Source organism: Phyllopteryx taeniolatus, chromosome 13 (assembly GCF_024500385.1).
Source record: "Phyllopteryx taeniolatus isolate TA_2022b chromosome 13, UOR_Ptae_1.2, whole genome shotgun sequence".
In the NCBI taxonomy this organism is placed as follows: Eukaryota; Metazoa; Chordata; class Actinopteri; order Syngnathiformes; family Syngnathidae; genus Phyllopteryx; species Phyllopteryx taeniolatus.
In genome coordinates, this window is record NC_084514.1 from 22,668,661 (window position 1) to 22,788,151 (window position 119,491).

At 44.1% G+C, this 119,491-nt stretch overlaps 2 protein-coding genes across 18 annotated transcripts; one reads left to right on the forward strand and one right to left on the reverse strand.

The window, feature by feature from the left end:
* Positions 1–13,979: 13,979 nt before the first annotated feature.
* On the reverse strand, positions 13,980–40,048 carry dglucy (D-glutamate cyclase). Of its 11 annotated transcripts, none has more exons than XM_061794162.1 (17): positions 39,872–40,048; positions 39,547–39,617; positions 34,675–34,770; positions 30,100–30,253; positions 29,524–29,610; positions 29,007–29,160; positions 26,274–26,424; positions 26,058–26,180; positions 23,291–23,524; positions 22,778–22,895; positions 22,462–22,604; positions 19,324–19,423; positions 15,745–15,893; positions 15,183–15,302; positions 14,783–14,940; positions 14,565–14,715; positions 13,980–14,414 (listed from the first exon to the last, which is right to left on the reverse strand). In XM_061794162.1, coding segments are annotated over exons 2-17 (2,004 nt in total). In that variant the 5' UTR covers positions 39,611–39,617; positions 39,872–40,048; the 3' UTR covers positions 13,980–14,412. The 11 variants fall into 11 exon arrangements, with proteins under 11 accessions (XP_061650146.1, XP_061650145.1, XP_061650152.1 ...); XM_061794161.1 differs by having other exon boundaries at positions 39,868–40,048; XM_061794168.1 differs by lacking the exons at positions 39,547–39,617; positions 39,872–40,048 and adding exons at positions 32,649–32,812; positions 32,937–33,055 and having other exon boundaries at positions 34,675–34,696.
* Positions 40,049–41,778: 1,730 nt separating this feature from the next.
* Positions 41,779–112,615, forward strand: apoba (apolipoprotein Ba). 7 transcript variants are annotated; one of them, XM_061794152.1, is made up of 25 exons: positions 41,779–41,916; positions 42,236–42,277; positions 50,720–50,832; positions 53,479–53,624; positions 53,823–53,970; positions 54,068–54,220; positions 55,951–56,075; positions 56,151–56,227; positions 56,360–56,816; positions 58,088–58,232; positions 58,330–58,476; positions 58,639–58,850; positions 72,486–72,693; positions 72,778–72,948; positions 73,049–73,249; positions 75,204–75,371; positions 77,092–77,297; positions 77,431–77,613; positions 84,531–84,661; positions 84,780–84,990; positions 85,920–86,092; positions 86,177–86,352; positions 97,071–97,189; positions 97,289–97,662; positions 100,387–112,615. In XM_061794152.1, the coding sequence occupies exons 1-25, from the start codon at positions 41,862–41,864 to the stop codon at positions 105,681–105,683; spliced, it is 9,438 nt and encodes a 3,145-aa protein (XP_061650136.1). In that variant the 5' UTR covers positions 41,779–41,861; the 3' UTR covers positions 105,684–112,615. The 7 variants fall into 7 exon arrangements, 6 of the variants coding, with proteins under 6 accessions (XP_061650136.1, XP_061650139.1, XP_061650140.1 ...); XR_009791355.1 differs by lacking the exons at positions 97,071–97,189; positions 97,289–97,662 and having other exon boundaries at positions 111,540–111,678; positions 112,456–112,615; XM_061794155.1 differs by lacking the exons at positions 97,071–97,189; positions 97,289–97,662 and having other exon boundaries at positions 111,540–112,615.
* The last annotated feature ends 6,876 nt before the right edge of the window (positions 112,616–119,491 follow it).

A 119,491-nucleotide genomic window follows, 5' to 3' on the forward strand; every position in this document is an offset into this window, starting at 1 on the left:
ACAAAACACATGTAGACTGGTTGGGCAAACTCCCATGCACCCTCGAGGACCCTGCCGAGGGTGTAGAGCTGGTCCACTGTTCCAAGGCCAGGATGAAAACCACACTGCTCCTCCTGAATCTGAGATTCGACTTCCTGACGGACCCTCCTCTCCAGCACCCCTGAATAGACCTTACCAGGGAGGCTGAGGAGTGTGATCCCCCTGTAGTTGGAACACACCCTCCGGTCCCCCTTCTTAAAAAGGGGGACCACCAACCCAGTATGCCAATCCAGAGGCACTGCTCCCGATGTCCACGCAATGTTGCAGAGGCGTGACAACCAGGACAGCCCCACAACATCCAGATCCTTTAGGAACTCCGGGCGAATTTCATCCACCCCAGGGGCCTTGCCACCGAGGAGCTTTTTAACCACCTCGGTGACCTCCAACCCAGAGATAGGAGAGCCCGCCTCAGAGAACCCAGACTCTGCTTCCTCATGGGAAGGCGTGTCGGTGGAATTGAGGAGGTATTCGAAGTATTGTCCCCACCGACTCACAACGTCCCGAGTCGAGGTCAGCAGCGCTCCATCCCCACTATACAGAGTGTTGATGGTGCACTGCTTCCCCCTCCTAAGACGCCGGATGGTGGACCAGAATTTCCTCAAAGCTGTCCGGAAGTCTTTCTCCATGGCCTCACCAAACTCCTCCCATATCCGAGTATTTGATTCAGCGACCACCAAAGCTGCATTCTGCTTAGCCAGCCGGTACCCATCAGCTGCCTCAGGAGTCCCACCGGCCAAAAATGCCTGATAGGACTCCTTCTTCAGCTTGAAGGCATCCCTCACCGTTGGTGTCCACCAACGGGTTCGGGGATTTCCGCCACGATAGGCACAGACCACCTTACGGCCACAGCTCTGGTCGGCCGCCTCAGCAATGGAGGCGCAGAACATGGTCCACTCGGACTCGATGTCCCCCGCCTCCCCCGGAACATGAGCAAAGTTCTGTCGGAGGTGGGAGTTGAAACTACTTCTGACAGGGGATTCTGCCAGACGTTCCCAGCAGACCCTCACAATACGTTTGGGCCTGCCACGTCAGACCGGCATCTTCCCCCACCATCGGAGCCAACTCACCACCAGGTGGTGATCAGTTGACAGCTCCGCCCCTCTCTTCACCCGAGTGTCCAAGACATGCGGCCGCAAGTCCGATGACACAACCACAAAGTCAATCATCGAACTGAAACCTAAGGTGTCCTGGTGCCAAGTGCACGTGTGGACACCCTCATGCTTGAACATGGTGTTGGTTATGGACAATCCGTGATGAGCACAAAAGTCCAATAACAGAACACCGCTCGGGTTCTGATCGGGGAGGGGCCATTCCTCCCAATCACGCGCTTCCAGGTCTAACTGTCATTGCCCACGTGAGCATTGAAGTCCCCCAGCAGAGCGATGGAGTCCCCAGCGGGAGCGCTCTGCAGCACCCCCTCCAAGGACTCCAGAAAGGGTGGGTACTCTGAACTGCTGTTTGGTGCATAGGCACAAATAACAGTCAGGACCCGTCACCCGACCCGAAGGCGAAGGGAGGCTACTCTCTCGTCCACTGGGGTGAACCCCAACGTACAGGCGCCGAGCCAGGGGGCAATAAGTATACCCACACCTGCTTGGCGCCTCTCACCGTGGGCAACTCCAGAGTGGAAGAGAGTCCAACCCCTCTCGAGAGGACTGGTACCAGAGCCCAATCTGTGTGTGGAGGCGAGTCCCACTATATCTAGTCGGAACTTCTCGACCTCACACACCAGCTCGGGCTCCTTCCCTGCCAGAGAGGTGACATTCTACGTCCCTAGAGCCAGCTTCTATAGCCAGGGATCGGATCGCGAAGGTCCCCGCCTTTGGCCACCGCCCAGCTCACACTGCACCCGACCCCAATGGCCCCTCCCACAGGTGGTGAGCCCATGGGAAGGGGGACCCACGTTACCCTTTCGGGCTGTGCCCGGCCGGGCCCCATGGGTGCAGGGGCCACCAGGCGCTCGCCTTCGAGCCCCACCACCAGGCCTGGCTCCAGAGGGGGGCCCCGGTGACCCGCGTCCGGGCAAGGGAAAACCAAGTCCATCGTTTGTCTTCATCATAAGGGGTCTTTGAGCCTTCTTTGAACTCCTCGAAGTACTCTTTCCAGCCAACATATTTCCATCTCTATCCTTCATCACCCTAACCTGCTGCACATCATTCCTATCTCTATCCCTCTGTCTGGCCAACCTCTAGAGATCATTTTCTCCTTCTTTAGTGTCCAACCTGGCATACATGTCATCATATGCCTCTTGTTTGGCCTTTGCCACCTCTACCTTTGCCCTATGTCACATCTCAATGTATTTCTTTTCGCCTCTCCTCGGTCCTCTCTTAGCTAACCTTTTTCCTTGTATGATTTCCTGTACTGCAAGGTTCCACCACCAAATCTCCTTCTCTCCTTTCCTGCCAGAAGATACACCAAGTACTCTCCTGCCTGCCTCTCTGATCACCTTGGCTGTAGTGGTCCAGTCTTCTGGAAGCTCCTCCTGTCCACCGAGAGCCTGTCTCACCTCTTCCTGAAAAGCTGCACAACACTCATCCTGTCTCAGCTTCCACCACATGGTTCTCTGCGCTGCCTTTGTCATCCTAATCTTCCTCTCCACCACCAGAGTCATTTTACACACCACCATCCTATGCTGTCTAGCCACACTCTCCCCTACCACTACCTTACAGTCGGTAACCTCCTTCAGATTATATCGTCTGCACAAAATGTAATCCACCTGCGTACCAACATCTGTCCCTCCAAGTTCCTTTCCTGGATGCTGTACTTACCCATCACTTCTTCATCACCCCTATTTCCTTCACCAACATGTCCATCACAATCTGCCCCAATCACGACTCTCTCTCTCTCTCTCTGTCTAGGATGCTCAGAACTACTTCGTTCAGCTCCTTCCAGAATTTCTCTTTCACCTCTATGTCACATCCTACCTGTGGGGCATAGCCACTAATCACATTATACATAACACCCTAAATTTCAAGTTTCAGCCTCATCACTCGATCTGATACTCTTTTCACCTCCAATACATTCTTAGCCAACTCTCTTTTAAAATAACCCTGACTCCATTTCTCTTCCCATCTACACCATGGTAAAATAATTTAATCCCTGCCCCTAAACTTCTAGCCTTACTGCCTTTCCACCTGGTCTCCTGGACACACAATATATCAACCTTTCTCCTAATCATCATGTCAACCAACTTCTGAGATTTTCCTGTCATAGTCCCAACATTCAAAGTCCCCACATTCAGTTCTAGGCTCTGTGCTTTCCTCTTCTCTTTTTGCCGAAGAACCCGCTTTCCACCTCTTCTTCAACTTAGTACACAGTAGCTGAATTTCTTCCGGCGCCCTGCAGGTTGACGGCGCCGGTGGCGGACGTTGTTAACCCGGTCCACGAACGATCCTGTATGGAATTCTTTGGATGAACGCTCATATTTGTTTGGCAAAGTTTTAAGTTTCTGACGCAACCCTCTGCTTTTTAAATTAAGCCAGCTGCCCCTAATTTTGTTCATACTCAGCATTACGGTAATAATAATGCAAGGGCAGCCATTAAAATAAAAGCCTACAAATAATACAGGAATATCAATGCATACTGATCTTCAAAAAATGATTAAAGATAATCATTGAGGTATCGCAAGACCTGTCCACTTCTAGGGGACATAAGAACAACCAAGGGCTCCACCATACGAGGTCCCGACCAAATCTGGTGTTGTATTTCCGAATAAAACACAACCTCAAATCCGCATATTTCACTGTCATTACACCTGATTTAAAAAAAATATTGAAAATAATCATTTCAGTATGACAAGAACAGTCCAGTTCTGGAGGACACTAGACCATCTAAGGTCTCCACCAAAAGAGGTCCCATCCAAATCTGGCGTTGCATTTCAAAATAAAATTTCCCCTGAAATGTGCATATTTCACTGTCTTTACCCCTGATTTAAAAAAAAATATTAAAAATAATACTTTTGATTTCACAACACCAGTCCATTCCTGGAGGACACCAGACCACCCCAGATCTCCACCAAAAGAGGTCCCAACCAAACTTGGTGTTGCATTTCAAAATAAAAGTCCCCTAAAATCGGCATATTTCAATGTCGTTACCGCTGATTTAAAAAAAATATTTAAAAAAATCCTTTCGGTATCGCAACACCAACCCAGTCCTGGAGGACACTTGACCACACGAGGTCTCCACCAAAAGAGGTCCCATCTAAATCTGGTGTTGCATTTCAAAATATAAGTCCTCATTACCACTTCTTTTAAGAAATGATGAGAAATAATCCCATTGGTATCGCAAAACCTTTTCACTTGATACACATAGGAGACAATCCCAGGATGCCACTACATTACTGCCATCGCCATCTAATGTGTAGCTGAAATCTTTAAAAACTTCAGATTGTTCGATCACTAAATCTGGTCTTATTGATATCAAAATTAAAACTTTAACCACCCGTACTTTTCTGTTCTTATATATAATTCAATAATTCACAAAAACAGTCAACTATAAAATTGTTTTCTGTTTCGGCAACACAAAAAGAAGATTGGGCTGAACATTTATTGGAGCTGAGAGTCTGTGGGTTTCCATGACAACAGAAGACTGTACTCTCTGTATGATTTGACTGTTTAATGTTTATGTATTTATATACAACCCCAATTCCAATGAAGTTGGGATGTTGTGTTAAACATAAATAAAAACAGAATACAATGATTTGCAAATCATGTTCAACCTATATTTAAGTGAATACACTACAAAGACAAGATATTTAATGTTCAAACTGATAAACTTCATTGTTTTTAGCAAATAATCATTAACTTAGAATTTTATGGCTGCAACACGTTCCAAAAAAGCTGGCACCAGTGTTATATCACCTTTTCTTTTAACAACATTCAATAAACGTTTGGGAACTGAGTTTTGTTGAAGCTTTGGAGGTAGAATTCTTTCCCATTCTTGCTTGATGTACAGCTTCAGCTGTTCAACAGTCCAGGGTCTCTGTTGTCGTATTTTACGCTTTATAATGCGCCACACATTTTCAATTGGACACAGGTCTGGACTGCAGGCTGGCTAGTCTAGTACCCGCACTCTTTTACTACGAAGCCACGCTGTTGTAACACGTGCAGAATGTGGTTTGGCATTGTCTTGCTGAAATAGTTGGCATGTTCTCCCCGCAGGCACGGGGAGAACATGCAAACTCCACAAAGCCGGCACCGGGATTTGAACCCAAGTCCCCAGAACTGTGACACAGATGTGCTAACCAGTCGTGCACCGTGCCGGCCACTTTCAACATTTTTTTTTTAAATTTACAATATTCATTGTGGAGGCACGGTGGACGACTGGTTAGAGCGTCAGCCTCACAGTTCTGAGGACCGGGGTTCAATCCCCAGCCCCGCCTGTGTGGAGTTTGCAGGTTCTCCCCGTGCCTGCGTGGGTTTTCTCCAGGCACTCCGGTTTCCTCCCACATCCCAAAAACATGCATGTTAATTGAAAACTCTAAATTGCCCGTAGGTGTGAATGTGAGTGCGAATGGTTGTTTGTTTGTATGTGCCCTGCGATTGGCTGGCAACCAGTTAAGGGTGCACCCCGCCTCCTGCCCGATGACAGCTGGGATAGGCTCCAGCACGCCCGCGACCCTAGTGAGGAGAAGCGGCTCAGAAAATGGATGGATGGATGGAATATTCATTGTTACATTGTTACAAGTCACAGCTCATGGTACCACCTTTCACAGTCGTCACACTGGATCTATTCAAAGTAAACATTCAAACACAAAACAATGTAAAGCAATATTTTACATGTGGCAACTTTTAACAAGGATAACTGATTATTGTCATTAAAATTCCATTATTTAGAATTAGTTTTTTTTTCAAAATCTAACCAATTTAGTTTCTTTGGCGTTAACAAACCATAATACCATTCATATGCCGATAAAAAACACATCAGGTGGTCTCGCAAAGAAAAACACACCCATTTTGTCATGGGAGGACATGTTCCTGGTGGTTTCACCAATGAGCACATTCCACAGTGCATGGAGAACTCAAATACTATAAAATAAAGGAATGTAACTTACTGTACCTCTACTTAATTTTTGTTTAAAAATCACAGTCTTGCAACCCTCCTCTTTAAAATGTAGATTTTTTTTCAATAATTACATCTGCTGTAAAAATTAATACAGAATTTGTCCTGTTCAAGCCACACATTGAGGGACAGTATATGAATAAGTACAGTATACAGTATGTGTAATCTTATCCATAAAGATTCCCTGGTGGTGAACATTTCTATGTTATGTTATAGGGGACTTTTATTTTGAAATGCAACATCAGATTTGGATGGGACCCCTTTTGGTGGAGACCTGGGGTGGTGTGGTGTCCCCCAGAACTGGACTGGTGTTGTCACACCTAATAGATTTTTTAAATAATGTTTTTTTTTAAATCAGTGGTAATGACAGTGAAATATGCAGAATTCAGGGGACTTTTGTTTTGAAATTCAACATCAGATTTGGATGGAACCTCTTTTAGTGGACCTGGGGTGGTGTAGTGTCCCCCAGAACTCGCCTAGTGCTGTGATACCTAATATATATATATATTTATTTATCTTCTTCTTCTTTTCCTTTCGGCTTGTCCCGTTAGGGGTCGCCACAGCGCGTCATCCTTTTCCATGAGAGCCTATCTCCTGCATCCTCCTCTCGAACACCAACTGCCATCATGTCTTCCCTCACGACATCCATCAACCTTCTCTTTGGTCTTCCTCTAGCTCTCTTGCCTGGCAGCTCCATTCTCATCATCCTTCTACCAATATACTCACTCTCTCTCCTCTGGACGTGTCCAAACCATTGAAGTCTGCTCTCTCTAACTTTGTCTCCAAAACATCGAACCTTGGCTGTCCCTCTGATGAGCTCATTTCTAATTTTATCCAACCTGGTCACTCCGAGAGCGAACCTCAACATCTTCATTTCCGCCACCTCCAGCTCTGCTTCCTGTTTTCTCTTCAGTGCCACTGTCTCTAATCCATACATCATGGCTGGCCTCACCACTGTTTTATAAACTTTGCCCTTCATCCTATAGAGACTCTTCTGTCACATAACACACCTGACACCTTCCTCCACCCGTTCCAACCTGCTTGGACCCGTTTCTTCACTTCCTGACCACACTCACCATTGCTCTGGACGGTTGACCCCAAGTATTTAAAGTCCTCTACCCTTGCCATCTCTTCTCCCTGTAGCCTCATTCTTCCCCCACCACCCCTCTCATTCATGCACATATATTCTGTTTTACTTCGGCTAATCTTCATTCCTCTTCTTTCCAGTGCATGCCTCCATCTTTCTAACTGTTCCTCCAGCTGCTCCCTGCTTTCACTGCAGATCACAATGTCATCTGCAAACATCATGGTCCACGGGGATTCCAGTCTAACCTCATCTGTCAGCCTATCCATCACCACTGCAAAAAGGAAGGGGCTCAGGGCTGATCCCTGATGCAGTCCACGTCCACCTTAAATTCTTCTGTCACACCGACAGCACACCTCACCGCTGTTCTGCTGCCCTCGTACATGTCCTGTATTATTCTAACATACTTCTCTGCCACTCCAGACTTCCGCATGCAGTACCACAGTTCCTCTCTGGGTACTCTGTCATAGGCTTTCTCTAGATCTACAAAGACACAATGTAGCTCCTTCTGACCTTCTCTGTACTTTTCCATCAACATCCTCAAGGCAAATAATGCATCTGTGGTACTCTTTCTAGGCATGAAACCATACTGTTGCTCGCAAATACTCACTTCTGTCCTGAGTCTAGCCTCCACTACTCTTTCCCATAACTTCATTGTGTGGCTCATCAACTTTATTCCTCTATAGTTGCCACAGCTCTGCACATCACCTTTGTTCTTAAAAATGGGCACCAGTACACTTTTCCTCCATTCCTCAGGCATCTTCTCACGCACTAGAATTCTATTGAACAAGCTGGTCAAAAACTGATTTATTGAAATCATTGGTAGTGACAGCAAAATATGCAGGAGACTTTTATTTTGAAATGTAACATCAGATTTAGATGGGACCTCTTTTGGTGGAGACCTGGGGTGAATTAGTGTCCCCCATAACTGGACAAGTGTTGCAATATTGAAAGGATTTTTTTAAACTGATTTTTTTTTTTAAATCAGTGGTAATGACTGTGGATAATGCAGATTTCAGGGGACTTTTATTTTGAAATCGGATTTGGATGGGAGCTGTTTTGGTGGAGACCTTGGGTGGTGTCACCCAGTACTGGACTGGTTTTTCGATACCCAATAGATTTTTTGTTTAAAGAATGTATTTTTAAATCATGGGTAATGACAGTGAAATATGCATATTTCAGGGGACCTTTATTTTGAAATACAATATAAGATCTTGATCAAACCTCTTTAAGTGGAATCATTGGTTGGTCTAATGTCCCACAGATCTGGACTGGTCTTGCAATACTTATGGGATTATTTTTTTAAAAATATTTTTGGGAAAAAAGATACTTGCAGTCATGTATGCTGATTTCAAACTATTTCTATAATGCATCTCAAGATTCAAATTAACCTTGGTGGTTGCAATACTGGCATAGTTTACGTTCTCTCAGAAGTGGACTGGTTGTGTTATATAAGAGAGTTTATTTCATATAATTATTTTAAATCCTAAGAATTTTATTTTGAAGGTGGCTTTCAGTTGCTTGTTGGCGGCTTATTACCATAATGCCGAGTATGAACAAAATTAGGGGCGACTGGCTTGACTTCTTTACGAGTAGAGGCTGGCTTGACCGCAGTTCGCAAGCAGGCAACATAACATTATGTAGCCACCAAGTGCTAGGACTAATGTTTGCACGTAAACATGCCAGCGTTCTGTGGAATCATGCGCTAAAGCATGGGTGTCAAACAAATTTTTTTGTCTCGGGCCGTATTGTAGTTATGATTTGAGTGAAATGTTGACTCACCAAATCATATTATTACCACTACACAACAAATTGAGGGATAACTAGTTTTGAAATCAGAAGACAACGATAGTGGTTTGTTTAAATTACTGTAGAAGAAGGGTTTGGCAACAGAAAAATGCAATATCTCAACATTATTGTTTATTATTATGACAATTTGGAATTCGGGTACAATTTTAGCAAAAATCACAGAAGTTGCTTTCACGGGCCACATAAAATTATGTGACGGGCCGCATCTGGCCCGCGGGCCTTGAGTTTGACAAGTATGCTCTAACGGTTCGGTAAACATTGGTTTGTGTGCATGAATAAATGTTGATAATGGCGACCAGGTATGTTGACAACGGCAAGCACGAGAGGCAATGCACCTGTCACAATACAACATCCTATTGGTCAACGTCAAGGTGCGCTGTCGAAGAGTTGTCGTCAGAAGATGTCCCAAAAATAAAAAAATGCTGGACTTTTAATTTTGGCGTGTAGGGTTACCATAGGAACAAATCGATTCATGGATTATTCATGGTCATGGAATAGTTTTGTCGTTCCTGACAAAATATGTCGGCCCTATCTGGGAAATTGCCCACGATAGCTAATCGGGCCTAAAATCCTGTAGTCTGATCGAGGCATAAATGCTCTCAAAATCCCGCCTCTCTGGAACTTTCAGCTGCCAATCCAAGTCTTCTTTTGTTTCTCCTAAGGGAAGAGGAGAATTTCAAGTGACTTACATTGCACTGGCAATCACGGGCCGCAGAGAAGCAGCCTCTGACCCAGCATAATAACCATAAACCGCGCCGCCAGGACAATTTTCCCTCCTCTGAAATTCAGCGGGAAAACACACATCTGTGGCTGCCAAACGGTGCACCCACAGCCGCGTGACACACATCAAATCCCCGGGATGAGTTTTTTCCCCCCTCCTTGTCCTCGCTCCGCGATGTGCGGCCGGCAATCATGAGGCTAACAGCCCTAACGCTGTTGTGCTGGATCTCCGGCGCCTTCTCTAACCACTGGCAAAATGGGCCGTGGGGCGGTGGAAGCCATCCGGTTCGCCGGTGCCTCGCAACGCGTGTCGTGCCAGACAGCAAGACAATATAGCCCAAATAACACAAAACACATTTCACTTCAGAAAATATGTATGTTTCTGAGTCATGGGCAAAGACAGCCAACAAAAGTGACCGTGACTTGGCATACATGCTCAACTTGTGCGGCGAGTGAGAACATTTCTACGCATTTATTAGTCAATGAGGCCCAATGAGTACTAAAGAAACAACAGCAATAATGGCACTTTAACTGTTGAAAAACATCTTTCCGATAAAATTAGGAGCAACAGGCTAAAATTATAAATCAATACAGTATTACAGTATATGAAATGTACAGAATGAAGTCTTAAAGTGGTAACAGAACATTACTCCAAGAAATGGTCATTTCCAGCTTCCGTGGATCAATGGTTGCGAGTTGTCCCCCTCCCGGGTGGTGGTTGGCTCCCTTGGCGGGTGGGGGCCCCTTGCTCTCCTGAGCTGGTGTTGGGGTTTTGGTGGTGGTGTGTGCTGGGTGGCGTTGGTCCCAGTGTCCCTCGCTTGCGGGCTTGGGTGGTGTCCTCTCAGCTGGCTCCCCACGAGATTGGCGCCCTGGCCCTTCCTTTCCCTTTTGGATGGGTGAGACGGAGTCCGCCCGTCCAAATTGTGCTGGCACAGACACTCTGGACACCAGATGACTGACAACCATGTGTGAGGGTAAGATTTCCAAAGACACGAATATAGGATTTAGTTTCTTGATGTGGGCTGCTCACAATGAAACGGCCTGTACAATCCCATGAAAAAGTATTGGCACCCTTCTCAACTTCTTATATTATTGCATAGTTTCCCCGCAATGTTTAAGATCATCAAACAAATGTAAATAGACAATTATAACCCAAGTGAACTTTAAATGCTGGTTTTAAATGGTCATATATTAAGGGGAAAAAAATATTCACTTACCTGGCCCCGAGTGAAAAAGTAATTACTAGTTAAATCATTCATTAATTGTGGCTAATCACAATTTTTTGGTCATTTTCACTGATCACACCCAAGCCTGACTACCTCCAGAACTGTTAAATCAAGGAACCACTTAAACAGAATCCATCCCGACAAAAGATCTAAAAAAGCTGCAACAAAATGACACGATCCAAAGAAATTCCAGAACAGTCGAGAAATGACATCTATCAGTCTAAAGCTTTGGGATTCCAGCAAACCATAGAGAGCGCCATTATCCTCACATGGAGAAAATATGGAACAGTGGTGAATTATCCCTGGAGTGGCTGGCTTGCAAAGATTACCCCAAGAGAACAGCAATGACTCACCCCGGAGGCCACAAATGAACTCAGGACAACTTCTAAGGAACTGCAGGACTCCCTTGCCTCAGTTAACGTCAGTGTTCATGACACAACAATAAAGAAGAGACTGGGCAAAAATGGCATCCATGCCAGGGTTCCAAGATGAAAACCATTGCTGACCAAAAGAACATAAAGGCTCGTCTTACTTTTGCACAAAAACATCTGAATGATTCCCGAGACTTTTGGGAGAACATTACACCTATCCAAAACACACCAGCAAGTCAACTTCTGAATGGCTTAATAAAACAAAATTAAGGTTTTGGAGAGGCCTAGTCAAAGGCCAGACTTGAATCCAATTGACATGCAGTGGCATGACCTTAAAAAGGCCGATCATGTTCAAAACCCCAACAATTTTGCTGAATTAAAACAATTCTGCAAGGAAGAGTCGGCCAAAATATCTCCACAGAGAAGTGGAAGACTTATTCCCAGTTGTAGAAAACGCTTGATTTCAGTTGTTGCTGCTGAGGATTGCACATGTGCCTGACAGTTCTGAGGACACGGATTAAAATCTGGCCTCCCTCTGTAGTTTGCATGTTCTCCCCCTGCCTGTGTGGGTTTTCTCCGGGTACTTCGGTTTCCTCCCACAGTCCCAAAACATGCATGGTAGGTTAATTGAAGACTCTAAATTGTCCATTGGTGTGAGCATGAGTGCGAATGATCATTTGTTTATATGTGCCCTCCCCGGCTGGCGACCAGTTCAAGGTGTACACTGCGTCTCGCCCGAAGTCAGCTGTGACAGGCGCCAGCACACCCGTGACCCTGACCTGGAAAATGGATGGCTAACACAAATGTTACTAGCTAAGCTGCTCTTCTATAATACTGTAACAAATAATAATACGGCCAAATGTTTTAAAAGAAGACGTGAAACCGGATGTCAAATTTATCATGTTTCAACATGATAACTAGTCATGTTAAAACTGAACTTTATTTTTCTGGTGAGGCAGGAATCCGCTTCCGCAGTTTCAGGAGTTGCCCTTGTTTGTGTTTTGTACCTCAATGATTTTCAGTGTACCAACTGAAACGTGTTAATTTTTCAGTCTTTTAAACTAACAACAAGGTTTTGGAAACCTCACGGAAAACTACTCCTAAGGAAGTGTAGGCCTATGAACGCTTTCCTTCTCAGATAAGAACACAACTCATGTGCCAAGTTATTCTGTTGTTTTGTAGTTTTTTTTTCCTGTTCTGTTCTCTTTTCTCTGTCGATCACCTCATAAACCTTGCTCTGTCTGGCTGCATTACCACTAAATATCAGAATGCAAACAACCGCAGAGAGAGTATTTCAAACTCCCATGTTGCACAGAAAAACTCTTCCAGCGTTAAAAAGGCATACAGATCCATTATTGTGCGTGATCAGACGTCAACAAGACAGGTGAAAATTAATTTTTAAAAAGTAAAAGAAATAAGAAACTACGACAATGTGTTGGAATGTGTGGGTCACCCATTGTTGTTATCATTTTGTTACGCATAGCTCTGTCAGAATGATGAATACACCATGTTAATGAAAACAGTAAATGCATAATTTACAGTTAGGCAGTCTGAGGAATTTGGCGACTGGTTTAATTATCTCATCCCAAAAAATCTCAGCCTTTTTATAGCATTGTGTTGATATTGTTTGCCATTAGAGAACTGCAAGAGGTTCTTTTTTTTCCTAAATGGTAAAATGGTAAATGGACTGCACTTACAGAGCGCTTTATCTACACCATCACAGTGTCCAAAGCGCTTTACAAAGCTTCACATTCACAAACTCACACATTCATACACCAATGGGCGACTGCTGCCATGCAAGGCGCTGCCAGGCCCACTTGTGTCTTGGCCAAGGACACTTTGACATGCGGACAGTCGTAGCCAGGATACGAACCAGTGATCCTTCAGTCACTGTACGAGCTGCTCTACCTACTGAGCCACAACCACCCAAGCATAATAAGGAAGACACTTACTGGGTGGACTGGTGATGCAAAATGCTGATCCTCTGCTGATTAATTAGTAAACTGCTAGACTTGCACTGGCTTTGTCTGTGTGTCAGAAAAGGTTCCGGGTATGGTGTCACAAAGGATAGATTACAAATCAAAACTACAACTTTTCCCCTTCAAAGTAAACTCCCTGGAGTCTTAACACTTTCCAAGCCTAGTCTGCCTTGGCTTCATGCATTCCTGGAAGGATTCTTCCAGGATCCGGGATATCGTCATGGCCATCTTAATATTGTCCAAATATGTCTTCAAAACAGGTCCACTTGATGACCCCTTTGAGCTTGAGAAAGACAGAACAAACATCACACAGGACAGTAGGTTAAGTAGGGAAGTTGCTCCAGGACGGCGATGTTCTTCTCGGCCAGGACCTGTCAGATGCTCAGGGCATTGTAACCATGCGCGTTGGCATGGCAAAGCAATCACGATTTCTCCTGCCACAGCTCTTTTCGAGCATGAAACGAAACAAGGATGTCTTTGTAGATGTGCTGGTTGCTCTTCTGGTCCACAGTCAAGGTCGAAACTCGTAGTTTGGGTTTGAAGTCTTCTGTGACACAATGACCCCAGTCCCGAATCTTTTCTGACACAACTGGCATACATTCAGACGAAAACATGAGGTACAAATGCACATTTTAATGGTTCCCTAAAAAGATAATAATGTTCTGTTTTGATTGACGCGACCATATGGGTATTCATTTAACATGATTTATTGTGGTTGAATAAATTACAGCTAGCAGTCGTACATTGGTGTCTATGGAGGGATAAAACATCAGAGAATATATTCCTACTGTTATCCAGTGTACAACAAGAGATTCAATTATTTAATTTGTCATATACCCAAACTAAAATGTATGTTAATCCTTTCATGAATCAGATTATGCATTAAACAGAATCGCATCATACACAAACATTTTAGTACATTTCCAGTCGTCCTAACTTACTGATTACAATTTGATCCAAGAAAATAAAGGGCTATGAGTTAGGCTAAATATTTTCTTAAATTTCTCAGTGAACAAAGCATGATTCTTAAAGATAAAATAGATATATGTAGGAGACGGACTCTTCAGATTTTAGGAGGTCTTCACTCTGTTGAACGTCACCATTCTACTGTTGGCATGAGTTGTCTCTACGTGGCGAGATAGTCAACAAATGACATTGATACAATTATATAACCATGTTTACAATAAAAATACATTATAAAACAAGCATTTGTTTTAGCCAAAAGCAACATGCAATGAACGGCAAAAAGAAAGTTGCATGTGCAATGAAGTCTTACATTTGGCTGAACCAAGAGTGACCTCTAGTAGTCTGGTGATGATGTCAGAATGTGTAGGATGAAAGGTCAAGCCATCCACCTCCATGGCCAGATGCGCAGTTTTCCCACTTCGAATGCCAAAACGCACGAGAGTTGACAAGATTGACTCCTCCTAGAGATCAATATTCAAAAAGATATTCAGTTAGATAGATTCTAATTGATGCAAACGCGCATATAACCTTGTCCACAGATGGCAGATTAGCAGTCCAGTCTTGTAGCTCTGTGGGGGTTTGGTGATCAACCCCCAGGCCTTTCTTTCGGTATCGCTGGTGGGCGGGGCAGGTGTTGAGCAGGTAGAGGCCACAGGCTACAGCGTACCCTCCCCAGTTAGAAACCCCTGCAAGTGGTAAAGAGAGTGAAAACAGAAATGATCCATCACAATACTTTTGTATTAGTGTGTCCACTCAACGCCTTATTCATAAATCGGCCTATGATGATCGTGGAGGGTGTAGTTGGCCTTACGGAGAGCTCTGTCTATTTTTTGGCCGCTCTCGCATATATCAATAGTGGCTTTTCCACCAACCAGCCCAGGAACTTTGAGTTCCTGTTAGCAGAAGAAGATGGTCTGTTAATCCAAACCTGCAGTGATGGCGTAGTCAGCAGGCACGTCACATGCTATCAGATCCCCCTTTGGCATCAATTTCTTGACTTTCTCCTTCACTTTACCCATCCCCAACTCATTTCCACCATCACCAATGCCTGCAGGGGATAAGATGTGCTGAGCAAACAGGATGACATTGGTAGGATAGTGTGTATTTGAGTGTAATAGCACGGCCCTACATAAGTTTGCTTGATTGTTAAAAGGGAGACAATTTATTGATGCAAGTGCACCACTGACATATCTCTCTAGTCTGCTATTTGCAATTGTATTTAATACAGACAACTTAATGTCACTGTCTGCATCATTATTTATGCAATCATTTTCTATTTTCTCCTATGTCCACCATATATTTGAAACGACCCTAACCTGTAAACTGAACAGAAACTGCATTGATTGTCATGTTTTTCATGCTAAATAAAGTGGGAAAATTAAGTATAATTTAGCTCGTAATCAAACATTAGCAATTTGTGTCCTGGCAAAAATGAATGTTTTATCAGCTGCTCAATTTTTTTCTTACTGTCACGCAAATGTGTTCACTACCTGTAGTGGTAATTCCTGGAATGTTCTTTGCAGCAAGAAATAGGTCGTCAATTGGATCTACCAGATGTTTGATGTTTACTCCCCTCATGTTGTAGTAGTTTCCATCCTCAGCTCGTCCACTACGCTCTATTGCCACTAAGTGGTCATACCTGGTAACACATATTATAACAATCATGGTTCTTTGATACATTGTAAAAAATTATTTTGGAGAGTGGTAAATTTAATCCATGAAAATAAACTAAAATTTACATTATTTTTTTTAGATCGGTAAAGTAAAATTTTGGGTAAATATTACCCACACTACCTATTTGACAAGAGTAAAAAGTGTAACCAAGAAAAACTGAATAAAATCCAGCTAAAAGCCATTGGTACTACAATATGCATCACGTGACGCGTGCATGCCGCACTAATTGGCTGACGTGTCATCAGGTCATCTGCAGCAAAATGGCACCGCCCATTGATGATAATTGATCACTCTGATTGGTTGTTAGCTAGTGAATCAGCACAAAAGGAAACAAATGAGAAAGTTGTTAGCTAGCGAAACAGCACAAAAGCAAACAAACGACAAAGAAACTTACATTTGTTCCTGCTTGTATTATGAGTGTGTCAGGTAAGGTTAGCAGACCAGATGTGGATTTAATTTCATAAAACCATGTGGATTTTATGGAAAACAATGATTGAAGTCATTTGGCATTGCACTTTCTTTGAAAGACTTGATACTGCCAAAGTAGGCAGACCTGCATCAATGAAATAAATATACTAATAGAGAACATCAATATTGGGGAACACAAATTATACTAGCCCTCTCTAAACTCAGCCCCTGTGGTTGAAATGTAATCACAAATGGTTGGTAAACTTTATCCAAGTTTTGTAAGTATCTTATAGCTGTTTAATTAAGGTATTATTCACCCAAAATATGTGGTTTTATTTTATCCAATTCCTCTCCTTGAGGTGTCACCTTATCGTGGTGGAGGGGTTTGTGTGTCCCAATGATCCTAGGAGCTAAGTTGTCTGGGACTTCACACCCTTGGTAGGGTCACCCATGGCAAACAGGTCCGAGGTGAGGGACCAGACAAAGCACAGCTCCAAAAATCTCTATGAAGAAAAAAATCTATTGGATCTAAGTTTCCCTTGCCCGGACGCGGGTCACGGAGCCAGGCCTGGAGGTGGGGCTCGAAGGCGAGCGCCTGGTGGCCGGGCCTGCACTCACCTGATTGGAGTTCTGTTATTGGACAATCAGGTGAAGAGAGGGGCCGCGCTGTCAACTGATCACCAGGCCCAAACGTATTATGAGGGTCTGCTGGGAATGTCTGGCAGAATCCCCTGTCAGAAGGAGTTTCAACTCCCACCTCCGGCAGAACTTCAACCACGTCTCGGGGGAGGCGGGGGACATTGAGTCCGAGTGGACCATGTTCCGCGCCTCTATTTCAGAGGCGGCCGACCGCAGCTGTGGCCGTCAGATAGTCGGTGCCTGCCGTGGCGGCAATCCCCGAACCAGTTGGTGGACACCAGCGGTGAAGGATGCCGTCAAGCTGAAGGAGTCTTATCGGCCCTTTTTGGCCTGTGGGACTCCTGAGGCAGCTGATGAGTACCGGCTGGCCAAGCGGAATGCAGCTTTGGTGGTCGCTGAGGCAAAAACTCTGGCATGGGAAGAGTTCGGGTGAGACCATGGAGAACGACTTCCGGACGGCTTTGAGGAAATTCTGGTCCACCATCCGGCGTCTCAGGAGGGGGAAGCAGTGCACCATCAACACTGTGTACAGTGGGGATGGGGCTCTGCTGAACTCGACTCGGGATGTTGTGAGTTGGTGGGGAGAATACTTCGAAGACCTCCTCAATTCGACCGTCACGCCTTCCCATGAGGAAGCAGAGTCTGGGGTCCCTGAGGCGGGCTCTCCAATCTCTGGGGTTTAGGTCAAAGAGGTAGTTAAAAAGTTCCTCTGTGGCAAGGCCCCGGGGGTGGATGAGATTCGCCCAGAGTTCCTAAAGGCTCTCGATGTTGTAGGGCTGTCCTGGTTGACACACCTCTGCAACATCGCATGGACATCGGGGATAGTGCTTCTGGATTGGCAGACTTTTCTTAAAGACGGGGACCGGAGGGTGTGTTCCAACTATAGGGGGATCACACACCTCAGCCTCCCTGGTAACGTCTATTTAGGGGTGCTGGAGAGGAGGGTCTGTCGTGAAGTCGAATCTCAGATTCAGGAGGAGCAGTGTGGTTTTCATCCTGGCCGTGGAACAGTGGACCAGCTCCTCACCCTCGGCAGGGTCCTCAAAGGTGCATGGGAGTTTGCCCAACCAGTCCACATGTGTTTTGTGGACTTGGAGAAGGCGTTCGACTGTGTCCCTCGTGGAGTCCTGTGGGGGGTGCTTCGGGAGCCCGAGTACGGGCTGTTCGGTCCCTGTACGACTGGTGTCAGAGTTTGGTCTGCATTGCCGGCAGTAAGTCAGACTCGTTTCTGGTGAGGGTTGGAATCCGTCAAGACTGCCCTTTGTCACCGATTCTATTCCTAACTTTTATGGACAGAATTTCTAGGCGCAGCCAAGGCGTAGAGGGGGTCCAGTTTGGTATTGCATCTCTGCTTTTTGCAGATGTGTTTCTGTTGGCTTCATCAGGCTGTGATCATCGCCAACTCTCACTGAAGCGGTTCGCAGCAGAGTGTGACGCGGCTGTGATGAAAATCAGCACCTCCAAATCTGAGACCATGGTCTTTAGTCGGAAAAGGGTGGCGTGCCCTCTCCTGGTCGGAGATGAGATGCTGCCCCAAGCGGAGGAGTTCAAATATCTTGGGGTCTTGTTCACGAGTGAGGGAAGAATAGAACGGGAGATCGACAGGCGGATCGGTGCAGCATCTGCAGTGATGCGGACTTTGCATCGGTCCGTTGTGGTGAAGAAGGAGCTAAACCGAAAGGCGACGCTCTCTATTTACCGGTCAATCTACGTTCCTACCCTCACCTATGGTCACGAGCTGTGGGTCGAAAGAACAAGATCTCGGATACAAGCGGCCTAAATGAGTTTCCTCCACAGGGTGTCCGGGCTCTCCCTGAGAGATAGGGTGAGAAGCTCGGTCATCCGGGAGGAGCTCAGAGTAGAGCCACTGCTTTTCACAATCGAAATACAACCCGGCAAAGTGGCTAGTGGGAGTGGTCCTGCTACCTGCCACTGCTGAAATTCACCTGCATTTGGCAGGTGTTAAACCATGGTGACTGCACTCTTGAGCTGTGTCTGGGGGTGTTCCACCCAAAGGCACTTCAACAGTAGCCAGGAAGCATACTTGTATCCCTCCAACAAATAGCAATTTATTTTTGTCCGCAACAGGCCTTGAACGTGACCCTATGATTTCAAAGCCTAAGTCCTTACAGGTGAGCAACTGTCGCCTCAAAGGCAATTCAAAGCAAGAAACTGGAGGTAGTCTGTCATTCTAACATCTCCTCAGAGTGGTCATAAGAGTTTACCCTTATGAGACTTTTTTGTCACATTTATCCACTCAGCCATTAATCATTCACATCGGAAGAGGACAAATGCCTGACTACTTGCGATTTAGTTTACATGCTTTGGTGCACATGGCAGTTACTGACCTTGGCTTAGTCGGGTCTCCATGGTGACACAAAAAGTGAAGTGCAGAGTTTGGAACACTTTCTTCGAAGATGACCAGTGGAATTGTTGATTTCAGGACACCTGAGGATGGAATTACAAAATCATTAATGTTGTTTGAATGCATGCATTGAAACTAAAGTTATTGTGTCAAAAAATATTTTTTCCTGTTACTGTATTTTAAAAGTCATCACATCTATACTATTCTGCATAAAAAAATGCTACGAAATGTTAACAATACACGTTTTCTGAAGGAGATGAACACAGCTCAACATCTGATACACTATATACCAGTACTCTCTTGTGGCCTTACAAGACACCACAATGAACGCCTTCACACGTGGCCTGTATATATACAGTAGCGGACAAAAAAAACAAACGAAAAAAAAACCTTGACAGCTGAGAATGAGAAGTCTTTCCCAAGTGCCTTGTGATGGAAGTTCTTCAACAGAACATTATTACCATAAATTCAACCTCTTAAAAGGTTGGCATGGAATTGCCACAATTCCGGCTGGGGATGAGACACCTCCTACCTGCATAGGAGGGCAAACCCCTTGTAGACTGACAATTTCGGCAAACCACGACTTTGCTGGCCACCTTCAAGGAAAGATCCTGCGGATGCACTGCCTCAAGAACAGATCCACCTCCAATATCTGCTCTACAACCCATCACATACAGTTTCAAGCCCCCCCAATCTGGAATGAAGTTCCACCCACAGATTTAAGCAGTGCCTCTCAGAGACAAGGACGTGAAGACAGCACCACAGGGACAGAGACTGGAGCAGCAAGAGAAGTGAGCGTGTCTCCCCATATTTCCAGCCCAAGAAAGTCACATTGCTGACTCTGCATTAACAATCCCTTTTCAAGGTTCACTGAGAAGCCCAGGGCTTGCTGCTTGGAGTCCAGTATTAGTGCCCAATTGTCCAGGGTAACATGCACTTATCTCCCTCCCTGAGATAAGTCAACAGCACCTCTACAAATTTTAGTAAATGTGCATTGGGGGAGCAATAGCCCAAAGGCCAGCGCGAAATATTTCCAACATCTGCCTTTGGCTGTATTGCAAATTTAAAATAAAATAAAAAAAATAAAAATAAAATCAACAACCCTATTGTCGCTGTCGGGCGAAAACCAACAATGGTCGAATTCAGATTTTTTCACAAATTGATCCTATTGGTCTGTCACCACTTTTTCTGTTATTTTTCCGCAATATTAACCCATTCAAAGTGGTGAAAATAGCTTGAGAACAAATCTATTGACACTCGAATGCTCAACATCTCTGAGAAGTGTTGTAAAACTGCCTATTTCCTCATTCTGCTGAAGCCATGCAGCATAATTGTTGCCATTATTGAAAGTCTGGATGTTTTTTAGACAATAAATGAGCGAAAATAGTGAGGTTTGTTTTGTTAAAATCGATTGCTGTAATGCTTCTTTGCAGAAGGAAGCTGCATGAGCCACAAAGGTAAGTGCATGCAGATTCATTTATGCCTAATACATGGGTTTAGTCAGTGCATTGTTGTATTTATTGCATCGCTCATGGCACTAAGAACTTTGTAAAAGAGTTTGGGAAGATGGCGTACTGTTACAAAGGCGTTTGCTTTTATGAAATTAAAGGCTTTTTGTATGGCCTTTGATGTCGTGTGACCACAACTTTTGATGTGTATGGCTGGTGCTGGCGCCGTGTTCATACCATTTTAATCAATGACAACGAAATAAATTAGCGATTTTCCATCCATGCATCCATTTTCTGAGCCGCTTAGCCTCACTAGGGTCGCGGGCGTGCTGGAGCCTATCCCAGCTGCACAGCCACACAACTGCATCTCTGGAGAGACCTGCAAATGGCTCTCCACCAACGTTTACCATCCTACCTGACAGAACTGGAGAGGATCCTGTAGATCCTGAGAGGATCCACTGTGAGCTGTAAGGTCTTATGTAGACAGGTGTGTGGCTTTCAAGTCCAATCAGTATAATCAAACACAGCTGGACTCCAATGAAAGTGTAGAACCATCTCAAGGATGATCAGAAGAAATGGACAGCACCCGAGTTAAATATGAGTGTCACAGCAAAGGGTCTGAATACTTATGGCTGTGTGATATTTCAGTTTTTTAATTAATCTGCAAAAATTTCCACAATTCCGCTTTTATCTGTCAATATGGGGTGCCCACTATATATATATATATATATATATATATATATATATATATATATATATATATATATATATATATATATTTATATTTATATATATTTATATATATATATATATATACATATATATTTATATATATATATATATATATATATATATATATATACACACACACACACACACACACAGGTAAAAAGTCTCATTGCCAAGGTGTGAGTCAAGACACATCTCATGATGGGTAAGAGCAGAGAGATGTCTCAAGACCATTGCAAACTATCCATCGATCCATCCATCCATTTTCTGAGCCGCTTCTCCTCACTAGGGTCACGGGCGTGCTGGAGCCCATCCCAGCGATCATCGGGCAGGAGGCGGGGTACACCCTGAACTGGTTGCCAGCCAATCGCAGGGCACATATAAACAAACAACCATTCGCACTTACATTCTCACCTACGGGCAATTTAGAGTCGTCAATTAACCTGCCATGCAAGTTTTTGGGATGTGAGAGGAACCCGGAGTGCCCGGAGAAAACCCACGCAGGCACGGGGAGAACATGCAAACTCCACACAGGCGGCGCCGGGGATTGAACCCCGGTCCTCAGAACTGTGAGGCAGACGCTCTAACCAGTCGATCACCGTGCCGCCAATTAGCGATTTTGTTAAATTAGCGTTGGAACATCATTTAGGGGTGATGTGTTGATGTAAGCGTGCAACGGTATATGATAGCAATATATGGTATCATACCAACTTGAATGAAGCGGTGTTTGGGAACTCACTTAAGATGGTGTTTTTTTTGTTTTCTGAAAAGTGGTCATTTTGGAGGTGTGAGGATTCCGTCTGACAGCAATGGCACATTTAGACACAAACTTGTCAATTTTGGCAAAATGAAAACAACATGGTCTGAATTCATGTTATTGCTGAGGGTAGTACAACTGCCTTTAAAAAACAACAAAAACTCAAGCTTCAGCACAAAAGTCTTACCTGTCCTCACAGCTTCATCAATGATGGCCTGGTTCATTAACAAGGCTCTCCTGTCTGTTATCATTGTAACTTGCTTGCCAAGGGCAAGCATCATGGTTGCCATGGCAATAGCTCCGGGTGGGCCATCAGTCTCATCAGGAGGGCTGAAGGTGAAACAAGTCAAATGTATGTTTAGGTGTGACAGAGCCTCGTGCTGTGATGATGAGGCTCAACCTTAAATTATGCAGCTCAGAAAATACACTACCATTATCTTGTTTCCTAAAATTATGACAATCTAATCTCCATCAGATATTTTTGAAAGGTGTATGTACTGTACCTGTGCATGTAGTGTGTGGGGAAACCTGTCGTTATGGCAACAGATGACGAGTGAGAGAGTGCGAGGCACGAGCGTAGAAGTTCATCTTGAATAAACAATGCTTTGATCCCCCGTAGACCTGTTTGACAGGTTAAAAAAGTGAGAATCAATTTCCTGCCCATGAGGAGGACCACTCAGACATTACACAAACATCAACAAAATAACTTCCAGCAATTTCTAGGCTGAGACAAATGATTTCAATCGTTCACATATTTAACATCAGATTTTTTCAGCTGAGACCAAGAACTTTTACAACTTGCTGTAATGTATTTGCCATTTAAGTCAATCTTCTATTCAGCATGACATTATCTCGGCAAGAGATGTTTTAATGCATTTTTGTATATTTGAATTTAATATATAACTGATACTATAAGGCTATTTGATGTTTGAAAAATAAAACCTCAAGACATGATGTAAGAGATGTGCAAGTAGGTACATCCGTGATATGCTGTAGTAAGTAATCATCTACAGTACCTGGATCTTCTCCTATGATTGCATCCAGCTGCCTGATCTTTGCAACAGCCCTCTGTGATGCCAGACTGTATAACAACGGATTTTGGGATATCTGGAAGCAGAGGGGGGTCAGCTCCGGAGTGACGCTTGTGGCTTGAGATTTCTTGCTGTCAGGGGTATGAAAGACGAGGGAGGAGTCTTGCACATCAGTCAAGAACATGCAGCCTGGTGAGTGACTGAATGCCAAAGATGGCTCTGGAAATCAAGCAACATGAGTCCTTTTTTACCACTGTTTCCATTAGGTGATCATCAACTGTACAAAAAATATTTTTTTACAAAAAAATCAGGGGGAAAAAAAAAAAAATAAAATGTTGAAGGTGGTGAAATATATTTTTACAGCCGGTTCCAAAGGCCTGGGGCCTTGTGGGCTAATGAAGTACTCAAGTTGCATTAATAAGGAGGATAAATCATGTTGCAAATTCTCTCATACCAGATTGAACCTGAACAAATAGATTGAATTAAATCTCTACCTATTATTTATTATTTTATATATAAATTTATAAATTTCATATGTGCAATTCAATGGTGATATGTAATACACACATACATACATGCACAAGCCTATTAAAGGTGGGTTTGCTCTGCTTGACTGATGTGAACAATAGCCCATGCAGACATTTTATGAAGAGGTGATTTCCTGCCTTAAGTAAAGGAACCGTTACCCACACTGACGGTCCTGGCAATGTATTCAGCAAAAAGCATTATGGGAACCCGAAGTTCATTCCGGCGATATTTTTAACTACAGTACTGTAGTTGTATATATATCTATATATAGCTATATATAGCTATATATATCCTTATCCTCACTAGGGTCGCGGGCATGCTGGAGCCTATTGCAGCTATCTTCGGGCGAGAGGCAGGGTACACCCTGAACTGGTCACCAGCCAATCGCAGGGCACATATAAACCAACAACCATTCGCACTTACAGTCTAACATACGGGCAATTTAGAGTCTTCAATCTACAACCCCAATTCCAATGAAGTTGGGACATTGTTGTTAAACAAATAAAAACAGAATACAATGATTTGCAAACCATGTTCGACCTACATTTAATTGAATACACTACAAAGACAAGATATTTAATGTTAAAACTGATAAACTTTATTGTTTTTAGCAAATAATCATTTGGCTACAACACATTCCAAAAAAGCTGGGACAGGGTCATGTTTACCACTGTGTTACAACTCCTTTTCTTTTAACAACATTCAATAAACGGTTGGGAACTGAGGACACTAATTGTTGAAGCTTTGTAGGTGGAATTCTTTCCCATTCTTCCTTGATGTACAGCTTCAGCTGTTCAACAGTCCGGGGGTCTCCCTTGTCGGATTTTACACTTCATAATGCGCCACACATTTTCAATAGGAGACAGGTCTGTACTGCAGGCAGGCCAGTCTACTACCTGCACTCTTTTACTACGAAGTTTGGCATTGTCTTGCTGAAATAAGCAGGTGCGTCCATGAAAAAGACGTTGCTTGGATGGCAGGATATGTTTCTCCAAAACCTGTATGTACCTTTCAGCATTAATGGTGCCGTTACAGATGTGTAAGTTACCCATGCCATTGGCACTAACACAGCCCCATACCATCACAGATGCTGGCTTTTGAACTTTGCCTCCATAACAGCCTCTTTGGCCCAGAGGACACAACGTCCACAATTTCCAAAAACAATTTGAAATGTGGACTCGTCGGACCACAGAACACTGTTCCACTTTGCATCAGTCCATCTTAGATGAGCTCGGGCCCAGAGAAGCTGGCGGCATTTCTGGGTGTTGTTGATAAATGGCTTTTGCTTTGCATAGTAGTAAGTAGTAAGTTGCACTTACGGGTGTGGCGCCGAATTGTATTTACTGACATTGGCTTTCTGAAGTGTTCCTGAGCCCATGTGGTGATATCCTTTACACACTGATGTCAGTTTTCGATACAGTGCCGCCTGAGGGATCGAAGGTCAAGGGCATACAATGTTGGTTTTCGGCCAGGCCGCTAACATGCAGTGATTTCTCTAGATTCTCTGAACCTTTTGATGATATTATGGACCGTAGATGATGAAATCCCTAAATTCCTTGCAATTGATCATTGAGTGACATTGTCCTTAAACTGTTCGACTATTTTCTCACGCACTTGTTCACAAAGAGGTGAACCGCGCCCCATCTTTGCTCAGCAATACAGGGACGCTTCTTTTATACCCTATCATGGCACGAACCTGTTCCAAATTAGCCTGTTCACTTGTGGGATGATCCAAACAGGTGTTGATGAGAGTTCCTCAACTTTAGCAGTCTTTTTTGCCACCTGTCACAGCTTTTTAGGAACGTGTTGCAGCCATAAAATTCTAAGTTAATGGTTATTTGCTAAAAACAATAAAGTTTATCAGTTTGAATATTAAATTTCTTGTCTTTGTAGTGTATTCAATTAAATATAAATCATTGTATTCTGTTTTTATTTATGTTTAACACAACGTCCCAACTTCATTGGAATTGGGGTTGTACCTATCATGCATGTTTTTGGGATGTGGGAGGAAACCGGAGTACCCGGAGAAAAGTCACGCAGGCACGGGGAGAACATGCAAACTCCACACAGGCGGGGCCGGAATTTGAACCCGATCCTCAGAACTGTGAGGCATATGTGCTAAACAGTTGATCACCATGCCGCCAAAATAACAACATTACAATACTAACTATGCCGCCGAAATAACAACATTACTGCTAAATATTTTCAAACAGATGAGACTGACTGCTGCTGACGATTGCCTCTATGGCAGTTACTCCACAGGCCCAAAAGACTGGAACATCCCCAGACTGCAGCTCAACTTGATCCCCATAGTCTGGTCTGGACAGGTCCTGTATGCCAAGGAAAGCTAAACATGCAAAGCCAAAGTTCACATTTACTTAAAAGAAAAAGTCAATTTCCTCTAAAATAGTGTTTCAGAGGAAACAACGTGATTTTGTACCTGCATCCCCTATGTGCACTGGGGCTCCATGTGCTTGTGGGTTAAGGTGAGTGACCTGGACTGCTGCATCCAGCATGGTAGATGGAACCGGACGCATCGACACCACAAGAGGGCAACTGAAAACACCAGCTCGAATACAGGGAACAGCAGTCTATAAACAAGTAATCACTTGATAAAGGCAATGGCCATTGACTAAGCACACACCAAGACCATTTTAGCATTCCAACTCAGTTACGAGGGGCTGTCAGAAAGTAATGAGCCCAATTTAATTCAACCATTGATCATTTTAGACTTGAAACTATGGGTGCATCTCAAGTCCCTTCCCTACAACGTTGCTAGCTCCTTGTTCCTCAAAACATTGAACGCGGCCCGGAAGTTGTCGTCACACCACCATATTAATGAGTGTCTCAAATGTCTTAAACGCCCATCGAGGAGCGAGGAGCTAGAATCGAGGAGCCTCCAGGAGCTAGCTTAAATCGAGGGACGTCTGATCTATCCTCCGCGGAAGTTCGTTACCTCCTCGATAGTGACGTTTGAATAAGGGCATGCACCAGCTGGATCGTGAACGGAGCAGAACTTCAAATGAAATAGCTAATTTTCTGTTTTCGCTATTCAATAATAATTATTATCATTATTTTAGTTTAATTATATATATTTTTCTGTCTGTTGTATTTGTGGCAGTATTTAATAACATAATTAAATTGGCTCATGAAAAGGACACTTCCACACCCCACACCCACCCAGCCACACCACCGACCACAATCACACCTCTGACTTCTGCGTTGACCATCCACGAACAGGATGTGAGACGCATCTTCAAACAATAAAAGATTAACAATGCGGCAGGCCTAGACCATGTGTCCCCATCCTGCCTCAAAGTCTGAGCGGACCAGCTCGCTCCAGTCTTCACACAGATCTTCAATAGATCTCTGGAACTGTGCGAAGTACCATCCTGTTTCAAACGCTCCACTATCATTCCAGTCCCCAAAAAAACTACAATCTTGGGTCTAAATGACTACAGGCCTGTCGCCTTGACATCTGTGGTCATTAAGTCCTTTGAACGCCTCGTGCTGGACCATCTCAAGAGCGTCACAGGTCCCCTGCTGGACCCCTGCAGTTTGCCTACCGAGCGTACAGGTCTGCGGATGATGCAGTCAACATGGGACTGCACTTCATCCTTGAACACCTCGACAGTGCAGCGACCTACGCGAGGATCCTGTTCGTGGACTTCAGTTCAGCGTTCAACACCATCATCCCTGAACTCCTTTCCTCCAAGCTTCTCCAACTCAGCATCTCACCTGCTATCTGCCAGTGGATTTACAGCTTTCTGACGGGCAGGACACAGCAGGTGAGGCTGGCTGTGTTCTTCCATCACAGTCTGGTTTGGTGCTGCTGCAAAAAAGGACAAACTCCAACTGCCACGGACAATCAAAACTGCTGAAAAGATTGTCGGTACCCCCCAACCCACCCTTGAGGACTTGCATGCTGCCAGAACTAAGACAAACTAAGTATGCAAAATCCTCTCTGACCCTCTACATCCCGGTCATCAGCTCTTCCAGCTCCTTCCCTCAGGTAGGCGCTACCGATCAATGCAAACTAGAACTAGCAGACATTCCAACAGCTTCTTTTCTCTTGCAATCAACTTCTTAAACACCTAACCTAAAATTCCATTGCAACATGCTGGCAATTTTTTGACTTGAGTTTGTTGTCACATTTCTGTCGGGCCAATTATACATACTCGTGCACTCACTGCAGTAGTCTCGCCACGCTGCACTCTCTGCATATCTGTTGTTGACCAATACTGGCCACTCACGCCAGAGTAGCATCTGCCCCACTTGCACACTGACTGAGGAGTATCTGCAACACTTGCACAATCAACGTTGTCCCAGATTATCACGCTACTAGTCACTTTAAACTGCATACAGTCCTTGAATTCTCGGCGACCTTTGTACAATGGTTATTGCACCGGACTATTGCTATATTAGTCATTTGAAGTGCTAGAGGACTCTGCATCTTTTTGCACAATTCTAAAAAAAAAAAAATAAATAAAATAAAAAAATTGTACCGGCATTACCAGATAACAAGCAACCCTTTATTGCTCAGTGGCTGTTTTTCTCAATGTCTTTATGTCTCAAAAGTGTTCTCTGTCAGTTGACTGTCTGTTGTCGAACTAGAGCGGCTCCAACTACCGGAGACAAATTCCTTGTGTGTTTTTTGGACATACTTCGCAAATAAAGATGATTCTGATTCTGATTAAGTAGGTCTTCTACACGGGTGCAACCAATCAGAGGAAAGTGGGCGGTCTTAGCCAAATATGGACAAAGCGGATACAAAACTGGCTCAAATAGAGAAGTAGCTGCCTATGGGCAATTTAGAGTCTTCAATCAACCGAGCACACATACTTTTGGGATGTGGGAGGCAACCGGAGTGCCCGGAGAAAACCCACCCAGGCACGGGGAGAACAGGCTAACTCCACGCAGGCGGGACTGGGATTTGAACCCCGGTCCCCAGAACTGTGAGGCAGATGCGCTAACCCGTCGCCCACCGTGCAGCATATTGAAACGTATAAATAAATAAATAATAAATCCCCAGTTTTTGGGCTTTATTTCTATGTCTAGTGCCTTTCTATTGCAATAAATAAGGCTTGAGGAAAATTGGGCTCATTACATTTTGACTGCCCCTCATACAATTAATTTAATGTACAGACAGGACCTTGACACATTTGTTTCACACCTTGTACATGCTGACATTTCTGCCTTGCTCCACATTCCTGACAACAACTCCAGCTTTCTTCAGGCTGCCCTCAAAACCAAAGCTGCAGCCCAGATAGAAACAAACCATGTCTGACCACTCGTCAGAAGGCACAGACTGCTTCTGCGATATAGTCCTAAAAACAGAAAACATGTCAAGTCTGAATTCTAATAAATAAGAATTTCATCTATTTAACAGATTAAGGATTATATAGCCACATTTACACGCTATTAAATATTGCTTTAAATGTAGAGGAAACAAAAAAAGTATTCGTGTCTGTAAATCTGTAACAAATTAAAGACACAAATCCACAGATGTTCTACTTTTACTTTACAAACCAGAGTTTTAAAGATGGCTCCATACTCTGGGCTTCATTGATGTAATTATTCATTTAGTAAATGAATCATCTTAATTATCTTGAAAAAGCTCTAAACATCAACGTGTAACTGTGTTTAATTAATCAAAATGCATTTGTTGTGTTTGTTCTTTGCAAGGACACCTGAGTGAATCACTGTAGTTCTGCAGGCTGGAGACACTTTTTACGAGAACACCATCCTGATACACTCGGTACTGTGAGATGTCTGTTCTGATGAAACAGAAAAAAGCAAGCAAAATCACATACTATACACAACTATCATTATATACCACAGTCAACAGGTCTCAGAGAAAGAGAGAGACTCCAACTTCAACTGTTCAGTTATTCTTCTTGAAGTGGAAAAAAACAATTGAATGTTGTTACTGTGTTATTGTCTGTACTGTCTCTCCCAGAGGAGACAACACACTTCCAGACAGTTCATTCCTGGGCTGCGAAGGACAAAGTTCATGACTCTCAACCGGCAATGAATGCAGCAGAAAAATAATGTGTGTACTCTTTATAATGGACTGAAGTGCTTAGTGCTCAGCATTCCAAATGCTGTCTTTATGAATTTTACTGGATATTCAATAAATTCAACTTTATATGAAAAAGAATATCTCACTTTGGATATTGAAAATCAAAGCATTAAAGGCTGAGCTCAACATAAATAATTACGTACTTACACTTACCAAAAAGACAGAATCCATAATTATGTGATACCTGATGTCAGCATCTTTTGCCAGAAGTGGGCATGAGGTCTCTCCCGGTTGGCTGCAGTAGAGGAGTGGCAAAGGTGCAGGATTGCTGCGACAAAACACTTCAAAATCATTGGCCAGATGTTTGGGCAAGATGACAACATTTGCCTGCTGGTATCCTAACACACAAAAACAATGGATACACAACATATCAACCAAGACACATTCAAAGGCTATTTACTGTATGTTTTATATTATATTGATATATACAACCCCGTTGTGTTAAACATAAATAAAAACAGAATACAATGATTTGCAAATCATGTTCAAACTCTGTTTAATTGAATACACTACAAAGACAAGATATTTAATGTTCAAACTGATTAACTTGATTGTTTTTAGCAAATAATCATTAACTTAGAATTTTATGGCTGCAATACGTTCCAAAAAGCTGGGACAGGGTCATGTTTACCACTGTGTTACATCACCTTTTCTTTTAACAATATTCAATTAACGTTTGGGAACTGAGGACACTAATTGTTGAAGCTTTGTAGGTGGAATTCTGTCCCATTCTTGCTTGATGCCATAAAATTCTAAGTTAATGATTACTTGCTAAAAACAATCAAGTTAATCAGTTTGAACATTAAATATCTTGTCTTTGTAGTGTATTCAATTAAATATAGGTTGAACATGATTTGCAAATCATTGTATTCCCTTTTTTATTTGTTTAACACAACCTCCCAACTTCATTGGAATTGGGGTTGTACATGTATACCCCCCCACACAAACACAGTACATATTGCATTGAAAGCCTTTCTGACACACCTTATGTACACAAACAAACACACACACAGTGTTGTCTGAAAATTCAAATCACCACAATAAGAGAACAAAAACAAGAATTTTGTGCTAGTGTAGTTTGCTTGGAAGATTTAAACTATAAACTCTTCGCTCATATCCATTGTTTAGTTTTGCAGCCCGTTTTCCACTTGCTGCCAACAGCGTACCCAATCTGTTAGAGTGAGTGAAAATAGAATTTAGATCCCCTTGTCATAGTCTGAACAAAGGACGGGACCCAAAACGCACAACTCCAATTCAATGGACAGTTTCAAAAATAGCAGTTTAATAAACGCGCAGGGGTCGGTACACAGACAGAATGCCCTGAACTGTTCGCCAGCCAATCGCAGGGCACATATAAACAAAACAACCATTTGCACTCACATTCACACCTACGGACAATTTAGAATCTCCAATTAACGTCGCATGCGTGTTTTTGGGATGTGGGAGGAAACCGAAGTACCAGGAGAAACCCCACGCAGGCACAGGGAGAACATGCAAAACTACACACAGGCAAGGCTGCATTTGAACCCAGGTCCTAAGAACTGGGAGGCAGATGTTCTAACCAGTCGTCAGGGCTTTCTGGTATGAGTAAGCCCTCTATAAGAACCAAGCACCTTCATTCGATCAGTGGCTATCCAGTGAAACTGTGAGTTAATGTGCGAGGCAAAAGTATGTGAACTATTTGGAATTTCTTAAATTTCTGCATCAATTCATCATCAACTGTAGTCTGATCTTCACCAACTATAAATCTTGAGAACAAACAAACAGTCTGCTTAAACTAATACCACACAAACAATTTTGAGTTTTAACATTTTTATTGAAAATAAAAAGTAAACACGGCACGGTGGTCGACTGGTTGGAGTGTCTGCCTCACAGTTCTGAGGACCGGGGTTCAATCCCCGGCCCCGCCTGTGTGGAGTTTGCATGTTCCCCCCGTGCCTGCGTGGGTTTTCTCCGGGCACTCCGGTTTCCTCCCACATCCCAAAAACATGCATGAATTGGATAGTCTAAATTGCCTGTAAGTGTGAATGTGAGTACGAATGGTTGTTTGTTTGTATGTGCCCTGCAATTGGCTGGCAACCAGTTCAGGGTGTACCCCGCCTCCTGCCCGATGATAGCTGGGATAGGCTCCAGCATGCCCGTGACCCTAGTGAGGAGAAGTGGCTCAGAAAATGGATGGATGGATAAAAAGTAAACATTCACAGGACAAGGAGTCAAAACTAAGTGAACCCTTTGATTTAATAAATGGTTGATCCTTTTTTGGCAGCCATAACCTCAACTTAACCTTTCCTGAAGTTGCAGATCAGATGTGGACAATAATTAGGATTAATTTTGGACCATTCCTCTTAAAATTTATTTTAATTGTTGCAATTCAGCAAGATTCCTGGGATATTCTGGTGTGAATTGCTCTCTTGAGCTCAAGCCACAGCATCTCAGTGACGAATTAAGACGACCCAGCTGCCGGTCCTGCCTAGTACTCGAGTTGGATTCATAATGACGCTAGCAACACTATCGAAAGCCACCACTATTGAGTCTTTGTTTTTCCAAAACAAGATCTCTTGTACATAAAACAGAGAACTTGGAATGATCACTCGCTGGAAATGGCTATGTATGTCATTGAGGTTTTTTGAAACTTGACTTAATCGGACGATACGTGATGCTAGCATGCAGCTAGCCAGTCCCGTTAAAAAGTGGGGGTTACATACATGAACTTAAAATTTCCACATCATTTACCTGATTTGGATGTATATCCCATCAAATTAAAGCTGAAAGTCTGCAATTAAAGCACATCTTGTTCGTTTCATTTCAAATCCATTGTGGTGGTGTTTAGAGCCAAAAAGATGAGAATTGTGTCCATGTCCCATGAATGAAGAGTTGAACAAGTTTAGGCTCTGGAGCTTGTGAAGAAAAAAATAACCATGGAGTGAGATATGGAAAACATTTTTCTGCCCCTGACATTTAGGGGAAGCCGAAGATACTATGACAAAGCCTGTCTACAAAGCTTGACAAAGCTGAACAGACCAGAGAGGTGACCTGTTTGCAACACCAATTTTCCGTTGCTGGACCTTGGATGGCGCCCGCTTGGGAATGTCTTTGGATAAGACAAACAATGGCTTGCTGCTTTTATCAGGGCTAGATATCTGAGAAAAGTTACACCAGAGATATGGAACAATAAAATAATGCATTAAACTTTTAGTTTAATTTATTTTAATGTAGTTTGTCATTTTTTATTTATAAGCACAACCTGCACTTTGTTGGATAACATACAAAAACACTAATTGACATTGAGAAAAACTGCCTGCACACAGTCAGACACAGCTCCAAATGGCCAAGGAAGATATTATGGGAAACAAACAACACTAAGAACTTAGGAGCTGAGAGGAAAATGAGATGGGATCATGAACGGGCTCAGGAGTAGACTCATTGTGTACAGCACTGCTTTGCATCCTTCAAGCTCGATGACCTCAGGTCCAGGATCAGAGCTGAACAACCAAAAGATTGACACTCAAAGTGGGTTTCTCCTGGAATCAGCAGAGGAGCTTTCGACCACTCAGCATAAATCGGATCCTGGTGGGGAAGGTGGAAACATTGAGGTACCTCTACATCAATATCTCCCAGGACCGGGCATGGTCACACCACCTCAGTACTCTGGTAAACAAGGCCAACCCACATCTTTACCATCTCAGGCGGCTGAGCTCCCCTGGCACAGTGCTCAGTAACTTCTATATTCATACTGTGGATAGCATCCTAAGTGGAAGCATTCTCCTCTGGATGGGGAACACCAACAAGCGTGAACAACTGGACAACTGGATCTGAGGAGGGTGGTCCAACCACCCTTCCCAAACTGTGAGACATCTACACCAAGTGCAGCAGATCAAGAGTCAGGAGACTCTACCCCAAAGATTAACTCTTTGCCCTCCTGCCATCAGGGAAACGATACAGGTTTCTCAGGGCTAACTCAGGAAGACTGAGGAGGAGTTTCTCTCCCCAGGCCATGAGGCTGTTGAACAAGGACTACTCCTTATACTTGTATAATTACAGCGGCTGAAATAAGTATTAACACGTAGATTTTAGGTCTTGTCTTGGTTTTCCATGCCTTTTTCCCCTTCATGTGTTCAATACTTTTTCACTGTGTCATTTCATATTATTACACATAACTTAATTTCTGATCTTATTTGTTCCACTTTGTTTGCATTTATAGATTACTTCCGTTGTTCCCCACATCTAGTAAAGTTTGCATGTCTAGAGAACATTTGGAAATATATTTAGTGAGAAAAATGGTGACCTGTTAAATACTTATTTCAGCCGCTGTGACAAGTAAACTTGAAATTGTACTATATCACCAACACCTCGCTGAACGGAGAGCGACAGGTTAGGAAATGTAACACATATACAAGACCTAACTTCAAATAGAAGTCTAACGAATGTGAATTCTTTTTTGACAAAAAGAAAAAAGCAAACTAGTTCCCCACGGGGTGAGCCAAGTCTAGCTCGCAGACACCAACTACGCAGCTGCACTGTCTCATGATCCATTTAATTAAGACAAATACTCAGAAATAAGTACATCTAATGGTAATTATGGAAGAAATCAAATGTACGATATTTTTTCACACACACAATAACAATTCCACTTGATAGTTTCTATTCTTTTAAACACTTTGAAAATACTGTTTTTTTTCAATGTTCCAAAGACAATGAAGATAAATCTTTCCCAGAGCCAACCAGAATACACATAGGACTGTAATGCACACATTCTTACCATTGGCTAATCCAGATGTGGTGGTTATTCTGGAATCCTCATTTCTAATGAGCAACCTTAATTCCGCAGGACCCAACAAATGTAAATGATCCGACACTGCCATCACAGAGAAAATACATTCAGTCACATGCAATGGAGAAAATAATCAACAATCCAAGCCATAAAAAAGGTGGAGGTAGTAGTTCATCCAAGCGCCATCTGCTGCCTACTTCTTGCTATCACAGATTTAGCCAGTCACAAAGTCTGTTCCTTTGCTATGTCATGTAAGCGTGCGGATGAATTGCCAGGATTCAATTTAAATGGTTGCATTTTTCATATGAAAAAGTGAAAAAAATAAAGCTTTGTTTGCAAAAGTGAACATGAAACAAGAAACGCATGGTCGCGGACAACCAAAACGTATGCAAACAGCCAGATTCCAACTGTTTGCCATACAAAATTATTTGCTTTGCTGGTATATCTACACTGTACACTGACGGGCCACGTGTATGACCCCCTGCACAATCTCATCACAGGCATCAAAATGCTGTATCCAAATTCTGCCTTTACGGAAGTAATAATTTTTAAATTTGGTTTATTATGTCAATCAAAACTGAGCATTATTCTCTTTTTACTGGTAGAATGTTTCTTACAGCTCAACTAAAAGTCATACAACACTATTGTTTGCAAAAAGGAAAGCTACAACATAACATCACTAGTTCTGTGTGCCGTACAATAGCTGCAATTCTCCAAAACCAAAAGTTTTTTTAACCGTCCTGTTCAGGGGCGGTACCGTGGACAACTGGTTGGCACATACGCCTCACAGTACTGAGGACCCGGGTTAAAATCCGGCCTTGCCTGTGTGGAGTTTGCATGTTCACCACGTGCCTGTGTAGGTTTTCTCCAGGTAGTTCGGTTTCCTCCCACATCGCAAAAACAAGCACGCGACGTTGACTGGAGACTCTAAATTGTCCATAGGTGTGAATGTGAGTGCGAATGGTTGTTTGTTTATATGTGACCTGCGATTGGCTTGCAACCAGTTTAGGGTGTACCCCGCCTCCTGCCAGCAGTTAGCTGGGATAAGCTCCAGCATACCCACGACCCTAGTGAGGATAAGCGGTGTAGAAAATGGATGGATGTCCCGTTCAGCTGCGTGGCCTTGCAGAATGGGGGCTCTGTATGCCTTTTGTGCTGGAACAGTTTTGCTGTGTAACATGGGAGTTTGAAATAGTCTCTCTGCTTATTTAAAAGAAATTTTATTTATTCTGCTGTTTTCCGGACAGAAAAGGGTTTTCGGGGACAGGCAGAGGGACAGAGTGGACAAGGGGAATAGGGGTGCGAACCACAGCAGAACAATAATCTAGATATTTGAGCACAAATAACGTTACAATTGTCAAATCATCTTCTTATTTGTGGGTGAGTCCGAGTGGACCATGTTCCGTGCCTCTATTGTTGAGGCGGCTGACTGGAGCTGTGGCCGTAAGGTTATCGGTGCCTGTCGTGGCGGCAATCCCCAAACCTTTGGTGGACACCAGCGGTCAGGGATGTTGTCAAGCTGAAGAAGGAGTCCTATCAGGCCTTTATGGCCTATGACCTTTGGTCTCGAACTGTGGTTCGTGACCGAAAGAACAAGATCCCGGAAGAGCTGGATTAAGTGGCTGGGGAGAGGGAAGTCTGTGCTTCCTTGCTAAGGCTACTGTCCCCGCTGTTAACCCAGTCACCCAGTCAATTGCCATAAAAAGTTGGAAACACAAACAGTAAATCTATATGAGGTTAGTATTAATCTGCACAATTAACAAGCCATCTGCAAATATGAGCATGCTTGATGCATTAGCTTGTAGCCTACATCTCTTAGCGAGGAGGAAGTCCTTTTACCGAGTTTGCCGAATGCGGAAGTAGGTTGTGCATATACCGGATTTCTGTTTTGAGTATAGGTTGGTTTGCTTATTTGAGAAGTCTTTTTTCATTATTGTGTGAAGATTAGGTTTATTTTAAAGTACCATTTATTTCAATAAAACCAATAATAAAAGAAAATTATCTCGCGCAAAGCTATATTCGGACATGCAAACACCAAAGGCATGAAAAAGTGACCAAAAAAAACAAAAAACAAAGGGGGGTTCTGGGGGGATTCGCCGAGAACCCGCATTTTTATTTTTATTTTTTCAATTTTAACATTGAGCAATCTGGAAGACTCTGAAGACTACAATCTTCTTCTTCTCCTTCCGGCTTGTCCCGTTAGGGGTCGCCACAGCGTGTCATCCTTTTCCACGTAAGCCTATCTCCTGAATCCTCCTCTCTTACACCAACTGCCCTCATGTCTTCCCTGACTACATCCCTCAACCTTCTCTTTGGTCTTCCTCTCACTCTCTTCCCCGGCAGCTCCATCACATCCTACCTGTGCCGCTAATCACATTATATAAAACACCCTCGATTTCAAGTTGCAGCCTCATCAGTCGATCTGATACTCTTTTCACATCCACATTCTTAGCCAACTCTTCCTTTAAAATAACCCCTACTCCATTTCTCTTCCCATCTACACCATGGTAAAATAATTTAAACCCTGCCCCTAAACTTCTAGCCTTACTGCCTTTCCACCTGGTCTCCTGGACACACAATATATCAACCTTTCTACTAATCATCATGTCAACCAACTCCCAAGATTTTCCTGTCATAGTCCCAACATTCAAAGTGCCCACATTCAATTCTAAGCTCTGTGTTTTCCTCTTCTCTTTTGACCTAAGAACCCGCTTTCCACCTCTCCTTCGTCTTCGACCCACAGTAGCTGAATTTCCACCGGCGCACTGCAGGTTAACGGTGCCGGGGGCGGACGTTGTTAACCCGGGCCATGACCGATCTGGTATGAAATTCTTTAGATGAACGCTCATATTTGTTTAGCAAAGGTTTAAGCCGAATGCCCTCCCTGACGCAACCCTCTGCATTTATCCGGGCTTGGCACCGGCCTACAGTTTGCACTGGCATGTGCCCCCCATAGGGCTGCATTCTACTGCAGCACTTTGAAGAGTACAATAATAGGCAAAATAAAAAAAATGTCTTCATGCATCCTCATGCATGCAAATGCATCCTCCAGGAAAATATTTAGTACAACCTTTTTGTGTTTTTATTGGCCATTTCTGAATTTGAAGTTAGTTTATTATCCCTAACATCGCTCCGTCGCTTAATACATTTAACATTAACATCTGTACCTAATTAGATAATTGTTGGTGATTTCCTAATTAATACACGATGTAATAGTGGAGCAGCTCTTGTCGCCGATGTTACGTGTGCTTCACCGTTCCACTGGGACAACAACCAGGGCCACGACCCACAGCACCTCAACGTGAAAATACAAAAGACCAGTGCAACAAATACGACACTGGCTGATCTGATGAGCAAAAATGTAAACAGAAAAAATAAACAGAAGAGTAGCAATAGAGGACACTCCAGACGTGGGTAGAGTAGCGAAACATTGTACTCAAGTAAGAGTACTGTTATTTGATAATAATGTGGCTCAAGTAAAAAGTAGTCCTCCCAAAAAGTACTTGAGTAAAAAGTACACAGTGACATAATTTCTCAAGTACTGAGTAAATAGCACAGACAATAAAAAATAAAACAACAAAAACATCTGCAATTCACTGCACGGTGTTTTCTCACGTTATAAGTCAGTTGAAATATCCACGTTTGGGCAGACAGTCCAAGAAAAAAAACTACAATACAGAAAAGCTGTTGTTTTTGTTCGTGTACACGTCAACACGAGTAGCGTGCCGTTGTCTTCATGGTAACGACGACCTTCCAAAAATGGCCGCCACGTCGGCACGGCGATCAGCCGGGCTGGCTTATCTAGTGTTAATACCTATGCCCGCGAAGCCCAGTAGATGACGTTATGTGAGGTCATGTGACTTTGTTGTGTCGTTTGATTGGTGAACTAGACTTAAACGTCACTAGCGGTTCAATTTGCTTGGCCCAATGCAGAAGTAAAAGTCGTCGTCTCGCGCACGAAATAGTTGATCAATCAGCAATAATTGATCAATAAAAGTAGCAAGCGACATGTAGATAGTTGTAATGTAGTAAAAGTACCGTTACTTCTTAGCAGCAGAACCGTCGTAAGTGTTTTTTCTGGTCTCGTCAAGTTCTGTGACTCATCCAAAGCAGGTCCCGAGCGCACAGGCGGAACCGCAGGCCAATGCGCTCGCATATTAGTCCGCCGCGGAGTAATATTCAGAAATTACATCAGTGTGTGGATGGTGGATGTGTGGAATGGATCTAGCTTGCTAGCATTCAAGGAGTACGAAACTTTCTGTGACGACAGCGACGGCGACTCCCCGCCCTTCAGTTATTCTAAATATTTACTACAGACTAGTAGCATACAAACTACAGATGGTGTCACATCTTATTTTGTTGTTGTCTACTCTTGTGAGAAACCCAGTGAATACTTTAGAAAAAAAACATCTGTCTGTCCAAAATATTTTGGAGAAATCTGCGGAGTATTCAACAATTATGTGCGTGTAAGGGTACTGAAATAAATGGGTAAGTCAAAGATGTCCCATTATTAATTCATGTATAAATTACAAGAAGTGCCCTTTTTCTCATTTGAGCCCATGCCCCCACCAAAATGTCCATGCACGTCCCTGACAACGCCATGTCTGTTAGCGGGCAATGGCTAGCTCTCTAGCTCTAGATTATGTCTTAACCTCCACTGAACCCCTGTGACTGACCCACCGAGCCCCTGGGGTTTGATCAGACACAGGCCATATGGCTGTCCTCTTAACAGTAACATGCCCACAGTTATGTAGCATTAAGGTGTTGGTCATATTGGAATTCAGGCTAAATTTGTGTTGGGGGGGCAGTGAAGTCAGTTACAGATGCACTTTTTCTTTTGGGTTAGGGTTTAGGCTTTACCTCTGTCACAGATACTTCTGAAGAGTCTTAAGGAAAGCCTTGTGCCTTTGGCAGCAGTCAGCATGGTTTACCTAACATTGGAACAGACAGATTTTTTTTGTTCATTTTTTTATCCAGAAGTTGCCCCCATTTTCAGGACTGTACACTTACTGCTCACTACACTTGCACTATTAGAGGAATCCATGACTATAGTTGTATCAAAAATAACGCTCTCAGAAGGTCACCGAGTTTACATGCATTATAAGACAGAGCAAAACTTTTAAGACAGAAATTTTATTGGATGTGTGGCAAAATATGACGCATGTCATATAGTGAACATACTTGCCCTGATAGTTTCCCTTTCAGAAGAGTACAATGATTCCCCTCGTCCCGACTACTCATTTGCGTTACAAATTCAATTCGCTACGTTTCTTCGTACCTCTGGCAAGCTTTATATATGGGACATATTTAAAATCGAACAGAGGAGCGAGGGTAAGACAAGTCATAGACATGTATAGAAAACACGGATCCTGTGTCCGCCCCCTCCTTCGACGAGTATATAACACTATTTACGCCCAGACCTAGAGCGAATTGGAGCGACGTGCAGAGTGGCCGCCATCTTGAAGTGGGTGTCCCGCGATAGTCCCGCCCCTTCACTCCATTCATTTCTATTGAGACTTTGAGCAGAAACACACACAAACAAACAAAATCATAACTTGTAAGTGATTTTCATGGAGTTTGTTCTGTTAGAAACGTTAGACAACAATACAAAAATCAGTGTGTGTTGATTTTTTTTTTTGTACTTTTGAGGAGATAGTAGGTTGATGCATGAGACCCTCATCACACACAAAGACATACATACATATACAGTGCCGTGAACAAGTATTGTTCTCAAATTCTTATATTTTTGCATAGTTTCCTCCTTTTAATGCTTAAGATCATCAAACAAATGTAAATATCAGACAAATATATATATATATATATATATATATATATGTCATGCGCTGTGATCCATATATATATATATATATATATATATATATATATATATATATATATATATATATATATATATATATATATATATATATATATATATGGCGGCACGGTGGCCGACTGGTTAGAGCGTCAGCCTCACAGTTCTGAGGTGCGGGGTTCAATCCCCATCCCCGCCTGTGTGGAGTTTTCATGTTCTCCCCGTGCCTGCGTGGGTTTTCTCCGGGCACTCCGGTTTCCTCCCACATCCCAAAAACATGCATTAATTTGAGACTCTAAATTGCCCGTAGGCATGACTGTGAGTGCGAATGGTTGTTTGTTTCTATGTGCCCTGCGATTGGCTGGCAACCAGTTCAGGGTGTACCCCGCCTCCTGCCCGATGACAGCTGGGATAGGCTACAGCACGCCCGCGACCCTAGTGAGGAGAAGCGGTTCAGAAAATGGATGGATGGATATATATATATATATATATATATATATATATATATAGGCGGCACGGTGGCCGACTGGTTAGAGCGTTAGCCTCACAGTTCTCACATAACCTCACTTGTCACGGACTTTAGTCTGTTCTCATTCCTGTCATACAATTGCTGTAAATATGACTTATACAGCAATAGGTTATTGGTTGGATAATGCGTTCATTGATTTATCTGAGTTGGTAGATCCAATGTATTTTCAGTTTGAATGGTCAAATGTACCCCTCATTTAGCCGTCACCTTATCATGGTGGACGGCTTTGTATGTCCCAATGATCCTAGGAGGTAAGTTGTCTGGGGCTTTATGCCCCTGGCAGGGTCACCCATGGCAAACAGGTCCTAGGTGAGGGACCAGACAAAGCACAGCGAAAATGAATTCTTATGATGATTAAAATAAATGGACATCAGTTTCCCTTGATCAAGCTGATGAGATCCTCTGTTTCAGAGCTATACATGTACTGGTAATGTTTGTCCTTACAATATTTTCTCCACTTTTGTCCAGAAAGTGTGTCCTGTTTTGAACATTACAATGTGACGGAAATGCCCATTTCCCAATTAAAAGTCTGGACTGTGTTATTTTGTTATTATAAATTATAACACACCAATAATCATGCTTATTTAAAATATTTAAATACATTAGAATTAACCAAAATTATTGTCACATTAACACACCAGTATGGCACCAAGAAAAACTAATTTATACTAGCAGTCAGAGTCTGAACTTTGCACTCCCCTCCCAAACTTTGTTTCTGTATTGATTGTACAGAGGGACTGAACTTTGTAAAAGCTCCACACAGAAAAGTGGGTTTAAAAATCAAGACTGAGGCAACTGGAAGCACAGAAAAAGAGATTATTTAACCCCACGATGGGATACAACAAGCTATATCTGCTCATGCTACTGAGCAGTTGCACACTGGCTCGTAAGTAATACGATTTTAATTAGCAAGGGCATAATTGTGCGGGTCTACACTGGTTATGGCAATTGGACAGCGTTTGCCTAAAGACATTTGTCACAGGACTATTCAATGTAAACATTAAGGAATCAATGTCATAATGATGCACATTAATAGCGGACCAAAGTAACTAGCAACTACAGTACACGTTATCACCTCACCTGTGCTTTAAAATATACTTTGGTTACTTGTAAAATAGTTTTGTATTTCTAGTACCTTTTCAATCTGGATTACGTTAAATATAACATAACGTATGTATAGTATGTAAAATTATTTTCCTCCCCAGAGCAAGACAATGGCAGTAATGAGAACCCATCAACATGTTTATGTAAGTTGATCTTAACACGTGTTTCATACAATAATGTCATTTCCTATTTTTTAAACTATGTAATAGAGTATTACATTATTTTAATTGTGGTAGTCTATGCATTTACAGGTAGATGTGAATGTGCACGCATAGCGGTCAGGTGTGGTAAACATCCCAAAAAAAGTATGCAGTCAAGTGGAGTGAAGAATGCACAGATACAGTAAATTGAGGAAACCAAGCAATCACTGAGCAGATGCATGACACAACACAGATGGGCAACCTCCTCAGGTCAAGACTCAGCTGTCTACCTGCACCTTCAAGAGAAACGGCACTCTTTTAATGACAAAAATGTGTATATTCTGGACAGGGAAGACAGAAAGAGGGGTGAGAGAGGGCACATACACAAAGGTGGAAAAAACCATTGCTTAACAGAGGAGGGGGCTTACGACATAACTTGTCTCCCACTTACAACGCCGTTCTTTCATCCATTCCAAAGAAACTCAATAATTCTGCCTCCAGCAACCAGTACGCCCTCCTTGACCATTAGGTAACTCCACAACCACTTTACCACTGAATGGAATATCAATGAGGGAGTTTCCACCCAACGACTCTGGTGGACTGACAATGACCTCTCGGCCAGGTGGCTGAATGCCTCTCTCACCTTTTTGCATTCCAAAAGAATGATTCCATTCGTGGTGTGGAGCATGCCTCTCATTTGCAGCTTAAATAGTTGAGTCTTCCACACAAAAACTGGCCAGTGCATCCTAACTTAGCCTTGTTGCATGAACAGATGACGCCTGCTCGGATGAGAGGCAAAACATCTTCTAAGACAAACAGAACAGTCCAGTTTCGATTAATTCAATGCCCAGAGAATGAAATGACCTGGATGAAAGAAAATATTCACAGGCACATCCCAAATAATCTACCCGATTAATGATGGTTCTACTAAACTCATACAGTAAGCATCTGACGTATTTCCAAAGGTACCAGCAGCAGCAGATGAACTTTCTGCTGGTTACAATTAATTGGACAATGGAGATATTCTAATAAGCTTAGTAATAGTGATGCACCAATATGAAAATTCTTGACCGAAACCGAAAACCAACACCATATATTGCATTTATGGCTATGACTGCAGAGCTGCCAACCTATAGAAATTCACTTTCAGAACAAAAATCTTAAATTCCATATTTTTTAAATTTATGTCAAGAACATTACCATGGGACAGTTATTGCTGTATGTTATGCAGTAAGATAAAAATAATACTGCATACTATTCAGTTTCACAACATAATCATTACTCTCTAGTTGTAATCGTCAAAAAATTATGGCTTCAATATTTATCATTTTACTGTATTTATTGCATCAGCCTTATATTGGTGGACGTATTTGCAGCCAAATGACTCTTGCATGCTCTTTTTGTCTTTCCTGTATCTACGATTGCTGCTGAAATGATGCAAATTCCCCATTGTAGGACTAATAAAGGTTATCTTATATTCCAAATATTTATTAATGTACTTTTAAATTTAGGGGCCCATTTTCTCAAGTGACGTAGCAGTGATGTATTAATTCATTTCCGGTCCCAGTGTTTATGTAGCTCTCTAGCGTTATCATATATTCCATTGTTTTCCTCGATGAACACGTACTAATTTGCCTGATGTTTTGCTCTTCAAAGTTGGCTAATATCTGCTTTAATGCGGTTCCAGCCAGACCTATGTGACAAGGGTACTGTACCACCCTATCACTTATTTTGGTGTTTTGAGACTTCATGTTACGATAGCTTAGCAACTGGGTTCCCCGCCGTCTGTCTCCCAGCTTAACCTCCCTCCATAAGAAGGATAATTCTCAAAATGTAGTTTATTCTCTGTCATGGAGGCGATGATTAGTCACTTATGCTGCGTTGCAATGTACGTGATGCGCACGTTTGCCTCCGCAGCTTAGCATCATATTTAGCCACATTCGTCTTTACGGCTTGGTGTCATATTTAGCTATGTTATCTGTAGCTTATTGGTTAGCTGGGGCAGTGCAAATACATACCATGGAATAAGCATTCCGACTTAGTAGCCGAACAGCGGAAAGCAGCAAGGTTGGGCAACAATATGGACACTACAGTTTGGACTAGCTGCTAGCATAATGACCATAAAGCCACACGGTTCCCACAATTCATTGCGACATTGCAAATACGAATTATAAAGACGTTAATTTTTGTTGTTAATGTGTGTTCATGTTACCAGTAGTTGAATGTGTGCCTTATTCAACTGTCACATTTATGGTGCAGGACTATGTCATTATCAAACCGTGACTGTAGGCTGTGTGCAAAATACCGACGTTCCAGTCAATTCAACCACATAGTCAGCAAAGCCCAACGGGTCTTGCTTGTTAAGGGCAAATACCTCTTACCTATGTAGTGTGCAACCTCGCGCACTGGCTGCGGCAAAGCTATGAGTTAGAAACAATAAACAACATGTTAATTCAACCATTTTATTTCTGTGACAAAAGTCTTTCGGCCACTGAAACTTTAGTGTATCACTACTTAGTAATGGCATGGACAAGTGAATATACTGTAGCTTCACTGGCCACTAAGCTTGGTACACCTGCACTATCCAATTAGATTTAATACAAAAGGATACAGGCGGCACAGTATAGGACTGGTTAGAGCGTCTGCCTCACAGTTCTGAGGACCTGGGTTCAATTCCCGGCCCCGCCTGTGTGGAGTTTGCATTTTCTCCCCGTGCCTGCGTGGGTTTTCTCCGGGCACTCCGGTTTCCTCCCACATCCCAAAAACATGGATGGTAGGTTAATTGAAGACTCTAAATTGCCCGTAAGTGTGAATGTGAGTGCGGATGGTTGTTTGTTTGTATGGCCTTGCGATTGGCTGGCAACCAATTCAGGGTGTACTCCGCCTCCTGCCCGAAGATAGCTGGGATAGGCTCCAAAATTCCCGCAACCCTTGTGAGGATAAGGATCAGAAAATGGATGGATGGATGGATGGACAAAAGGAAACAAATAAAAATAATACATACAACTGCCAACTTTACTGAACAATTACAGTATGCAGTAGGTATATACTGTATATCTGATTAAAAATTATGAGTGACACTGTTCTACATTAGGTAGGTTGCAGTAACGTAATCACGAAATGGGTGCTACTTACAGTATAATCTGCTTTTCCGTCCACTTGATCTGGTGGGTCACTACTAATTTTAGCATCAATAAAAGATTCATTCATTCATTCATCTTCCGTTCCGCTTATCCACACTAGGGTCACGGGCGTGCTGGAGCCCATCCCAGCTATCTTCGGGCGGGAGGCGGAGTACACCCTGAATTGGTCGTCAGCCAATCGCAGGGCACACAGAAACAAACAACCATTCACACTCACACCCACACACACGGGCAGTCTAGAGTCTTAAATTAATGCATGTTTTTGGGATGTGGGAGGAAACCAGAGTGCCCAGAGAAAACCCACGCAGGCACGGGAAGAACATGCAAACTCCACACAGGCAAGGCCGGGATTAGAACCCCTGTCCAGAGAACTGTGAGGCACATGTGCTAACCAGTCGCCAACCATGCCGCCTCAATAAAAAATCAATTTGCAAAAATAAAAATTACTTATTTGAGCTTTAACTTTATCCAGAGCCTCGCCAATATGCCACAGTTTCTTCCTTTGTGCAAGTTTCATTGAAATCCATCCATCCATTTGCTGTACTGCTTATCCTAGGCAGGGTCATGGGAATCTACCTATCACAGCTGGCTTCAGCAAAGTGCAGATGACACCCTGATCTAGTTGCCAGTCTCACACTCACTTTCACACCGTCACTGAGTGGGAACTTAACTCACGCTGCTTGGACAAAACTCAGGAGAGTGAACCCAAAAAATGATCAGTGACAGTGACTAACAAATAATCACGAAGTAGTAATCAATACATAACCACTTGCATAGTTCCATCCATCCATCCATTTTCTACTGCTTATCCGAGGTCGGGTTGCGGAGGCAGTAGCTTTAGCAGGGACGCCCAGCCTTCCCTCTCCCCAGCCACTTCATCCAGCTCTTCCGGGGGGATCCCGAGGCGTTCCCAGGCCAGCCGAGAGACGTAGTCTATCCAGCGTGTCCTGGGTTGTCCCCGGTGTCTCCTCCCGCTGGGACGTGCCCGGAAAGTCACCAGGGAGGCGTCCGGAAGGCATCCGAATCAGATGCCCCAGCCACCTCATCTGGCTCCTCTCAATGTGGAGGAGCAGCAGCTGTACTCTGAGATCCTCCCGGAGGACCGAGCTTCTCACCCTATCTCTAAGGGAGAGCCCGGACACACTGCGGAGGAAACTTATTTCGGCCGCTTGTCTCCGGGATCTTGTTCTTTCGATCACGACCAACAGCTCGTGACCATAGGTGAGGGTAGGAATGTAGATCGACCAGTAAATTGAGAGCTTCGCCTTTCGACTTAGCTCCTTCTGTACCACAACGGACGCTGCACCGATCCGCCTGTCGATCTCCCGTTCCATTCTTCCCTCACTCGTGAACAAGACCCCAAGATACTTGAACTCCTCCACTTGGGGCAGGATCTTATCCCCGAACTGAAGAGGGCACGCCACCCTTTTCCGACTTGATGAAGCCAACTACTACTACTACTTATCTCCTAAGCCAATTTATCTCCTAAGATCATTGAGACACACAAACCCCTCCTCCACGATAAGGTGACGGCTTCCAGGAAGGGACTAGCGTGGTAAGTTTGGATAAAATTTCAAACTTTTCAAACTTTTTTTTTTACAGTAACTGTAGTTTTCTGGGTGTTCTAGGTCACAAAAAAAAGGAGAAAACAATTTTGTACTGTACAGGATTATGGGTGCATATCCCCCCCCCTCCAAAAAAAAGTGGCTCAATATAACGGACAATTGGCTATAACGGATGACCCCCCCACCCTATTAGTCCTGTACTATTGACGTTCCACTGTACCAGTCTCTTGTAAAGAACCATTGGTTGATGTGTACCATTACTCCCTCAAAAGAGCTCTCAGAAGATTTAAGATTAAGATCTATTGACTTGTATGAAGCTGGAAAAGGTTACAAAAGTATCTTTAAAAGTGTTGATGTCAATCAGTCCGTCGTTAGACAAATTATCTATAAATGGAGAAAGTTCAGCACTGTTGCTTCTCTTCCAAGCTTCTCTTCTAAGAGTGGCCGTCCTGTAAAGATCACTTTAAGAGCAAATCACAGAATGCTCAATGAGGTAAAAAAAAACCTGAGAGTCTCAGCTGAAGACTTGCAGTAATCACTCACACATGCCAGCATCTCTGTTGACAAATCTACCATATGTAAAACATTAAACCAGATTGGGGTTCATGTCACAACACCAAGTAGGAAGCCGTTGCTGTCTCAAAAAAACATCAGAATCAGAATCGAAGTATGTCCAAAAAACACACAAGGAATTTGTCTCCGGTAGTTGGAGCCGCTCTAATACAAAAACAGTCAATTAACAGTCAATTGACAGAATACTTTTGAGACATAAAGACATTGCAAAAAACAAGTCACTGAGCAATAAAAGGTTGCTAGTAATGTTTGAAGTTTGCTAAAGAGCACTTGGTTGTTCACAGCACTACTGGCAAAATATTCTGTGGACAGATGGAACCAAAGTTTAACTGTTTGGGAGGAACAAACAGCATACCAACATCAGAAACCTATCCCAACTGTGAAGCATGGTGGAGGGCGCAACATGGTATGGGCGTGCTTCCAACTACAGGACATGGACAGCTTGCTATCATCAACGAAAAAATTAATTAACAAATATTTAAAGATATTTTGCAGAATAACTTCAGGCTTTCTGTCCAACATCCATCCATCCATCCATTTTCTGAGCCGCTTCTCCTCACTAGGGTCGCGGGCGTGCTGGAGCCTATCCCAGCTGTCATCGGGCAGGAGGCGGGGTACACCCTGAACTGGTTGCCAGCCAATCGCAGGGCACATAGAAACTAACAACCATTCGCACACACAGTCATGCCTACGGGCAATTTAGAGTCTCCAATGAATGCATGTTTTTGGGATGTGGGAGGAAACCGGAGTGCCCGGAGAAAACCCACGCAGGCACGGGGAGAACATGCAAACTCCACACAGGCGGGGACGGGGATTGAACCCCGCACCTCAGAACTGTGAGGCTAACGCTCTAACCAGTCGGCCACCGTGCCGCCTTCTGTCCAACAGTTTAAGGTCAAAAGAGAATGGGCTTTGATTCAAAATACACGGGCAAACAGAATGTCTTGAGAAGAAGAAAATACAAGTTCCCAGTCAAATTCCTGACCTAAATCCAATTGAGATGGTGTGGCATGACCTCAAAAGAGCTATTCACAGCAGACATCTCAGAAATCTTGCTGAACTGCAACAGTTTTGTAAAGAGGAATGGTCCAAATTCATCCTGATTGTTGTGCATGTCTGATTTACAACTACAGGAAACGTTTGAGGTCAGTACTCCCAAATAAGGGTAAACCAGTTCTTAAATCCAAGGTTTCACTTTTTCCTCTCTGTCGTGTGAATGTTTACAGTTATTTTCAATATCCATCCATCCATTTTCTGAGCCGCTTCTCCTCACTAGGGTCGCGGCCGTGCTGGAGCCTATCCCAGCTGTCATCGGGCAGGAGGCGGGGTACACCCTGAACTGGTTGCCAGCCAATCGCAGGGCACATAGGAACAAACAACCATTCGCACTCATGCCTACGGGCAATTTAGAGTCTCCAATTAATGCATGTTTTTGGGATGTGGGAGGAAACCGGAGTGCCCGGAGAAAACCCACGCAGGCACGGGGAGAACAGGCAAACTCCACACAGGCGGGGCTGGGGATTGAACCCGGGTCCTCAGAACTGTGAGGCTGACGCTTTAACCAGTCGGCCACCGTGCCGCCTTATTTTCAATAAAAATATGAAAAAGTTGTTTGTGTGGTATTCGTGTATAAGCAGACTGTTTATTCTTTTAATTTAGATGAAGAGCAGATTACATTTTATGACCAATTTATGTAGCAAGAAATTCCAAGGGCTTCACATACTTTTTCCTGCCACTGTACATACATTTTACAAAATCTGTAGGGTTTGACACCAATGTAAAATCCATTAAACTTGGCCAGTCTTTTAGATGAGCATACCTACTGGACTTGCATGGAACAGTATGGCCCAAAGGAGTGAGACAGCCATGTCATGGATTGTTCGGCATCAGTAAAGGTCTAAATTCCAGTGAGGGCAATTCTAGTTATTATAGTTGCAGTTGTTACTAATTTAAAATTGCACTGTATCAAAATGCTAGGTGTTTCTAATCGTTTGGACACCATATTTAGGTGCATGAGGGGAGCAAAATTACGGCACAACAGTGGTTTTCAACTGTTGTTTCCCTTGGACCCACATTTTTACATTTTTGCCAAGTTGCGACCCACTATTATAGAAGTTAGGAACAATAAAGAACAAGTATTGTTCAAAAATAACCTTTGAAAACTGTAGGAGCAGTAATGTGGTATTTGTGTGTATATGTCATGTGGTGTTTGGTTGCATAGTAATGCACGGGAGCTTGGGTCATATGACATACATAGGTGGTGAATACCAGTTACTTTAAATAGGCATGCTTAACAGTAGTCAGGTGGAGAGCGCGGAGCTGGGTAGCTGTATTTTTTGCAGACCGCTATGATACATTATGCTTAGGCTTTACTGCGATCAATACAGTGTACACGATTCTATCCAGTGTGTGTGTAATCATGAAACCACTGTAATATTAATTCACAAGGCGGCAGACCAAAGCAACTGTAACAGTTACAATAATCTGAATGATGCTATTTTTTTTAACTACCTGTCTGTGACCCACCCAAAATGGGCCGCAACCCACTTTTGGGTCCCGACCCACTACTTGAGAATAAATGAATTACGATATTAAACATCCATTCATCTTCTATGCCGCTTAATATGTTCAGGAGTACGGTGAATGCGGGAGCTTAGCCTACCTGACTGTGAGCAAAAAGCAGTCTACAACTTGGATTGTTTACCAGCCATTCAAAGGGTAGATATAAACACCCATTCCCACTTACATGTACTGTACACTTCAGTGGGCAAAATTCCATCCCTTGCTAGCTGCATGACAGTCTGCCGTGGGAGCCACATTAGAAAGTACTTCTATGAAAGTATCAATTAACATCATCTTAAGTCTACAAGTACAGTAGGTCATTATTTTTATTGTCAGGAGTTTGTCCGTTTGTTCCAGGTTTAGGAATATAGAAATAAAGAAAGGGCAACCTTTGCACTATTAATACAGTGATCTAATTCCATCTGACAAATGTGGAAACCTCCAAATGCCTTTGTTATTTGCATATTGGGTCTCTGGTTGTGAATGTGTACCTTCATGACATTCATGTTTCAGCAATGTTAACATTATTTTTTTGATAAACATGAAATAATTGGAAAGATACTACAGAATTGATATAACCATGTAATCACATTTTACTGCAGCTACATCCAGATTTAAGGTCAATAAGAAATACATCTACCAGTACATCACAGAGAGCAGCAATGGTGTGGTTGGCACTGCCAACCTGAAGAATGGCCCTAAAGTTACTTGTCAGGTACAACTTTATATTATGTGCCTCTTGTTTGGGAAACTGTTATGATCTTACCTTTGTCTGTGTTCGTTCTACTGACTCATTCTCCATCCATCCATCCATTTTCTTTTGTTCGTCCTGGGTTGGGATAGGGCGGCCGCAGCCTAAGCAGGGAAGCCCAGACTTCCCTCCCCCCAGTCACTTCATTCAGCTCTTCCAAGGGGGATCTCAAGGCATTTTAACCACCTCAACAACCTCAACCAGAAATAGAACAACCCACCTCAGATTCCCACGTGTACAACCTTATAGAAAGTCGGGTGGGTGGAATTGAGGTCTTCAAGGTCTTCTCCCCACTGACGCATAATTATGGCTGTAACAATACATCAAGATCACGAGTTGATACATATCACGATTTCTGACCCACGGCTCGATGCAAGATTCTTTAGGGTGGGGGGACGTTGTGGGGGTGGGGGGGGGGGGGAGTAAGAGATCATGATAGCAAAACAGGACAACATACTTAGGACACTAAATTACACATGATTGTAAAAAAAAAATGAAATGATAATAGTCTCTGAGATAACAGACTGTCAATCTGTGCTGTGAACCACAAATTAAATAAAATATGTAAAAACTAGGGAAGATCTCTGCCTTCCCTTTCCCCTCCCGAGACAGCGTGATGTCACAAGTGGGACTTCGACATGGAGGCAACCAATCAGAGGAAAGGGGTCTTATCCAATTATGGACAAAGCGGATGCAAAACTGGGTCAGACAGAAGTAGCTGTCAGAGGGCGCTTTTCTGGATACGCGTATGACAAGAGCAAGGTGTTTTTATTAATGAAATTGACACTTTTATAAGACGTCCATGTTAGAGATTCACTCTATGGAGGTCAAAATAGCCAAAATAGGGGACCTTTAAGTTTGGTCGCACTGTGAGCTCGTGGCTGTAAGTAGAATGGAGAGACAGTTGAAATGGGGTGTCGCAGTTGTGCCATTTCAAAGACGACACAGGCTTGTGCATTTGAAGACCGTGATTTTTGGTTTCGAGACAGGATTGTTTCAGCCTTACTCATAATGTCCTGAGTCGAGGTCAGCAGCGCCTCATCCCCACTATACAAAGTGTTGATGTTGCACTGCTTCCCCCTCCTGAGATGCAGAATGTTGGACCAGAAATTCCTCAAAGCCATCCGGAAGTTGTTTTCCATGGTCTCACAAACCCCTCCCCAAGTTTCGGCCTCAGCGACCACCAAAGCTGCATTCTGCTTGGCCTCCCGGAATTCATAAGCTCTCCTCCAGAGTCTCACTGGCCCAATAGTACTCCTTCTTCAGCTTGATGGCATCTCTCACCACTTGTGTCCACTCACTCGTTTGGGAACTGCTGCCATGACAGGCACTGACCACCTTATGGCCATCGCTCTAGTCGGCTGCCTTAACAATGGAGGCACGGAACATGGCTCACTTGGACTCAATGTCCTCCGCCTCCCCCGGGACGTAGTCAAAATTCTGCCGGAGGTGGGAGTTGATGCTCCTTCTGACAGGGGACTCCACCAGTTGTTCCCAGCAGACCCTCTCAATATGTTTGGCTCTGCCAGTTCAGACCAACATCTTCCTCCACCATCAGAGGCAACACATCACCAAGTGGTGAATGGTTGACAGCTCCACCCCTCTCTTTATCCAAGTGTCCAAGACATATCACAAGTTGATCATCAAACTGCCGCCTGGGGTATCCTGGTACCAAGTCCACATATGGACTTATGTTTGAATATGTTGTTATTTATGAACAATCCATGAAGAGCACAGAAGTCAAATAACAAAGCACCACTTGGATTCAGATTAGGGGACATTCTTACCCAATCACTTCACAGACTCATTGTCATTGCTCACGTGAGCATTTATGTCCCCCAGCAAAACAAGGGCGTCCTCAGGCTGAATGCTCACGCACCCCCTCCCAAGACTCCAAAAATAGGTGGATACTCTGAGCTGCTGTTTAATGCGTAAACACAAATAACAGTCAGGACCTGTCCCCCCCCCACCCAAAGAAGGAGGGAGGCTACCCTCATGTCTTTTGGGGTGAACCCAACATACAGGCACCAAACTGTGGGGCAAAAAGTATCCCTACACTGGCCTCTCATCAGGAGCAACTCCAGAGTGGAGGAGAGGAGAATCCAGCCCTCTTCAAGAAGAGTGGTACCAGGGCCAATGCTGTGTGTTAAGGCGAGCCCAACTATATTTAGTCAGAACCTCTTGACCTTGCACACTAGTTCAAGTACTTTCCCTACCAGGAGGGTGACGTTCTACGTCCCTAGAGCTAGCTTGTGTTGCTGGGGATCATGATGAGCCCATGGGAAGTGCGGCTCTTGTTGTTTCTTAGGGTCGTGCCTCACCTGGCCTGCTGGGTGGAGGCCCGGCCACCAGACGCTTCCCTTCGAGCTCGACCTCCAGGCCTGGCTCCAGAGGGGGGACTTGGTGACCCGCATCTGGGCGAGGGAAATCGAGTTCCAAATTTTTTACCCTTTAAAGAGGGTTCAGAGCTGTGCTTGGTCTGGTTCCTCATCTAGGATCTATTTTCCCTAGTTAACACTACCAGGGGCAAAAGGTCCCTGACAACTTAGTCCAGCATGGTAAATTGAGGGCTCAGGGTGGAGTGACTCATTCTCTGCTCTGTATATTTAGGTAGAGATTGAAGTCCCTCAGACTTGTGGATTCATCATGCGCACTATGGAATGCACTCTCAGTGAGGTGGTGGCCATGGATCATCAGGGTCAGCCAGTGTACAAACAGTCAAATGGCTCATGGGCCTTCCAGGCTGCCATGGCAAGGTGAGTAAAAAGGATGTTCCATTTGATGAGCTGCACAAGTTTTCAATAACAATTTTTCCTCCAAGCTGAGAATAACTTGGATACCGATACATTCCCTTCGTAAAAGGGGTCGAGGAAATGTCAGTCGTTTAATAGTCTAAATAACCTGACAAAATATGCCACAATATACATTATATGGTCCGACTGTTGCCACACCAGAAACCCTCTCAAGTTCTCAGTGCAGCAGACCACCAGTGTTCAGCTGTATCCAGAGTCAACTGAGCCTGTAAACATCCTCAATGTAAAGAGAGGAATCATCTCTGCTCTAATAGTTCCAGCCATGGATGAAGAGGAGGCCAGCCTCCTGGTTCGTATGCTGTCACGAAATGTCCCATGCATTTAATGCAAAAAAAAAAAAAAAAAAAGGTTATCCAAAGGTTATCTCTTTATCTTTCTTCTTTCAGAGCACATTGCATGGCCAGTGTTTAACTGAAATCTTGGTCAACAAAAAGAAGGATATTGCAGTAGATGTGACCCTATCAAGAGATCTGTCACAGTGCGACCAGTTCTACAGCCGGAAACTAGCAAACAGCCCTCTTGCGTTGGTGCAAAACCTGGTGAGACATCAATAGCTGTCCATTAAAACTATACCTATATCACTGTATGATTAGTAATTAGTACACAAGACCACCCTCAACCCACTGCCTCCCCAAAAGAAAGAAACAAACAAAAAATACAAACCTTTATATTATTCAAAATGTAGCCCTCTGCAATTTGAGCAAATGCCAGTATCCGTATCAAAACCTTTTCTTTAATATGCTGGAGGTCATGATCAAGATGTACAATGTATGACATGGGCATGTGTGCAGTACACCGGACTACAGGAATAGTTGGATTTCACTTTTAATAGCAACTGTGACAAGTCCAGCAACAAACAAGTGAGTAGCAAACCAGTTAACTTCAAGGTCCAGATAAAGAGCAGTTAATGTTGAAGCCTTTATAAACAATCTTTAACGATTGGGAAGATGTTTGTGATCTGGCCGTGTAATTCTCTGCAATCCACATACAGTAAAGCAGGCCAGGGAAATTCACACTTCGTTGTCGTTTTAGCAAATCACCAAACAGCCAAGGGGACAGGCTCGTGGTCGGGGGCAGAAGATTGAAAGGATTCCTCGGAGAACGACTAGGCAGACAGGGTCGGCAATGGAGTCTTGCATGTGCGCGTAGCGAACAATCTGGCAATGAGTCAGTGATAAGGAAAGCCCTATACTGTATACTGTCGCTAGGCGTGGCTGACTGGGTAAGTGGAAAAACACTGGGAGAGGACACCAGTGATTAATGGCACAGAACTGTGACAATGAGACTGTAATTGAGATATAAACAAGGTTGAAGATTATCCATCCATCATCCATCCATCCTCTGAAGAAGAAGAATCACCTTTATTGTCATGAACATACATGAATGCACACAAAATGTGTTTATTGCATTTTACCCATCGCAGTGAACACACACATAGTGGAACACACGCATAGTGGAACACACTGGAGCAGGGGGCAGCTGAAGTGCCCAGAGAGCAATTCGGGGTATCAGTGTCTTGCTCAAGGACAGCACCGCTGTAAGTCCTGGGGATGTTGGCAGATGGGCTAGTTGGGGTCTTGAACATGGGTCCCCCACAGTAGCAGGCGATGATCTTAACCATTGGGTCACGGCTGCCTGTTTAACCGCTTATTTTCACTAGGGTCGTGGGCATGCTGGCCCCCTAGCTCAGCTGACGGCGAGAGGTGGGGTACACCCTGAACTGTTCGCCAGCCAATCACTTATAAAGGGCACATACTGTATATTCATACCTACGGACAATTTAGTGTCTTCAATTAACCTATCGTGCATGTTTTAGAATGTGGCAAGAAACCAGAGTAACCAGAGAAAACCCATGCAGGCATTTGGAGAATATGCAAATGCCACAGAGGAAGGCTGGATTTGAACCTGAGACCTTAGAACTATGAGGCGGATATGGTGACCGTGCCACGCGCTAGCCGTGGATTAGCATTTAAATATTTTTTCTCAATTAGTTTTTTTTCTTTACATGCTTTGACAACATTTTTAAAAAGTATATGAAACGATACATTTTTCCAGTTTTTAGTATGCAATGACAAAATTGTCCAAGTTTTCAACCCAGTTGAAATATTACAATTCTCCAAGTTATTAATATCTAGTGACTTTCATTTACATTAATTTTCTCCTCAGAGCCACACAGGTACATTGCTGTAAAGTTGTAGGTCTGAAAAGTTAGCACATGGCTTTAATAATCAACAATTTTAAAAATGCATTTGTGAATTGTGATTTCCAGCACAGACCCTTGACCAAGCTGATTACAAGCAAGCAAGAGTGCAACTACCATTTTGATAACAAAGGCAAGCACATCATAACTGCCATGTGCAAAGAAAAACACATCTACCTCCCCTTCTCCAATAGGTAAGCCATCCTTTGAATATATGGTGTTTTACTTTACTTTTGTATATTTTGTTTACACATTAATTTGTCTTCCAGGGACGATGGAATATTGTCCGTGGTAACTCAGGAGCTCCGCTTTCAAAGTTGCAAAAGGATGAACAAAAGAGTATTTGGTAAATTTCAATGTCAAGTACCTTCTTACTCTGAGCCTCATCATCATGACTTTGATTATGTATATTATTATTATTTTATTTTAAAGGAAAATGTAAAAATTGTAAAATAATATTAAACTTCTGTTGGTGCAGATGTTGACCCCAGCCACAAAAAGCCACTTTACTTCGAAGAGCCAGAAGACAAATCCCCATTCCAGACAAAGGATGCTGCTCTCAGCACCCTGAGTGATCTCCAGTCTTTGACAGGATCTGACCATGGTCAAAAGAGGACTAGCCTATTCCATAAACTGGTGTCTACCCTACGTAACCTGAGGAATGAGACTCTGAGCCAGACAGTCTCTGAGATGTTGCGTTTATCAACATGGTTTACCTGGCAGGCCTTGCTTCAGTGTGGAACCCCAGAGTGCACCAGCGCTATCCTTCAGGCCATCAGAACGCTTGATGGCTTGGCACTCGAGGTTGACGCCCTGGTCTATGTACTGAGTCTCCAAGCAAACCCTGATGCGGCACGAGTCGGAGATATGCTCAGTATGACTCAATATAAACAGAGCAAAATCATCATGTATGCTCTTGGCAACACAGTAAAGAAGTAAGAACAACAATCATCCATCCATCCATTCATCCATCCATCCATCCATCCATCCATGATCTTCCGCTTATCAGGTATCGGGTCGCGGGGGCAGCAGTTTAAGCAGGGAAGGCCAAACTTCCTTCTCCCCAGCCACTTCATCCAACTCTTCCGGGTAAATCCTGAGGCGTTCCCAGGATAACTGGGAGAAATAGTCTCTCCAGTGTGTCCTACGTCATCCCTGGGGACTCCACCTGGTGGGATGTACCCTGCACATTCTTCCCGATCACGTCCTTCCAGGTCTCACTGTCATTGCCCGCATGAGCACTGAAGTCCCCCAGCAGAACGTCTCCAGCGGGGATAAAAAAAAAGGTGGGTACTCTGAACTGCTGTTTGGTGCAGAGGCACAAACAACAGTCAGAAGCTGTCCCCTCACCCGAAGGTGGAGGGAGGCTACCCTCTTGTCCACTGGGGTGAACCCAATTTACAGGCACAGAGCCAGGGGGCAATAGGCATGCCCACACCTGCTCGGTGCCTATCACCGTGGGCAACATAAGAGTGGAAGAAAGTCCAACCCCATTAAGAGGACTGGTACCAGAGCACAAGCTATGTGTGGAGTTGAGCCCAACTTCATCTCGTCAGAACTTCTCAACCTCGCACACAAGCTCAGGCTCCTTCCCCGCCAGAGAGGTGACATTCCACATCCCTAGAGCCAGCTTCTGTTGCCGGGTATTGGACCGTCAAGGTCCCCCACCTTCAGCTGCGACTCAGCTCATTTTTCACCTGGCCCCCTTGGCCCCTCCCACAGGTGGTGACTCCATGGGAAGGGGGGCGCATGTTGGCTTTTTTGGGCAGTGCCCGGCCGGGCCTCGTGGATAGGCCTGGCCACCAGGTGCTAGTCATCGAGCCCCACCTCCTGACCTGGCTCCAGAGGCGGGCCCCAGTGAGTGGGAAACTTAGGTCTATGTATATTCATCACCATAAGGGGTCATTTGAGCCATGTTTTGTCCATTTTGTATTCCCTGTTCAGAGTAATGTCAATGGGTGGGGCCTATCCCAGGGCAAATGGTAGATTACACCGTGTACTGGCCACCTGTAAACTGCAATATGATTGTGAACGGGACATAAATTGGGAATTGATCCTACGTCAACTGTATAAAAGTAAACAATAGTACATGAGTCAAAACAATACCAATAATCTTACTACTGCCTTGCTGATTGTACTACCACAAAGTGATGGTTTTAATGACAGATGATTTATATCTCAAAGAACATATCTATATTGGCTACAGGTTCCATCAAGGGAAGAAAACCCCTGAGGTCACGGCTGTCTCAGAGTTCATGCGGACACTATTAAATGACTGCTCAGGAGAAATGAATGATGATTTCAACAACCTTCCTCCTGACCCTGAGGCGATGTCCTTCCTTGTATTGAGGGTATGGATGGTCAAGCCCTGTCCTATGCAGCTTATGGGTTTAGATTCTGTATGGATAAACAAGCATTTGTTGATGTTTGATACATTTTGATCACCAGGTTGTTGGCGTCATGGGTCAAGCTATGCAGACTGTCAGTCCTGACCTAATTTCTTCCATTATGAAGTGTGTCAAAAGAAGTGACATTTCATTATCCAACAAAAAAGCAGCTATTCAGGCTTTTAGGCAAATGGACATTAATGATGAGGTATAGTGATTTCATGTGGTATAAGAAGGCAGTCATGCAAAATATTTCCCTGACTTTATGTAGGTTACATATAACCGATTGAAAAGTTCATAAATACTTGTTTGTTTCTATTCACTGACATAATAATAGAAAATTATTCATTTATCATTTGTTTACGGACAGATAAAACACTTCCTCAAGGAGGTATATCAGGATCCTCTGGGTGATGTTGAGATACGTATTGCAGCCTACCTGATCCTGATGAAGAACCCAGACCAAGCTATTGTGACAGACATAGTGAACAATATAGAGGCCATGAAGGATGATCAACTCAAGAACTTTGTGTTTTCCCACCTAAAAAATATCCAAAAGTCTAATGAGCCACAAATGCATTGGTGAGTATTTACAAGAAATCCATTCGTCTAATTTCACAGACCGGAGTTTGGTTCGCATTTCTAAGTCAGATTTGTTTCTAATGAGTGTTGGACCCTGCCAAGGCTGGCCTTTGTCACTGATTCTGTTCATAACCTTTACGGACAGAATTTTTAGATTCAGCTGGGGCGTTGGATTGTGGTGGGGTTGGGGGAGGGGGTTGATCCTGTTGTGTGACCTCAGTATGGCATCTCTGCTATTTCTAGATGATGTGGTTTTGTTTGATTCATCAAACCACAATCTTAAGGCCTCTTTATATACCTGTGCTCGCGCAGCCGACAGCCGTGTGGGGCGCTGGGTGGGTTCGGGATGTTGGCTGGGGGGGTGGCATGTGGTCCCTGCGGCCACCATCAGGTGGCCAGTTGTCGGGGTGCACCGCCCTGGTTTCCTCGGTGTGGGACGTATCCCGTCCACCGGGCTGCTCTCGGGTGGAACCCTGGGCCCTATCCCGCCCCTTGATTGATTGGGTGGGGTCCTCAGGCTGCGCGGTGCGGGCACAGCAATTACAGGACTCTTCTGTCAGTCTTTGTGCATGTAAAATGGTGTCAATTCACTTGCATGTGTCCGCAGGCACACACCCCTGGGACTCTTTCACTGGGTGTGGGGCCACTCACTTAATGCGACAAATAACTCATGAATATGCGAATTGCTTGTGTATCCCCTCACCTATACTCTCGTCCTGTAGACTTTTATATCCTGTTCTATCTTGTCCTGTCCTTCCCTCACACGGTGTCGCACTACAGCCCCATGCAACACTCATATTTAATGTTTTATTGTTGTAGATAATGTAATGATTTACCTCTCTTATCCTGTTTACAATTAGTGCTTTGTCTTTTTTCTTTGTTTCGCTCTCCCCTCTAGAAACTTTGTTCTGTTCGACTGATCAACTCTGATTCTCAACTTCAATTATAATAGTAAGAAACCACAGCGGAAGCTTAAAAACTCCACTGTGACACAGTAAAACTGTTCCGGCATAAAAGGGATACATATATTCCATTCTGCTTAACCTAACAGTCGAACAGGACCAAAAAAAAAAAGATTTTGCAATATAATTAAACGTATCATATGGTCATCTAGGTCCACTTGTTCTAGCAGACACTGTTCCACGGTCGCCATTGTTGTTGCTTTGTTCCTTGTTCCGGAAAGGAAAGGAAAAATGGCTACTGGAAATGGCCATAAAATGCAGAGGAAACTCCACCCTGTGCTGTCCTAGCCAATACCAGCTGTAGCGACATCCCCGAGAAGAAGAGAACTGCAGCAGATTTTCAAAACAGCATGCATAGGTTGCGCTCGAGTATGAAGGCAAACTGGGTGCGGGATAGCTGCAGTGACGTCACCGCGCTCGCCGAGTATAAAGAAGCCTTTAAACTGTCGCTGGGGCGGAATGCAGCTGAGTGTGAAGTGGCTAGCATGAGTTTCACCATTTCCAAGTGTGAGTTCCTGGTCCTCAGTCAGAAAAGGGGAGAGTGCCCTCTCTGGATCATGAGTGATGTCCTGCCCCAGGAGGAGGAGTTTGGGTACCTTGGGTCTTGTTCACAAGTGAGGGAAGAATGGCGCGGGAGATTGACAGGAGGATCGGTGCAGCGTCTGCAGTGATGTGGACTGTGCATCGGTCTGTCATGATTGGAGGAGTTGAGCCAAAAGGCAAAGTTCTCGACCTATGCTCCCACCCTCATATATAGCCTTAAGCTGTGGGTAGTGACCGAAAGAATAAGGTCATGAATATAAGCGGTCGAAGTGAGTCCTCTGCAGGATGTCCATGCCCTCCCGCCGTGTGAGAATCCAGGACACGCTGGAAGGACTATGTTTCCCAGCTGTCCTTAGAATGCCTCAAGGAAATCTGGGCTTCTATGCTTAGGCTACTATCCCTGCAACCCAACCTCACACACAGTAGATCATCCATTTTTGTATACTCCTTGTCCTCATTAGGGTTGCAGATTAGCCTGGGCCTGTCCAAGCCATTCACAACCATTCACACTTCACACCTAAGTGCAATTTAGGGTCATCATATAACCCACAAACATGTCTTGGGGTTTTGGGTGGAAGCCCGAGTACTCAGAGAAGCCCAAAGCAAGCACAGAATGAACATGGAAATCCACACAGGAATGTCTGAGCTGATATTTGGACTCAGAATCTCTTTCCAGTCAGTGCCAACCACTCCTTACATTGTACTGCTTTATGATTATAGTATAATTAATATACAAACCCCAATTCCAATGAAGTTGGGATTTTGGGTAAAACAAATACAAACAGAATACAATAATTTGCAAATCCTTTTCAACCTATATTCAATTGAATACACTACAAAGACAACATATTTAATGTTCAAACATAAACTTTTTTTTTGGGCAAATATTCACTCATTTTAAATTTGACCCTGTAACATCTCAAAAAAGATGGGACAGAGCCATTTTTACTACTGTGCTAAATCACCTTTCCTTTTTTCAACACCCAATAAGCGTTTGGGAATTGAGGACACTACGTGTTAAAGCCTCTTAGGTGGAATTCTTTCCCATTCTTACTTGATGTACACTTCAGTTGCTCAACAGCACAGGGTGTCGGTTGTCGTATTTTGGGCTTCATAATGCGCCACAGGTTTCAATGGGAGACAGGTCCAGATGCTGGACTCACACTCTTTTACTACAAAGCCACACTGTGGTAACACGTGCAGAATCTGGCTTGGCATTGTCTTGCTGAAATAAGCAAGGACCTTCCTCAACTCAACTCAACTTTATTTATAGAGCACTTTAAAACAACCATAGGTGCACACAAAGTGCTATACATTATATAAACATAGAAAAACTGTACAAAAGTCACTGATGGTGTAGTGGTACACTCGCCTGACTTTGGTGCAGGCAGCGTGGGTTCAGTTCCCACTCAGTGACGGTGTGAATGTGAGTGCGAATGGTTGTCCGTGTCTATATGTGCCCTGCGACTGACTGGCGACCAGTTCAGGGTGTAGTCCGCCTTTCGCCCGAAGTCAACTGGGATAGGCTCCAGCGTCCCGCGACCCTAACCATTATAAGCAGTGTGGATGGATGAAAACTGTAAAAACATTAAAAAATATGGCAGATTAAAACAATAGATTGATAGCAATGTTAAAACCTATAAAAACAATAAAACACTAAAACAGTGGTGTCGCTCTCAACTCTTTCTGAGTTGAAAACCAAAGAATAAAAATGGATTTTTAGGCACGTTTTAAAAATGGACAGTGAGGGGACTTGCCTAATGTTTAGGGTGAGGTTATTACAAAGACACGAACTGGCAAGAGAAAAAGTTCCTCTGAGCCTCCGTTTAGTCCTCAGTACCTCCATGAGTGTCTGGTCAGCTGACCTGAAGCGGCGGGCAGGTGTTCATGGTGGAGCAGCTCAGAGAGGTAAGGTGGGATGAGACCATTTAAAGATTTAAAAACAACTAAAATAATCTTAAATTGGACCCTAAAATGTACAGGAAGCCAGTAAAGGGAGGCCAGAATTGGAGTTATGTGCTCCCCTCTATAGTATGTGATCCAGTAAATCCCTGAAAAAGTTTGTTGCTCCAAATCCTGGATGTACAATTCAGTGTTAATGGTGCCTTCACAGATGTACAAGTTAGTCATGCCAAGGCCATTAAAAAATCTATTTGACCGGCGGAGATGTCTCCAACACTGCCAAGACTTATCAGTCGTGGCGACTCCAGGACACGATGTCCATGATTTCCAAAAACAATTAGAAATGTGGACTTGTCAAATCAGAGGACACTTTTCCACTTTGTTTCAGTCCATCTCAGATAAGCTTGGGCCCAGAGAAGCCGGCGACGTTTCTGGGTGTTGCTGATATATTGTTTTCACTTTGCATGGTAGTTTTAACTTACATTTGTGGATGTAGCGACAAAGGTTTTCTTAAGAGTTCCTGAGCCCTCATGGCTTTTTAATGCAGTGACGCATCAGTAATCTAAGGTCAAGGGCATTCAATGTTGTTTTTCGTCCTTGTCACTTATCACTTATGTAAGACTTATGTGAGACTTTTGATGCTTGTGAACAATGGATCCTTTCGGGGATGCTCCTTTAAGACCAAATCATGACACTCACTTTCAAATTAACCTGTTCACCTATGGAATGTTCCAAACAGGTGTTTTTTTTTTTTTTTTTAAGCATTCCTCAACTTTCCCAGTCTTTTGTTGCCACTGTCCCAGCTTTTTGGGAACATGCTGCAGGCATCAAATTCAAAATGAGAAAATATTTGAAAAAACACCAGTTGTAAAATGCTGAAAGGTACATACAGGTTTTGGAGAAACATATGCTGCCATCCAGGCAATATCTTTTTCACGGATGCCCCTGTGTATTTCAGCAAGACAATGCCAAACCACATTCTGCACGTGTTACAACAGCGTGGCTTCATACTAAAAGAGTGCTAGTACGAGACTGGCCTGCCTGCAGTCCAGACCTGCCTCCCATGGAAAATGTGTGGGGCATTATGAAGCGTAAAATACGACAACGGAGACCCCGGACTGTTGAACAGTTGAAGCTGTACATCAAGCAAGAATGGGAAAGAATTCCACCTACAAAGCTTCAAAAATTAGTGTCCTCAGTTCCCAAATGTTTATTGAATGTTGTTAAAAGAAAAGGTGATGTAACACAGTGGTAAACATGACCCTGTTCCAGCTTTTTTGAAATGTGTTGCAGCCATAAAATTCTTAGTTAATGATTATTTGCTAAAAACAATAAAGTTCATGGCGGCACGGTGGACAACTGGCTAGAGCGTCTGCCTCACAGTTCTGAGGTCCGGGGTTCAATCCCCGGCCCCGCCTTTGTGGAGTTTGCATGTTCTCCCCGTGCCTGCGTGGGTTTTCTCCGGGCACTCCGGTTTCCTCCCACATCCCAAACACATGCGTGGTAGGTTAATTGACAACTCTAAATTGCCCGTAGGTGTGCCTCCTGCCCGATGATAGCTGGGACAGGCTCCAGCACGCCCGCGACCCTAGTGAGGAGAAGCAGCTCAGAAAATGGATGGATGGATCAATAAAGTTGATGAGTATTAACATTAAATATCTTGTTTTTGTAGTGTATTCAATTGACGACAGGTTGAAAAGAATTTGCAAATCATTGTATTCTGGTTTTACGTTTTACACATCGTCTCAACTGCACTGGAATTAGGGTTTGTATTATATCATGACAGCACATTGATTGAGTGGTAAGCATGTCTGCCTCACAAATGAGAAGTCCCATGTTAAAATGTTGACTCAGGCCACATTGTTTGGAGTTGCCACACTGTGCTTTCCTGTTTTTTTGTTTTTTTTTGTGGGTATTTTATTTTTTTTAATTGTATACAAGTGTGAAAGGGAGTGTGAACGGTTGTTTATTTACAGTATGTGCCCTGTGATTGCCTGGCGACCAGTCCAGGGTGTACCCCGCCTCCTTTCCAAAGTCAGCTGGTATATGCCACCAGTTAGCTTTATTAGGACAAATATCATTGGAATTGGATTGATGTTTATTATAGTTATTATAATAAAAAAATCCATCTATCCATTTTCTGTACCACTTATCCTCACTAGGGTCGTGCTGGAGCCTCATCCATCCATCCATCCATTTTCTACCGCTTATCCAAGGTCGGGTCGCGGGGGCACTAGCTTTAGCAGGGACGCCCAGACTTCCCTTTCCCCAGCCACTTCATCCAGCTCTTTCAAGGGGATCCCGAGGCGTTCCCAGGCAGGCCAGCCGAAAGACGTAGTCTCTCCAGCGTGTCCTGGGTCGTCCCCGGGGTCTCCTGGGACGTGCCTGGAACACATCACCAGGGAGGCGTGCAACCGAATCAGATGCCCCAGCCACCTCATCTGGCTCCTCTCGATGTGGAAGAGTAGCGGGTCTACTTTGAGATCCTCCCGGATGACTGAGCTTCTCACCTTGTCTCTAAGGCAGAGCCCGGACACCCTGCGGAGGAAACTCATTTCGGCTGCTTGTATCTGGGATCTTGTTCTTTCGGTCGCGACCCACAGCTCGTGACCATCGGTGAGGGTAGGAACATAGATCGACCAGTAAATTGAGAGCGTCGCCTTTCGACTTAGCTCCTTCTGTACCACAACGGACCGATACAAAGTCTGCATCACTGCAGACGCTGCACCGATCCGCCTGTCGGTCTCCCGTTCCATTCTTCCCTCACTCGTGAACAAGACCCCAAGATACTTGAATTCATCCACTTGGGGCAGGATCTTATCCACGATCTGAAGAGGACACGGCACCCTTTTCCGACTTGATGAAGCCAACAGGACTACATCATCTGCAAAAAGTAGAGATGCAATTCTGAGGCCACCAAACCGGACCACTTCTTTGCCTTGGCTGGACCTAGAAATTCTGTCCATAAAAGCCTTGCCCGCCGAGGTGGTGATCAGTTGACAGCTCAACCCACATTTTCTCGGCGCCTCTCACCGTGGGCAACTCCAGAGTGGAAGAGAGTCCAACCCCTCTCAAGCGGACTGGTACCAGAGCCCAAGCCCTGTGTGGAGGCTATATTTAGTCAGAACGTCTTGACCTCACACACCAGCTCCGGTTCCTTCCCTGTCACCAATCCGCCTGTCGAGCTGCCGTTCCATTCTTCCCTCACTCGTGAACAAGACCCCAAGATTCTTGAACTCCTCCACTTGGGGCAGGATCTCATCCCCGACCTGGAGAGGGCACGTCACCCTTTTCCCACTGAGGACCATGGTTTCAGATTTGGAGGTGCTGATTCTCATCCCAGATGCTTCTCACTCGGCTGCGAACTGCTCCAGTGAGAGTTGGCGATCACGGCCTGATGAAGCCAACAGAACCATATCATCTGCAAAAAGCAGAGATTCAATACTGAGGCCACCAAACCGGACCCCCTCTACGCCTCCAGGACTCCCCGAGGGACACGGTCGAATGTCTTCTCCAAGTCCACAAAACACATGTAGACTGGTTGGGCGAACTCCCATGCACCCTCAAGGACCCTGCCGAGGATGTAGAGCTGGTTCACTGTTCCACGGCCAGGACGAAAACCACACTGCTCCTCCTGAATGTGAGATTCGACTTCCCAACGGACCCTCCACTCCAGCACCCCTGAATATACCTTACCAGGACGAGTGTGATCCCCTTGTAGTTGGAACACACCCCCGGTCATCCTTCTTAAAAAGGGGGACCACCACCCCAGTCTGCCAATCCAGAGGCACTGTCCCCGATGTCCACACGATGTTGCAGAGGCATGTCAACTAGGACAGTCCCACAACATCCAGAGCCTTTAGGAACTCCGGGGGAATCTCATCCACCCCCAGGGCCTTACCACCGAGGAGCTTTTTAACCACCTCAGTGGCCTCAACCCCAGAGATAGGAGAGCCCGCCTCAGAGAACCCAGACTCTGCTTCCGCATGGGAAGACGTGGCGGTGGAATTGAGGAGGTCTTCGAAGTATTCTCCCCACCGACTCACAACATCCATGGATGGATATTTACAAATAAGAGAAAATATTTTATTGTGAATAAGTCTAAGTAGTAAGAGCGAAACATCCATCCATCCGTTTTCTGAGCCGCTTATCCTCACAAGGGTTGCGGGAGTGCTGGAGCCTATCCCAGCTATCATCGGGAAGGAGGCGGAGTACACCCTGAACTGGTTGCAACCAATCAAAGGGCACATATAAACAAACAACCATTCACACCTACGGGCAATTTAGAGTTGTCAGTCAACCTACCATGCATGTTTTTGGGATGTGGGAGGAAACCGGAGTGCCCGGAGAAAACCGACGCAGGCACGGGGAGAACTAAGAGAGAAACATAATACACAAATTGGTAATTTCTGTAACTTCAAGCTCCAGTCTTAGATTTATTCATTTTTCAATTTTCTCCACAACAAATGAGGCTGTCACTGTTATTTTATCCATCCATCCATCCATTTTCTGAGCCGCTTCTCCTCACTAGGGTCGCGGGCATGCTGGAGCCTATCCCAGCTATCATCGGGCAGGAGGCGGGGTACACCCTGAACTGGTTGCCAGCCAATCGCAGGGCACATACAAACAAACACCATTCGCACTCACATTCACACCTACGGGCAATTTAGAGTCCCCAATTAATCCATGTTTTTGGGATGTGGGAGGAAACCGGAGTGCCCGGAGAAAACCCACGCAGGCACGGGGAGAACATGCAAACTCCACACAGGCGGGACCGGGGATTGAACCCCGCTCCCGGCTGACGCTCTAAACAGTCGGCCACCATGCCGCACTGTTATTTTAGCTTATAATAATACTAATGAATGTATTTACATGTTCGTATTGATCTTTAATATTAAAATTAACTGTTATGTGTAGAATGCGGCATAGTGGACGACTGGTTAGAGCGTCTGCCTCACAGTTCTGAGGACTGGGGTTCAATCCCCGGCCCCGCCTGTGTGGAGTTTGCATGTTCTCCCCGTGCCTGCGTGGGTTTTCTCCGGGCATTTAGAGTCTTCAATTAACCTACCATGCATGTTTTTGGGATGTCGGAGGAAACCGGTGTACCTGGAGAAAACCCACACGGGCAAGGGGAGAACATGCCAACTCCACACAGGCAAGGCTGGATTTGAACCCGGGTCCTCAGAACTGTGAGGCGAAAGTGCTAACCAGTCGTTCACCGTGCCGCCCGTCAGCAACAAATTGAAGATAATTTTTGTACCAGTGAATTTATTTCAAGATATTGAATTATGAACAACGAACTGAACTAGTTAATTTTTGAAACGGTGAACTGAATTTTGAACTAGTTTGTGTCGAAAATGAACTGGACGTCGGTGCAAATTTTGTGCAATGACGTGTCCGTCGCAGTGAAACGGCTGTTCTGGTATAAGAAAAAAAGTTCCACATGATTGCAAGTGATGTTAAACCCCTGAGATAAAGAATGGGTTGTCACCTAAATTATTATGCAAGTCTTGGCAGGTGAGTGAATAGTTTTGGCAGTATAGTGTATGTTGCAGGTGGTTATTATGGATGAATCTGACGCATCAAGCCAATTTTTGTGGGCGGAACATGTCAATATATTGTGTCCTAATAGAACACAGTGAGATTACTGATATTTTAACTGTAATCACGAATGATTGCAGTCTACTGAGGGCCTTTGTTATTTCTTGTATACTTTACTGTCGAATACCAAACAGGCAAGTGCATGGAACATGGCAGAGCCATAGGAGGCCTGACTGCACATTACAAACTGGTGGCCGAATTGTAACAGCTTCTAGTTGTATGTTTATGCCCCAACAAGATATGATCACTTTAGTTGATAAAGGAGCAAAGAAGAAAGCAAAAAAAGTTGCAAAATATTAGTGGTGGAAATGTGTCATTTGAATCAGATTGCTCTGAGTAACACCCTTCTTTACAGAGACATGTATTTCTAGCGGCGGCACGGTGGGCGGCTGGTTAGAGCGTCAGCCTCACAGTTCTGAGGAGCGGGGTTCAAATGTGTGGAGTTTGCATGTTCTCCCCGTGCCTGCGTGGGTTTTCTCCGGGCACTCCGGTTTCCTCCCACATCCCAAAAACATGCACGTTAATTGACCACTCTAAATTACCCGTAGGTGTGAATGTGAGTGCGAATGGTTGTTTGTATGTATGTGCCCTGCGATTGTGCCCGCCTCCTGCCCGATGATAGCTGGGATAGGCTTCAGCACGCCTACGACCCTAGTGAGGAGAAGTGGCTTGGAAAATGGATGGATGGATTTATTTCTAGCATAAACAATCGATGACTGCTGGGATCATAGATATAAAGACACCAGCGTGGTATAGTAGCCTTACTAACCGACGTGGCCATGTTGGGGAGGTCAACGGGCCCATCAAAGGGTATGCATGGACATGGAACCTAATTCCTAACTTGCTCATTTCTCAACCGATTTTCATGAGGTTTACTTTTTTTGTGTGCTAACAATACATAGTATCTGAAAAAAGCAACAACAAAAAATACCTGTGAAAGGTTACTCTTAGTTCCCTTGTTGTAATTGTATGGCATTGTACAACAAAATGTACCAGCATTCTTGGTCTTTTGGTTTTCTTCCTGTCCACAGATGGAATGCACTGATAACTGTAACCTTAATTTAGAGTCGCCGTCGGCAAGCAGCGTGTTCATATCTATGGGTGGGATACTGTAATCCAGGGGTGTCAAAGTCATTTTTGTCACGGACCACATCGCAGTTATGGCTTCCCTCGGAGGGCCGTTATGACTGTGAACCCATATACCTGAAAATTAATTATTGCCTCGTATATACAGTACTCAACAAACTGATGGATAACTAGTTCTGAAATCATCCATCCATCCATCCATCCATTTTCTACCGCTTATCCGGGTCGGGTCGCAGGGGCAGTAGCTTTAACAGGGACGCCCAGACTTCCCTCTCCACAGCCACTTCATCCAGCTCTTCCGGGGGGATCCCGAGGCGTTCCTAGGCCAGCCGAAGGACGTAGTCTCTCCAGCGTGTCCTGGGTCGTCCCCGGGGTCTCCTCCCAGTGTGACGTGCCCGGGACACCTCACCAGGGAGGCGTCCGGGAGGCATCCGAATCAGATGCCACAGCCACCTCATCTGGTTCCTCTCGATGTGGAGGAGCAGCGACTCTACTCTGAGATCCTCCCGGATGACCGAGCTTTTCACCCTATCTCTTAGGGAGAGCCCGGACACCCTGCGGAGGAAACTCATTTCGGCCGCTTGTATCCGGGATCTTGTTCTTTCGGTCATGACCCACAGCTCATGACCATAGGTGAGGGTAGGAACGTAGATCGGCTGGTAAATTGAGAGCTTCGCCTTTCAGCTTAGCTCCCTCTTTACCACAACGGACCGATACAAAGTCCGCATCACTGCAGACGCTGCACCGATCCGCCTGTCGATCTCCCGTTCCATTCTTCCCTCATTCGTGAACAAGACCGCAAGATACTTGAACTCCTCCCCTTTGGGAAGGATCTCATCCCCGACCTGGAGAGGGCACAGCACCCTTTTCCGACTGAGGAAAAGGAGCAGTTCACACTTGGCTGCGAACTGCTCCAGTGAGAGTTGGAGGTCACGGCTTGATGAAGCCAACAGAACCACATCATCTGCAAAAAGCAGAGATGCAATACTGAGGCAACCAGTGACAGGGAAGGAACCGGAGCTGGTGTGTGAGGTCAAGAATTTCGGACCTACGCCTCGGCTGCGCATAGAAATTCATAAAAGTTATGAACAGAATCGGTGACAAAGGGCAGCCTTGGCGGAGTCCAACCCTCACCGGGAACGAGTCCGACTTACTGCCGGATATGCAGACCAAACTCTTACTCTTACTCGTACAGGGACCGAAGAGCCCGTATCAGGGAGTTCGGTACCCCATAATCCCGAAGCACCCTCCACAGGACTCCCCGAGGTACACGGTCGAACGCCTTCTCCAAGTCCACAAGACACATGTAGACTGGTTGGGCGAACTCCCATGCACCCTCGAGGACCCTGCCGAGGGTGTAGAGCTGGTCCACTGTTCCACAGGCAGGACAAAAACCACACTGATCCACCTGAATCTGAGATTCGACTTCCCGACGAACCCTTCTCTCCAGCACCCCTGAATAGACCTTACCAGGGAGGCTGAGGAGTGTGATCCCCCTGTAGTTGGAACACACCCTCTGGTCCCCCTTCTTAAAAAGGGGTACCACCCCCCCAGTCTGCCAATCCAGAGGCACTGTCCCCAATGTCCACGTGATGTTGCAGAGGTGTGTCAACCAGGACAGCCCCACAACATCCAGAGCCTTTAGGAACTCCGGGCGAATCTCATCCACCCCCGGGGCCCTGCCACCAAGGAGCTTTTTAACTACCTCGGTGACCTCAAACCCAGAGGTAACACCGCCTCAGAGAACCCACACTCTGCTTCCTCATGGGAAGGCGTATCGGTGGAATTGAGGAGGTCTTCAAAGTATTCTCCCCACCGACTCACAACCTCCCGAGTCGAGATCAGCAGCGCCCCATCTCCACTATACACAGTGTTGGTGGTGCACTGCTTTCCTCTCCTGAGACGCCGGATGGTGGACCACCTTACGGCCACAGCTCCGGTCGGCCGCCTCAGCAATGGAGGCGCGGAACATGGTCCCCTGCCTCTCCCGGAACATGAACAAAGTTCTGTCGGAGGTGGGAGTTGAAACTCCTTCTGACAGGGGATTCTGCCAGACGTTCCCAGCAGACCCTCACAATACGTTTGGGCCTGTCACGTCGGACCGGCATCTTCCCCCACCATCGGAGCCAACTCACCACCAGGTGGTGATCAGTTGACAGCTCCGCCCCTCTCTTCACCCGAGTGTCCAAGACATGCGGCCACAAGTCTGATGACACGACCACAAAGTCGATCATCGAACTGCGACCTAGGGTGTCCTGGTGCCAAGTGCACGTGTGGACACCCTTATACTTGAACATGGTGTTCGTTATGGACAATCCGTGACGAGCACAGAAGTCCAATAACAGAACACCGCTCGGGTTCTGATCGGGGGGGGCGTTCCTCCCAATCACGCCCTTCCAGGTCTCACTGTCATTGCCCATGTGAGCATTGAATTCCCCCAGCAGAACGATGGAGTCCCCAGCGGGAGCGCTCTTCAGCACCCCCTCCAAGAACCCAATGTACAGGCGTCAGCAATAAGTATACCCACACCTGCTCGGCGCCTCTCACCATGGGCAACTCCAGAGTGGAAGAGAGTCCAACCCCTCTCGAGAGGACTGGTACCTGAGCCCAAGCTGTGTGTGGAGGCGAGTCCGACTATATCTAGTCGAAATTTCTCGACTTCACACACCAGCTCGGGCTCCTTCTCTGCCAGAGAGGTGACATTCCACGTCCCTCTCGGATCGCCAAGGTCTCCGCCTTCGGCCACCGCCCAGCTCACACTGCACCCGACCCCTATGGCCCCTCCCACAGGTGGTGAGCCCATGGGAAGGTTCTGAAATCAGAAGCCCATAAAAAATGCTTGACAGTTACAGTATTATTTCATTTATTTTAAAAGGGGGATTGGCAACAAAACATGCTTGCAATATTTCAAAATTATTAAGTGAAGATAATTTGCAATTTTGTTAATTTAGCAGGAAACATGAAGTCGACACACATGATTTGCTTTGACGGGCTACATAAAATGATGTGAAGGGACGGATCTGGCCCCCGGGCCACAAGTTTGACACCATGTTGTAATGGTTCGTCTGAATAAATGTTTGATTTGCATTTGGTTTAATTTGACCCAAAGTGTGTCTGTTGAAGTCTTGGCCCACATAAAGCCATAAGTCGCTAGTAAAGTCTTGTAAGATACAAAATGCAGCTCCATCCATGAATTACTCACAAAGAGATTAAATAGATGGGCACTAAAGGCTATGGACACATCTTGTCTATTAACTGTCAGTCTAGCTGGATAGAGCAGCCACATGTCTGCTGAGGACAGAACAGATACATTGTACTTATTGAAAATGTATCTGTAATTAATGCCCAACATGAGATAAAATGAAACTTTCAGTGTTACATTTTAGAACTGTACACGTTTATCTTCTTCTGCCCTGAAATGGACAAAAAAGCAGTTGTGGCTCTAAAGAAAATAAAGTAAAGCAAAGAGAGGAGCCTTTACAATATTTAAAAATGCATGGAATGTAATTTCTTGATATTTTCTTCATTTACTTTGCTAAAGGTACAGGGAATATATTGAACTCGCCTTGCAAGATCGACTGTTAACCACTAATGAGGTAATTGATGGCAAATCACGCAACTACAAGATTGAATCTCCTGTGGGTGCAGTATGGGGAAACATCATCTTTGATGCCACAGATACTTTACCCAAGGAAGTTATGTTGGAGACCACTCTAAAAGTTTTTAACTACAACTATGACATCTTTGAGGTATTCTTTCAAGAGTGTTTTTATGATGTGGTGAAATCTATATACTGTATTAAAACGCTCCTTAAAAAAATTCCCTATTTCAAGTTTTCTGTTGAGGGAAGAGGATTAGAACCAACAGTTGAGGCTCTTTTTGGAGAGAACGGCTTCTTCCCGGACTCCATTTCCAGAGTCATGTATTGGGCAGGTGATCAAGCCCAGATGATCAAAGAGGTTTTGCACAGAATGGCACCAAAGACAGACAGAATTAAGAAACAGGTGACTTCTTTCTCATGCATTATTTGTATGCAATTTCATCAATATGACATTTTACATGAAGGTCTAAGAACGAATATGTACACTGGGACTATCTCTCGAGGCTTCACAGGCACTTCTGAATGACATTGCAAAGACCATACGGAAGCTCATGAAGGATGTACGTTCTTCACCGACCCCTGAAGCCACTGTCTATCTTAAGCTTTTGGGAAATGAGATGTATGTGAAGACCAGCGAAATAAGAAAGATGGCAGAAAATCTGTTCATGTACTTCAGTGTGTTCTTCCAAGTTCTACCCCCTCAGGTCAGATCATTACAAGGAGATGGTTGGAGGAAGAAATGAAATAAAACAACACAAAAACATCTTGCCTTTCCAAGTAACATTTCATTTGCACATTAGATAACTGCAATTTAAAAATGCATGTTAGATTGATATTAGTGACATGGTTTCATGTACAGTAAATTATGCTTCCTTGAGTCAGTTATACACATTTCTCCCATGTGTTGGTGTCATATATGCATCATATATATCTTCTTAAATCATGTAATAATGTGGTCACTCCTCCTTATGTCTTCATATTGTAGGAACGATTACGGCAAATATTACAAAATACATTGCAAACGTACAAGTCTATAGTAACTTCTAGTCAATATCAAGTGTAAGAAGCTATTAGACTCGCAGAATTGTACGCTATAATACAACCCCAATTCCAATGAAGTTGGGAGGTTGTGTTAAACATAAATAAAAACAGAATACAATGATTTGCAAATCATGTTCGACCTATATTTAACTGAATACACTACAAAGACAAGATATTTAATGTTCAAACTGATAAACTTTATTGTTTTTAGCAAATAATTAGAATTTTATGGCTGCAACACGTTCATGTTTACCACTGTGTTACATCACCTTTTCTTTTAACAACATTCAATAAACGTTTGGGAACTGAGGACACTAATTGTTGAAGCTTTGTAGGTGGAATTATTTCCCATTGTTGCTTGATGTACAGCTTCAGCTGTTAAACAGTCCGGGGTCTCCGTTGTCGTATTTTACGCTTCATAATGCGCCACACATTTTCAATGGGAGACAGGTCTGCCCTAATACCATCACTCTTTTACTACGAAGCCACGCTGTTGTAATGCGTGCAGAATGTGGTTTGGCATTGTCTTGCTGAAATAAGCAGGGGCGTCCATGAAAAAGATATTGCCTGGATGGCAGCATATGTTTTCCCAAAACCTGTATGTACCGTTCAGCATTAATGGTGCCATAACAATCCGCATGGTTACTTTCCTCTTTGGGCCGGAGGACACGACGCCCACAATTTCCAAAAACAATTTGAAATGTGGACTCGTCAGACCACAGAACACTTTTCCACTTTGCATAAATCCATCTTAGGTGAACTCGGGTCCAGAGAAGCCGGCAGTGTTTCTGGGTGTTGCTGATAAATGGTTTTTGCTTTGCATAGTAGAGTTTTAAGTTGCAGTTATGGATGTAGCGCCGAATTGCATTTACTGACATTGGTTTTCTGAAGTGTTCCTCAGCCCATGTGGTGATATCCTTTACACATTGATGTCGGTTTTTGATGCAGTGCCGCCTGAGGGATCGAAGGTCACTGGCATTCAATATTGGTTTTTGGCTTTGCGCTGACATGCAGTGATTTCTCTAGATTCTCTGAACCTTTTGATATTATGGACCGTAGATGATGAAATCCTTAAATTCCTTGCAATTGTACATTGAGGAACATTGTCCTTAAACTATTCGACTATTTTCTCACACAGTTGTTCACAAAGAGGTGAACCTCACCCCATCTTTGCTTGTGAATGACTGAGCAATTCAGGGAAGCTCTTTTTATACCTAATCATGGCAAACACCTGTTCCCAATTAGCCTGTTCACCTGTGGGATGTTCCAAACAGGTGTTTGATGAGCTTTCCTCAAATTTGTCATTCTTTTTTGCCACCTGTCCCAGCTAAAAAATAAAAATTCTAATGATTATTTTCTAAAAACAATAAAGTTGATCAATTTGAACATTAAATATCTTGTCTTTGTAGTGTATTCAATTAAATATAGGTTGAACATGATTTGCAAATCATTGTATTTTATTTTGATTTATGTTTAACACAACGCCCCAACTTCATTGGAATTGGGGTTGTAATAACATGCCCATATTTCCCATATCTGAAACCGCCCCTGAATTTCCTTTATTTCATTAATTTTACCATCAGTTCTATTGGTATAACATGTTCTTTTTTCCAACAGATATTTTTTGAATTCACCTCAAGGACTGATAATGAATTCTTCATTCATTACATCTTCATGGAGAATTCCTTCTCATTATCCACTGCCCTTGGCTTCCCTCTAAAGTTTTCACTGGCTGGAGTGTTTGCCCCTGGTGCCAAAGGAGGCATGACCGTCTACTCAAACACAGTAATTCTGATTATCCTAGTCCGCCTATAGAAAAGGCTTATGCTATCAATCTATGTGTTTGAGCCCATGTTTCAGTGTCGAGGGCAATATTCTCCCATTTGCGCATAAGTCATTTTTAAACTGCCTGGACTTACGCACTTTTCATTTACATATATTCTCCCATCCAGACTTGCGAATGTGTTTTAAATCAGTGAAATAGATAAAGAATACATTTGAAATTGCCTTATGCTGGCAGGCCACTAGCATGTTTGAAGCATAGTCGCTCCTCACAGTTGTAGGTAAGCAATGTAAAAAAACAGTGAAAAAAAGTTTGCCAGTGCTGAAACAATTCACCAATCAGTATCACATCGAAAAAATATTAATCGTGGGCATACATTACCTCTTTGAGAAAAATAAGTAAAATATATTTTGTTTAGTCTCTCTGCGCGGCCACGGTTATTCGGGACCCCTGCTCTAGATTATTAAAATTAATTGCAGTAGCTTGTTACCTTAATAAGCATCGGTTACGAATGGGGGTGATAGGTCTGGCTGAGTTGTCATGTAAGTGTATGCTCATGTTGGTGTACTGTTTGAGACAAAAAAGAAAAAAAGAAAAGAAAAACTTGTGACAGTGTCAAGTCGCGTTTATTTGTACAGCCCTTAATAACAAAAGAGTCTCAAAGGGCTTCACAGACCAATAGGCTTCAATGGATGGTGAGTGGCAAAATTTATCACATAGTATGGTTCTGTACAATTTTAGTTCAAACAGCATACGAGTCCATTTAATGAAATGAAGCGTCGCAGGAAGAAACCTTTGGCAAAATGGTTCTTCCTCCATAACAACACCTCCGGGGAAATGGTCCACCTCAGATCTTGACCCGGTCATTCAGTGCAGAAATCACACAGCAACCGCCACCTAGCTACCTCTCCAAGCACGAGAGGAGGGAGGAGGAGAGAGGAGAAGCAGTAGTAAGTCAGGCCAAATTCCAGATAAGGGAGAGCAAGAGTCAATACTTGCATACTACGTGTGATTTAAATACAGTAAATGCAAGAGTGTAAAATAAGTCTTAAGTCAAGAATTAAACATTTCCACTGAGAAAGCCGCTTTCATTTTTGCGGATAAGGCATTCGAGAGTACTGGAACCCGAATAGAGAATGCTCTGGACCCTGCAGACTTCTTTTTAGCTGTCTGAGCCACCAAAAGAGAAAAGTAGGTTTGGGGACAGAACATACGGTACCACTAAGTCAGCAAGATAAGAAGTTGCTAAGACATGTAATGTTTTATCAGTAACAAAACCATACAATCACATCTCAAATTAGATAAGCGAGTGCAAGTTTAAGTACATTTTATAGCTCTCTTTTACAATAGTATTAGTACGTGTGGTATATATTGTAACAGCCAAAACTTCAAGTGCAGTATGTTTCACCTTGCTGGGGTGCTCGACTTACTACAGCCTCTGAGGCGCGTAACGGGGAGAAGTGTTCAAGTCGAATACAGCAGAATACGTGAAAGGCCAAATTTGACAGGCAACACCCCCATTTTAGAGTTTCTCCACCCAGAGCGCGATGCTGGCATGAAGGTGCATAAATGACAGACTTACTGTAGGTCAATGGGAGAATTTGCGGAGCAAGAAAAGCACCCAACTGTGCACCTTTTCCATTTTATGCACATTGGAGAATACGGCCCAAAATAAATCATTGTTGAGTGCACTTGTTTTGCTTTACTTTTCTCTACCTGCAGGGTCACCTGGCATTTATGCCTTCTATTGGGTTAGAGTTCATCACCCAAATGGGTGTTCATGCTCCTGATTATGTGGAGGCTGGGATTGAGATGCACACAAACATGTACCACGAGCACTCCCTCAATACAAAAGTTACCATCAACAAAAGACAAATTAGACTGTCCATCCCTGCACCAAAATCAAATACACAGCTGTTTACTTTTAGGTTTGTGAAATTTACTATTATATTATTTTTATGATATCACATGAATTTGAAAATATAACACGATTGCATGAGTGTTGCCCTCTCTGATTATTTCAACCCCCCCCCCCCCCCCCCCCTTATCTTTTCAATATAGCAACAAGTTGGTGTCAGTCTCCTCTGGTCAAGCAATGACAATACCATTCCTTGTGGTGGACCGGACTAACTCGACCGACTGCCACCCCCTATTCAGTGGTCTCAAAATCTGCACTTTAGTTCATTACTCAAATGCATCCTCCAGAGACCAGGCCCCATATTTTCCTCTGACTAGTGAAACAATGTAAGTTATATAGCTTGAAGTCAGCTTGACCATTGCTCTATGGCACTATGGCATGGCCATTTGTATCAAAAGGTCTGCTGAAAAAAATAAAAAAATGGACCCTATGCATACAACACTTCAAGGTTTGAAGTAATTTGTGGCAGGTAAATGCATAGTGACAACAATGACAGCGTCAAACTCATCTAAGTTCACTCGCTGTCTGCTGGAGTTACCGTGAATGACGTATTAGCTTTAGAACTGCCACAGTTATCCAACTAATGGCAAATCGCTCAAAGGATCTGTATCAGATTTAATGAACTATTCGCAGTTTCATCGCATGGGTCCGTGTACTTAGACTTGCATGATTTAATGTTTGAGACACTCAACTCTCAACTCTCTGTATTTATAGAGCACTTTAAAAAACAACTGCAGCCACAGCAATGCACAGTACATAAAGTTAGAACATACATAGAATAGAGTAGAATGCCTTTATTGTCAATTTGTCTTGCAGATACAACGGAATTGGGCTTATGAAAACATAAAACACAACCAGTTATAAATAATAAAAATGACAAGCATACACCACTGGCAGAATCAATGTTATCACAGCTCATAGTTTGAGAGTTTCTCGATCGTTGTGTAAAAAGATTTGTGACAAGAATGAGCCCTGAGCGGCTGCCCTATGACCCAGATCAGAAACCGCCGGTGCTTCGATTGGTTGTGATGGTGAAATTGTCTCACCGAATATTAACTTTCCATCTTAGTTGTTGTTCTGGGCTACTGGGAAATGTGATAAAAGTCAGAGTTGAATCGCTGAACATAGCAGGAGGCACACTGCATTGTTTGCTCAAGGAGCTACTGGTACTGTACATCTCAATAAATTAGAATAGTATCACATTATTATTCAAATTATCAAATTATTTAGGTCATTCAATTCAGAAAGTGAAACTCTTAGAGATACACTGCACATAAAGTTAAATATGTATTTTTTTTAATATAATGTGGTTAATTTCGATTTAAGCTTACAGCAAACATCCATCCATCCATCCATTTTCTGTACCGCTTCTCCTCACTAGGGTCGCGGGCGTGCTGGAGCCTATCCCAGCTATCATCGGGTAGGAGGCGGGGTACACCGTGAACTGGTTGCCAGCCAATCGCAGGCCACATACAAACAAACAACCATTCGCACTCACATTCACACCTCCAGGCAATTTTGAGTCTCCAATTCATGCATGTTTTTGGGATGTGGGTGTAAACCGGAGTGCCCGCAGAAAACCCACGCAGGCACGGGGAGAACATGCAAACTCCACACAGGCGGGGCCGGGGATGGAACCCGGGTCCTCAGAACTGTGAGGCTGACGCTCAAACCACCGTGCCGCCCTTACAGCAAACAAAAACCCCAAATTCACCAACTCCAGAAACCAGAATATTACATAACAAATAATCAAGAAACAATTGGAATAATTTTTAAGATGGAAATTAGGCAGGAATTTGCCCTCTGAAAAGTATTTTCCCATTTGTTTATTGAATATAATAAATGCACGAGTACTTAAATACATCCTCTCCTTGAGCCATCACCTTATCATGTGGTGGAGGGATTTATGTGTCCCAATGATCCTGGGAGCTATGTTGTCAGGGGCTTTATGCCCCTGCTCAGGTCAGCCAGGGCAAAAAGGTCCGAGGTGAGGGACCAGACAAAGCACAGTTCAAAGATCCCCTATGATGAGTACAAACAAGTTTTTTCCCTTGCCCAGATGCGGGTCACCATGGACCCCTCTGGAGCCAAGGCTGGAGGTGGGGCTCGATGGCGACCGCCGGTGTCCAAGCCTGCACTCATGGGGCTGGCCGGACACAGCCCAAAGTGGCAACGTGGGTACCCCCTCCCATGGGCTCGCCACCTGTAGGAGGGGCCAAGGGGCTTGGGTGCATAGAGAGCTTGGCGGCGATTCGATCCCCGGGTACAGAAGCTGGCTCGAAGGACGTAGAATGTCCTCTCTGGCAAGGAAAGAGCCTGAACTGGTGTGCGAGGTTGAAAAATTCTGGCGAGACATAGTCGGGCTCGCTTTGACACATGCCTTGGGCTCTACTACCAGTCCTCTTAAAAGCGGTTGGACTCTCTTCTACTCTGGAGTTGCCCATAGTGAGAGGCACTGAGCAGGTGTGGGCATAGTGATTGAACCCCGGTTCGGTGCCTGTCCATTGGGGTCCACCCTGGTAGACGAGAGGGTACCCCCCTCTCCACCTTCCTGCGTGGGGATGGGTCCTGGCTGTTGTTTGTGCCTATGTACCAAACATCAGTTCAGAGTACCCAACCTTCTTGGAGTCCTTGAAGGGGGTGCTGAAGTTGGCCTCTACTGGGGACTCCCTCGTTCTTCTGGGGGACTTCAAAACTCACGTGGCCAGTGCCAGTGACACCTGGAAGAGGGTGATTGAGAAGAACAACCCACCTGATCAGAACCAGAGTGGTGTTTTGTTATTGGACTATTTTTTTTGTCACGGACTGTCCGTATCAAACACCGTGTTCATACATAAGGGTGTACATACATGCACTTGGCACCAGGACACCCTAGGCCGCAGTTCGATCATCGACTTTGTGATCATTTAATCGGACTTGCAGCTAGCTGCATGTCTTGGACACTCGGGTGAAGAGTGGGGCGCAGCTGCCAACTGATCACCACCTGGTGATGTGTTGGCTCCGATGATGGGGGAAGATGCCGGTCCAACCTGGCAGAACCAAATGTATTGTGACGGACGTTGGAACGTCGGGCAGAGTCCCCTTTCAGAAGGAGCTTCAACTCCTACCTCCGGCAGAACTTTGCCCACGTCGTGGGAGAGTGGTGACATTGAGTACGAGTGGACTATGTTCGTTGAGGTGGCCGACCGGAGCTGTGGCCGTAAGGTGGTTGGTGCCTGTTGTAGCAGCAATCCCCGTACCTGCTTGGTGGACATCAGCGTAAGGGTGAAGAAGGAGTCCTAACGAGCCTTTTTGGCCAGTGGGGCTCCGGAGGCAGCAGATGGGTACTGGCTGGCCAAGCAGAATGCAGCTGTGGTCGTCGCTGAAGAAGTAGTTTGGTGAGGCCATGGAGAACGACTTTCTGATGCCTTCAAGGAAATTTTGGTCCACCATCCGGTGTCTCAGGAGTGGGAAGCAGTGCACCGTGAAGAAGGGGTGCTGCTGACCTCAACTCGGGATGTTGTGAGTAAATTGGCCAAATTCCACCAACATGCCTTCCTATGAGGAAGCAGAGCCTGGGGACTCTGATGCGGGTTCTCCCATCTCTGGGGTTAAAGTCACCAAGGTGGTTAAAATGCTCCTCAGTGGCAGTGCCCCAGGAATGGATGAGATCTGCCTGGACTTCCTAAATGTTCTGGATTTTGAGGGGCTGTCTTGGCTGACAAGTCTCTGCAACTTTGCGTGGGGATCGGGGACATTGCCTCTAGATTCTTAGAGCGTGGAGGTGGCACCCCTTTTTAAGAAGGGGGACTGGAGGGTGTGTTCCAACTCTAGGGGATCACACTCCTCTGCCTACCTAGTAAGGACTATTCAGGGCTTCTAGAGAGGTTGGTCTGTCTGGAAGTCGGACCTCATATACAGGTGGAGCAGTGTGGTTTTTGTCCTGGCTGTGGAACAGTGGACCAGCTCTACACCCTCAGCAGTATCCTCGAGGGTGCATGGGAGTACGCCAACCATTCTACATGTGCTTTGTGGACTTGGAGAAGGCGTTCGACCGTGGGTCTTGTTGGGGGTGCTCTGAGAGTATGGAGTACCGGAAACCTGGGCTGTTCGGTCCCTGTACGACCGGTGTCAGAGTCTGGTTCGCATTGCTGACATTAAGTCACAGTTGTTTTCAGTGAGGGTTGGACTCCGCCAAGGCTGCCCTTTGACACATTACCTTCATGGACAGAATTTCGAGGTGCAGCCGAGGTGTTGAAGGGGGTCCAATTTTGTGGCCTCAGCATTTCTTCTCTGCTTTTTGCAGATGATCTGGTTTTGATGCTTCATCAAACCATGATCTTCAACTCTCACTGAAGCGGTTTTTAGCCGAGTGTGAAGAGGCTGGGATGGGATTTTTTTTTTTATACCGCCTGACTGACTGGGAGCATTTCCGGGGTGTGCATTGTGCAAAACAACAGCAGTTTGGTTAAGGACCCCCGAAAATGTCACCTACGAAGAGACACGCTTATGAAGTACAGTTTAAACTGCAAGCTATCAGTTATGGGGAGGAACATGGGAATCGAGCAGCCGCGAGAGAATTCAAGATCAACGAATCCATGGTTCGCAAGTGGAGGAAGGAGGAAAACGAGCTTCGCTAAGTCAAGACGAACACGGAAACAAGGCAAAGTGGCCCGAGTTGGAAGACCAACTCGAGCAATGGATTAATGAGCAAAGAACACCCGGGAGAAGCGTCTCTACAGTCACCATTCGACTGAGGGCAATAACTCGGGGCTTGCCCTCATTCCGGGAGGCTTGACGAACCGCTGGACATCGGTGTCAACTTGGCGTTCAAAGTGAAGTTGCGAGTGGCGTGGGAGCCATGGATGACAGATGGCGAACACAGCTTTAGTAAGACAGGGAGGCAACGCCGGGGGAGTTAGGCCCCCATATGTGAATGGATTGTGGATGCTTGGGCTAAGGTATCTGCTTTGACTGTTATCAAGCGGTAAAAGGCGAGCTTTCGCGAAAGCAGGCATCATTACTGAAGACTAATGATGATGATTACCATGCCTGCGCCCAATAATACGGTGCGCCTTATGTATGTGTTAAATACAGAAATAGACCCCGTGACTGAGACTGCACCTTTAAATACGGTGCACCGTGTGGTCGTGAAAATACGGTAATTAGCAGCTAAGCAAAAATCCAGTCTGACAGGTATGTCTTATCCCTATTTTGTTTCCTGTTTTGAATGTACAGTATGATTGACATCATTTTGTTTTCACAACAAAAATGTGTTGTTGTTGTGTGTGTTGTAAACTATATTAGGATGTCTGTTTGATTGATGTGATATTTAAAATATGATCTTTTGACGTAAGGTTTTTCGGACCCCTGGAACCCAAGCTGGTGCCATTGGCATTCAACTAAAGGGGATCCTTTTAAATAAATAAATAATAGCTTGGTAAATATTAAATAATGAAGCTTCTTACTTTTCTGTAGGTGTCAATAACTAAGTTTGGCCCTCGGTCAAATTTTATTCTGACAATTCAATTGCATGTCGAAATTACATTTTCATCAGGCAAATCCTGCTTTTCCTTGGGTAAAATAAGTTTTTTCCCCCTCATTTATCCTATTATATCGTGTACAAAAACATAATTTAATGAACAAACAAATTAATTTGCTACAGGCTGTTATTACTGTGTAAGTGCTGAGGGTCTTCACAGTGTTGTGAAACAGATAGTAAACTGGGGATGAGACGGCTGTCTTTAATCATGTCCACACACTGTCTTTTAAGACTTAACGGTTAAGTAATTGCCATTTTAAATAATAAACACTACCCTTGACTCATCGAAAAATGCCCATATGTTTCTTATTAGTTGAGACAACAGTGTGATGTCTAAACAGACCATTTTCAGATTTTTCAATGGAGCCATCTCATTCCTGACCCCACCGAGAACAACCTCATCGTCAGAGTTACATCAAACTTCACATAAAACAAGAATAACGATAGTTCATCACGTCGATCTACCTGTCAATCGTGTCAAAATTCTATGAACGTGTGATTTTGGATGCTGAAATTGAGGAACATTTTGAACTTTATCAGAAATACAAAGAAGAGTGGAAAGAAAAGTATGCGATCATCCAACCTGTGTTTATACTGTAAATGGCAAGCCAACCTCTCTCACCTGCAATGAGGTTGCAGCCGGGACGTGGGCTGTACGGAGTGGACAGGACATTGGCTGCGCGAAGCGGAGGTTCGCCCGATCATTTGCAAAGTTACACTCAGACAGGCGAGGTGTGTTTGAAGTGACTATGATGTGTCCTGCAATTCGCATTAATTAGTCACGACAAATTTTTTAATTGGGTCATTAACGTATACCACTTATGTAAACAGTTACAGCTGGCGCAGCCGGCGTTTTGTAGACATTAATTCTGCATTGAACGCCGCATTTTGGTCATGTGGGTCAGTCACGTGGGCAAGTCAGCCAATCAGTGTATTTCTTGTGACGTCGTCACATATCACATAGGTTACACAGCCAATCAACTGCTTCAATGCTATAACAAGGAAGTGAAGTGAGGGCTGCAGCAGCCCTTTTTTCCCTGCCATTGCGCTGTGGCAGCCCGGCTCATTATCATACCTTGACAAATGTAATCTGGTGGGCCAGATATAATTGGCGGCTGGCCAGTTATGGCCTGCGGGCTGCTAGTTGCTGACCGCTGCTTTACTGCATTATAGAAGAGATGAATACATTAGATTGGACAAAAGGAAGACTGATCACCAGTCAGAAATAGGGCGCACGAAAGTTTTAATACAGTGATGTTCATTTATGGGCCACTTACTTGACACTATTTTAGTTGATAAGCGATTTATTTAATTTTTGGGGAAAATTGTCTTTTGCTTACATGACAATCTCATTGTCAAGCTTGAAAACACAGTCATTAGGAAATAGGTCTTAAAGTGGGTGTTTTTAAAAACAACAGTTATCCTTACCAAAATGTATGTTGTCTCCATTCCCAGGTATGATATCAATGATAATGGCGAACAATATTAGTATAGTGTATTTTTTTTTTCTCCAGTAAAATCACATATTTACAGCCCAACGACTGCGTCACATTACTTTTCAAATTCCAAACCATGCAGATGAAGGGAATTCAAAAGACACTTTTGTCTTTGATAAACTCGTTTGAATGTGAAACTTAAAATAAATGGCAAATAATAGAAAAGTGTTTTATGTTTACCCTAACATGTATTTATACCCTCACTACATTTGTGAGATTCTCTTAGGGCTGCAGTTCTAATCCAACCCACAGAGGAAGTTACGGAGTACACTGCCACCATAAAGCGGGAAACCCTGAAAGAAGGAAAAAACGATCGCTATGAAATTGATTCTCTGAGGTTAACCCTAAAGGCAGAAGGTAGTATTGTAACACAATAACTGTATGCATCTATACATACAACGGTGTGATAGCGTCCAATGGCACAATAAGGTAAAGAAAACAACTAATTCATGTGTTTCATTTCTCCTGTTGATAGGTGATGATTCAACAGAAGCCACTGCATCTCTAAAATACAATTGCAATAAGAACATTCTTACCACCGAAGTTGTCATTCCCAAGTACGATGTGGAACTTGGCATCAGGATGGCTGGAGTTGATAGTGATGCAAATCAAAACAACATGCGAGGCATCACCCTTGAGGTCACCAGCAAGAACATTCCACAACTGACGCTGGTGGGGCGTACGAGGTACAGTCTGTAGATTTATCAATTAAAAGTTTAACCAAATATGAGAAATAGATATAGATCGAGCAAGATTTTTATTTCACAGTATAGTATTTAGTGTCACAGGCATTCACAGGGAGGTGAGAAGGACTCCATTCCAGACTTTGTAACAAGAAGTAAGAAACAAAATGACTGCGACTGACAGGTGATTAATCCAGGGTGGAAACACCCTCTCACCCTTTGACTTTAGGCGATAGGCGTAGTACAGTCTGGACTGGGACTGAATGGGTGGCAGCAATAGGAAAATAAAATATCAGTATTTTGAGGAGAATAGCCCATCAGCAACATATTGAGAAAAAAACAAAAAAGAACTATGAACTAGTTCATTTTTCGAATGGTGAACTTAGTTAAAAAAGTTTAATTATGGACTATGACTCCAATAAATTGTAGGGCACATGTGAAACAAACATTCATACATATGAACAATTTAGAGACTTCTATTAGCCAATCATGCAGGTAGGAAGAAGCTGGGATACCCAGAGAAAATGTGCGCAACGGTGCTGCCATCTCATCAGCAAATAGTTACAATTTCTTTCATATGCAGCTAGACTTGAACATGACCCCTCGGTTCAAATGCCTAAGTCCCTATGGATCTGTTGCTGCTTACCGCAAATTATAATTGAAATTATGAATGAATAAAGTTACAAAAGTATAGTATTAGAAGACAGTATTTAACATTTTAAGTCACGCCTGTGAATATTCTCATTCATCCAAGTCATTTCATTCTTAGGGCATTGAATCGACCACAACGGAACAGTCTAGTTTGCGATCGATTCAATGCCTTGAGAACATAAAAAGTCCTGCCGGCATTAAAATGATACCAATGATGCAGACAAATTCAGTGTAATTCATTTTTTTTTTTTTTTTTTTTACCTTTTTGCACTTTAATATAGAATTGAATTGATGAAAAATGCAATGCTGCAACTCCAGATGGTCATTCCAGCCCTCAAAACAAATGCTTTGTTCACTGCAACCCTGAAGAAGCATGAGGACATCATGATGATCATAGAGACCATGATCAAGCTTCCTGAGACATCCTACCAACAGACAGCTTCCCTTAAATATGGTAACCAATATTCACCTTTCAAAGCATCACAGAGGACACTTGCAAAGCAGCAATTACTGTATTTATGGGTGTGTTTGTATGTAGATAAAGAGAGATTTGAGGTGCAATTGAAATCCGACTTGAATTCAGAGATTTGCCAAATTTTGCCAAACATGGAATATCATCACAGAAGGTTGGAAAAACTCATTGATAATATCCTGGACCAGAAGGTTGCAAAAACGGACATGAAACTGCGCCATATTGTCACCAAAGGAATTGAGGTAACAGACAGCAAGTTACTGTTTCCTGTTCTGTTTGTGCTCTTGTATTTGTGTTTAAAAAAAACAAAAAAACAAAAACAGCACTGAATCTTAGTTGATTCCTGACCAAAAGATGCCATCCAGCTCATCTGTTAGGACCAGGGGCCTCACTTATCAACGTGTACCATGGGTGATTCTAGGATTACAGGTTTAGGGGTGCTGATGAATTTCACTGGTTAGTACATTTTACCACAGTTTCATTCCCACATTTATGAAAGAGAAGCATAACACTTGGAGGGAGAGTCTGTGGCTAAACCATCAAATCTGATGAAGGTTATCTAAATGTTGAGCCACAACAAAATAAGAATTGATTGGATTTATGAAAAAAACATATTGTATTGTAACCCAAATTTCTGGTGAAAGACCACTCATTTTCATCCAGAAGCACCTACACATACACAACAGTATGCATTTTCTTCCCCTGGAGTAAACCAGCTCCCAGTCATGAACGGAACAAGATAGGGCCCAAAAATGCACGACTCCAAAACAAATGGACAGTTTAAAAAAGAGAGGTTTAATATACGGGCAGAGGTCGGTACACAGGCAGGCAATCCAAAAAAGGCAACAGTATCCAAAAACGTGAGGCAAAGAGGCGAGGTCGATAATCGGAACAGGGTCGAGTCTTACTGTGAGTTTTTGATGTGGAAACAAGGAATGCTGGAACGCGACGACAAGGTACAACGAACTGGCGACAAGAAAGAATGAGACACGAGGTTAAATGCAAGGGGTGATTAGGGTGAACGAGGCACATGTGGTGAAAATGCTCTCAGGAGCAGGTGTGCATGAGACAGGGGGAAGACAACAACCGGAACACACACTCATGACAGTACCCCCCCCCCCCCCCCCCCCCTTTAACGGCCAGCCCCAGACGGCCTGGATGCGCAATGTGGAAGTCCCGAATGAGCGAGTCATCCACGATAAACGCAGACGGCCCCCATGAACGTTCCTCAGGCCTGTAGCCCTCCCAGTCCACCATATATTGAAACCACCTCCCCCTCCGACGAGACAACAACAACAACAGCCGCGTCACAGTGAAGACAGGGCCCCCATCCACGAACCGTAGGGGAGGAGGAGGCCTGGAAGGCGGGACCAGAGGGAACTCCCGGGCGGGCTTGAGCAGGCTGACGTGAAAAGCAGGGTGGACCCGCATCGACCTTGGGAGCCCAAGCTTCACGGTGACAGGGTTGATGATCTTTGTGATGGGGAAAAGCCCAACGAACCTGGGAGCGAGCTTCCGGGACTCCACCCGGAGTGGAATATGCTTGGTGGAGAGCCAAACTCGCTGACCCACTTTGTAGTTCGGGGCCGGTGTCCTCCTACGGTCAGCTGCAGTCTTGTAGGACCGTCCCTGACGCAGCAGCATCTGGCGGGCTCGCTTCCAGGTCCTCCTGCAGCGTCTCACCAAGGTCAAAGCCGCTGGAACTGTGGACTCTGGGGCTATGGCAGGAAATAGAGATGGTTGGTAACCATAACAACGTGAAAAGGCGATAGATGCAGAGGGGAGGGAATTGTGAGGGAATTCGACCCAAACCAGTTTCTGAGACCAGGATCCTGTGAAGCGAGACATCGGAGCCCGGTCTCCAGGTCCTGGTTCAGCCTCTCGGTTTGTCCGTTGGTTTCAGGGTGAAACCCAGATGACAGACCAAAATTGCGAAATGAATTGGGGGCCCCTATCAGACACCACATTCTTGGGTAAACCATGAAACTTGAATACCTGGTGTATCATTAACTCTGCAGTGTCTTTAGCTGAGGGGAGTTTCGGGAATGCAATGAAGTGTGCCATTTTAGAGAACCTTTCCACAACTGTGAGAATGGTGGTACTTCCTTTAGAGGCCGGTAATCCTGTCACAAAGTCTACGGAAATGTCTGACCAAGGACGTTGTGGTATTGGCAGGGGTCGCAACTCCCCAGAAGGACGTTTGCAAGAGGACTTGTTAGCAGCACATACCTGGCAAGCATTGACATAATTGGTAACATCGCTTCTAACATTGGGCCACCAAAAGCGCTGTTCGACCACAGATTGAGTCTTGGCAATGCATAGGTGACATACAGTCCGGTTAGTGTGAGCCCAGTGGATGACTCTTCCCCTTAAGGTCGGAACCACATAAAGCCTGTTTTCAGGGCAATTATCAGGGCTAAGAGTGTTCTTCAGAGCCTCCTTTACCGCAGTCTCAATGTCCCAAACAAAAGCAGAAACAAAACATGACTTGGGCAAAATGGTTTCAGGGTTGGACAAAGAATTCACTGCGCAGAAAATGCGCGATAAAGCATCTGGCTTACCATTTTCAGAACCAGGTCGGTAGGATAACGTGAAATTGAATCTAGTGAAGAACAGAGCCCATCTAGCCTGCCTCACGTTTAATCTCTTAGCAGTTTTAAGATATTCCAAGTTCTTGTGATGGGTCCATACTAAAACCGGAGTATGTGCCCCCTCTAGCCAGTGCCTCCACTCCACCAAAGCCACCTTGACAGCCAGCAGTTCACGGTCACCAATGTCATAATTTCTCTCGGCTGGGGTCAGTTTTTTGGAGAGATAAGCACAAGGATGAAATTTACCATCCTTGAGACATTTCTGGGAGAGCACTGCTCCTATTCCGGCATCAGACGTATCAACTTCTACCACAAACTGCTGTTTGAGATCTGGCAAAGTGAGGATGGGAGCGGAGGTAAAGCTCAATTTAAGTTTTTGAAAAGCTGCTTGACAAAGCGGGTTCCATACGAAAGGTCTGTGTGGCGAGGTAAGATCATGCAAAGGCGAGGCTACAGAACTGAAATTACTAATTATCTGTAGAAATTAGCGAACCCTAAGAACCTTTGTACGTCTTTGCGTGACATGGGAGTGGGCCAATTAGTCACGGCATCAACTTTGCAAGGGTCCATTTTGATTTCAGCTGGAGCAAGCACGAACCCCCCAGAAAATAAACGGATGCCTTGTGGAACTCACATGTCTCAGCCTTGACATATAGTTCATTCTGCAGTAACTGGTGCAACACAGAGCGGACATGAATGATGTGAGTCTCCTCACCCGGGGAGAATATCAAAGCATCGTCCAAATATACAAAAACGTACACATTCAACATGTCACGCAAGACATCATTGACAAAGTTCTGGAAAACAGCTGGAGCGTTAGTTAGTCCAAAAGGCATTACCAAATACTCAATAATGTGCCGTTGGTGTGTTGAATGCTGTTTTCCATTCATCCCCCTCCCTTATCCTGAATAGATGATAAGCATTTCTTAAGTCTAGTTCGGTGAAATCTTGGCTCCCTCCAGGAACTCAAAGGCGGTGGAGATGAGAGGAAGAGGGTACCTGTTTTTCACAGTTATGTCATTGAGACCCCGGTAATCGATACAGAGTCGCAGAGTCTTGTCCTTCTTGTCCACAAAGAAAAATCCGGCTCCCGCAGGGGATGAAGATGGGCAAACAATCCCGGCTGCCAGTGATTCATCCACATACTCCTTCATAGCCTTGTGTTCCGGCCCTGAAAGAGAGAATAACCTCCCTCGTGGGGGTGTGGTTCCAGGCAACAAGTCAACAGCACAGTCATATGGTCTGTGGGGTGGAAGGGATTTGGCCTTGGACTTGGAAAAAACGTCTTTAATGTCCTGGTAACAGGTGGGCACTTGAGATAAGTCAGGATCCCCTGATGAGATCTGTGGATTGTCATTTGAAACATAGCCCTGAACATCACATGGAGGCTTGAAACAGTTCTGGGCACAATTGCTGCCCCATAACATAACCTGCCCAGAAGACCAGTCAATGTGGGAGTTATGTAATTTCATCCATGGGTTCCCTAAAATAAGGTCATGATTCATGGCGTCAAAAACATGAAAACTAATGCATTCCGAGTGAGAATCAGGAAATGTCAATGTGAGTGTTTGGGTGCGGTGAGTGATCTTGCCCACGAAACTGCCGTCTGCAGCATAGGTGTTGCGGTGGCGTTTTATTTGAAAGGTTCTAAGGTGCATCCGTCTAACGAGGAGGGAGTTGAGTAGGTTTGCGTCATAACCAGAGTCAATTAATACAGGCGTATAAATTTCTTGATCAGGAGAGCATAGTGTCACTTTAGGAAGAACCCGGGAAGGGTCTTCCTTAATGAAATTCAGACTCACCTCTCCCGTGCCCTTGCTACCGGCACCGGCAACCTTGACATGACAGTTGCTCACGGAATGACCCAACTGCCCGCAGTAGAAGCACTGCCCTTCCCTCAGCCGGCGTTGACGTTCCTCAGGGGAGAGACTGAACCTGCCCAGTTGCATGGGTTCATCCGTGGTGACGCCAACCAGTGGATTGAGACCGGAAACAGGGGATCTGCCTTGGTTTGGCTGGTCACCGAGGCTCGTCCTCCAAGTGCGCGGTGACGCAGCCCTCTGCTGAACTCCATCCAGTTTCCGATCCAAAAGCCTCTTGTCGATTTTCACGGCGAGAGCGATGAGATTGTCCAAGTCGGTTGGCAGGTCTAGCGGGACCAAATGACCCTTGATGGTGGGGGATAGTCCTTGAAAAAATGCATCGAGCAGTGCCCTGTTATTCCACTGACTCTCAGCTGCTAGAATGCGAAACTCAATTGCGTAATCTGAAACCCTGTGCTTGCTTTGGTGTAAGGTGACAAGGGAGCGAGCAGCCTCACGATCTGGTGTGGAGAACTGAAAAATTTGCTTCATCGTCCTTACGAAAAAAGCCCACGAATGACACGTGGCGGAATTGCGGCTCCATTCAGCAGTAGCCCACGCCTCCGCACGACCAGTCAGGTGGGAAATGACGAAAGCGATCTTTGCTCGCTCGTTGGGGAAGGCAGCGCCCTAGAGCTCAAAGTGGAGTTCGCACTGAGTGATGAGAGGCTTAATGTTCCCAGAATCTCCAGAGAACCTCTCCGGTCGAGAGAGCTGTGGGCAGACAGCAGCGGAGGTGGCTGCATGGTGACTGCTTCACATGGAAACGTTGGTACCGTGGCGGTATCGGGTGTTGTGCCAACTGGTTGCTTCTTTTTAATCATTTTCATAAGAACTTCAAACTGTGAGGCCTCCTGTCTCATCATATTGTCCTGATATTCTGATAGTCCCTCTAGATGAAGGTGGAGGGCAGCAAGCTGCTCATCCGGCTTCGAAAGGCGTTGACCCTGTGCTTAAAGGGCTGTGCGCACCGGGTCTGAGTCTGCTGGGTCCATGTTATGGCCAGTTTGTTCTTTCATGAACGGAACAGAGGATAGGACCCAAAAATGCACGACTCCAAAACAAATGGACAGTTTCAAAAAGAGAGGTTTAATATCCGGGCAGAGGTCGGTAGACAGGCAGGCAATCCAAAAAAGGAAACAGTATCCAAAAACGTGAGGCAAAAAGGTGAGGTTGATAATCGGAACAGGGTCTAGTCTTACTGTGAGTCTTTGACGTGGAAACAAGGAATGCTGGAACGCGACGACAAGGTACAACGAACTGGCGACAAGAAAGAATGAGACACGAGGTTAAATGCAAGGGGTCCTGGCCGTGGAGCAGTGGACCAGCTCTACACCCTCGGCAAGGTCCTCGAGGGTGCATGTGTTTTGTGGACTTGGAGAAGGCATTCGACCATGTCCCTCGGGGAGTCCTGTGGGGGGTGCTTAGTGAGTATGGGGTACCAAACCCTTTGATACGGGATGTTCGGTCCCTGTATGACAGGAGTCAGAGTTTGGTGCGCATATCCGGCAGTAAGACTGACTCGTTCCCGGTGAGGGTTGGACTCCGCCAAGGCTGCCCTTTGTCACCGATTCTGTTCATAACTTTTATGGACAGAATTTCAAGGTGCAGCCGAGGCGTAGAGGGGGTCCGGTTTGGCGGCCTCAGGATTGCATCTCTGCTTTTTTCAGATGATGTGGTTCTGTTGGCTTCATCAAGCCGTGATCTCCAACTCTCTCTGCAGCAGTTAGCAGCCGAGTGTGAAGCGGCTGGGATGAGAATCAGCACCATGGTCCTCAGTTGGAAAAGGGTGGTGTGCCCTCTCCAGATCAGGGTTGAGATCCTGCCCCAAGTGGAGGAGTTCAAGTATCTTGGGGAATTGTTCACAAGTGAGGGAAGAATGGAACTGGAGATCGACAAGGTGATTGGTGCAGCGTCTGCAGCAGTGATGCGGACTTTGTATCGGTCCGTTGTGGTAAAGAAGGAGCTAAGCCGAAAGGTGAAGCTCTCAATTTACCGGTCTATCTATGTTCCTACACTCACCTATGGTCACGAGCTGTGGGTCCTAAGGGTGTCCAGGCTCACACTTAGAGATGTGTGAGAAGCTCGGTCATCCAGGAGGATCTCACAGTAGAGCCGCTGTTCCTCCACATTGAGAGGTGCCAGATGAGGTGACTGGGGCATCTGATTCGGATGCCTCCCGGACGCCTCCCTGGTGATGTGTTCCAGGCACATCCCACCAGGAGTAGACCCCGGGGACGACTCAGGACACGCTGGAGAGACTACGTCTTTCAGCTGGCCTGGGAACGCCTCGGGATCCCCCCGGAAGAGCTGGATGAAGTGCCTGGGGCGAGGGAAGTCTGGGCATCCCTGCTAAAGCTACTGCCCCTGCGACCCGACCTCGCATAATAGAAAATGGATGGATGGATGGACTTTGATCTTACTTTTTAAAACTATTTTATAAAATGGAATGCCCAACACGTGTAAACACATTAAATGATGTATGGGTCTTAATGGTCCATATTTCACGAATAAGTTGATGTTATGTATTTTTTTGCTGAGGAAAATGAAACTGGCAGTCATTTCAAATTATATGAATCCATATTGGAGCAATTGGTAAATAACTAATTTCCTTTGGAACGCCTCTTTTTGATCACCAAAATTAACAACCCCCCACCCTCCATGTGTTGGTGTGACGTCACTGCGTAGCCGGTGTACAAAAAAGAATGTACTATGTATGTAGTGGGAGTATTTAGTCATATTTTTTATATTGCAGCTGTTGGACGGAATCCCCTTGCCTCCAAAATGACGACTTTGCTATAGTTTCCAAACACCGGCTTTGTTCAAGTTGGTATATGCCTTATATTTCTGTCATATATTATTGCACTCTCATATGACAGCAGCTCATATGAACAACAGCCATCCATCCATCCATTTTCTGAGCCGCTTATCCTCACGGGGGTCGCGGGAGTGCTGGAGCCTATCCCAGCTATCTTCGGCAGGAACTGGTTGCCAGCCAATCGCAGGACACACATAGACAAACAACCATTCGCACTCACATTCACACCTACGGGCAATTTTGGAGTCTTCAATCAACCTACCACGCATGTTTTTGGGATGTGGGAGGAAACCGGAGTGCCCGGAGAAAACCCACGCAGGCACGGGGAGAACATGCAAACTCCACACAGCCGGGGACGGGGATTGAGCCAGACCTCAGAACTGTGAGGCAGACGCTCTAACCAGTCGTCCACTGTGCCGCCTGAACAACAGCCAGGACCCCAAAATTATGTTCAATATGTTTATATGTGCAGCACAGTGGACGACTGTTTGCAACAATATACGACAGCAATATAAGGTAAGGTATACCAACTTGAACAAAGCAGTGTTTGGAAACTCAAGCAAGCTGCCTTTTTTTCCCCTGAAAAGTTGTCATTTTGGAGGTGAGGGGATAACAGCTACGATATATAAAATATGAGTTAATACTGCCACTTTACGATATAGTACTGCTTTATCTGATTTGAATAGACAGAATACAAGGGTGCGGCAATAATAAGAAATAAGCTCTGGGTATGCAGCGAATTTGTTTTCCACTTCTGCCACTAACCTCACACCAAGACCAAGACAAGAGGGAGAGGGGTGATGGGGCCTGTCGATTTTGGTGATGAAAAAGGGGCGTTCAAAAGGCAATTAGTTATTTGCCAATTGCTCTAAAATGGATCGAAATTATTGGAAGTGACAGCCACTTTCATTTTTTTGAGCAAAAAAAAAAAAAAAACATCATAAGTGAAATGTGAACCATTAAGACCCCATACCTCCTTTAACTCATTCAGTGCTGGTGATGAATTAACTCTTCAAGTAGAATCAATCCATTCTCTACCATTGACGAGTTAACTCGTCACGCACGTTTTTTCACGGGGTTGGGGAGAGCAGAGTCTGGTGCACCTTTACTGTAATTATCAAGCTGGGAATCTTTTTTTTTTTTTTTTTATAACCAAAAACCCCAGCAGAGGGCAGCGATGCGACATTTTATCTGTGACAGCCCTATTGAGCCAACGCACACAGCAGTGTTGGCGGGCCAAAAAAAAGGCTGGAAGTCGGACGAGTTGAAGCATTTTTACACTCAAAGAGATAAAGTATATGTATAGTATTCGCAGAGTATGTATTGTGGTAGTTACCACAATTATGTGTTTCTGTCAGAAATGTGTGTAACTGAGCTCTTTTATAACGAGGACCATGTCAACAGCCAGGAAACAACACGAGAGTCATGACTGACATGATTTCCGATGAGTTTGCGTCACTAACAGCGCGTTAAGTAGCTCAATACATGAAGCAATCATACATGTGGCTTAATGTCCCCAAACTGTCACCAATCATCACCAAAATTTACGTGGACAGCTCTACCCAGGGCAGCATCAGTCTCTGAAAATATTTAAACAATCGGCCCAATATTTTGGATTTCATGGACGGTACGAATGTTCCTTTTTCTCAAATGATCATCCATCCATTTACTGACCCGCTTATCCCCACAAGGGTCGCGGGAGTGTAGGAGCCTATCCCAGCTATCATCAGGCAGGAGGCGGGGTACACTCGAAATGGTTGCCAGCCAGTAGCAGGGCACATAGAAACAAACAACCATTCACGCACACATACACACCTATGGGCAATTTAGAGTCTTCAATCATGCATGATTTGGGATGTGCATGTTTTTGGGATGTGGGAGGAAACCGGTGTGCCCAAAGAAATCCCACGCAGGCACAGGGAGAACATGCAAACTCCACACAGGCTGGGCCAGGGATTGAACCGTAGTCCTCAGAACTGTGAGGCAGACGCTCTAACCAGTCGTTCACCGTGCCGCTCAAATGATCATCTATGAATAAAACGCTTAGCATCCATAAAATAAAAAAATATAGGGCTGACTGTTCTGTTTTGAATTTTGGTGAAGACTGATCGAAGTTTTGGGACATTAAGTGACAAAGCTTTTGGCCAGGAGACCCTCGTCATCCGATGTTATGACAGCCAGCCAAAATCTGCGTCTGTCAGACAATGCTACCTAGACAAATGCCTATTCATCCATAGGAACTCTTTTCAAACATCTTAGCGCCATTTGTAGTGCAATCAATACAAAATTGAGATGATGAAACCCTTTTAAAAGATGCATAAATTAATCTTAAAAACACTACCAAGTGGGATCACGTACACCTGATGTGGAAATGCTTACATCCATAAAATAAAAAATTTCGGGGCGATTTTTCTGATATTTTCAGAGGTGTAAGTGGGCATAAATAGAGATGTACACTAGGCTTGTCATGATAATTACAGTTACGACATGATAATGTCGACTTATCGTTCGCTAAATAAAATGGATATGATAGTTTTTCCGGACTCAATAAATTGTCGTTGTGGTGAGCCGGCCCGCGGACCAAGCAATGAGTTGGACAGCTATGTTATTAGCCGCAAGTGGGCTCATGGCACCCCAGATCACACGAACTCACTCCTGCTTTTGGCATTCGGGCGTCCACATTAAACCCATGAAGGGTTATGCATGACACCAATGCACCCAAAGTAGACAATATAGCATACTTGGTTTCACTCTGCGGAATAAGGTGATTCACCTGCAGGACTGACAACAACGGTTGCCTTGAAGCTACGCCCCTCCCCGCACTTCCCCTTTCCCACAAATTAGATGCAAAAGTGATTATGCAATATTCAAAATTCCTAAAATAGTCAATGTAACTGAAAAATTACAGATAAAACAAAAGACAAGACAATAACAGACAATACATTGAAAATGAACTGTTGATTTGTTTAAAATAAGCATCCACTTAGCTGGCCAGGTGGCCAAGACCCTACCCTGTGGTCGAGGCTTGTGGTTCTGGTCCGGCTTGGCTGATGAGAGCCCGCAGGGGGAAATGCCGGCCCAGCGCTGGAACTGCATGTGGTGTGCGTCGTAGAACGCATAGGGCCACTCCGGTGGCCGACGGCGGGGCATTTGTTCGACTCCGACGAGGACAGTGGACAGTACAGCACTCCTACTTTCCCGGCCCTAATTACCACTCGCCCTATAAGAGGGCCCCAATCGCTGGAACGTCTTAATGCCTACACTTCTCTATCTTCGTCGCGGGTAGCCCCAAATTGATTACAAACGGCATCACTCGAGAGAGAGAGAGTGCACAACTGTCACCTTGCCGTGGCAGCTTTCTTGTTGTCTTTCAGCATGACTTGTTTACTGCAAAACAGCTGCCACCTCTCGTGAATCGACCCGGTGTCTTTCAACCTTGATCCCCAGTCACACAACTCACAGTCTTTGCAAACCTCTTATTAGTTTCCCCCCCCAACTAGCTCACATTGGCTCCATTGGACTCCAGTAGGTGCACATTGATCCACAGGTGAAACTCATATGAGTCGGTCCCATCTTCTGGGGCAACCACCCTCTCAGTCCACTACAATATTAACTACACTTTAATAAACTAATGAAATTCTTGGCAGAATTCCTCTTCAACAAATCTCTCAACTTTGTTTTCTATGCAGGCAGGTAATATTTGGCTGGACAAGTTGACAGTAAGCATTCCTATTCTTAAAATCATGCAAAATAGGAGGCTCTCAGAACTCATCGTGCCCTCTTTACCTGACAGAATATTCCTGCAGTTGTAAGTAACTCTTGGTCTTTTGACTACCTATTAAATCTTTAAAATACATATTTTAGGTGAAAAGTGAAATGATAACTAATGTGGCATTTACTTGAACAGTGACAACTTGTTCCGATACAAGTTCAACAAGGACAAAATGGAATTCTCGCTTCCTCTTCCACTGGGAGGCAAAAAGTTAGAGGAACTGAATTTTCACAACTCCTTGTCAGTTCCTACTTTGGATTTACCAGCAATAAGTTTACAAGTCCCAGCCAAAATCTATAGACTACCATCATTCATTGTACCTCCTGCTGTGGATTTCACTGTGCCCCTTCTTGGTCTGGCGGAGGCATTTATCAAGATCGACAGCAACTTGTACAGTTTGCAAGGCTCCATTTCTGGCGGCAACTACACTGTTGATAGCCCCAGATACACTGTGCAATACAAGGCTATAACCAAGTCACCTTTCGACCTACTGATATACAATCTTGAAGGTAAACCATTTAAAATTCAGTTTGTTGCAGAATAACTACCTTGGATAATGAGCTATCTACCCCAAAACAAGGAATGACTGGATAGACTGTCACGAGTCAGAGTATGTGTCATGCCTGTAGGCTAATCTAAACGGTGGACTATCTGAGGTAGAACATACAGTGGGTACGTTAAGTTTTCAGACCCTTTAAATTTTTCACGCTTTATATTGCAGCGCAGCACGGTGACCGACTGGTTAGAGCGTCAGCCTCACAGTTCTGAGGACCCGGGTTCAATCCTCGGCCCCGCCTGTTTGGAGTTTGCATGTTCTCCCCGTGCCTACGTGGGTTTTCTCCGGGTACTCCGGTTTCCTCCCACATCCCAAAAAACATGCATGAATTGGAGACTCTAAATTGTCCGTAGGCATGACTGTGAGTGCGAATGGTTGTTTGTTCCTATGTGCCCTGCGATTGGCTGGCAACCAGTTCAGGGTGTACTCCGCCTCCTGCCCGATGACAGCTGGGATAGGCTCCAGCACGCCCGCGACCCTAGTGAGGAGAAGCGGCTCAGAAAATGGATGGATGGATATATTGCAGCCATTTGCTAAAATTAGTGAAGTACATTTTTTTTCCTCAATGTACACACGGCACGTTGGAGGACTGGTTAGCACGTCGGAGGACTGGTTAGCACGTCTGCCTCACACTTCTGAGGACTGGGGTTCAAATCCCGGCCCGCCTGTGTGGAGTTTGCATGTTCTCCCCGTGCCTGGGTGGGTTTCCTCCCACATCCCAAAAACATCCCAACCTACCACATCCATGGTAGGTTGATTGAAGACTTTAAATTGCCGGTAGGTGTGAATGTTAGTGTGAATGGTTGTTTGTTTATATGTGCCCTGCGATTGGCTGGCGACCAGTTCGTGGTGTACCCCGCCTCTTGCCTGAAGATAGCTGGATAGGCTCCGGCAACCCACGACCCTAGTGAGGATAAGCGGTGAAGGAAAATGGATGGATGGATGTACACACAGCACCCCATATTGACAGGGAAAAAAAACGTAATTGTTGAAATTTTTGCTGATTTATTAAGAAAGAAAAACTGAAATATCACACAGCCATAAGTATTCAGACCTTTTGCTGTGACACTCATATTTTTAACTCGGGTGCTGTCCATTTCTTCTGATCATCCTTGAGAGGGTTCTACACCTTCATTGGAGTTCAACTGTGTTTGATTATACTGATTGGACTTGATTAGGAAAGCCACACCCCTGTGTTACAGCTCACAGTGCATGTCAGAGCAAATGAGAATCATGAGGTCAAAAGAACTGCCTGAAGAGCTCAGAGACAGAATTGTGCCAAGGCACAGATCTGGCCAAGGTTATAAAAAAAATGTCTGCTGCACTTGAGGTTCCTAAGAGCACAGTGGCCTCCATAATCCTGAAATGGAAGACGTTTGGGAGGATCAGAACCCTTCCTAGAGCTGGCCGTCCGGCCAAACTGAGCAATTGGGGGAGAAGAGCCTTGGTGAGAGAGGTACAGAAGAACCCAAAGATCACTGTGGCTGAGCTCCAGAGATGCAGTCGGGAGATGGGAGAAAGTTCTAGAAAGTCTACCATCACTGCAGCCCTCCACCAGTCAGGACTTTAGTCATGTTGAATGTTACCTCTGTGGCAGGGAAGGAGCCTGAGCTGGTGTGCGAGGTTGAGAAGTTCAAAGTAGATCTAGTCGGGCTCACCAAGATACACAATTTGGGCTCTGGTACCAGTCTTCTCGAGAGCGGTTGGACTCTATTCCACTCTGGAGTTGCCCATGATAAGGGGCTGAGCTGGTGTGGCCATACTTATTGCCCATCGTCTCTATGCCTGTAAGAATTTACCCCGGTGATTGAGAGGGTAGCTTCCCTCTGCATTCTTACTGACTGCTGTTTGTGCCTATGCACCAAAAGGCATCTTAAAGTACCTACCCTTTTTGGAGTCTTTGGAGGGGGTGCTGGAGACCAGTGGCATGGTAAGCAAGTGATTAGCACATTCATCTCACAGTTCTGAGGTTAGGGGTTCAAATTAGAGGCTGACACGGGAGTGGCTGTTGAGGTTGATCCCACTCCCTCCCAATCCCAAGTAGGTGTTTGAAAAAAAATCTAATCTTGAGTTTAAAAAAAAATAAAAAAAAAATAAAAAAATCACAGAGTTTGATCCCTATCCTGCCCAATCCCGATTGATTCACTCCTATCCCGCGGGAATCCTGCAGGACCCTGTGGGAATCCTGAAAAATGTCAGTCTCTAGTTTGAATCTGGGCTCCGGCCTTCCTGTGTGGATTTTGCATCTTCTCTTTGTGCTTGCATGTTTTTTCTCCAGTTACTCCAAAAAAGGTTAGGTTAGGTGAAGACTAAAAATTGCCCATGTTTGAATTTTTGTTTGAATAGTTGTTTGTGTCCTGTGATTAGCTGTCGACCAGGGTGTACACCATCTCTAGTCCAAAATCAGATGGGAGAGACTACAGCACACCCATTACCTTATATAGATGGTATAGAAAATGGGTAGATGGGTTAGTGCATTGATTCCTCACTGAGCTGAATTCTTGAAATATGTGGAGGTATGCTTGATGGTATGCAGAGTTTAGACATGTGGTTTGGCCTCTCTAGTTTTTTGTGACTTTATATTGTATGACTTGACAACTCAACTTCAAGTTTTACAATTGTACTACTTGTGTCTCTTTCTGATATTGACAGTATTTTATTTTCTGTCCGTTTTAAGGAACTGCCATGATGTCAGGAAGACCTGATGATCATCTTGAGTGTCTGGTGAATCATTCCTTTAACCACAGTCTCATTCAAACAAGCTTAAGTGTCTCAGAAACTTTGGATGTGACCAACAAACGACATGCAAAGGCCAATTACAAGATTGAAGCATCTGGTCCACTTGGCTTCCACGCCTCTTTCTACTATGTTGCCCAGTCAACTTCCACAATAGACTCAGATGAAGTCACAGGAGATGGCACCTGGGATGGAACACTTAAAATTGGTTCTTTCTTTACCAATACCTCCTATAGAAATAGTTACAACCTGTACCCACAAGAAAGAAAAGGAAGAGGAGAGTCCATCTTACGCTTTGACTCACCATTTGTGCAAATTCACAACACAATCCACGGAGTCTACGCTAACTTTGAATTGAATGTTGTTTCCAAAACAAATGTCCAGAAAGACATCTTCAATCATGTGTCAGAACTCAACTATAAGGACTCACAACTAACCCTGAAGTGTACTGGTGTTGCCAAAATTGGGGGAAAATTGCTGAGAAACAAAGTTGAGTTTGGTGTGTCCTACCTTATGGTTATCATCAACGCTGAATTAATGGCAGATGACGAAACCAATCAAGCATATTACCTTATAACAGGCACATTGAACTCAAGAGGGCTTAAAGTAAACTCAGATGGATCTCTCACCTTTGACGAAGGTCGAGGATTCCACAAAGCATCCATTGTTGTTGACAGAAATGGTTTGACCACAGGTGGAACTAATAGGATTCAATACATACCTGTGACATTTGAAAATATATTCAGTGGATCCATAGACAGCAACGGAGCATCATTGTCCTCCATGACTAAAGCAATGGCTAAGGAAGGTTATGTCGAGCTGAACATTGAGGGTAAAATTACTGCAAAGGAAAGCTCTTTCTATGGTGTCTTCAATGGTAATGTGTTCAATGCACACACAAGAAATAATGTAAATTATGTACTGAATAGAAGAGCTTTCACCTTCATCAGTACCAGCATGGTAAAAATGGGGCAAATGAAAACAGAAAATAGCCACACACTGGCCCTCACGCTATGGACCGTAGCCCTTCACTCTAAGACTGGCTACTTCCTCTGTGAAGATACTTACTATAAGCAAGATACCAAGATTGATATGAAGCCATTTGTCATGACATTTGATGCAAAAACTGAAGTGAAATTGTTTGATCTTAGTTTGAACAAAGTGAGCCACATAAAGCTTGAGCCAGTTAAGGTGTACCTGAGTGGATCCACAGATGGAGCTTACAGAGAAGAAGACAGTATTAAACACACCTATGAGATAAACTACCAAGCCATGTCAGGTAAAATAAAATCTAACACTTCTGGAAACCTATTGGGTATCAATTTGTGCCAAACATGTGAACTGGAGTTTGCTGGACTTTCCTCCGCATCATTTTGTCAGTCAGAAATAAATTCTAAGCCACTCCATTTTGACAGCATCATACGCACCCAAGCACTGCCCTTCAGCCTCTCAGTCGATGCTCTTTTCAACAGTGATGGAGAAATTATTCTATATGGAATGCATTCTGGGCAACTGTACAGTCAGCTGCAATTTAAAGCTGAGCCCTTAGTTCTTGTATGTTCGCATGACAGCAGAGTGTTAACCATGCATGCACTTTCAAATTGGAAGATGTCCACTCAACTAGATCACAAATTTGATGGTTTCCTAATGCCAAATGATCAAGCTCTAACGTGGAAAATCAAATCTAAATTACACAGTCATTCTTATGACCAGAATATCAGTGGCTATAACAACCCACAGAAAGCTGGATTTGAGTTTTCGGGAGTAATGCTCACAGATGCTTTCCACGGATTGAACATGAATATTGGATCAATAGAAGAAATGCAAGAATTCAGTATAGGTGGTTTCCTCAAATATGACAAGAGCAGCAGTAATATCATTGCAATTCCATTTCCTTTTCTTGCTGCTTTTGAAGAACTGAAGAATACATGTATAAATGCTTTGGAAACACTCCAACGGTACATCAACAACCTGGATATTAATCAGATGATATCTGACTTCAGAGTCAAGCTAGATCAGTTACCATCACAAGTCAATGACTTCATAAAAGAAATGGATTTGGAAAACAAAGTGAATCAAATCAAAGAAAAAGTCGATTACTTTATAAATGGGTTTGATGTAACAATGGATGATCTGGAGGTCATGATGAGCAACTTGAAAAAGGATTGTGAAAATAAAGTGTTAGAGATCGCTACCAAAATTAGAAACCTGATACTTTCAGTCAATGACTACCTTAAGTCAAGACAAATTTCTGAAAAATTAATACATGTGCTTGCTGTAGCTGAAAATAAACTGCATGTATTTAATGAGAAGTACAATATTAAGGTATTACTACTTGAAGCTCTGCAAGCCATAGAGAACATTGTTGAAAATGTTGATTTAGTGAAATTCACAGACAGCAGCATTGATTGGCTGCAGGAATTAGATTCAAACTATGGAGTACGAGAGAAAATCAAAAAAATCCTGGCAGACATGAAAGATAAAATTGAGAGTTTTGATGTTAAGATATTATTTCAACAAATGAACATGTTTCTTCTTTCAACCAATATGGGCATTGAGAAGCTTTTGTATGAAATTCCTTACACAGACATTGCAAATGTGATGGAATCTATAAATGATGTTTTAGTCAACTGGATTGACGAATATGAAATCCCCAACAAACTCAATGCAATATATTCCTATATCAGGGATCACATTTTAAAATATGACCTTGATGATATATTTAAAGAAATAATTGATCAGGCTGCAATTCTCATCAAGAAAATAAAAATTGAGGAGACTGTGCATTCAATAGTCAATGCTGTGAACGTTCTCAATTTTGAATTAATTCATGACCAAATGCTACAATTTATCTACAGTGTGAAAAAATACCTTAGGCTAATTGATTTAAATAAAAGAATTGAAGAACTTAATAAAGATATTTCATCAGCTATTCAGTCACTGAATGATTTTGACTATAATTCATTTGTTAATAAGGCCAACAAGAAAATAGCAGAAGTAACAAATTGCATAAATGAGAGGATAAAAAAATATGAGATAGTGTTCAAATTTGAAGCTGTTAGAGAATTTATCAGAAAAATTCAAAGTATAATTTTCCATTATATTGAAAAACTAAAAAATACAAGAGTGGCTGACTCTCTGAAGAAACTGAAAGATGTGATTGACAGTACATTTTACATCGACATCAAAATGAAAGTTCAGGATATCATTGAAGACATCAGGCAGAGAATTTTTGAAATGGATATCAGAGAGGAAATGTACTTTTACCTCCAAAGAGCAAGTGAATCCTACAGCAATATTTCGGCCAAAGTCAACCGACTGATCGTGGAGATCAGCAAATTGGTGAACGACAGTGAGATCCTCTGTCAGATAAAGCAAACCATCGATGATGGTTTGAATGAACTAAATAATACTGAGATACAAGTTTACAGTTTCACAGTGCTTTTTACAGACCTTGTCATTCCTAGATTTACAATCAACATGAACAAATTGCATGAAATCACCATTCCAGCAGAAATCTCAGTCCCAGAGTTTAACATTATTGGCTCAGTTACAGTTCCCGCATTTACAATATCTTTTGATGAGCTCAAAGCCAAAATCCTTGCAATGATAGATTACATCAAAGGATTTGAAATGCCTGCCATTGATCTTGACGGGATATTTGGTGACCTGAAAGTTCTTTACATATTTTCCCTACCAGATGTCACCTTCCCTGAAATAACACTTTCAGAAATCAAAGTTCCCACCATCAACATGCCCAAATTACATATAAAGGACTTTGATGTCATGCCAGGAATCAAACGGCCTGATATTGCTCATGAGAATTGTGTCCAGGTTTTTGGAAAATTCCAAGGTGAATTTAAGGTGAACTTCCCTGTGTACACTCTGGGTACTACAGGAATGATTGAACATTCAACATCTAGTCCACAAAGCCCAAAATTTAAAGCCACTATTCATTCACATGCCAAATCAACCATCCAGATCATGGAATATACCTTTGATGCAATGGCTCAGTTAGAGGCACCTGGATTAAAGGAATTGAAATTTACAGAAATTATAAAAGTTTCACATTCGGCTTTTTCCATTGAACATGATGCATCCTTGGTAATCATGGGTTCTTTGGCTGAGGTCTCTGCGCAGACTGTATCTAAGGCAACTACTTCAATGTACACAGCAGACTTGGTCAACAGTATGACACTCTCACTGAGGATTGGCATTTCTGTAACTACAACCACATCTTACAACCACAACTTCAATATAACATCAATGGAAATTTCAAGTCAGACATCAGTGAAACACTACATGGCATCTACAGTGGACAGAGGAATTACTTGGAGTAGTAAAACAACTGCTTATGGAAAGTGGTCCTGGGAAAACTACTCTGATGAAGGTACACATGAAAGCACTTTAGAATTTAATACAAATTTTAACACTACCAAGTTAACTTTTCTCGGAGACATAGATTGTACCGCATTAAAAGTGAAGCCAATTCTGAAACTGGAATCACTGACCTTTAGCCATATTGTTGTGGATGCTCGATGTGAATTGGAGGCTTCATTTATGAAGAGTGTCATTGGTGCCAATGGAGAGGCCAATATCTGGGACCTGAAAGTTGCATTGACAGCGTATCATGATTCACAACTCAGTGGATGTGTTACTGGTTCCATTTACAACACTATGGAATTCATGTCCCATTCTTTTGAAACTGTGTATGATGTGAAGAATAAAGTAACTATAAACATGGTTTTCCCCTTGAAACTTACTGGTAAGGTGGATCTCCAGTATGACTATGGTACTAAATTAAACTCTGAGAAGCAACAGATTTACTGGACTGGTTTAGCCAGATTCAACCAATACAAGTACAACTACAGCATTGGAGCAGAACACAATTACAATAACGTTACCTTCAATTTACAAGCTTATGGCGAAGCCAATGTGGACTTTTTGACTGTTCCTTTCTCAGTCCCATTGATGAATGTACCTTTCCTGGGAATCACAACTCCTGAAGTTAAAAACCTTTCCTTATGGGAACATGCTGGATTAAAAACCTTGCTTACGACTCCTCAACAGTCATTTGATGCACACCTGAAGTTTACTTACAAGAACACAGCTGCACATAGTTTTGACTTGCACTTAGAACCAATCTACGGTGCCATCAGTGACAGTGCTGACAGAATAAGGGCTAAATTTGAATTTGAACATAATACAAACAAATTAGTTGAACTCCTGAAGGGGTAATCCAACCAGGCCAAATCACAGTATATAAAATACAAACTTGAAACATCGTCTTTCACCAAGAATCTTCAGTGTCCCTGGAAACAATACCTGTACTAATATAGTTTTCAGCCTTCTGAACTGAAATGTCTGCCTTTAAATACTTTGTTCTCACTACACAAAGTACCATCTTTGGGATATTCTGTTCTGTCCTATACTCTTGTGCTACCATTCCTAGAGGCACCTGCCATTCATGTCCCAGAATGAATTTGAGTCAAATAAAGCTTTCAATTCACGCTGTAAGTCTCCTTCGGATCAGCATTGATGTTCCATGGCTCGGAAACATAACATGACCTCTCCTATAAAATCCAGCGTAATGACCTTAAGGGCAAATGCTGGACTTTAAAACCTGTCTGACATAATTGCTCAATTTGCGGCATCTGAGACATCTGTGTTAAATATTTTCAATTGTGGGAAGTAACAAAGTACAAATACTTTGTTACTGAACTTCAGTAGATTTTTCAAGTCAGAGAGAGCAACCACTGTTGAGCTCTTAACAATAACAAATTCAGGTGTCTGCTCAACCTTCTGCTCTCCCTCAGCCACACAAACAGGGTGGATCTCATGTCTGTTGAGTGCAACATTCCCTAGCTCCTACATCCTAGATGCTTCGACTGTGACCCCAAAGTTGTTCTCACACTGTCATGTTAAGGTGCATCTCAATTGTCTTAAATGTGCATCAAGAAACGAGGATGAACATCGAGGAGCCTCCATTGAGGAGCTATAACTGAGGAATCTCTTATGTCTTGTAGATCCAGCTGGATCGTAAACAAAGCAGGCCTCAAAATTAAATAGGTACTCTTTTGTGTTTGTCATGCCTTGATTGTTGTTTTACTGAGACTCTTTTATTTTGGGCAGTATTTAAGACTGAAATTATTCAATTACACTAGCTTATGGTTAGTAATCAATGAAAGTCTGTAATAATTAGGAAGTAATTTTGTCCAATGCATTTGATCACTTTAAAAGAAATAAAAAACGTTTTGATGGTTCTACATTGTTTTTGCATTCCATGTAATACATAAGCAACATATGAACGCTGTATATATATCTAAGTCACTATAAATATGTGCTGCAAAAGGGGTAGCCCACTCATGATCCATGATGGGATCTCTGGTGGCAGGAGTTAACATGTTAGCAGAGGAGCGACGCTCAAGGTCCGACAAGGCTGCAAATTAAAAAAAAATGAGACGTGCCAGCCACCTTGGCACAAGGAAGGACTCGCCTATACACATTACCCTGCTTACAATTTTTATTTCGCTGAACAATCTGATCTGCGATTGTCTGACGACCAGTCCAGGTTGTAGCCCGCCTCTCGTGCAGTCAGCTGGGATATGCTCCAGCACGCCCGCGACCCTAGTAAGGATAAGCAGTACGGAAAATGGATGGATGGATGAACAATTTGATATTGCATGGTTGCCGAATGGTTAGCATGACATGGATTTGTGGGTTCATATCTGGGCTCCAGCCTTTCTGTGTGGAGTTTGCATGTTTTCCTCATGCTTGCGTAGGCTTCCCCCACATTCCAAAAACAGGAAATGTAATTGAAGAATAAATTGTCCTTATGTGTAAATATCGGTATGAATTAGGGATGTACCAATATTCAAGATACTGTGATATCACGAAATTAATAGTGCCTCGATATCGTTGTGGTCTTGTCTCGATATAAAATAATGAGCCGTTGTGTTTGAAATTTAGTTTTGGGCCGGCTGCTACAGCTACACTACTGCGCTCCACTCCCTCATTAAGACTATAAACGCACCCAATTGGACGCGTAACCCATGCCATCATATGGGTACGTCACAAAAAATACATTGATTGGCTGACTGGCACACGTGACCAAAAGGCTGCAATGGGAGGGATGCAGAAACATCTCGATGCCCTGAGTCCCTCCCCGTAGCAGCTATGCATCGCAATCGATTGCGCAAGAGGCGCCTTGTTGTTCACGCCTGCCTCTGTCCCAGCAAACGCTGACCCACGGGCCGGCATTGACTGCTAATGGACCTCCACTTCTTGAAGCTGCATCCACTACTGCCCCCCTTCGAAGAGATACACTGAGGAACAATTTTTAAAATAAATTATTTTTAGTTAGATTTGTATACGTAAAACTAAATTTGGCATTCTGATTCCCAAATTGCAGTCATTTTTTTTCTAGCACGTCACGTGGTACGATCCTCCATAGTGAGCAGATGCATAAAACCCGCAAATGAGGCAAGGGGCCTACCAGGTCCACATGCACGTGGTCAAACCTCCTTTCTGGAATTGGAAAAGGTTTGAGGATGGCTTTGGTGTACCGGTGGACTTTGGCGCGCTGACACGCCATGCACGTAGCCACCCACCCCTAATGTCCTTCCGTAGTCCCAAGAGGGTAGCATTTGCGAGGGTGGACTTAGCCTGCTGAAAACCCTGGACCCTCTGAGGAGTCCACGGAGAGGGTCATTAGCTTTCTTGCCACGCGAAGTACCATAAACATGCTGCCGAAAGTGGGCCGCATGATGAAGGAACCGATTATAAAAATTAACTATGCCCAAGAACTCCTGTAGTGCTCTAACTGAGATATGACGGGGGAAATCTGCACTATGCAAGGCAAAGGAATCACGCCCTGTGACGAAATACAGTGACCTAAGAAATCAATCAACGACAAACCAAACTAACATTTTGCTGGGTTGACAATCAGGCCGTGGGCATCAGGACGTCTGAAAACTTGCGTTAAGTCCGACAGATGTTCCCCAGGGAAAGAACTTGCCACTAGAATGTCGTCTAAATAAACAAACACAAAAACAAGGTCACGCAACACAGAGTACATTAGCCCATGCAAAGTCTGAGCCGCCCTCTCCAGGCCAAAAGGCATGCAAAGAAATTCAAACAGCCCGACTGGGGTTATCACCGCGGTTTTGGGCACACGACCCGGTGATAACCGTGGACCAGGTCCACTTTTGGTAAAATGGCAGCACCTGCCAAATGTGCGGAAAAATCCTGGATGTGGGTAATGAGGTAGCGGTCATTCGCAGTAATATTGTTCCACCTACGAAAGGCACTACAAGGCCGCGAAGAACCGTCTGCCTTTGGGACCATGGTGCAAAGGTGAGGCCCACTGGCTTTTAGAATGCCTCACAATGCCCAAGCGCTCCATAGTAGCAAACTCCTCCTTAGCAATGTTCAATTTGGCTGTCTCGAGGCAAAAACTGGTGGGGCTACTGTGGGAATGAAATGCTCCCCCCCTTGCTTTGTACCGGCGGTGGAAAAAAGTCGTGAGAAAAACGTCACCCGATGATAAATAATTAGCGTGTGTTAACGGTCCAAGGCCCCCCAGCTCCAAAAGTAGCGAAAAACAGCATCAATCAAATGGCTATTAACAACATCAACAAGTAGTCCATTAGCACACAGAAAATCTGCCCCGGTAATGGGGACAGTGATGGAGGCGACAATAAAGTCCCACTGGAAGTTACGTCCATGGAAGCACACAGTCACCAACTTGGAGCTGAATTCTTTGATGTGTGAGCCGTTAGCTGTGTTCAGCCTGTCTATTCGCCCTCTCTGAGTCACAGAAACTGTAACTTCCTGAGCAGAAGTTGCTTGAGTGCATCGTATTTTCCGTTACTTGGAGGTGCGCGCAGCAGCTGCATAGTGCAACGCGTTGTGTGTTGGTCGAGGGCCGCAACGACCATGTAATACTTTGAATCATCTGCAGTGATTCCTCTTAGGTGTTACAACGCTTCGACATGCTAAAAGAAGGAAACCAGAATCGCTTTGCCAAAACTCCGGCAGATTCACCGGGGTGGCGATGACAGGCAAGGTTGCGAGAGTAGGGGTGACATAAAGGCCAAGGAAGTCACATCTTCGTCCACTGCTATCATGTCGGGGTCACCAATGTGGCAGGATAAAAGGATGCACGTACTTGAATCAAGATGTTTTCATTCTTTCACAAACAACAAACAAACAAATATAAACAAACAATCCTTCACACTCACATTCACACCTACACGCAATTTAGTCTTCAATCGCCCTATCGTGCATGTTTTTGGAATGTGGGAGAAAAACCGCATTACCCAGAGAAAACCCACGTAGGCACAGGGAGAACATGCAAACTCCACACAGGCGATGCCGGATTTGAACCCTGGTCCTCAGAACTGTGAGGTGGATCTGCTAACCAGTCGTCACCATGCCGCCAAACAATGATTTGCAAATCCTTTTTAACCTTTATTCAATTGAATACAAAGACAAGATATTTAATGTTCAAACTGATATACTTTGTCGCCCCCCCCTCCCCCCAAATATTCATTCATTTTGAATTGGATGCCTGCATTCCAGAGAAGTTGGGACAGGGGCTCTGTTACATCGCCTTTCTTTTAACAACAATCAATAGGCATTTTGGAACTGAGGACACTAATTGTTGAAGCCTTTTAGGTGGAACTCTTTCTCATTTTGCTTGATGTACAACTTCAGTTACTCATCAGTCCAGGGTCGCCTTTGTCGTGTTTTTGCGCTTCATAATGCGGTACACATTTTAATGGGAGACGTCTGAACATCTGGCAGGCCAGTCTAGTACTCATACTCTTTTACTACGAAGCCATGCTGTTGTAACACATGCAGAATGTGGCTTGGCATTGTCTTGCTGAAATAAGCAGGGATGTCTCTGAAAAAAACGTTGCTCGGATGGCAGCATATGTTGCTCCAAAACCTATATGTATCGTTCTGCATTAATGGTGCCATCACAGATGTGCAGGTTACCCATGCCATGGGCACTACCACAACCAATACCATCACAGATGCTGGCTTTTGAATTTTCAATAAAAATCGGGATTCTGGCCCGCAAGACACGGCGTCCTTAATCACTAAATAGTCTCTCTCAAAGGGCTTCACAGACCCACAGTTGGCAATGATTTACGACATCCCCCTTTCTAAACCTCCCAATCGGGCAAGGAAAAACTCAAAACTCCAGAAAAAAGAAACCTTGAGAAGGGACGACGGATGGGGGTCATCCCCCTTCCAGGATGACCAAACTGCAATGGATGTCGATTGTCAACATTTATCGCATAGTCTGGTTCTGTACAATGTTCATTATGATGGCAAGATGCTGTACAATATTCATTAAGGTAGCATAAAAGTCAATTTAAGGTAAAAAGGCACCACAAGTAGACACCTTCGGGAAAGTGGTTCTGCCTCAGCACCTGGCCAGGTCGGTTGGAGCAGAAGCCACAATGGCTACGACTCGGGGAAATGGTCCACCTGAGAGCTTGTCCAAGTTGGTCGGTGCAGAATCCAAACAGCAACAGCCTCAGATTCGGTCAACGTCACCTCACCCTCCCTCCGAGCAGGAGACGAGGGGGGAGGAGATAGGACAAGCGGCAGTAAAATAGGCCTACATGTACGTAAACTTTTCAACTGTGGAATGTTCCAAACAGGTGTTTTTAGTATTCCTCAACTTTGCCAGTCTTGTGTTGCTCTTGTCCTTTTTTGATTGTGTTGCAGGCATCAATTTAAAAATAAGAGAATACTTGCTCTGTTCATCAGTTTGAACATTAAATATGTTGGCTTTGTAGTGTATTCAATTGAATATAGGTTGAAAAGGATTGGCAAAACATTGCATTGTGTTTTTATTTATGTTGTCCACAATGTCCCAAGTTCATTGGGATTGGGGTTCACTCCAAGTTGATCCCAAGTGAGTGGGACCAGTATATTCTTGGTTTAGTAAACTATGCCATGGCTATGTACTGCTAGTGGAAGTCCCACAAACGTAGGAAAGCCAAACGCCGTCTTGTATGAGTCCACAGCACTAACCAGAGACTCACGCACCACGGTGAATTTCACTGCCTCGTCCAGGAGCTGCATCTGGATGAGGCCGGCTGACCTGTGCCAAGTTCGATGACCTGTTGGCTCGGATTGGTGACAGGATTTCCTGGATGGGTACCAACTGCAGGCGTTCCATTCCAGCTACGTAACGCCTGTGCACTTGTCTCGGGTAAGTGACAGTTTCATATTGGTAAACGGTGTGTCAAAAGAAGTAAACATTCACTGCTTCTAAGAGTCACTCCGCGGCAGTTTCCAGCACTAATCATCAATGGATTTTGATGTGAAGTAATAGCAATAAATATTGTTAAAATAACTACATAATGCTGGCAAGAAACACTAGCTTTGTAAAATACTTCAATTCAGCACTGAGTGGGGGACGTGCAGGAAGAGTCGCGGCCCAGCTGCTGCTGCTGGATCGAGGAAGAGCCCCAATGCTGGGTGAGCCCGTTTCTCTGCGTAGCTCACAGCAGCCGGGCCACAGCTTTCCACTGTGTGAAACTGAAGTATATTATCGTGGCATATGTTTGAAGTGTCCATGCTTAATGTGTCCTGAAATTTATATAAATTAATTAGCTAGTCAGCTGCCGTCTTCATCAATGCATGAGGTGAGGTTTATCTCCAATTCTCCAATTTTCTGAGCTAGATATGTCGTTAAAATTCTTTGTGATGTGTCCTGGAGTCCCCTTTTTGGAGCTTTGGGGGCGCTTGTTGCCTCACCCCTCTCTCTCTCTCTCTCAGTCTCTGTCTCTCTCTCGCTCTCTCTCTCTCTCTCCCTCTTTCTCTCACTCATCACTGCCTGCATATAAGCCTGCCAGATCCAGGAATTCATCGCCAGAGTATTAACACTCTATTGTGGTACACAGGCCGACTCTCACATCCTTGTAAGCAAGTTCTTATCCGACGACCCCAACTGTATTCATCCTGTTGTGTTTTCTCCCAATTCCAGTGCTCCTTCCGTGCCTCCCGTGCTGCCCACTCCAACCACGGCGTCAAGCTCTTCCACTTCCTTACGTTCCTGCTTCCTGCACCGTCCTTGGTCCAACGAACAATGACTCCGTCTTGGATATCCAAACTCTTGCCGCTTCCAAATAAAACATTCTCATCTACTCCCTCCGTCTCTGTTTCCTTTTGGGTCCAGTCCAATTTGATACAATTTCGTATCGTGACAGAAGTCTCTGGCCCTCATGGACCCAGCAACACCGGAAGCGTTGCGTGAAGCGCTCGCCCATCAGGGCGTGCACATAGGCAGACAGTATAAAGCCCTCCGTGAGATCATGGACTCATTGAATACCCTCATACAACAAGTATCTCTCCTGTCCTCCCAGAGCCACCTCAGCAATCTTCCCGTGGGTATTCCTCCCAAGCCTGCAGCTTCCCACCAACCCCTCCTCCCATACAAAGAGCCTCACGTTCCTCCCGAACTGTACTCCAGGAACTAGCTTCATGTACCCAATTCCTATTAAACTGTCCATTAGTATTTGACCTACAATCGCTGACCTATAACCTTACCCCACGGACAAATTTAAGATCGCGTTTATCATTAACCTCCTGCGCAGAAGAGCTGCCAAATGGGCTACCGCGCTTTGGCAGAATTCCTCTCCTGTCCTCGCATCATTTAATTCATTTTCGGACGAGCTTAAAAAAGTTTTCAACCACCCCGTCAAGGGTAGGGAAGCCACTTGTTGCCTCCTAGCCCTCACCCAAGGTTCAAGTTCTGTGGCGTCATACTCCATAGATTTTAGAATACTTGCGAGTAAATGTGGTTGGGACAATGCCACTTTGTGAGGGATTTTTTTTAAAGGATTATCAGAGCAACTCAAAGACGAGCTCGCAGCCAGGGAGGAACCCACCTCACTCGAGGAATTAATCTTGCTGCCCATTAAATTGGACAATCGTCTACAGGAAAGAGCTCGAGAGCGAGGAATTAGGACGCACAGTAGAGCTCCGTCCATGGGCACAACGCCTCCAGTCACTCCGCCGCACCCTGAACCCCCCACTGGCTCCTCTCCACCCTCCACTGGACTCGAGGAGCCCATGCAACTAGGCAAGACTCATTTAGACCCCCTGGAACGTCAGCGTGGCTTGACTCAGCGATTATGTATTTGTTGTGGACAGCCAGGTCACTTTATAGCCAATTGCCCCATAAAACCAAAAGACCGGGCTAACCATGACCCGAGAGCGCCACGGAGAGCCAAACCAACACCTCCCCAAGCTCTCCCTCCCGTATGACCGTTACCTTGTGTATTCTTGGTCCCGTTCGCACCACACCTGTCATAGCCCCCATTGACTCCGGCACAGATGACAAGTTTTATTCATGCTTCCCTTCAAGCCCCTCCCGTTCCCTAAGAAGGTTATGGCTCTGGACGGGCGACTCATCTCCACTGTAACCCACCAAACTGCAGAGTTCAACCTGCTCATTTCAGTTAATCACCGTGAAACCCGCCAGCTGTTTGTCATTCCTTCACCGGAAACTCCGTTAGTCCTTGCCCTGGCTCAAGAAACACAACCCCGCCATAGATTGGAACCACCTGTAAATCACTAGCTGGAGTCACTTCTCCCACTCCCACTGTCTTCTTTTGGGCATCCCGACCTCCAGCAAACCTCAGCCAAAACTTTCTCCAATCAATCTCTCCCGGGTTCCATAAGAATATCACGACCTCTCCCCTGTTTTCAGTAAAGATCTTGCCATCCCTACCCCAACCCCCCGGAAAACTGCTGCCTTCAACACCCCCCTCGGACACTTTGAATACTTGGTCATGCCTTTTGGAATAAGTCCTCCACAGTTTTTCAAACTTTCATCAATGACGGCCTCCATGATATGGTCAACCGGTTCATCTTTGTATATTTAGACGACATCCTCATCTTCTCTCGTTACACCAAAGAACATCGCCAGCATGTCTGCAAAGTCCTTCAGCGCCTTCTCGAAAACGGCCTTTTTGCGAAACCACAGATGTGTGAATTCCATCTCTCCTCCGTACACTTCTTAGGACACATTGCCAAGGGACAGTTACAACCAGACCGGCTAAGATCCAAGCAGTCATCAACTGGCCTCCACTCACAAAGAGCTGCAATGTTTCCTAAGCTTCGCCAATTTCTACCGTCGATTCATCCGTGACTACAGAAAAGTGGCCGTTCCCCTCACCAGTCTCACCTCCACCAGCTCCCCATTCCATTGGACCCCAGCCACATCGCAAATATTCGACCACCTTAAGGAACTATTCACCAGTGCCCCCATCCTGAGACACCACGACCCTTCCCTCCAGTTCGTTGTAGAAGTGTGTGTGTGTGTGTGTGTGCATGTATGTGTGTGCGTGTGTGTGTCCTGCATTCCCCTTTTTGGAGGTTGGGTGCGCAACCTCTTTCTCTCTCTCTCTCTCTCTATCTCTCTCTGTAAACACCTGTGAGTTGATGTTAGTATAACCTGTGTTGTAATTAAAGTAAGTACGTAATTAAAGCTTAAAGTGTGTCTATCAAACTTATTTGTGAATGAACACCATGTCACATGCATGTTAGTCAACTGGTGTACGGAATTGCTGAGCTGGCACATCGAGGAAGGGTGAGCCCACAAGGAAGGGGGCCGAGTCAGTAATGCCTTCCAGCAGGGGACCTAACCGGGAGGACGCCACCGACCCCCCAGGACTCAGGGAGGTCCGAGCCCAACCGAAGCGCCCTGACAAGTCACAAAGGGAGGGGTTCGGGCACCGGACCACAGCCCCCCACACTGAAGAAACTGAAGAAGTGTGAACTGAAGAAAATAAACTGTATTCTCTTTTTGTATGATTTTTTTTTATTCTCCATATGTCAGCAAGTCCGAATCCGTACATATATTCATCCAATATTCCGGAAGACTGTGATTGTTTGGAATTTTTTTTATTTGAGCGGTCTATGGTTGCCTCAATTAGTATATTAAAGTCGCCACCTATAATAATTGTTGAATTAGCTGACAAATTGGTCAGATGGGAATTATCCATCCATCCATTTTCTGAGCCGCTTGTCCTCACTAGGGTCGCGGGCGTGCTGGAGCCTATCCCAGCTGTCATCGGGCAGGAGGCGGGGTACACCCTGAACTGGTTGCCAGCCAATCGCAGGGCACATAGAAACAAACAACCATCCGCACTCACATTCACACCTACGGGCAATTTAGAGTCTCCAATTAATGCATGTTTTTGGGATGTGGGAGGAAACCGCAGTGCCCGGAGAAAACCCACGCAGGCACGGGGAGAACATGCAAACTCCACACAGGCGGGACCGAATTTGGGACCGGGGATTGAATTTGTTAAATATAGTTGAATGAAAAATTATATATCAGTCTTCTGTGTAAATTATGAATTATGTCTATTATGAATTAGTAGTGAGACTCCTCGTTGTCTGCTGTTATAGCGAGCTGAAAAGGACTGACTGAAATTTAAATTGGATAGGTAATTTTCTTTAGATTTTGACAAATGGATTTATTGTATGAAGAAGATATCTTTTTAATTTCATGATATAATATATAATCATAATTTTCTTTGCCTGTGAATGAATCCCATTTACATTCCATGAAACAAAAGTTATATTTGACATATTAATGATAAGTGTACAATTGTAATAAGTGAACGTGGGACAATATGTGTGAGTGTATTATCTATACGTGTGGGGGAAAGATTGATAATTCTCAGAAATATTATATGTCTAATGGGATCTTTCTTACTGTGTACCTGGTAATATGAAGTTGTGTTAGGAATATTATGTATTGAGGTATTTAACGTGTTGTATATGAGTTCAGAATAGAAAAAAACAGGACAAGGGAATATATCACGAGTTAAACATACAAGCACAGGTAACGTGAATACCAGTGACGTGCGGTCAGGGTAGGCAAGTGAGGCAGAGCCGCACTGCCCCCTGGTGGTCTTTCCTTTCCACTGCATGAGAGTAGTAAAAAAAAAAAACTTTATGATTACATTAAATTGTTCCATTTTAGTTCTATGGTCCGTGCTTTACATTGATTTTCTTATTCGATCCAATAATTTCAATGATTTCATCATTAAAATAACTCCCTGCTGTCCTCCTAGCATACTGTAGCTGTATACTCGGTGGAAGGTGATGTTAGTGAGTGTATCCTTCTGGATTTTCAGCGCTGTCGACATGAAGTTTTTTACTTGAGCGTCTGGATTATCAGGTGTACTCTCGGAAATGCCGGAAAAGATGAGGTTATACCGCATGCTTTTTGACTGGAAGTCCAGCATTGCTTCTTTGATTTTCTTTGTTTTCTTTCTAGAGAACTTCTACCTCTGTTGTCATCGCTTTCATGGCTGACTAAAGTTCGGCATTGTCTTCTTTTAGCTCTCTGACTTGTTGGTGCGTGAACACCAAACTGGTTTTGAGCTCATTAATTTCCCGGTGTAATAGATCGAGAAGTGATAGCTTCTTGTCAGTGGAGGGGAGGACTTGAATATGGGTGTCGGGAGAGCAAAGTTGTTAATCTTCAGTGCTAGTAGACGAGTTACCCTTTCGTCTTTTCGGGGGATTTTTGTGGTCGTCAGGGTGGGCTCTGGTAGTTTGCATGACGAAGCGATCGAAAGATCCGTCGTTGAAATCTTCAAGTGGCTCCACGATGGTATCTTGGGTTTGGAAAAAAAAGTAATCAATAATAATCAGCCCCGTAATAAGAGAAAAACAAAAATGGATGAGGAGGAAATTAAATTCCTAATCTGATTTTGCAGCAAAGCCGCCAAAATTTCATCTGGGAAATCTCGCAGTCTCTCGCAGTGTCAGAGCATGTCGCACGTCACAGCCTCCTGGTTTTTCTATTGCATTTGGGTAAATTTTTATTCTTCTCCAACGCCCAGATTTCCGGAGTCGTCACTGACGATGAGTGGAGCCTGTACCCGGTAGGAGGGATGCAAGCTGGGCTTCAGTCCGTCACTCAACATTACTACAGCAGTAATTTAAGGACATCAAATCCATCAATTTATTCAAAAAGTATGAACATTACACAACAGCCTTTGTACTTGACAACAGATGTATTATTTTAAGCATTTCTTTTATGAAATACCCACCTCCAGATCACATCTGAGGTCATGGCTGCATATGATAAAGTCGATCAGCTTAGAGTAGAAGATTTTCCTTTCTTTGTAGTTTTCTTCAGCTTGCACCTGTAATATAAAATTTTCCCAACTTACTAATGATGAAACTAGAAATCCATTATTAATATTATTTTATGGCTTTGCATTCTGGTACTTCCTTACTGACCTCCAGCTTCCTCTGATGCACCTGTGCCTCGTCCTCAGTCAGGTCAACTGTATTCTGATTAAACCTTTTTAAGTACTGTATTACTTTGAAAGTTCAGTAGTATTACATGGACAGACAGCAAATTCTCTTCGGTCACAATGACAGACTCTTCTGAAGATATTGTCCTGGACCTCTTTCCCTCCTCCCCCATGTCCGCTGTGATCTGTACAGAGACCACATTGTTGCACAATTATTTAATCATCCAGGGTGAAAATTTCAAATATAGCATAAAAATCAGGCCATAAATAACCCATCCCTTACTTACATGCTTATGTCCGTACAATGTAAAATGTTTATATAAATTGGGAGGTGTACTGTAGTTAAGTTTTTTTTAATTGGGGAAAAAAACCAAAAAAACGAATCTCAGACTTTTATCGGTGCTAATGGCGTTCATGAAGCATTAAATTTCCATACAAATTCCAAGGTGCAACCAGTCAGTCATCTGATGAGCTTCATTGCATGATGAAGGATAACTTGGCTACAAAATTAGGTACCCCATTATAATAACGATCTAGCGATTCACCAGCTAATGTTGCTAATATTAGCCAAAATCCACACCTGTGACTCCATATTGTGTATAAGCTACTGTCTACTTTTGCAGACACGATCTTCCACAATAACGCGACTTACTGGTGACATGTTTTGAAAACTAAAGATTGGCTCGCAGCCGGCACAGTGTACGGCTGGTTAGCACATCTGCCTCACAGTTCTGGGGATCGGGTTCAAATCCTGGCCCCACCTGTGTGGCGTTTGCATGTTCTCCCCGTGCCTGCGTGGGTTTTCTCCGGGTACTCCGGTTTCCTCCCACATCCTAAAAACATGTGGGGTAGGTTGATTGAAGAGTCTAAATTGTTCGTAGGTGTGAATGTGTGCGCGAATTGTTGTTTGTTTCTATGTGCCCTGCGATTTGCTGGCGACCAGTTCACGGTGTACCCCGCCTCCCGCCCGAAGACAGCTGGGATAGGCTCCAGCACGCCCGCCACCCTAGTGAGGATAAGCGGTACAGAAAATGGATGAATGGATGGATATTCATAATTGCTCTTTAACCAAGTAAAAATATATTTTATCCTTATACTTGATTATTCCAATAGAATTATCATTAGAGTACTCGATTACTAATTACAGCATTACTGGATGCAAATTTTTATTTGTGACAGGTGGGTTTAATGTCACTTTAGAAATAAAGTGAGAAAAAGTAAGTGATAGCGTAGCATTTTCATACAATAACTGAATCAATCAGTTTTGAACAGGCAATAAACTAAGCACCCCTCTCGACGATTGGCTTTGAACTTGCAAAAACTTTTATCAGCCCGCTAGATTAATTATAAAGGTTCAATGCACTTGTTTATCAAATTTATTTGGATAAATAAATATGGATTTTAAAATATATTAAATATGTAAATGCGGTATATAATATATACATATTAATTCAATATAAATATTATATATATTAATATATTTTTTTATTTTATTGGTAAAATGACTAGGACTCGAAACTCAGTGTAGGAGTTGAGACTTGACTCGGGACTTACCTGTCTCGATTTCGGACTTGACTGAGGACTTTTGGGCAAAGAGTTGAGACTTATGACTTCCAAAGCCATGACTTGGTCCCACCTCTGCTAGTTTTTATTGATTATATTTACTGAATTTGCCCATGTTTGTGTGGGTAACATTGAATGTAAACATGAGGATGTCAAATTAAACAATGCAGA

Bases quoted from the DNA above. Each gene is read 5' to 3' on its own strand.
- dglucy (XM_061794159.1), bottom strand. From the start codon at position 38,842: ATGCGAGCGCATTGGCCTGCGGTTCCGCCTGTGCGCTCGGGACCTGCT. The intron at 30,254-34,674 runs GTAAGAATGTGT...TTTGTGTGTTAG, and splicing joins CACATCTGGATTAGCCAATG to GATACCAGCAGGCAAATGTT. The intron at 15,894-19,323 runs GTCAGTAACTGC...ATGTGTTACCAG, and splicing joins GGAGACCCGACTAAGCCAAG to GTATGACCACTTAGTGGCAA.
- apoba (XM_061794152.1), top strand. From the start codon at position 41,862: ATGGGATACAACAAGCTATATCTGCTCATGCTACTGAGCAGTTGCACA. The intron at 56,817-58,087 runs GTAAGAACAACA...TATTGGCTACAG, and splicing joins CTTGGCAACACAGTAAAGAA to GTTCCATCAAGGGAAGAAAA. The intron at 58,233-58,329 runs GTATGGATGGTC...TTTGATCACCAG, and splicing joins TGTCCTTCCTTGTATTGAGG to GTTGTTGGCGTCATGGGTCA.